Below are 110258 nucleotides of genomic sequence, written 5' to 3' on the forward strand. Positions count from 1 at the left end.
TGATTGAAACATGATCAGATCTGTCTATATATGACGAGATTGGGATATAATGATATAAAATGTCCGGGAAAAATATTCTTATCTGACGGCATGGTGGAAGTAATACTTCCACCTGTCTGACGGTATATGAACATATATAAATGAAATATGAACAGATATAAATTTTACATGCCCATGTATAGAGCATATAATCATATATGGTTATCTATCGCCATATATGATCACATCGTACATTATACATGACACAAGATCTGATCATATATGGCGATAGATAACCATATATGATTATATATGCTCTATACATGGGCATGTAAAACTTATATCTGTTCATATCTCATTTATATATGTTGATATACTGTCAGATATGAATATTTTTCCCGGACTTTTATATCCGCGAATAAAATGTCCGGAAAAAATATTCATATCTGACAGTATATCAACATATATAAATGAGATATGAACAGATATAAGTTTTACATACCCATATATAGAGCATATATAATCATATATGGAACTATATAGTCATATAAGATTATATATGATCAGATCAGATGTCGCATCTCAAAAGTATTCGATAGATGGCATTTGATGGGACCTGTTTTTCGTATTTAAAATTTGACAAACAGTGTTATAAGAACGGTATCAAAAGACACGACACTAGCTGTTTCGCACTATGGAGCGGCACAATTTTTGTATTAGTTGTATCGTTGAGTCTACCTTTATAATAAAGTGGCACACTTTTAAAAAATAACTTTTGAAAATATATAACAATTTTTTGAAACTTACTCAAAAATATATGTATACCTGATAAATCGTACCTGATCATACCTGATCAGATATTAACATATACAATAATACCAGATCATATATCCTCAGATCTAGCCAATTTCCATATCTGACCATATATGGCCATTCATATATGATCATATATGATCAGATATGAATATTTTTTCCCGGGTTTTGCGAAAGCATTTGATTGTTTCTTTAATAAGTCTAACGTATTTTAGACTTTTTGCAAAGTGCCTGGCCTAGCACCAGCCCAGGTGTGCCAAAAAGCCTAAAGTGCGTTCAGTCTTATTGTCTTTCGCAAAAAAGCTAGTCTTTTTCCAAAAGGGCTGATTTTGCAATAAGCCTGCGACATATATACATCATGTAATTGCTCACCATCAGAAAAAACACTTATTGTAATAGTAGAAAATTATAAAATGTAGTGTAACTTCAGGATGGATTCCGAACAAAGTATTATATGTAATATTATGGGCCAATTCCTTTTAGTGACACAAGTCGACACAAACATCGTTCTATCCTTCTTGGCATTCAATGAATAACAAAGACAGAACGACACTTTTGTCGACTTGTGTCATTAAAAGGAATTGGCCTTATGTCGATAAATTTTATAAATCGCGCGGCAAAGCCGAACCACGGAGTACGAGTATTATAGAAGAAGCATAAAGCTGCATTTTCACGAGCCGCTGAAACCGATCGTTCGAGCGACAAAACGAATCACGTGACGACGTTTGTACTATTTTGGTACGATATGCCTTTATAATTGGCCTAATTTACACCGATCACTTGATATAAGCGTATTACATAGTAAATAACTAGTAAATAAGTCTGATTATTGGCTGATCAGTTCAAATATACTATATGATACGCGTATCAAAAGATCGGTGTAAACTAGGCCAATACCTTAAAGGTCAATCCAGACAAACTTGCATAGCGCATAAACATAAGCATAAGAGAATTGATTGGTCCATATGCATGTGCATAAGGAAATAGACCAATCCGTTTCGTTATGCATATGGTTATGCACCTATGCAAGTTTGTGTGGATATAGCTTAAGGGCCCGGACACACACTTCTGCACAATGCATAATGCGTAAGCATAAGAAAATTGATTGGTCCATACACATGTGCATAAAAAAATAGACCAATCAATTTTCTTATGCTTACGCATTATGCGTTGTGCAGAAGTGTGTGCGCCCCGCTTAAGCCCTACTAGAGCATGCGCATGTGACCCCAGAGCCTAGTGCGTGTACATACATACATACGTATGCGCTCCTGAATGCCCACAATAGGTGCGTTTGGGAAGACGCTATTATGCTGCGTTCCCACTACACGCGTCGCGCGTTGCGTCACGACGCCGCGTCATGAGTTATCCAATCAAAACGTTTCATTTTATGACGTCATTTCCGACAAGATCTTGCGTCGGAAATGACGTCATAAAATGAAACGTTTTGATTGGCGTTTGGACAACTCATGACGCGGCGTCGTGACGCGACGCGCGACGCGTGTAGTGGGAACGCAGCATTATTGAATGTGTGCAATCGTCACTATACATAACTGGAATGTTAAAATAAAATTTTCAATAACTTACAGCTCTTAACATTACCAATCAACCACTAAACAATTGGTAAAAAAAATTTAAAATTTCCAACAGTTAAAGTGTAGGCGCTAAAAAAAGTTAAAAATTTGTTGACAATTAATTCTTTCTTTTTAAAACGCGAAACTACCAAAAGGTTTCAATGCGAACCAAACATTGCCAATCAATCGCCAATCGATTAAAAAAAAAAACTACCACAGTCAAAGTGGGGAGGCTAAGAGAAGATCAAATGTTTTTTCGATTTTCTAAAGAAACGCGCAACTACCAAAAGTTTTTAATGCGGTACCAAACATTGCCAATTAATCGCCAATCGATTAAAAAAAAAAAAAAACTACCACAGTCAAAGTGGGGGGGGGGGCTAAAAGAAGATCAAAAATTTGTTTTTGATTTTCTAGAAAAATGAGAAACTACCGAACGTTTTGAATACGGTACCAAATACTACCAATCAACCACCAAACGATTGGTAAAAAAAAAATATATCAATAATCCACTTGGGGAGGCTAAATTTGTTTAGGTGTGGTTTTGTGTGGAAAAGCATGCATCATTTGACCTCTATGAAGTTGGCCGGACAACTTCAATGTATCGAACTTTCATTAATTGGAATCGATTGGTTGTCGTTTCGTGGTCTTTGGTAGTCTAGTCCGATCGTTTGGTGGTTAGTCGTTTTCCTGTAAAAAAAAAAAAAAAATGAAATTTCCGGTGTGAAGTTAGCCGGACAATTTTTATTTTTTAACCAAATTAACTTTTTTATAGCTCATTCGACGCGGAATTGTTTGGTGGTCACAAATATCATCATAAAAACGTTTGGTGTTCAACCGTTTTCCCAGAAAATAAAAAAAATCGTATGCGCATAATGCTGGACATATCACCACTGTGCCATTAGCCGGAAAAATTGTATTTATCACCCAAATTGACTTTGATAGGGCTCAATCGACGCGGAATTGTTTGGTGGTCACGAATAATGTCATTAAAACGTTTGGTGGTCAATCGTTTTCCTAAAAAATAAAAAAAACCGTATTCTCACGCCATTGGTCGTACGACTTTGTGACGTTAGCTCGGTAATTTGATGGCTAAAGATTATTTTTCAATCAAATTCTTTCATACGGCTTAATCGACGCGGAATCGTTTGGTGGTCACGAATATAATCAGTAAAACGTTTGGTGGTCAACCGTTTTTCCAGAAAATAGAAAAAACCGTATGCGCATAATGCCGGACATATCACCTCTGTGCCAACAAACGTTTTAATGACAATATTCGTGACCACCAAACGATTCCGAGTCGATTGAGCCCTAGCTATCATAGTCAATTTGAGTGATATAGACAATTTTTCCGACTATGGCACAGAGGTGATATGTCCGGCATTATGCGCATACGGTTTTTTTCTATTTTCTGGGAAAACGGTTGACCACTAAACGTTTTACTGATTATATTCGTGACCACCAAACGATTCCGCGTCGATTGAGCCGTATGAAAGTTAATTTGGTTGATAAATAATGTTTATTCATCAAATTACCAAGCTAACGTCACGGAGTCATGCGACCAATGGCGTGAAAGTACGGTTTTTTCTATTTCTTAGGAAAACGATTGACCACCAAACGTTTTAATGACAATATTCGTGACCACCAAACGATTCCGCGTCGATTAAGTTTTATCAAAGTCAATTTGGGTGACAAATACAATTTTTCTGACTAATAGCACAGAGTCACACGACCAATGGCGTGAGCATACGGTTTTTTCTATTTTCTGGGAAAACGGTTGACCACCAAACATTTTAATGACGATATTCGTGACCACCAAACGATTCCGCGTCGAATGAGTTGTATGAAAGTCAATTTGATTGATAAATAATCTTTAGCCATCAAATTACCGAGCTAACGTCACGGAGTCGTACGATCAATGGCGTGAGAGTACGGTTTTTTCTATTTCTTAGGAAAACGATTGATCACCAAACGTTTTAATGACAATATTTGTGACCACCAAACAATTCCGCGTCGATTGAGCCCTATCAAAGTCAATTTGGGTGATAAATACAATTTTTCCGGCTAATGGCACAGTATGGTGATATGTCCAGCATTATATGCGCATACGATTTTTTTTATTTTCTGGGAAAACGGTTGACCACCAAACGTTTTTATGATAATATTCGTGACCACCAAACGATTCCGCGTCGAATGAGCTATAAAAAAATTAAATTGTTTGAAAAATAAATATTGTCCGGCTAATTTCACACCGGAAATTTCATTTTTATTTTACAGGAAAACGACTAACCACCAAACGATCGGACTAGGGGCCGGTATCACAGTTTCCGATTAACGTGATTCTCCCTAGATTCTCCGATTAAAAAATTTTTGTAATTTTTTGTAATTTGTCTCTTTCTAGGGGGATAGTTAGAAAGAGATGCAGAGTGAGTTTAATCGGAGAATCACGTTAATCGGAGACTGTTACTACGTTTACGCGACCGTTACTTCTGTAGTAACTTACGATAATTCCTTCGCGTAAACGGGATTTTCCTTCGCGTAAACGGAATTTTGTAGTAACTTACGATAATTTACTCCGCGTAAACGGGTGAATTATCGTAAGGGTTGATTTATAATAGCCGTAACCGTTGATTTAAGCCGAAATCTTTAAAAAATTGACTAATCACAGTCAAATGTGAGAAGAATAATCGGCTGTGATTGGTCTATTTCTTAAAGATTACGGCTTAAATCAACGGTTACGGCTATTATAAACCAACCCTAAGTTACTACAGAAGTAACGCTCGCGTAAGTACTAGATTACCAAAGACCACCAAACGACCACCAATCGATTCCAATTAATGGGTGCGTTCAGCCGATACTCCGCTAGCCTAGCAATCGTGAGCAGTCGCTCGTTTTTGCTCGTTTCCTCTCCTTTGACTCAATGGATTAAAAGAAGAGGAAACGAGCGAAAACGAGCGATTGCTTACGATTGCTAGGCTAGCAGAGTATCGGCTGAACGCACCCAACGAAAGTTCGATACGTTGAAGCACAGAAGTTGTCCGGCCAATTTCATAAGGGTGCGTTCCGAGTCACGCATGAAGCGCGTAGACTGGGTGTTTCCGACAAGTAGTCGGATTTCTAATCGGCTCGAGCATTGGTACTCAATCAGTTCATTTCGAAAAATCCCCTAGACTAATCTTTGCTGTCTCAGCACTCGGATTACGGATTACTGCGTTGCGTTGTGAGGAGCAAGTCGCAATTGTTCTCTCTGAAAGTTGAGTTCGTTGAGTTTTAATCAAAGCAGAGAAATAGGTACGTATTATTGTTCTAATGATTAACACTTTATTTTCTTTCAAATATACATTAAATAATAGAAGTATATGTACATACACGTTTCACTGACAGAAATCCCGAAAAACGAATTGTTAACCTCACTAACCTCTAACTTCACTTAACCTCACTACATTGATTGTTAATATGTAATTTAATTAAAGCAATATTTTTTTTAAGCAGCTTAAAGACTTACAAGTCTTTTGAAATGGATGCGAGTGAGGACAGATCATTGTGAGCAGGACTTTTTGGTAGGTATATTATAAAATTGAAAAATTTTTTTGTGTCTGGAAAGGTTTATTAAATATATATTTTTTGCTGTTATATATTATATTGTACACATGTTTAGAATTAAAGGAACATATATTATTATATTATTTCAATAAATATATTTTTTTTACAGAAAACTGTAAATGTTAGCTGGCTGTTGACAGACATCAACGTCTGTATCGAGACAAGTTAACGCATTCACTGTAAATATTGTTCATCATCACTTGGATGTATCAAAAACCTGCAAGTGAGGACAGATCCATTGAGCAGGACATTTTTGGTAGGTATATTATAAAATTGAAAAATTTTCGTGCTAGGAAGGTTAATTAAATATATATTTTTTTTGCTATTATGTGCTTATTGTATGTACACATGTTTAGAATGAGGAACATATATTATTATATTATTTCAATAAATATATTCCTTTACAGAAAACTAGATTTTAGCGGGCTGTTGACAGACATCGACAATTAAAGTCTGTATCGAGGCAAGTTAACGCATTCACTGTAAAATATCTTCTTCAAGGTAAATTCAAAATGTAATTCATATTGTTCCTTATCACTTGGATGTATCAAAAACCGCAATAAATTATTTACATTCTATTACATTTCTATTGAAATTGTTGCTGAACATAGGGATCATACAAGGATGGATATATTTCTTTTATGGAATGTTTTTTTTAATAACGATGAGGACAATGAAGCTAATTGGCAAATGCACTACGTTAGAGAACCGCATTTGAAAATTAGTAATTATTTTGAGAACATTGTTCTTTTCTATTCTGTCACAGGTGATGACAAGTTTGTATTATTTATCGTTTGAATTTCATACAGAATGCTATTTATGCCGAACCAGACGGAATAGTCATTACACACACACACACACACACACAATAGCGCAACTTTATCACAGCTACATATAGACACTGATCAAATAAAACATATGTTTATCTTAATTTTTTAAAGATTTTTAAATTGAATCTATTCTTAAAGTGTGTGTGTGTGTGTGTGTGTGTGTGTGTGTGTGTGTGTGGGTGTGTGTGTGGGTGTGTGTGTGTGTGGGTGGGTGGGTGGGTGGGTGGGTGGGTGGGTGGGTGTGTGTGTGTGTGTGTGTGTGTGTGTGTGTGTGTGTGTGTGTGTGTGTGTGTGTGTGTGTGTGTGTGTGTGTGTGTGTGTGTGTGTGTGTGTGTGTGTGTGTGTGTGTGTGTGTAATGACTATTCCGTCTGGTTCGGCATAAATAGCATTCTGTATGAAATTCAAACGATAAATAATACAAACTTGTCATCACCTGTGACAGAATAGAAAAGAACAATGTTCTCAAAATAATTACTAATTTTCAAATGCGGTTCTCTAACGTGGTGCATTTGCCAATTAGCTTCATTGTCCTCATCGTTATTAAAAAAAACATTCCATAAAAGAAATATATCCATCCTTGTATGATCCCTATGTTCAGCAACAATTTCAATAGACATGTAATAGAATGTAAATAATTTATTGCGGTTTTGATACATCCAAGTGATAAGGAACAATATGAATTACATTTTGAATTTACCTTGAAGAAGATATTTTACAGTGAATGCGTTAACTTGCCTTGATACAGACTTTAATTGTCGATGTCTGTCAACAGCCCGCTAAAATCTAGTTTTCTGTAAAGGAATATATTTATTGAAATAATATAATAATATATGTTCCTCATTCTAAACATGTGTACATACAATAAGCACATAATAGCAAAAAAAAATATATATTTAATTAACCTTCCTAGCACGAAAATTTTTCAATTTTATAATATACCTACCAAAAATGTCCTGCTCATTGGATCTGTCCTCACTTGCAGGTTTTTGATACATCCAAGTGATGATGAACAATATTTACAGTAAATGCGTTAACTTGTTTCGATACAGACGTTGATGTCTGTCAACAGCCAGCTAACATTTACAGTTTTCTGTAAAAAAAATATATTTATTGAAATAATATAATAATATATGTTCCTTTAATTCTAAACATGTGTACAATATAATATATAACAGCAAAAAATATATATTTAATAAACCTTTCCAGACACAAAAAATTTTTTCAATTTTATAATATACCTACCAAAAAGTCCTGCTCACAATGGATCTGTCCTCACTCGCATCCATTTCAAAAGACTTGTAAGTCTTCAAGCTGCTTAAAAAAAATATTGCTTTAATTAAATTACATAGTAACAATCAATGTAGTGAGGTTAAGTGAAGTTAGAGGTTAGTGAGGTTAACAATTCGTTTTTTGGGATTTCTGTCAGTGAAACGTGTATGTACATATATTTCAGATTCTTTCGTTTCGTGCAAAAACGCGTCGAATGAACCTAAGTTCATCGTTTTTTGTGCTGCTGTAGCTAAACTGAAGAATTACCTATTTCTATTATTTAATGTATATTTCAAAGAAAATAAAGTGTTAATCATTAGAACAATAATACGTACCTATTTCTCTGTTTTGATTAAAACTCAACGAACTCAACTTTCAGAGAGAACAATTGCGACTTGCTCCTCACAACGCAACGCAGTAATCCGTTATCCGAGTGCTGAGACAGCAAAGATTAGTCTAGGGGATTTTTCGAAATGAACTGATTGAGTATCACTGCTCGAGCCGATGGGTGCGTTCGGTAAGACGCTATTAGTGCTATTTGCTTATTTTATCCTTGTTTTACATCTGATGAGCGATAAAGATAGAATGATGCAATAGCGCTAATAGCGTGCTTCTCGAACGCAGCCTATCCGATTAGAAATCCGACTACTTGTCGGAAACACCCATAGATTAGTCTAGGGGATTTTTCGAAATGAACTGATTGAGTACCACTGCTCGAGCCGATTAGAAATCCGACTACTTGTCGGAAACACCCACTGCATGGAAAGTCGTTCCGATTTAACCAATTGCGCGCATTGGAAGCGCTTTGGTAGCGCAGAGGATTCCCTAGATTGTACTAACCGTACTGAATTCTTAGCACTCCTCCTAGCGCATTGACTGCTTCTATTTCGACTTGAGGCAGTTGATGCGTCTAAAGCGTTTATGTGGTCTATGCGCTTCATGTGTAATTCAGAACGAACAATCGTTGTTCGAATAAGTTCGTTAACCTGTTACCTGACCTTTCGCGATGGAACAGCAACTGCAAGAATTTCCGGTTGTAATAGAAGAAACTAACGAAGTAATAACGTTATTATTGAGTACGGAAGATGTGGAGAAAGCAAGGGATGGTAAAGTTAATGTATTATTTTAAATGGATTTATTTAATGTATAGGTTATACGTTAGTTTAACATTGTGTTGTTTTTCATAGACTCAGAATTTTTACGGAACCTTGTTGCGAAGGCACAAGGCGTAAATAACAATAATATCGAGCCGGTAACTGAACTGGAAGATTCAACAAGTGAAAATGCTGTTGACAAAAACAATAATGCCGGTAAGATGCACACTTTATTTTTGTGTAACCAATATCTATAATCAAGTCTTTAATTTTGTATAAAAGTATGTTTATGCAAGTTGAAGAATAATATATATAAATACTAATATTTCTTGATGATCTTTTGTGTTTACTTTTTAATTTAATTTTTAGATAAGTCAAAAACATTCATATGGCCGGACAAAGCGGTACTTTTATTAATTGAACTGTATAGAGAAAAGGAGGAAGAGTTCTCAAGTGGTTTCAAGCGTAGCAACAAAATTTGGGCTGAAATTGCCGCTGAGATGAACAAAGCCAACCCAGCCTACGAAATAACAGCACAGCAATGTTCATCAAAAATGGCTGGCTTGAAGCGGACATACAAAAATATTGTTGATCTGAATAAGAAGAGCGGCAATAATTGAAATTCATGGGCATTTTTTTCGGTATGTTTTATCATCAAACACATTTTATTTATTGTATGCGATATTCATAGGTATGCAACAAGATATATTTGTATATTATTTAACATATTATTCCCATCATGCACTAGGTTATGGATTCATTATTTGGTGACAAAGCGTCCATTGGGCCTCCTGCAATTGCTACAAGTGACGGTCCATCGGACCCAAATCAGGAAGGATCATCGTTATCAATGATTTCATCCTCTACATCGAAAAGTAAGACTTTTTATTTGTGTACACTTGTAGTGTAAAGTGCTCTTATCACGGCTTACAGCGTTCAAGCTTCAAGCCTTAATATTAATTTAATTCGGTTCTTATTATTTATTATAGTGTAATAGTCGTTTTTGTATTATCTATTACAGGTCCGCCGAAAAAGAGAAAACGAATGGAAAACGTTATGGAAGAGTTCTTGGCCAATATTGCGATAGAAAAAGAAGAAAAAAAAGAAGAAATGAAAAGGCAAGAAAAGATACGCGAAGACAGAAGAATACAACGTGACAAAAGGCATGAGGATCAAATAAGCGTACAGAAGTCATTAGTCTCCATATTAGAACAATTTATTTAAAAAATGTAGTTTGTACTCTTCTTAAAAGAAATGTTTAAAGTTAAGCGTTACTAGTTGGAAGCTTTAAAAGATATTTATTTAATATTAATTACTTTATTTTTTTTCTTTTAATTACGAGTTTTAAGTTGGTTTAAGTGGGTTAATCCTCACAAAGTATAATTTTATATTACGTTATGCTTACGAGCAATAGGTCTCGCCTATCAAGGGATATCTTTAAACGCTTTTTTAAATGATTTTAAGAAAAAATTATTTTTATTTTTTTAAATGTAAAAGTACAAACATTTAAAATGCTAGTTATTTTGTTCACATTTCAAAATACACGAAATGTACGACTGAAATTCATAAGACTGAATAATATAATTGGAATAAAACCAAAAATTAAATATAACTAATGTTGGTTTATCAATCAAAAATGTTTATTCATAAAAAAAGAATATAAAATCCTTTGTATTACATCCAAATATTCATTATCGATCAATTGACGAGCCTCATTTGCAATGCATTTATTATTCTGTTTCTTTTAGCATTTCCCATGTCAGTGTTATTATCGCGAACAGGTGCCTGTAATTGTTCATAATGTTGGACGCCAACAGTCATTACATCATTTTGTAATATGCAAATATTATGTAATACGCAACATGCTATGATAAACTCTGGAATTTTTTTAACATCTGTCAATGCGGTAGACAATCTAATAGTATTTTAAAACGTATTTTTAATTGTCCAATCGCACGTTCAACTGCCATTCTTGTTGACGATAAACAATAATTAGAATTTTTCTGTCGGTTTGACAAATGACCATTGTCTCGAAACGGGACCAACAGGTGCGGATGAATTGCATATGCGGCGTCTCCGATAATATGGGAGTCATTAGGGAAGTATATGTCAGGCATCTCTAGAAAACGTGCTACTGGGGAGTTTCTAAAAACTCGAGCATCGTGAATTGATCCTACTTGTCCTGCATAACAGGGCGTAAAGAGGCCACGTGAATCACATACTACTTGGAGATTTAAGGATGGAAAACCTTTTCGGTTTATATAAGAAGCTGAATCAACTAGCGGAGCTCGGATTTTAATGTGTGTTCCATCTATGGCACCGATGACATTTGGAAAGCCGCAAGTCCTTTTGAAATGTTCCATGGTATCTGCAACAACAACTTCTTTGGGCCACTGTATAAATCGTGGTGCGATGCAATAAAGTGCGTATAGGTAACACGTCTCACAGCCCTAAAAGCAGTTGCTTTACTAACTCCAAATTTGACACAAACAGATCTGTAACAATCCAGAAAAGTAAGCAATGAGAAGCTTGTCGCAAAACAATTTAATAGCATTTTTCACTGGCCGCATTGGTGCGCACTACATAACAGCAATGTGTTTTTATTTTGATACACAAATTCGGCACTAGCTACAAGACAAGGTGTCAGTTGAATATGGCATTCAGTCCCAGACAGCATACATTTTTAAAAGATATCGTAAAGATATATCATCCAAAATTGTCTTTTAGACATTATGACGGAGGTGCTGTTGAGTGAAAAATGCTCTTTTTTTTTTTTGAAGTTGTATCTCTCGGATGAGAGATTAACGTGCCTTCAGTTTTGCCCCGGAGCTATGAAAAATGCTCTAAATATGTGGTGGTTACACCAGTATAAAGCACAGATGGGTTTTACATACCTGTACGAATCGGGAGTAGCCATAAACCAAAGAGCAATAAATAGTTGTTTTTCTGCTGAAATTGGTTTTTTACCAAATATGGTACTTGTGGCATTTAGTGCTGGTCCAATCAGTGATAAAACCATTTCTAATGTAGCCGGATATAGCCTAGAATATTAGGTGATATAAGTGAAATAAATTTAATAAAACCAAATGGAAAATATTACAACTTTATAACTTTAAAACATTTATGTTTAAATGCTTACCTAAAATGTTCTTTAAATATAATATTCGTGTAATTAGGAATCACGCGATCGACGTAATCCGTAATTTTTTCAAGTAGAATTTTTTCTCCACGTGATTTACTTGCTATTAACATAAAAAACAACGTCTGCATATCACTTAGAGATATGTCTTCAATTTCATTTTTATTTTCACTGTCGCTTGATTCGGAACTATCACTTTCATCGTTTTTCTTTAAAAGTATCGAAGAAATTACAATTACTGGAATTTCTTTGTTGATGTTTTGCACGGCGTCCATATTCTCAATTCACATTAGCGCGCAGAGCGCGCAGGCAACCGTTCCGAATTACTAAAGCGCTTCATGCGCATTGACAAAACGGAACGATTTTGAAGCGCTACGCAACAGTAATGCAGTCTATGCGTTTCATGCGCAACTTGGAACGCACCCCTTAGAGGTCATCATTTGATGAAAAAAGAATTTCACGAAGCCCTTTAGTGGGATAATGACGATCCGAGTTGGCAACACTGAGCCAATAACCAAAAAGAAAGGAAGGTTACCGTATTTGCGTATTTTTCTCAGTGTTCCTCAGTCACATAAGGAATATGTCAAATATAATTTGATGTATTAATATGTAATTGTTACTCAATATGAGTATGAATAAGATTATTCTAATCGCAATATTATTCCTTACTGAATTATGTTTCGGTACTCTGTTACCACCAACAGAAAAGAATAAGAAAGAGAAAGGAAAACATAACAAAGTAAGTATCAAAGAAAATATATTTTATTCCCATTTATATGCATGTTACAATAAAAGCATAAAATTTAATAATATTATATATACCCAGTTAGCCGCGTGATAGAGCATATTGAGCAAACTAATGCATTGCATGTGTTTTCATATATTTGCTGTAAATTTGCTGACATCGAAATAGAATACATTACAAATACAGCTACATGACTGCTTATACATGCAATCAGTTGATGCAATTTCAAGAGCAAACGGTCCGGAATATTGTTACGTTATGTTGTCTGCAACATGTCAGCAACATGACAGCAATGAATGATTCATCGTTCCATCTTGTGCATCATGATGCAAATGTGACGCACACGTGACGGTAACAACACATAGATAATGATTTCCATCCGTTATTGTGTATATGTCATCAAGCTATGAAGTTTTTTAATTGTATCTCGTTGCTAACGAAGTATTGACAATATGAATAAATTGTCACAAATCCCTCAGAAATTGATACTGTCACGTTGCAATCAATTTGCTGTTAATAGAAATATAATTCATATGAGTTCAACTCGACAAGCATAAATGCTGTTTCACTCATGGTAGCAAACTCGCAGCATTTGGCTATCTGGGTATGTACAATATAAGATTTTAGGAAGAATAAAGGGTAAATATAAAACTAATACTTTTATACTAATTATAATTATATTACTAAAATACTCGAATAAAAACGTAATTGATATAAATTCTTTGCGAATTGTATGTTTTGTTAACAAACTGTTTATTGAACTGCATACAATTTAATATTAATTGTTTTATTTAATTGAAAGAAAAGAACAAAGTGATAGGTTATAATATAATTTTAATTATACGATAATTAAAATAAATATTTATCATAAATATTTAACACAAAATTATATAAGAAACTTTTCAAAAATACAAAAGATAAATGAATATCTCAATATAAGTAAACTGCTCACAGTAGTGTGACACCAGATTGGCAACAGACTTGCTCAGACATTGCAACAGAAGCAATATAAATATTATTAATACTTTTATACTAATTATAATTATATTGCTAAAATGCTTTAATAAAAACGTAATAATTGATATAATGTCATCAGTGTTTGCATTAAACTCATATTTTGCTAGCCCGCCTGTCAATATAATCTGAGGTTGTCGGCAGAAACCGAACAAAATCTGTTTTTTCGTAAACATTTAAATGGAATATGTACATCATTACAAAACACCAGATTCTGCTCAGTTTTCTGCAGTCAATCTACCATCATATTCTAGATTTATTTTGGTAATTATGCAGTATAGGGGAGGCACCTCCGATGACCTTGACCTTGACATATGTTGTCAAGGTCACCCTCCTGAGTGACCTTCAGAAGGTTTTAGCCGTCGCTCGTTTTTTATTAAAAAGTTATTAACAAAAAAAAATTTGGCGACCTTACCGATTTCAATGACCTTGATATATGTTGTCAAGGTCATGACCCCGAGTGACCTTCAGAAGGTTTTAGCCGTCGCTCGCTATTCGTTAAAAAGTTATTAACAAAAAAGTTTGGAAAATATAGCATATATAGGTAGTGCATATATAGGTTAGTTGACGCGCTTTAAACACTTAAATACTTTTAAAGCGCGTCACTAACCTATATACATAGGTACGATTTACTGCTTTAAAACTTTAAATGTTGTGTTTTGGTAAAGCAGCGACTTTTTCGCAAAATAAAGTATTCTCTGCTTTAACAAAAAAATTTCAATTTATCAACAATTTACTGCTTTAAATGTTGTGTTTTGGTAAAGCAGCGACTTTCTCGCGAAATAAAGTATTCTCTGCTTTAAAGAAAAACGTAATATTAGTCGTTTATGCCTCTCAGTACTTAAAATAACTGCTATATTTTCGAAACTTTTTTTGTTTATAACTTTTTAATAAAAAACGAGCGACGGCTAAAATCTTCTGAAAGTCACTCAGGAGGGTGACCTTGACAACATATGTCAAGGTCAAGGTCATCGGAGGTGCCTCCCCTATACTGCATAATTACCTTTATTTTTTATAGTTGTACTAGTGCACTAGTGCACATACTCATTGTACATACTTAAAATAAAATAGTATGTTTAAAGTTGGCGAAAGCAAGAAATAAAGTTTTAGTGCAATCTAGTGTGGCAATAAAGAACAGCCTCCCTATATATTAGCAAATTTTCTTATAATTCTCTTATATTTCTACTGACATTTTTATCAATAAAATTTGTAGCACTTTCAAAATTTGTTCTGAACAGATTTGACTATCCGGGTATTTATTAGTATAGTTTTATAATTAATTTAGGATTTATATGAATAAAATTTATTTATCTATTTATTGGTATCTCAAATATCTTGTCTTTTAATATTTTTACTAATAAATTTAGTTTATACTAATAATTAGTAATAATAATTTATATACACATATATATATATATATTTCACCCCTAGAAAAATACCGTCACACACACAACTAAAAAATTTTTTATTTTGAAAGCCTATAAAAAGTATGCCTAAAATATTACCTATGTGCTATAATAGTGTCATAAGATTATATGCGAAGTCCGCTGCAGAACGGAGCAGAAATGTCATTATTCTTTTAAATTGGTTACGTTAACCGTGTTGTACCCGTACCGTATCCGTACCGTGGACGGACAGAAAAATTAGACAAGGATGGAGACAATAGAAATCCTTGTCTAATGTTTCTGTCCATGCACGGTACGGATACAGTACGGGTACAGCACGGTTATGTCTGAATAGACCTATAGTCGTTGAATGAATAGTGTCATCAAGTGAATTACTAAATGAATCACGTCAGATTTCTTTAGGAAACAGTACAAGTTTTATTATAACAAAATATTGTAATTGTAATTATGTTAGTTATCTCACAATTAAAAAAAATTGAATTAAATGTTTTTTCTTTTCCCTGAAAATTGCAAATTTCTGAGTTGTGACAGTTCTTCCAGATGTGCGATATGTATGTATATAAAAATAAGCAGTTCCTTATTTTATAAATTTTATAAATTTTGTAAGTTGTACAAAGGCCCGGTGGACCAAGATGTTTTCCAAAGAAACTTGGTAATGGAAAATCCTAAACAACAGGACATTCTTCATGAAGCTGGTCGATATTTTCAAAGTACTGAGCATAGAAGATTTAAGAGAAATGTCCTAGGATATTGTACACCTGTGAGTAATTACATAGTTATTGTAACATTGCCTAGTTCTATAAAATCATAAACATGGAATCCAATAATATATTTACATTGAATGTAATTCAATTTTACAGTGGAATGGAAACGGTTTTGAGATTTCCAAAACATTTCATGGCAAGTTTACAATGGTATCTCCAGTATGGTTGGCTTTTCCTTTTGGTAATATATCAACCTATCAATTGTCCATTAATTCTGTCCAGACTAAGTGGATAAAGGAAATGAGAGCCAAGAACAATGTTAATCATATCATAAAGCGTAAGTTGAAAATAATTAAAGTATGATTATAATTCTATACTGATGTTATTACTATTTTTAGTTTTACCTAGGGTATTATTTGAACATTGGTCAATAGACGACATTATTAGGATATATGGTAATAAAGAGAGTCAAACTCAATTAATAGTATCTCTCTTAGATACTGCCAAGGTATATATACATTAATAATTTTTTTATATATATTATTGCATATTCTCTATCTGTTAAAATATAAAACATAAAAATTTTATATTTACAGACCTTCTATTTTGACGGATATGTTTTAGAAATATGGAATCAGTTTGTATTTGCAGGTGCAAATTTACAAATTGTTACTTCTATAGTTAAATCCATTGCACAAAAGTTGAAGAAACATAATTTAGATATTATATTAGCAGTGCCACCATCTAGAGGGTACTTTATATACTTTTTAAAATACATATAAGAAACATAAATTTAATTTTTTTACTTATTCAAGTTGTTTGTTTTTAGTGCACAAATTGAATTGTTTTCAAAGCAACAGTTTGATGAATTAGCATTATATGTAAATGCCTTTTCACTTATGACTTATGATTATTCGAGTATTCAAAAACCAGGTCCGAATAGTCCTCTCGATTGGGCCAGACAATGTATAGAATTGTTAGCTCCAGAGAAAGACGATTCTAGACGATCTCAAATTTTATTAGGTATTAACTTCTATGGTTATAATTATACACCAGAAGGTGGCAGGGCAATTCTCGCCTCTGAATATTTGGATATACTGAAATCATTCAAAGGAAAGATTCATTGGGATGACAGCAGCAAAGAGCATTTCTTTGAACCAAAGTAATATTTTATTACAATCTATCTGTTCTTTCTCTTCCTTTTTTTCAGTCTCGTTTGTCTCTTTACTCCTTTTCTATATTTTTTCTTTATCTATTTTCCTCCTTTTCCCTTTTCCCTCTCCCTTTCCTTCTTTCTACTTATCCTTGTTTTTTTTTTTTTTTTTTTCCCCCAATCATCAATTTCTTATTTTCTATATGACTTTTCTATCCTTCTCTTTTCTCTTATCCTTTTCTATTTTTTTTTCTGTGCCTTCTTTCCTTCTCTTTTTTTCTTCTTTTCTCTTTTTCTTTTTTTCTTTTTCTTATTTATAATTAATATAAAAAAATGTAAAAAAACTTTTTTTTAATATTATATTTATAAATTGATGTATTTATTTCAGATTAGCTACAGGTAATAGCTATGTCTTCTACCCTACGTTATATTCCATTCAAACTCGATTAGAACTTGCTAACGAATTGGGTACAGGAATCTCGATTTGGGAATTAGGTCAAGGATTGAATTATTTTTATGACTTATTATAAGTAGTTACATAACTTTCCATTTTATATAACAAAAATTTTGTGATATCTATATGTATATAAAGATGCATGTACATAAGAGAAAGCGACAAAATATTTCAATAATCATATATAAACTTCTGTATTATTAATAAAAAATATATTTATTGTGCCTCGTATAACTTTAACGCACGCATCTATCTTTATAGTTCGTTGTACTATTATTATCATTATTATCTTTATCGTTCGAGTCACGACCTTTGAATGTCATCATGATCTGTGGTCCTTTCAAAATGTGATACATTAAAGCCCAGCTCACTTTCATCGGTAATAAGCTAATAAATAACAATATCAATAACTTCAATATATATGTATATATGTTTATTTATTTATTTATTTAGTAAAACTACATATATTAAGAGCGATTTCACTGATTTTAATGATCTTGACATATATTATCAAAAATAGCTGTAATATTTAAGAAATTTTAGCCATTGTTCATTGTCTATTAAAGAGTTGTTAACAATTAAAAGTAGTTGTTCTCTTCGGTGCTTCGGACAATACATACCACGGGGACAGGAATGCCTTCTCACTTGAAATTGCACGCGTATCGGGGCATACTCAGAGCGCGTGCTCCGTCTCTAGATATTCGTTCATCATGACTGTAAGGGTATCCTCACAAGATTCTCGTATAGTAATGCAGCATAACGTAGCGTGGATCAGCGCACGAGAAACGTATCGGTTAAGGTGTTATACGTTTTTTGTGCGTTGATCTGCGTTACGTTACGCTACATTACTATACGAGAGTCTTGTGCGGAAGCCCTTAATTACTCGGCAAAGTTGTCCCAACATATATTTTAAGAATATTTTATAATAATATATTTCAAATAAATAAATAATTCATTAATAATATCTATAATCTTAGGGTGTATTAATTAATAATATAATATCAGGGAAAGTTACGTTTGAAAAGTAAATCGTTACCGTAATTTGTTGCTCATTGAAAAAATAACTTATATCGTTACCGTATACAACTCGTTATTCTTAAAAGAAGTAACTCGTTACCGTTACTCGTTACTCATTGAAAGAAGTAACTCATCGTTACCGTAACTCGCCGTTATTCGTTACTCATTCAAAAAAGTAACTTATCGTTACCGTAACTCGTTCTCATTGCAAGAACACCGAAAGAACGGTTTTGCTGAAGATTCTAAAAATTTAGCAATATAGATACAAATCTGAAAATAATTTGATTATATTTTGTTGCACCCTCAAAATATAATTATGTAGAACGTTCAAACTGATTTTTAAAGCGGGCCATAAACGGGGATATATGATTCCTACATTAGTCATGTCGTAGATGTCGTCGTTTTCAATAAATTTTAAAGGCAACTAATTTCTTAAATAAAACTTGATTTTTTCCTTAAAATAAAAATTGTAGAGCTCGTCGAGACTTTTTCAAAATACTATAATAAAGCTCTCGTTTGTTAAGGATTTCCTGAGATATTTTAAATTTTGTTATAATATTTTTAATATAAAATATAAAATACTTTGTAAAGTATTAATTCACTTTTCGATGACTTTACCTTGATACTTTTATACGTAGATAATGAAAGAAATCGATTGTTGTAAAAAAAGAACAAAAAAATTTGATTAGATTTTGTAAACGCATTCAATTTTGCAAAATTGCAAATGTAAAAATTAATTTTATTATTATACGCTTTCTTTCATTATTTTATATACAAAAGTGTCAAGGTAAAGTAGTTGAAAGGTGAATACTTTAGACTAACGAGGTATTTCATATTTTATATTATAAAAATATCACGAAAAAATTTAAAATATCTTAAAAAATCTTTAACGAAAGAGAGATATTAGTGTTTCGAAAACGTCTCGAGATCTGCAACTTTTCTCTCAAAGGCAAAATCAAGTTATTTAAGAAATTAGTCGCCTTTAAAATTTCTTAAAAACGACATCTACGACATAACTCACGTAAGAATTATGTGTCCTCTTTTCAAACCAAACAATTTTTGTCTAAAGCAATTTTTTTCTACTTGTTAGTTTCTACTTTCTACTACTAATTTGTCTTAGACAAAAGTTGTATGACTTGGAGGAGGACAAATAATGGTAAAATCAATTTTTTTAAATTAATTTTTTTAGGTCACATAAAATCATCGTCATATATATAAAATTCTATTTTTTTAAATAGAATTGTATGATTTTTTTTACACTGCAATAAAGTTCTTTTTTGTTAAGAAATTTTATGATATTTTAAATTATATCATGATATTTTTAATATAAAATATGAAATATCTCGTAAAGTATTCACTTTTCGATGATTTTACCTTCATATTTTTATACACAGAATAGTAAAAGAAATCGAATAATAATATTAGTTTTTATATTTGCAATTTGCAAATTAAATGCGTCTACAAAATGCGGTTTTTAAAATAATTTTTTCTGTTTTCTTTTTACAACAATCGATTTCTTTCATATTATTCTATGTATAAAATTATCGAGGTAAAGTCAATCGAAAAGTCAATACGTTACAAAATATTTCATATTTTATATTTAAAAAATATCATTAACAAAATTTGAAATATCTTAGAAAATTCTTTGATTCTTTTATAAGCCTTTTTTCATGTAATCCAATTATTCTGTTTCTATCTGTTTAATGTAACGGTAACGATAAGTTATTTCTTTCAATGAGTAATGAGTAACGGTAACAAGTTACTTCTTTCAATAAGAATAACGAGTTATATACTTACAGTAACGACGAGTTACTTTTTTCAGTGAATAACGAGCAACGGTAACGAGTTACTCCCGGAAAGAACGGTTTTGTTGAAGTATCTAAAAATTTAGCTAGATACAGAAAATAATTTTGTTGCAAGATCAAAATAATTATAGCATGTCGCTAGAGTATAATAATAATTTTGTAAAAAATTTTGACATTTTAGAAATCAGTTTGAACGTTCTACATAATTATTTTGATGGTGCAACAAAATATAATCAAATTATTTTCAGATCTGTATCTAGCTAAATTTTTTGAATTTTCAGCAAAACCGTTCTTTCGGTGTTCTTGCAATGAGAATAACGAGTTACGGTAACGATAAGTTACTTTTTTGAATGAATAACGGTAACGAATAACGGTAACGATACTTTCAAACAGCCAGAACTGAGATATTTTGAAAATCGTTCGAAGAAACAGCTCTTTCATTTGCCCGATGCTTCAAAAAAATCTATCTCGGAAACTAATGGTCGTACGAAGTTCTACAAAAAATAAAATTGCGAGGAATTTTATCAGCTACATTTTCGCTCTGAATGTTCTTTCCCGTGAAACTAATAATTTCCGAGTTATTCGCAAAAAACCCATTTTTGTACTCTTTTTTTTAAGATGGCGCAGCCGGCTCACGATCTATGTATATGGGGACTTTGAGTATGTTTAAAAAAACATGCACTAAAATGAACATGTATACCAATATCCAGCTTGCCGGCAATTTTTCATTCGAACGTCCAAAAATAATCTAATTTGACTGGGCTAGTAAGCATAAGAAAATTGATTGGTCTATTTTCTTATGCACATGTGCATGAACCTGCAATCAATTTTCTTATGCTTACGCATTATGCGTTAAGCAAAAGTGTGTGCTTCCCGCTTAAAGTTCGGTAAGTTATGGCATTCAACATACGTCTGTATAATTCAATTTATTTGTTAATAACTTTTTAGTCAATAGATCGATTAACGACTAAAATCTTTTGCAAGTTAATTAGAGTTACGTCTTTGACAACATATATCAAGGTCATTAAAGTTTTATTATTATAAACTCACCTTTTAAATGGCAGTAAATATCTTAGAATATTAGGTAGTACTATCAACGTCTCGTTCGCTAATACACCTGTGACCACTTCTTCGGCAACATATGTCGGTTCAAGCATCGGCATCAATCTTGAAATATTATTTTATTATAAAGTACATTATATATTATAAATAAATGTATAATTTTCTCTCCAGGAATATCGCATTATATATTTTCACGAACCTAGGTTTTACTCCATTAAACATTCCCGTATTAATAAGATAGGGACAAACTAAAGTCATATGAATTCCTTCGTATCCATGTACCTTAAAATATATTGATAATAATAAAATAATAATTGTAATAAGAAAGTGATAAAAATGACATAAAAACTATTTTTGCTTTACTCGATAATTGGATATTCTTACGCACTTTGAGTTCGGTGAAGAGACTCTCGTGGCATCCAATAGCGGCGAATTTTGTTGCAGAATAATCCGTACAATTGTAAATCCCTAAAAGCCCAGCGACGCTCGCTATCGTCACAATGTGACCATGATTATTTTTCATCATATCTTTCAAGAATGACTTTGTAATCTGTGGAGAAATAATAAATAAAATATATAAATCGGAAGTTTTTTATAATAACCTTTATAAAAAAAACCTGAAAAACTCAAATTTCTTTAAAATTAACACTCACCCAATAATGTGACAAAATATTCACTTTGAAAGTTTTTTCAATTTCGTAGTCGGGCAATTTCATAAAAGTCTTCCCGTATACATATCCAGCATTATTTATTAATAGACTCACCTATGAAAAAAATTGTTCACTTTTTATTTAAAAATAATATTATAAAGATAAATTTTAATATTTTATCTTATCGAGTTTATAAAAAACTTATCTTTCAAGAAAAATTTGAACCATTCATTAACATACATTAATTACCAACGTATTTTTAATAATCGTAATAAGACATTAAAAGAATTGAAAATTAACGCAAAAAAATTTTGGCACTGGTTCCAAGAAAATCGGTCAATTAATACTCATTATTTCTCGAAATTTGAATAATTTTCAAACCGGTTTCCAAAAAATCGGTAACAAAAAATTATCTATAAAAATTATCCATAAAACAAATTATCTATAAAAAAATTCAGCTTGATACCTCAAAGTTTGCGGAAATAATTAAAGCAATCACGTACATTTTTTTAAACAGAAATCGGAAACCCCTTTTACTATTAACAATTTTTTTAATTCTATTACATTTTTTAGTTTTTTCTATTTCTATCTATATATATATAAGTACCTGACGTCCGTATGTCTGTCTGTCTGACCGCGAACTACTTGTTATTTTCTGAGAAATTGGAAAAATTTCGTAACCGGTTTCCAAAAAGATCAGTAACGAATAATTATATATTTTATGGCAATCCCCGGGAAATTCTACCCCTACTTCATATACAATTCTTTAAGATTCGGTCAATTATTTCCTGAAAAATTGAAAAAAATTCGTGACCGGCTCCCAAAAAATCGGTAACGAAAAATGGTTCTAAATATTCTACGCTAGATTAAACTACACCATCCCCGAATCACTCAACGGGTGGACGCTTTTATATTCGCGGCAACAAAAAGTATTTGCTTCTTCTTTTTTCCTCTCCCTGCACTCCCCAGAAAATTTTACATCTACTTCATATACAATTCTTTAAAATTCGGTCAATTATTTCCGGAAAAATCCAAAAAAATTGGTAACAAAAAATTATATACTTTATATACATACAGACAGACGTCAGGTACTTATATATGTAATTATACACTTTATGGCACTCCCTGGGATATTCTATCACTACTTCATATACAATTCTTTAAAATTCGGATAATTAATTCCCGAAAAATTGGAAAAATTCCTGATACCGGCTTCCAAAAAGATCGATAACGAAAAATTATACATTTTATAGCACTCCCCGGAAAATTGTACCCTTATTTCATATATAATTCTTTGAGATTCGGTCAATTATTTCCGGAGAAATCCCAAAAAATCGGTAACGAAAAATTATATACTTTATATACATACAGACAGACGTCAGGTACTTATATATATGATTATACACTTTTTATGGCACTCCCCGGGATATTCTACTTCATATACAATTCTTTAAAATTTGGTTAATTAAATCCCGAAAAATTGGAAAAATTTCTGATACCGGCGTCCAAAAAGATCGGTAACAAAAAATTATCCATTTTACATAGCACTCCCCGGAAAACTCTACCTTTGTTTCATATATAATTCTTTGAGATTCGGTCGATTATTTCCCGAAAAATTAGAAAAATTAGAAAAATCGGTTTTCAAAAAATCGGTAGCAAAATACTATACACTTTATGGCACTCCCCGGGAAATTCTACCCCTATTTCATGTACCTTTTTTAAAAATTCGGTCCACTAACGAATGAGTAGTTCGCGGTCAGACATACATACATACATACATACAGACGTCCGGTACTTATATATACAGACTACCTTTATTTCATATATGTAATTCTTTAAGATTCAATTATTTCCCGAGAAATTGGAAAAATTTTGTAACCGGTTTCCAAAAAGATTGGTAACAAAAAATAATGCACTTTATAGCACTCCCCAGAAAATTCTACCCTTGTTTCATATACATTTGTTTGAGATTCGGTCAATTAATTTCCTTAAAAAATTGGAAAATTTTCTGATACCGATTTCCCAAAAAATTGGTAACAAAAAATTATACACTTTATGGCAATTCCCGGGAAATTCTACCCCTACTTTATATAATTTTTTAAGATTCGGTTAATTAATTTCCAAAAAATTGGAAAAATTTCGTAACCGGTTTCCAAAAAGATCGGTAACCAAAAATTATACGCTTTATAGCACTCCCCGGAAAATTCTACCCCTGTTTCATATATAATTTTTTGAGATTCGGTCGATTATTTCCCGAAAAATTAGAAAAATTAGAAAAATCGGTTTCCAGAAAATCGGTAGCAAAATACTATACACTTTATGGTACTCCCCGGGAAATTCTACCCCTATTTTATGTACCCTTGGTAAAAATTCGGTCCACTAACGAATGAGTAGTTCGCGGTCAGACATACATACATACATACATACATACATACATACATACATACATACAGACGTCCGGTACTCTTATATATATAGATATTATCTATATAAAATATTATATAAAATATGTCTATATATATATATATATATGTCCATACACTCCGTACTGTTTTTTTTCTCTTATATAATCTCTGTTTATAAGTACAAAAAAAATAATAAGAAAATAATTAAAAGGATAATTTTTGCATTGTTTTTTTTACAAAAAAATAAAGTCTGTGCAAATGTGAAAAATTTATCCTTTTAATTATTTTCCAATTCCTTTTCTTATTATTTTTCTTGTAACGTACGAACAGAGATTATACAAGAAAAGAAAAACATATATGAACATTTTATATAATATTTTATATAATATTATATGATTATATATATTTAGATATGTTTATATATAAAAATTTTTTTATCGGGCACGATCAGAAAATTTAAGAATATCTTTCAGTCAAGATACGTAAAGATATCTTGCGCATCAGCGCTCCAGGATTCTTTTTTTCTTTAAATTGACAGCTCGTCGTCACGGATGTTATAAGTCTTCAAAAAGATTAGACCAAAATTCCAGTATCTATTTTTCAAATCTCTAACTATTTTGATTCCACAAAATTTATTATTTTACGCGATAACACATTTATATTATATTTACTCTACAACGGTGCGTACCTATATGCATATAATAATGTGTGTCAGAAAGAGAGAAAAAGAGGGGGGAAAGAAGAGAAGGAGAAATATGAATAGGTAAAGCAAAATTATAGTTTATTTCGATTGTTCATGCAGTTCTAGTATATATAACAATTTGCTGTTAATTAAAAAAAAAAAGAGAATCTTGGAGCGCTGATACGCAAGATATATCTATATGTATCTTGACTAAAAGATATTCTTAAATTTTGTGGTACAGAATTCTCAAGTTTAACAACATTTTACTTACATTTCCGACTTCAATCTGTACCACTTTTGCTGTATGATACACTTTCTCTTTGTCAGCTATATCGCAATAATACGTCCAACATTTTCCACCAATTTTTCTAATCTCCTCTGCAACTTCCGCAAGACCTGTGCGTTTACCATTTACGAATATATTTATATTTATATACATACTTATCTTAAAATTTATTAGAAAGGAATTGAATCAAATGTGTTTAAATATACTGTAAAGATATACATATTATCTACATGTTTGTATATACATTTATACACATTTATACAAGAAAAATTATTAAACTTGCATTATGCGACTGTGTAACTGCGACAATAATACCTACTAGTTCAGAAGAGTCAGGTAACAAAAGAATAACAAGACAAAATTGACAGAATTAATAATGGATTACCATGCATAATTTGTTTCAGACGCAACATGATAGGCTATCATACTCGTATAGGTACATTTTACGCGTGAAAACTAAACATTAATTTTTTTTTGTTTTTTTTAGATGTAGTTAGCAATCGGATGATTCAGACATCTAGGTATATATACATATACATATGTGTATGTGTGTAAGATTTTATTTAAAGAAAAAAATAATTATTTAGTTGGAATTATCTCTCACCGTTCTTATTGATATCCCAAACGACTACGTGTGCACCGAGTTTGGCAAATCTGATTGCAATTAACTTGCCGATTCCGCTAGCACCGCCCGTAACGAGAGCAATTTCACCCTTGATCGATTTTGCTCGATATCGGCGTGGAATTAGCGTTAGAACTACAGTCTTGGTGAAATAAACTATTGCCATGCCGATAAATAGCAATAAATCGTAAATCACATGCATGCCTTCCTTCAGTTTCATCATTTTATGATCTAGTATTGCCGACAAACATTGTAAATTATCGATTATTATTATCATCAATGTGTATTGTATAATAAGTTTATTTTGTCGAAATTATATATGATTATAAAATTATATGATTAATTAATAATACAAAATTGAGTTTATTATAATTGTTAAATATATAAAGAAAGGCACAAATATATATATATATATATATATATATATATATATATATATGTATTGTGACGTTGCGGCCCGCCGCTTCGTGGCAGCGTCCCGCCGCCGTCACAAGGCGCGGAAGTTTGCGCCCAGGGACGAGCCAGAGAGGCTACGACGAAATCTCCAGAGGCCAAAAATCGATATCGTTTCCGCGTTTTGACTATTCTCTTATTTTCATGTGTAATTATAATGCGCGCGGCGCCTCACCCACACCACGGCGAGTCTTCGAGGGAGTACCGATAACGAGAGGGGTCCGGGAGGACCAAGGACCGAGGAGGGGTGGCGAGAGCGGAAGCTTCATAGATCACGGGCGGCGAGAGCAACGCGGCAGGCGTGCGGCGAATGAGGCAGCGATGGACAAGGCCGTCGATAGCGGGGCCCCAGGTACCGGGGAAAACCCGGCCTCAGCAAATTACCTTCACGCAATACCAGCCCGCGGGGTGGCTGGCCACCGCCCCGAGGTCAAATCGGAGGCACACCGGCCAGAACAAAGTCCAGTCCGCTACCCAGGGACAAATTGGAGGAATCGCTACGCCGCCGAGGGACCGTTGCGCGCCCCCGAAAGATCCCCTTGCGACGATCCTGCGTTACGATACCGCGCGAGCTTGCAAGCTCGCTCCCGATTGGTCGGCGCGCCCCTCAGGCCCCTCAGGAAGGGGGTACCGCATCGATTCCGCTATCAAGCGAATCTAGCGAGACACTCTCTGGTCGTCCGTCGGCGAGTGCGAACGTTCTCTTTAAGATACGCGATAGCCACTCCGAGTCGGGAAAATCGGTTACGCTGCGACGATCCTCCGTACGAGGTGACGGCGAGGAACCCTACGAGGAGACATCACATTGGTGAGGTTGCTCGCAGTATTTAATATCGGGATGTAAAGACGCCGTCCTCCGGTGTCCGCCCACGCTCTCATCCGGAAAAACGTTGTAACATCGCGATGCGTACGGTTCCTTGAGACCGCGCATCGAATGGCGATCGACAGCGAGAGCGAAGGGCCTCGGGATGGTATCGTGGCCGCGAAATGGAGATAAAGACGCGATTGCGAGCCTCTGGAGATCGCGATAGATTCGTGGCGAAATCCGTTACTGCGAGTTCGTTTCGTATAATGTCCGCGCTCGTGATTGTGTCTCGCGCCTTCCGTGTTCACGGCGTATCGGATTACCCAATATTACTCAGGTTGCATTGTAGCCCGCGTCGGCACATCATTCGCGTTAATCGGCCGTCTGTGAGTGGCTAATTGCCTCAGAGAATCGTGCGTGTTAGGATAGTTATGTTCGGATGCGTTGTTCGGTGATTGCGTGTTATTATTGCTCGCGGTAATCCCGTACATTTTTCCTCGCGTTCCTTCCAGTATTTCGCGCTACGCCGAGTGCCTCGGCGTCTCATTTTTCGCGTTCGGAAATCACTGAGGACAGTGTATTGTATTTGCCGAATAACTGGCGCTATCCTTGATCATTTCTCGCGTTAGATTAAGTCCGTATTTTCGCGTTTGTTATAGTATTCCGCGTCTCCTTGCGATCGCGCCGAAATTGATCTCGCGTTATTGTGTTGCGTTCGGTCCTCATTACGTTGGGACGTGGCTTACGCCACGATTCATACTTGCGTTAGGCTTAAGATAATTGGCGACAGAATTCTCGTGCGACTCCCGGCGTTGCGTTCACGCGCTCCGAGCGTGAGGTATCGTCCTCTCGCGATCTTTCCTGCGAGATCTTATTTTCTATTTCCGTGATTATTTCGTGTTTACTGTTGATGTTCCATATTAATTGTAAGTTTCGTCATACTGTATCTCTCTGATCTAATCGCAGCGCCTTCTACGCGTTTACTATACGATAACGCAGTACTTCGTTCATTCTGGCGTCCGCGCTATCATTATTTTTTTTTGTTTCATTTCTGACGCTCGCGCGATTGATTATATGATTTGTCTGACTGACCAAAGCTGACTCGGCCTTTATTGTTTCACGCGCGAATTTCTAACGAATAAATGTTATTTTGATTTGTTACTTGCTTGAGTTTGGGGCCTTATTTATGGCGTGTCACCCCGCCGAATATCGCGCCGCCCTTCATCACCCCCGCCCCTGCCCTTAGGTCGAGCTAACCGATTTCTCGCACATCCGCACGTCTCGCTTTGCGTCTTGTTTTGGGGTTTTCTTTCGCGATTTCACGGACGCGCGTTGACGCGTCTGGCGCCCAACGGTAAATTCGTTTCGCGAAGTGTCAAAGGTGCGAGGGAATCGTCGGAGAGGCCCGTCATTCCGCTCTCCTTACTCCTTTTGATCCGGCCCACTTCCCGGAGCGGTCCGGGAGTGAAAAAGTCGTGACGAAATTTGGCGCCCAACGTGGGGCAGCCGAAAGATCGCCGAAAGGCACGTAAAGGGCTTGCGATAGCGCTGCGATATTTTCGTGCGGGTGACGAGGTTCTCGCGGATTCCTTATTGATTTTTTTTGTGTTCCGTTGAAATAAATAAATGCTCCTATCTTTTTGTTGGTATGAATTATTATTGACGCTATATTATATGCTATGTTTGATGCGATATTATCTGTGTTGTGTCATATTATATTTTGTTTAACATCTTTCTTTCAGCTTAATGGGAAATATTGGTTCGATGATTATTTGAATAACCGTGTTCGGGTGGGTTAATCGGTGATTTCGCGATATTATTCGATACGGCGTAGCGCTTTGGAATTCGGTGTTTACGTTCAGCGAGCTGTCGCGTCTGAAAAACTATTTGCCTATCCCGCGTTACCTTCGCATTCCATTCGCGAGTGTTATGTTCATGTATTATTATTCTCTTTTGAGAATACGGTAGCCTTCCGTAGATTTTGCGCGGAATAGAGACTTTCACATTCCTTCGTGTGTATTGTTGATCATATATTAGTGTTCGCGTACTATTATTCTCTTTCCGGAATACAGTGGTGCTCCGTCAGTTCGCGCGGAAATTAGATCCACCAGTTGTAATAAAATTTCGGATAGACAAGATGGATCCAATCGAGCTCACCGACGAATGGATTATCCACGCTTCGCGCGAAGAACGAATCGCCGAGTTGAGTCGACGCGAGCTATCTATCAAAGGATCCGACCCCGAGCTGACTCTTCGTTTGTTGCGTTTGTTGACGGCCACACGTCGAGAATCGAGCCGCGTGGCCGACGTCGACTTAAACCGCGCGACGAACCTTGAGTTAAATCAGACGACGGGGACCGAAGCGAACCCCACGATCCATACCGAATATCTCAGTGTCCCGGTAGAAATCGTTCGTCCAGATAGTCCGTCCGCTACGATGGGTGCACGAGCGCATCTTGATCACTCCGACGTTTCACGAAGTTACACGCCTAGGGCCTCGCACGATCCAAACGGTAACTCCGCGACGGCCATTTATAATATTATGCGGAAATGGGATCTAAAGTTTACAGGCGCGCGCGGAGAGGATGCCGAGACGTTTCTGTTGCGTATCGAAGAGGGCCGAGAATTGATTCCCGTTGCGGACAAAGACATTTTGCGGTGCCTTCCGTTCTTTTTATCGGGCATTGCGTTTTATTGGTTTCGCGGAAAGAGGGAACGCCTAACGACATGGGCCGCGTTTAAAACCGCGTGGCGTACACGTTTCGGGGACCCGGATTTTCAGTTCGCTCTTCGCGACGAGATAATGCGACGAACGCAGGGGGAACAGGAGTCCGTGACGGACTACCTGACGTGTTTAAATACACTTTTCGATCGATCATCGCCGCCGTGGAGGGAGGAGGAAGAAGTCGGCTACGCATACCGACACATGCGTCCCCGTCTACAAACCCAGATACCTCGGGATTTGGTTCAAGATATGGACGCGCTCGAACGATGGGCCGCCCGGGCGGAAGCTAGCAACCGCGCTGCACAAAACTATCGCGCCTCTCCCACGCCGGAACGCTCCTTCTTCCCGGATCTAGAGTACCGAGCGCCCAAGGGCGCAAACCGCAATTCGGGAGAGAACCAACGCGACTCCGTGGCCGCGCTTGGCGTGTCCACCGCGAATTCGAGCGACACCGGGACAGACGCGAAGAAGGGTAAGGCCAACGGGCCGAAAGCGAATGCTCCGGTCGTGGCCTGCGACGGGCGGCTCGGGTGATTCGCCGGCTTCCGCGAGCGTGAACCCCACCGCCACGTGCTGGAATTGCGACCAGACAGGACACCTTTCGCGCGATTGTAAAGCTCCGCCGCGGAGACATTGCTACCGGTGCTGGAAGGCCGAGGTCGCCACCCGTACTTGTCCGAAATGTTCGGGAAACGAGTAGCGGAGTCGCGGAATTGGGGCAACCCGGCTCCTAACCCCTCCGGCCCCAGGGATTCGTTGTCGATGGGAGATCGCGATGCCGCGTATAGCGCTTTCGGTGGTAAAGGAGGCTCAGCCTCTCTCAATTTCCTCCGCGTGCAGATCGCGGGACACGAAGTCCGCGCCCTCGTAGATTTTGGTTTTAGCTGTACGTTGGCGGGTCCGGAGGTCACCGCGTTAATTAAGCAGCTCGGGTTCTCGTTTAAGAGGACTGGCGGAAGACGCGTGACCACCGCGACCGATCAGAATGCGAGGGTGAGGGAAGAAGTAAAGGTCCCAATACGCGTTCAGGGTAAGATCTTGAACATGATGATTTGTTCGTTACCGACTCTGGCGTTACCGTGCATATTGGGAGTGGATTTTCTGGAGGCTTTCGGCATAAGCATGACGTTCGCGGACGGTACGTGGAATTTTGACGAAGATCCTTCGCGCCGTTACCGTTTCGAGAAAGGCTCTTCGAGTTCTCCCGCGAGCGTGCGCGTGGCGTTAGCCGAGGGAGATACCATACATCTTGAACCGGACTTAGCCGAAAAGAGGGGGAGGACGCGAAAACCGGAAGCATCGCCCCTCGTCTGTTGCGGATTGAGTGAGTTAACGCCGGACCAAGAGAAGCGTCTACAAGAATTTTTAGCGTCTAAAGCTACGGTCAATTCGGAAGAGCTCGGAGCCACCACGTTAACCGAACACCATATCGAGGTCGGAGACCACCCTCCTATTCGACAACGATGTTACCCCGCCGAAAATCCGAGAGGCCATTTATGAAGAAGTAGACCGCCTATTGAAAGCCGGTATAATCGAGCCGTCGCAGAGCGAGTGGTCGACACCCGTCGTCATGATTAAAAAGCCTAACGGGACCTATCGTTTCTGCTTAAATTTCCGAAAAGTGAACGATGTTTCGAAGAAGGACGCGTACCCGTTACCGTACATGAACGAGATTCTTGATAAATTAAGGAAAACTCGGTACATTTCGACCATTGACTTAAGCCAAGCCTACTTTCAGATTCCGCTATCTCAAAAGAGCCAAGAAATCACGGCTTTCGCGGTGCCGGGAAAAGGCCTATTTTATTTTAAACGGATGCCGTTCGGTTTAACGGGGCCCCCTGCGACTTTCCAAAGGTTGTTGGATCGCTTAATCGGACCAGAGATGGATCCGTACGCGTTCGCGTATCTAGACGATATTGTGGTGGCTACCGAAACGTTCGAGGAACATCTCGAGTGGTTGGGACGCGTTTTCGAACGTATTCGCGAAGCGGGCTTGACGATCAATCCCGAGAAAAGTAAGTTCTGCCGCTCGCAGGTGAAGTACCTCGGATTTTTGGTGCAGCGCGAGGGTCTAAAGGTCGATCCCGATAAGACCGTCGCGATCAGGGAATATCCCGCGCCGCGTAACCTCCGGCAATTGCGTCGATTTATTGGTATGGCGTCGTGGTACCGCCGTTTTATCCCGCAGTGCGCTACTTACCTAGAGCCATTAACGCGATTGCTTAAAAAGAATCAGCCGTGGGGGTGGGGCGAGGAACAGCAAGCCGCGTTCGAGACTATTAAAGGGTGTCTCACTTCTCCACCCACCTTATCGTGTCCCGACTTCAGCATCCCGTTCGAGCTGCAAACGGACGCCAGTTCCGTCGGTTTGGGCGCAGTACTCACTCAGAAAATAGACGGGGTCGAACATGTAATAGCTTTCGAAAGTATAGGGTTTTGTCTGACGCGGAAAGAAAATACTCTACCACCGAGCAAGAATGCCTCGCGGTTATATGGGCGATTCGAAAGCTTAGGCCCTACCTCGAGGGCTACCGATTTACCGTCGTAATGGACCATAGCAACCTCCGGTGGCTGCATAATTTAAAGAATCCGACGGGACGGTTAGCGAGGTGGGCTCTCGAGTTGCTTGAATACGACTACCGAATCGAGCACAGGAAAGGTGCGATGCACTATGTGCCGGACGCACTCTCGCGAATTTACGAGCAGGATGACGACTTGTGCGCGGTCGCCGTGGTTGAGAACGACTGGTACGCGAAAAGATTTAACGAGGTTCTCGAGCACCCGCAAAATTTTTCAGGATGGAAAATAGAGGGGGATCGGTTATATTTTCGTAGACCTCATCCCGTAATTAACGAAACCGTAGATGACCTCGACCAATAGAAGTTTGTTGTACCAAGGGACTCTCGCGATGAAATTATTTGCGCCAACCATGATCCACCTCAAGCCGGACACTTAGGCGTTGAGAAAACTTATCGCCGTGTCGCGACGAGGTATTATTGGCCGCGGATGTTCAACGATATCGCCCGGTACGTGCGCCGGTGCGACACGTGCCAGCGAGCAAAAGTAGAACAGGATGTTCCCGCGGGATTAATGGGCCAACGAGTGATCGAAGCTCCGTGGACGGTTGTCGCCGCCGACATTATGGGGCCGCTTCCGCCCAGTAAGTCGGGGCACGCGTACCTTCTCGTGATGCAGGACCTGTTCACCAAATGGATTGAGTGTTGTCTGCTACGTAAAGCGACCGGTAAAAATATCCGAAAGGTTATCGAAAACTGTAAGGATAATGCATCTTTCCTAAGATGAATTAAGATTACTTTTGTTTTTCGCGTTCTCTACCTCTAATACTAAGTTTATGTTGCGCGCGCGGTAGATTGTAACTAGCGTTTCGACGCCGCACTTCCACGTGTGGCGCATACACATTCGGTCACTGGCCGACACCAGGCGGCGTGCCTCTTCCGGCCACCCAGCGCCGCGCTCTCGATACTCTCGATCGCGTCGATCCTCAGATACATACTGTACGCGACGCAGAGCACACACAACTATTGTCGAGCGTGATTTAATAAATATTATCGTTTGCAAAGAAGACCCGTTCATACTGCATTCCGACCTGCGGTTCCTCAACAGGTTATAGGCCCAGGATAACGCCACTGAACGGTCTAAAAAGCGAACTGAGGAAGTCATACCTGTCTTGTGAAGAGCTGAAGCGAAGTCGCCGTCTCCCTGAGCATCGTCCCTGAACAAGACGAGGAAGATCAGCGTTCGTTGCTCTCTGACGTGTTCTCGCGCTCTGAATCAAGTGCTCTGTCCGAGATGTCCGATAACATCGACCTACGAAACATCACGAAATTCGATGGATCGAATTTCCAGCTGTGGAAATTCCAGCTCCGGACTGTTCTCGTCGCAAGCGGCCTTCTCGAAATCACAGAAGGTACGATAGTAAAACCCGAGCCAACAGACAACACGTTTACGGCATGGTGCACGAAGAATGCGAAGGCCATGTGCATCCTATCGTCGTCTATGGAGTATTCACAACTCGAATACCTCATTACTTGTGAAACAGCTGCCGAAATGTGGTCAAAACTTAGCACCATACATGAACAGAAAAGTGCTTCTAACAAGCTCACGCTCATGACCAAATTTCACGAGTACAAAATGGCGGCCACCGACTCCGTTGCGCAGCACGTTGCCAAGATCGAAAATATGGCACGACAACTGAAGGACGTCGGAGAGGAGATGTCTGAGGTCACGATCATCGCCAAGATTCTGGGGAGCCTCCCGTCAAAATTCAACGCGCTGGTGACTGCCTGGGATAGCGTTCAGGAACGGTATCAGAGGAAAGATGTCCTTACCGAACGTCTAATAAAAGAAGAGAATCGACTCACCGCCATGGACGAAGCCACCAACGCGTTAGCGACAATCAAGGTACAGGATGGAAACACAGCCACCCGAGAGAATGCGTTGCGAAAACATCGAGGTAACGAAAGGGCGTCAGGTAAAAGTAAGATATTCAAAGATTTCACTTGCCATTATTGTAGTAAAAAAGGTCACATCGCTCGAAATTGTTTTAAGAAACGCGACGATTCGAAAAACAATAAAGATAACGAGAAAGCGAAACAAAAAACGAATGGCGATAATTCCGCGAATTTACAAGCGTTCTTGACCTTAGAATCTAATTGCTCAACTCGAATTCTAAATTCCGATGTAAAAGATGTGTGGCTTTTAGATAGCGGTGCTTCAAAGCACATGAGTTTTCGTCGCGAATGGTTTATTGATTTAAATGAATCCTATAGAGAAACCGTTAGCTTAGGAGACGATTCAACTTGCGAAGTAAGAGGTCGCGGAACCATTCTGATCAAAAGATTAGTCAAAAATGAATGGCTTGATGATAAATTAGAGGACGTTCTTTACATTCCGTCATTACGTAAGAACCTTTTTTCGACCGGAGTATGTACAGCGAAAGGTTGCGTTTTAAAATTAGAGGCCAACGACGTAAGAGTTTATCGAAATAATATACTGACGGCTTGCGGTATGAAACAGGAAAACAATCTATTTAGAATGATGTTTAAGGTAATCGAAGGTACAGAGGTAAATTCAACCTCACTTAATAACCTTGAGACATGGCATCGACGCTTGGGCCACATCAATTGCCGAACATTGTGTGAGATGGCAAATAAAGGATTGGTGAATGGAATCTCGCTATCACACATCAACAACTTTTTCTGCGAGAACTGCCAATTCGGGAAACAGCACCGACTGCCCTTCAAACCGAAGAAACGCACAAGGAAAACCGAGGTAGGTGAGTTTATACATGCCGACCTCTGCGGCCCAATGTCAGAAGCATCTATCGGCGGATGTAAATATTTTCTTCTTTTGAAAGATGACTGTTCAAGCTTCCGTCAAGTATATTTTCTGCGTCACAAGGATGATACGTTCGAGAAATTCAAAGAATTCGAACAATTGGTCTTTAACAGATTTGGTTGCAGAATAAAGACAGTGAGATCCGACAAAGGGACTGAGTTCCTAAACAAGAAGATGTCTGATTACATGGCTTCACGAGGTATTACATTGGAAACATCCGCTCTATACATACATGAACAAAACGGACGTGCGGAAAGAGAGATGCGCACGATCGTTGAAAGCGCTCAAACCATGTTGACTGCGAAGAACTTGCCGACACGACTCTGGGCTGAAGCGGTAAATACCGCTGTGTATATTTTGAATCGCTGTCTATCATTTCAAACAAACAACACTACTCCCTTCGAATTGTGGTACAAGAAGAAACCCGAGCTATCTCACATAAGGATATTTGGAAGCGATGCCTACGTTCATATTCCGAAAGAACATCGCAAGAAATGGGACCCGAAGTCAAAGAAACTAATCCTGGTCGGATATCAAGGCGAATCGGCTAATTATCGACTCTTTAATCCCACCACTAAACAAATAATTGCAGCCAGAGATGTCGTTATAAATGAAGCGCCTGTCCAAGATGTCGATTGCGGGGAGAATAAGATCTCTATACCTGTAAGCGATTGCCGAAACTCCGTTGAAGAGCAGGCTGACCTTCACGAGGAACGACACCAAGCCGGATTGGACACTCCGATTGATGAGAACAGAGATGTCGATGACAGAAATAAAAACGACAGATACGGCTTAAAAGAAAGGGACTTAATTAAACCACCATTGAGATACGAAGCGTGTTTTACTTTGTTCAACGAACCAAAGTCCTTTCAAGAAGCAACTTCCGGAAAAAATTCCGAGAATTGGAAATTAGCTATCCAAGAGGAACTTGATGCACATACGAAGAACGGAACATGGACCATAGTTCCAGCGCCACCCGACTGCAAACCAGTAGGATGCAAGTGGGTATTCAAAATAAAGAAATCTCCCACGAACGAGAACGTTCGATTCAAGGCTCGATTATGTGCAAAGGGCTTCTCACAAAAGGCCGGAACTGATTTTGGAGAGATCTTCTCACCCGTCGTTCGATACGACTCGATAAGAGTTCTGCTAGCAATAGCCGCACGCGACGACTTAGAAATCGGACAGTTCGACATAAAAACCGCATTTTTATACGGAGAGTTAGAAGAGGACATTTATATGCAAGTACCAGATGGAGTCGAAATTGAAGGTAGTGGAATGGTCTGCAAATTGAATCGATCCTTATACGGTCTGAAACAAGCAGCCAGATGTTGGCACAAAAGATTTAAGAAAGCTTCAAAGGAATTCAATTTCAAAGTGAGCGAAGCGGATCAATGCGTGTTTTATGGTCACTTCGACGGAGAAATAGTCTATATCGGATTATATGTAAACGATGGTCTCATCCTAGCATCATCACGAAGATTGTTAAACAAGGTGCTCGACGCCTTACGTGAAAGCTTCGAAATATCCGAAGGCAATGCCAAAGTTTTCGTTGGAATGGAAATCCAGCGTAATCGTGCGAACAAGACCATCTTCGTCCATCAACGTAACTACACAGACCGCATATTGACGTATTTCGGTATGGATCAAGCAAAGCCTGTTTCCATTTCAGCCGATCCTCACACAGTGTTGCATACAAGAGATAATAATAAAAATACTTTGAACGATTCAATTCCATATCGAGAGGCCGTCGGTTCATTGTTGTTCTTAGCCACAGTATCAAGACCCGATATCTCTTACGCCGTCGGTTTCGTAAGTCGTTTCTTAAGTAAATATGATTTATCTCATTGGCACGCGGTACAAAGGATCTTGAAATATTTAGCAAAAACCAAAGACTACGGGATCTTGTATCAGGGAAATAGCGGAGAGCATTACAATTTAGTAGGGTATTCAGACTCAGATTTTGCCTCCGATTTAGACACTAGACGCTCAACGAGCGGTTATATATTTAAATTGGCAAACGGACCCGTGACTTGGAGGTCCAAACGTCAAGACATTGTAAGTCTGAGCACAACGGAGGCGGAATATATCGCAGCTAGCCTAGCAAGCAGAGAAGTAATATGGTTAAGGAAACTTTTGTCAGATATTGGACATCAATGTTCTGATTCAACGAGGCTACATATCGACAATGAAAGTGCAATAAGGCTAATTAAGAATCAAGAATTTCATGCACGAACAAAGCACATCGATGTCCAATATCATTTTATTCGCGAAGTATTCAAAAATAAGTTGATAGACGTTATGTACATTCCTAGCGAAGATCAACTGGCCGATATATTCACAAAGGCTCTACCGCGCATACACTTCGAAAAATTAAGATATGCAATTGGAGTTATCGATCCAACACTCGCATAAGATACCAGAAAATACTCAAAAAGGGGGAGTGTTAGGATAATGCATCTTTCTCAAGATAAATCCAGATTATTTTTGTTTTTCGCGTTTTCTAAATCTTATACTGAGTTTATGTTGCGCGCGCGGTAGATTGTAACCAGCGTTTAGACGCCGCACTTCCACGTGTGGCGCATACACATTCGGTCACTAGCCGACACCAGGCGGCGTGCCTCTTCCGGCTACCCAGCGCCGCGCTCTCGATACTCTCGATCGCGTCGATCCTCAGAAACACATTGTACGCGACGCAGAGCACACACAATAATTGTCGAGCGTGATTTAATAAAGATTATCGTTTGCAAAGAAGACCCGTTCATACTGCATTCCGACCTGCGGTTCCTTAACAAAAACCTCGTTATTTTTTATTGGGGAGCACCACGCGTTTTATTAAGCGACAATAGCACGGAATTTCTAAACCGAGAATTACAGGCGTTAACGACACAGTACGGAATTCAGCATACGACGGTACCGCCTTATCATCCCCAGGCGAACCCCGTCGAACGAGTTAATCGCGTACTCAAAACGATGATTACGGCTTTCTTGGGTCGAGACCACCGCGAGTGGGACCGAAACATTAACAAATTTCGTTTTGCTTATAATTCCGCGCACTATACTTTGCTTCAAGCGACCCCGGCGTTTCTGAATTTTGGGAGGGAACCACAACCTGTTAATCTGTTTCGCGAACGAGCAGACGTTGCTGTCGAGGTAGAGAACTCCGACCCCGCCATTTGGAGGGAGAGGATGGAACGAATCCACCAGTTGCGGGCCTGGATTGTCGAAAACTTGGAGACCGCGCGAATGAAACAAACTCGGTATTATAATTTGCGTAGACGAGACCGTCAGTTCGCCGTGGGCGACCGAGTGTTGAAACGACAGCACGGCTTATCGTCCGCCGCTCAGCACGCGTCTGCAAAGTTAGCGACTAAATTTCATGGTCCTTTTACCGTACTAAGAATTCTGTCGCCGGTAGTATACGAACTTGCCGATTCATTAGGTAATTCGATCGGAAAAATCCACGTTAAGGATTTAAAACCATATTATGAATAGACTTTCGCGCCCACTTGATTCTTCCTTTCCTTTTTTTTCTTTTCTCGTCATTCTCGTACAGAGGAGAACCTTTTGTATAATCAATCTTTTATTTTTGTACGAACGCCTTTATCAAGGCGAATAAATGGGTAAAGGAATCAAAGTGGTGCGATAGAACCCTAACTTCTCCCCCCCGAACCCTCCGGTTATTCACTCATTTACGGGCCATCAGGAGTCCCGCCGTTAACCCCCGTCACCTTTACTCGGTAGTACCGCATTGGTACCGACCCCACGTAATAAAGCCACGATAAGGCATAAAACCGCGCTCCCGCTATGCAGTCGACACGTCATGTTACGTTGGTGTCGCGTTAGGACCGCTCGTCGAAAACGACGTAGCCAAACTTAGCTGAGTACTGCCGGCGTACTCGGCCCCCAAAAGGGAGTTAGCCTCCCGTTTAGAAGGACGTTAGGTAGAGTTAGATAAGCGGTCGACAGCAAGCGCGAGGCGTTCGCCGTCGTAGGCAATCGTAGGAAGGTCCGACTTGTATCGCGACGATAAATCCGAAAGGGAAAGACGGGGCGGTAGATGACTGCCCCCGAGTACGAATTCCGAGGTCTGACAAGGCGTGGGGATGGGACAGAATTTCGTAGGCTAAAAGTAGTTGTTAGTTCATCAAAATTTTTTTTGTGTTATGACGTCTCGTTTTGTGTTCGTTCCACTGTGCCGAGGCCTGAGCTGGAAATCTCGATCGCGAAGCGCTCTTATGCTCACCCCGGAGGGCGAGTGGCTGAGCGGGGCAACCGCACCCGGTACGCTTCCTCTTGGGGTGGGGTGTTGTGACGTTGCGGCCCGCCGCTTCGTGGCAGCGCCCGGCCGCCGTCACTAGGCGCGGAAGTTTTCGCCCAGGGACGAGCCAGAGAGGCTACGACGAGATCTCCAGAGACCAAAAATCGATATCGTTTCCGCGTTTTGACTATTCTCTTATTTTTATGTGTAATTATAATGCGCGCGGCGCCTCACCCACACCACGGCGAGTCTTCAAGGGAGTACCGATAACGAGAGGGATCCGGGAAGACCAAGGACCGAGGAGGGGTGGCAAGAGCGGAAGCTACATGGATCACGGGCGGCGAGAGCAACGCGGCAGGCGTGCGGCAAATGAGGCAGCAATGGACAAGGCCGTCGATAGCGGGGCCCCAGGTACCGGGGAAAACCCGGCCTCAGCAAATTACCTCCACGCAATACCGGCCCGCGGGGTGGCTGGCCACCGCCCCGAGGTCAAATCTGAGGCACACCGGCCAGGACAAAGTCCAGTCAGCTGCCCAGGGACAAATTGGAGGATTTGCTACGCCGCCGAGGGACCGTTGCGCGCCCCCGAAAGATCCCCTTGCGACAATCCTGCGTTACGATACCGCGCGAGCTTGCAAGCTCGTTCCCGATTGGTCGGCGCGCCCCTCAGGAAGGGGGTACCGCATCGATTCCGCTATTGAGCGAATCTAGCGAGACACTCTCTGGTCGTCCGTCGGCGAGTGCGAACGTTCTCTTTAAGATACGCGATAGTTACCCCGAGTCGGGAAAATCGGTTACGCTGCGACGATCCTTCGTACGAGGTGACGGCGAGGAGCCCTACGAGGAGACATCACATCACATCGGTGAGGTTGCCCGCAGTGTTTAATATCGGATGTAAAGCCACGACGTCGCCCTCCGGTGCACGCTCTCGTCCGAAAAAACGTTGTAACATCGCGACGCGTACGGTCCCTTGAGACCGCGCATCGAATGGCGATTGACAGCGAGAGCGAAGGGCCTCGGGATGGTATCGTGGCCGCGGAATGGAGATAAAGACGCGATTGCGAGCTTTTGGAGATTGCGATAGATTCGTGGCGAAATCCGTTACTGCGAGTCCGTTTCGTATAATGTCCGCGCTCGTGATTGTGTCTCGCGCCTTCCGTGTTCACGGCGTATCGGATTACCCAATATTACTTAGGTTACATTGTAGCCCGCGTCGGCACATCATTCGCGTTAATCGGCCGTCTGTAAGTGGCTAATTGCCTCAGAGAATCGTGCGTGTTAGGATAGTTATGTTCGGATGCGTTGTTCGGTGATTGCGTGTTATTATTGCTCGCGGTAATCCCGCACATTTTTCCTCGCGTTCCTTCCAGTATTTCGCGCTACGCCGAGTGCCTCGGCGTCTCATTTTTTGCGTTCGGAAATCACTGAAGACAGTGTATTGTATTCGCCCGAATAACTGGCGCTATCCTTGGTCATTTCTCGCGTTAGATTAAGTCCGTATTTTTGCGTTTGTTATAGTATTCCGCGTCTCCTTGCGATCGCGCCGAAATTGATCTCGCGTTATTGTGTTGCGTTTGGTCCTCATTACGTTGGGACGTGACTTACGCCACGATTCATACTTGCGTTAGGCTTAAGATAATTGGCGACAGAATTCTCGTGCGACTCCCGGCGTTGCGTTCACGCGCTCCGAGCGTGAGGTATAAGATCTCGCAGTATATATATATATATATATATATGTAGGTCCAGAGGTATGTTCCGGGACTGTTTACGTTTTTTGAAATGTACAGTCCTGGAATATAACGCATATATATGTAATCAGATTCAAAAAACTGTCCCGAAAAATGCCGTAGGACATCAATTTTTTCCAGGACAGTCCTGGAAACTGCCAAATGTCCCGGAATATACCGATATCAAAAATAAAAGTCCCGGAACATACTTCCAGACCTACATATATATATATATATATATATATAAATTTTTTCACGACTTTTTCACTCCTGGACCGCTCCGGGACGTGTGCCGGATCAAAAGGAGTAAGGAGAGCGGGATGACGGGCCTCTCAGACGATTCCCTCGCACCTCCGACACTTCGCGAAACGAATTTACCGTTGGGCGCCAGACGCGTCAACGCGCGTCCGCGAAATCGCGAAAGAAAGCCAACACGAGACGCAAAACGAGACGTGCGGATGTGCGAGGAATCGGCTAGCTCGACCTAAGGGCTGGGGCGTGGTTGATGAAGGGCGGCGCGATATTCGGCGGGGTGACACGCCATAAATAAGGTTCCGAACTCAGGCAATTAATAAATCAAAATAACATTTATTCGGTAGGAATTTGCGCGTGAAACGATAAGATCTCGCAGTATATATATATATATATATATATATATATATATATATATATATATGTAGGTCTGGAAGTATGTTCCGGGACTTTTATTTTTGATATCGGTATATTCCGGGACATTTGGCAGTTTCCAGGACTGTCCTGGAAAAAATTGATGTCCTACGGCATTTTTCGGGACAATTTTTTGAATCTGATTACATATATATGCGTTATATTCCAGGACTGTACATTTCAAAAAACGTAAACAGTCCCGGAACATACCCCTGGACCTACATATATATATACTGCGAGATCTTACTGCGAGATATACAATATATATATGCATAACGAAATTAAAGCAGAAAACGCGCAGGTTTAAATATTTTTATACATCTACGTTCCATTAAAAAATAATTATATATTGTATAATTAAATGTATAAAAATATTTAAACCCGTTTTCTGCTCTAATTCTGTTAGATATTGCAACTCAGTATAGGCTTGAGCATTAGTATAGCTAGGAGAATATTATTGATCGGCAACCTGTTATGACAACGATCGACATTAAAATTTTCAGATTCATAATTTAAAGTAAGACTTTGTAACAGAATTTTATTCATAATTTTATATACAATGTGAGACTGAAAATATTTGAAAATTTATATACAGGGTGTTCGAAATAAAAGTATCCAGTCGAAAAGATGGAGTAGATTGGGTCAAACTGAAGAGAAAAGTCATGTATCATTTTGCAAAATTCGCAATACTTACTGAGAAATAATTTGAAAAAGATCGGCCAATCTACTCTAGTAGAAGCGCCTGGCGAGAAGAGACGTCCCATTTCCAAATATTTGCGAATTTTGCAAAATGGTACATGACTTTTCTCTTCAGTTTGACCCAATCTACTACATCGGCTGGATATTTTTGTTTTGAACACCCTGTATATAATAATACATAAAACACATATCAAAATACGTATACATAAAAAAAACCACGTTGCATAAAATTTTATAGATAGAATTCCATCCCGAAATTTGACATGAACTATAAGATCTAAAGTAAATTTTATATCTTTAATAATATTCGTTTATTATATATATATATATATATTGTTAACAGTATTTTTCTCCTGTAGTGATCCTTAATATTTGAATAACGGGTTAAAGACTTTAAACTATAATAAAATTTAAATGTTTACATCTGTATTATTTCGAAAATGCAAATTTATGATCTGTTTTATTTAAATTTTCACGTATCTCTCTATGCCAATTTACATGTCGTAATTTATGAAATTGTATTCAAGGATCATCAAGTCATAGCATTTTAGATAAATTCAACGATGGCTGCTGACTGGTGAAAGCCAGCTAGCTCGATGGAAAGTTGTACCTTTCATCAAAATCTTCTATGAGAACACAAAACACTAAATTCTTATTTGTAAATTAATTAAAAAATTAAATTATTATAAAATACACTGTAGTTCATGTTATATATTGTAATATACCATGTGTGTGTGTTCCTTGATTTAGTTTCTATTTTATTCTGCTTCAAACTCTCTTCTTTTTTATGACAGAATGCTACTAATATATTTAATGTATATTTCTAAACTTTTTGCAATTAACCCTCCATAATGCATGAATAAAAAATGTGCCTAAATAGTACTAGTACTAGTAATTAAATAGCAAATAATGTTCTTTTATATATTATTCTTTAAGTATATACTTTGAGTATATTTCAAATCTAAATTTTTTAACTTTTTATTTTCTTTCTTGTTTATATGTACACATATAATTAAAAATTTTTTTTAATGTACTTTCTAAACAAACTTAAAAAAAATATATATTATATTTGAAATTCCTTTTAAAATATATTTAATCTAACAATCTCGCAATTGATTACCTTTTGTTTGATGGAATGTGTAAGCATTCGATATTCGGTCCCTCAGTAATTCGCACAGCTTTGCGGAAATCACAGTTATAATAGTTTTATATAAAAAGTACAGAGAATACAAAAAATAGAAGTTCTATGTCAAAGTTTCACCATATTCGTTTCAACTATAACTTTCTCGCACTGTCTTCAAAATAAATCAAGTGTGTCCTATGCTTCACAATGTGCACTAGGTGACCGGCAAATGTTGACTGTGGCTTCTAGTGCGGCCGAATTACCGAGTGCACTGTGGAAACGTCAGATTATGAAGTCTTGACTATAGTACAAGCGCGAAGCGATCCGTCAAGACTATGGGGACAAGAAAATAACTAGAGAGAGTGCAAGATTGCGGGAACGTAAGATTTTTAATAAGAGGAGGTGTTGGCGAGTGAAACTAATAGTTTAACGAGAACGTTGTAGTTACCCTTTTAAATAAAATATACTTTTTACAAAATACATATCGTCTACATGTCATCTGTATAAAAACATCAACAATATTTAAAAAAATAGCGTAGCAAAGAATTTTGCATATTGATGATCGTATATACAGGGTGTCCCATTTTAAATGTCTAAGGCAAATATCTCAAAAAATATGGAAGATACAAAAAAATGTTTCAGGCAAAAGTTACATGATTTGAAGGGGGCCTCATGATGAAAATATGGGCTTGACCTTGAGTGACTTTTTCAAATTAATGTGATCGATGTTTTTTTAAATAGAACTTCCCTTTATTGCATATTCTTGTAGAATTTGTCAAGACGTTTTCAAAACACTATAATAAAGCTCTTTTGTTAAGAATTTTCTGAGATATTTCAAATTTTATCATTTTAATTTTAATTTTTAATATAAAATATGAAATATCTCGTAAAGTGTTCATTTTTTGATAATTTTACCTTGATACTTTTATACATGGAATAATGAAAAGAATCGATTATTGTAAGAAAAAAAACAGAAAAAATTATTTGAAAATTGAATGCATCTTGTAGACGCATTCAATTTTGCAAAATTGCAGATGTAAAAATATTATTATTCACTTTCTTTCATTATTCTACGTATAAAAGTATAAAGGTAAAGTTGTAGAAAAGTGAATACTTCACCAGATATTTCATATTTTATATTAAAAATATTATAACAAAATTTTAAATATCTCAAGAAATTCTTAACGAAAGAAAGCTTTATTATAGTGTTTTGCAAACGTCTCGACGAGATCTACAACTTTCATCTCAAGGAAAAAACAAGTTCTATTTAAGAAAACATCGATCACATTGACCTGGCCTTGAAAAGGTCACTCAAAGTCAAGTCCATATATTCATCATGTAACCCCTTTCAAACATGCAACTTTTGTCTAGAACATTTTTCCGTATCTTCCATATTTTTATGGAATAAAGATATTTGCATGGGACGTTTAAAATGGGACACCCTGTATATATAACGCACTTCAACGTCTCTTCTTTAAGTTTGTCCAGGATACCTTACATAGATTACACTCCCTCTATGTATTTTTAATGACCAGTATAAGGATTATTAACGAGAGATCTATTTCTTTTGACAGAGAGAGAGAGGGAGAGAGAAGGGGGGGAGAGAGAGAGAGAGAGAGAGAGAGAGAGAGAGAGAGAGAGAGAGAGAGAGAGAGAGAGAGAGGGGGACTTTTTACAATTACACTCTCTGTACTTTCATCTTTCTCTGCTTAAAGCAGATCTACATATAAACTCGCTTTATTTTAAATACAGATAGTACAGTCAAGAAAGTAGCTAAAACGAATACGGTGAAACTTCGTTCCGGTACGTAACCTGTGATTACATTGTACATGATAACGGCAAATGTAGGCATACATTGCACAATCTACGTTGCGACAAGTTCTCTAAATTGCACCTCCTTGTTTTTAGCATTGGACGTAAAAAATTAGTAGTCGATGACTGCATATTATATACTTTTTTAATTTTGATAAACTAAAACACAACAATATATTGCATGTGTTATTTTTCATTTATTTTTTGTCAATATTTAAAAAAAATTATTAATTCATATACATTTATGTTGATAACGTAATCTTTTTCATAACTTTGTCCACAAAATGAATTACTAGGAACTGTTAACTAAAATAAATTTTTATTTGTTGAATCTACAAAAAAATATCTAAAAGAACAGTTACATTGCCACGCGTTTTTAAATGAGAAATCAACATCGTCGATAATTTTTCAAATAAAACTAATTTTTCTTACATATAATTTGTTTTGTCCAAATTTATTAACTTAACTTAATTAATCTAAATTTATTTTTATTGCGTTAATTAAAATTTTTATGTTCTAATACATTTATTATCTCTCCACAGACATTGCATGAAATTTTTATCAACTAAACAATTTTGTCATTAAGTGACATTGCGTACATCAGACGCTATAAACCTCCAGCAAATATTGCGTGGTACTCCCCTTTCCCATAGAAAGTCGTTTGATTGCCTAAATCCTTGAACTGCGCGAAAAATTCATATTGGCAAATATCTTTGCTTTTCATTGCCAAATAATGATAGACATCTCGCCTCCAGATTATACTTCAACATTGATTATACTCTAATATTGATCTTTGAACATGTAAACATATTTTATATTTGTTAAAAGAAACTTTGTTATTGTACAATTTTTTTTATAAAAAAAAGATATATTATATTGTAAATAGAGTAAATAATTATTAAAGTGGATCTTAACAGAACGCATATGCGAAGTTTTGCGATCTTCTCATTGAAAGAAATGTAAGTATAAATTGAAGGTGGAATGGATCGAAACACTTCCCCACTTAAAACTGGTGAAAGGATGACGCTGCCAAACTGGGTCGCAACAATTGACTTGATGCTTGATGCACGAACAAGAGAGAGAAATATAAGGGCGATATGCCATGTATTAATGCCATAAAACGTTTTATGCGATATTATGTAAATAGTATCCCCAACAAAACATATACAAGATGTAGAAGAAGGAAACCTTCATCCATGCAATAATCAATTTTTCTCACGTGCTTATTTCAATACAAATTATTTTTATAAAAAAGGTAAAAAAGGCGTCAAATACACAAGCAATATGTATGTTGTTAAACAACCCAAGTAGTAGTAGTAGCTTTAATTTTTCTTAATAAGATTATTAAGGCGCAATTCCACTGAGGCAACACTATATAAAGCGACATGTATAGTATGCCACATGTGATCTAGTGTCGCCTATTTTATTTTTGATGCGCGATTTCAAACCGTGCCACAAACTCGATGTCGCACGAGAAATTTGTCGCCCAATGTCGTATGCGCCTTGTCATTTGTGTTTGTAGTATTTTGTAAATTCAAAAATCTAACCTAAGTGGTAGCTTTATTTTTTCTTCACAAAATTATATTACCTATAATTTAACTCAAGTGACATGTATCTAACCTATAAGTGGTAGCTTTATATCTTTTTCACAAAATTATATTACGTAATTTAACTCAAATGACATGTATTTAAAAAAAAAGATGTGAAATCTTTATTTTTTTCTTCACAAAATTATATTACCTAACTTAACTCAAGTGACATGTATTTCAAAAAAAGATGTGAAATCTTTAAATTAAATTGCGCCAATTGTAAAGAGAATATGTATATTGCTTTGAAAGATAATTGTTATGCAACTACTTTAAAGAAATAAAACCCAAGTGGTATTTTCGTATTCCTATTCAAGGGTCTTCCTATTCTAAACCCAAGTGATAATAGCTTCTTAATTCTCTTTAACAAATTTTTAATATTACAAAGAATCATTTTAATTACAAAGAATTAAAGAAGTAACAGTACAAAATAAAAATATTTAATTAAAACAAAATAAATAAATTTTTCTTGTAAAAAAACTTGGCGCTGTTTTTTTACTCCTGTCGCATTCTTTCCTAAATTATGTTTATTGTTTTTTATTCAATCAAAAATCTTAATACTAATGTTTAAATTTTAATGTTTCAAAGTCTAGCAGCGCCAAGTTTTTTTACAAGAAAAATTTATTTCGATATAACGGAATAACGACCAGAAGTCAAAATTCTTTACAGAGCAATGTATTACGACAACCCAATGTTGGTAGAGAAACTCGCGCCAAGCAAAAAGCGGAAGTTTCGCCGTTTAAAGAAAAATCACATAAAAGATGCGTTTTTGCAAACATCACCAATGTTACTCTACACAATTATTATATCAAAATTTAAATGTATATTTTGATTTAGTGGTAAGATTTAAATGCAATTTTTAGCTCGATTGTTATGTCGACGTCCACTCTTTCTTCATGAAAATCAAACCACTATTTTTTTAATTTATCCCAAACACAGCATTGTAATATTTACATTAATGTTTATTATTTCACATTTGGTAGGCCATTACCACATCGCTGACAGGGCAGAACCATACATTGAAAAAGATGGTTACTCAAACCAAATCAGTTGAAAGTAACGTTGCTTTGCCAGAGAAACCTGCAGACGTTGCTGTATCAAAAATTGTATCGGCAAAAGCAAAACTAGTACCTCGTGTTAAGCCTATATTATAAAAAAAGATGATAAAACGGAGACTGCCAACAAAGTTGTAAATAATAAAATGAGTTCAGATTTGGAGAGATCAGAGGATAATTTGTTGTACGTCAGTGCTTTAGAAGATATTACAGATAGCGTGATAAGGACTCGTAGGAGCAGCAATAAGGTAAACAATATATTTTCTGCAATATATTATTACGTACAATATTTTAGAATTTACATTTTCTTTCAATTTTTTATTTATTTGAGAAAACTTATCAAAAACTTAGAGATTTCTAAAGATAATTTCTTTAAAAATTTATGAAATTAAATTTATACCTTAAACTAAGATAGGTTCATACCGTATAATATACTTTATCATGCAATTTACTATATTTTGTTTTACTTTATTCCGTGTATGCAGTACTAATAGACTAAATATATACAGGTTGATGAAAAAACAAATGAGAAAAGGGAGAAATCAGTGGAAAAACAAACGGAGAAAGATGAACAAAGTGGAACCATCGCCTTCTGCGAGTGAGGATAAGGTTTTGGCCGCCAGTTTGTTGATCGCCATACCTGTAATAAGACAATTACCCGAAGGTGTCCAATGGGATTTTGATGTTGAGTATTGGCTAGATCCGTACCAGGTGTCACACTATGCGATGGACATCTTCGAGTATCTGAAAGAACGAGAACGCCTATTCCCCATCGGCAATTACATGGATCGGCAAGTATGCCTCTCGCAATGGATGAGAGCGTTACTAGTCGATTGGATGGTCGAGGTGCAGGAGTCGTTTGAGTTGAATCACGAGACCTTATATCTGGCTGTAAAACTGGTCGATCTATACCTAACAAAGATGACAGTCGGGAAAGAGACTCTACAACTGCTCGGCGCTGCGAGTCTTTTCATAGCGAGCAAGTTTGACGTAAGTTTTATAATATCTATGCTACACAAATTTTTGCCTGATAAAATTGTGCTCATGTCGAGCAGTAAACCCAATAACAAAAACTTATTCTTAACTTTAACTTTAGGAAAAAATACCACCAATAGTGGAAGATTTTTATATATGTGACGGCGCTTACACGCAAAGGGAGCTGATCAATTTAAAAATAGTCAATTTTGACCTGGGAATACCTCTCTCTTACAGATTTCTTTGGCGTTATGCCAGGGTAAGATATTCACAAAGTTAATAATTTATATCGGGTATCCCAGAAATTATTCTGTCCCAGGATTTAAATGAATATATTAGGCATTTTACATTATAGTAGCAATTAGCAAGTGGAAGATTCGTGTTGAATTCTCGTGTTGGAGTTTGAGCAAAAGCGCTTGACATTTTTCTTTTTCAATATGTAAATTTTATGTACTCAACTAAACATAATATTTACTGTAGAAAGAAGTACATATATTAATTTTTAAAACATCAGGTTGTAGAAGATTCTCTAATAAAATATCCGTCTTATTCAAATGGAATCTATATAAACGTATACTAATTCAATCACTACTATCTGAAAATAGTGTGCCAAGGTGTCTATGCCCACGTTAACTCTGGCTCGGTACATACTGGAACATTCTCTGATGTGCTCGCAAAGATCTGCACATTTCGGGCCGATTTCAGAAGCGACGCCTACTGTTCCCCCACTACCGCTCGATCTTCGACGGCCGAGCCGCCGCGGCGCCGCTCGCGTTTGTCACGCTGTCCGCTCAGGAGCGTACCGGTGGAAAAAATATACTAGGATCGTACTTTCCGCTAATTAAATTTTAACTTAAAGTTTTCTATTAAGTATACTGTTATATACATGTTTTATAATAATATTATTATGAATTGACGTAATTTTATAATAATATAGTTATAATAACGTATAATAATTTTAACAATAGATTTCCACATCACCCATGAGGTACTATTGCTGATGCGTTTTTTTTTTAAGTGATTTCCCCAGTAGGCCTATTCCACTAAAAAAAGAAGAAAATAATAATTAAGATAAAAATATATGGCTCGGCAGGAAAGAAAGTAAAATTCTCTATCGCAAAGTGTTTTATAAAAAGGAATAAGAAATTGTGCGAAGGAAATAAAAACTAATTTACATGAAAATATTTTCTACTTAATTAAAAAATAAATATTTAATTTCTGGGTTGTTTGCACGATTTAACTAATGATGGTATTTCTACAGAAATGTTGGAAGAATTAGTTAGCATCAGTGAGGATAATGATGCATCACTCAAAGCAGATCGTTTATTATTTTTTATTAATTTCAATTTTGAAAAAGAACGTTCACACAAATATGTGGAGCCAAACATGGAAAAAATTCGAAGACCAAAATTTCTGAGAGATGGATAATGCGATGCATTTAAAATTTAAAAAAAATCAACTCCTTTTTCTGTTCGCGTTTTTAGAGACACATCACATTGCAAATCACAAAGTTCTGCTTGAAGATTTAGACTTTGTTCTTCGATTTGCACAGTGAGAGGATTTTCGAAAAAGATTAAATCTTTTCTAAGGCTCTCGAAATCTTTGAAACGCGTATCAAATTGTTCTATGAGGGATTCTATTAAAAATATATATTTCTTGAAATTGCAACTTATGCCATGTTCTTCGACGAGATTTTTGCAAGATGGATAAAAATGACAGGTGTTGTTTTCTATATGGCTTTTAAATAATACTAATTTTCTTCTAAACGAATCAATGTGAGAAACTAATTGCGAAATATTTTGCTCGGTCTTTTGCAGCTTTAGATTTAAATAATTCAAATGATTCGTTATATCTGTTAAAAGTGCGAGTTCGCAAAGTGAGTCTACATTTTGCAAAAAAGATATAAATTCGTCATATTTTGTATCAGATAGATCTTGCAAGAAAAGGAGGATTTCTTTTCTTATAGCAAAGAACTTTTCTAGGCATTTACCTGCACTGAGCCACCGAACTTCGCAATACAGAGGCACATCTGTATAAACTGCGTTATGCTCTTCGAGAAAGAGTTGAAACTTCCTATGCAAAAGAAATTTGTGACCGCCTTTAACAGCATTAATAATTTTAGTGACGACTTGCATTGCATTACACAGTTTAACAACTTTCCCACATAACGCTTCTTGATGAATAATGCAATGTATAAAGGGGATTTTCAAATCTCGCTGCTTTATTTGACCGAGAAGTCCTTTTTTTGATCCTGTCATTGCTTTTGCGCCGTCAGTAACAATCGCTGAACATCTTGAAAAATCAGTACCAAATTTTTCAAGAGTTTGATTAACAGCATTGAAGATATCGATACCTGTTGTTGTTTCATGCAATGGAACGAAATCTAAAAGCTCCTCGACATATGAAAAATCGTTTTGCACGATTCGAGCAAAAATGCTCAATTGACTCACATGTCCAATATCGGTGCTTTCATCGAGACATAACAAATAAAAAGAACAAGACTCTAATAAAGATTTTAATTTTTCTTGTAAAGAAGAAGCAATGCAATTTACACGAGATTTTACAGTGTTTGGGCTTAATGGAATGCTAGCAGCTTCTTGAAGAGTCAATGATTCTCCGAATGACTGTACTGCTGTAATGAGGCAGTTTAGAAAAGATAAAACAAATGACTATCAACCACAGCAGGAAGATGCGCTGTTTCTTAATGGTTTTCACTAACGTTTCACGACGTGCGCAAGTCCTGTGTAAGTTTATAAAGTTCGAAGACATATATTGATAAGAAAGTGAACGTGCTTTTTTGTGCAATAGTGATAGTGTTACATGTGATGGTGCTGTGTGTGATATAATGCTATCTGTGACAGCGATACATGTTAAATATTATGTATTTTAATATTTATTGATATATGTTGTACATATTTTATATTTTACAGTGTATCTGTGTATATTATGTCTTTCTTCTTTGACATATTCATATACACTTGAAGAATGGATGGTAAAAAAAAGTATGAGCAACCTTTTGACAAGGTATGGGAAGAAAATTTTTTCGCATTTATTTGTAATAAAACCACTTGTCTTCTGTGTGGTTATCAACCCTCTACTGTTAAAAAGTATGTTGTTGATAGACATTATGAGAATAAACATGTCAGTGAATATTCGAAATATGTGGGCCAGGAAAAATTTAATTTAATTGAGGGATTAAAATTAGTTAATCGGGAAAGTCGTAGTTCGGTCTCTCATTCCAATAATACTATAACTTCAACAAAAGCTCTTGTTGCATTTTATGCCATATCTCATGTTATTGCCAAACATGGTAAATCGTTTACGGAAGGTGAATTTGTGAAAAAATGCCTTATTACAGCAGTACAGTCATTCGGAGAATCATTGACTCTTCAAGAAGCTGCTAGCATTCCATTAAGCCCAAACACTGTAAAATCTCGTGTAAATTGCATTGCTTCTTCTTTACAAGAAAAATTAAAATCTTTATTAGAGTCTTGTTCTTTTTATTCGTTATGTCTCGATGAAAGCACCGATATTGGACATGTGAGTCAATTGAGCATTTTTGCTCGAATCGTGCAAAACGATTTTTCATATGTCGAGGAGCTTTTAGATTTCGTTCCATTGCATGAAACAACAACAGGTATCGATATCTTCAATGCTGTTAATCAAACTCTTGAAAAATTTGGTACTGATTTTTCAAGATGTTCAGCGATTGTTACTGACGGCGCAAAAGCAATGACAGGATCAAAAAAAGGACTTCTCGGTCAAATAAAGCAGCGAGATTTGAAAATCCCCTTTATACATTGCATTATTCATCAAGAAGCATTATGTGGGAAAGTTGTTAAACTGTGTAATGCAATGCAAGTCGTCACTAAAATTATTAATGCTGTTAAAGGCGGTCACAAATTTCTTTTGCATAGGAAGTTTCAACTCTTTCTCGAAGAGCATAACGCAGTTTATACAGATGTGCCTCTGTATTGCGAAGTTCGGTGGCTCAGTGCAGGTAAATGCCTAGAAAAGTTCTTTGCTATAAGAAAAGAAATCCTCCTTTTCTTGCAAGATCTATCTGATACAAAATATGACGAATTTATATCTTTTTTGCAAAATGTAGACTCACTTTGCGAACTCGCACTTTTAACAGATATAACGAATCATTTGAATTATTTAAATCTAAAGCTGCAAAAGACCGAGCAAAATATTTCGCAATTAGTTTCTCACATTGATTCGTTTAGAAGAAAATTAGTATTATTTAAGAGCCATATAGAAAACAACACCTTTCATTTTTATCCATCTTGCAAAAATCTCGTCGAAGAACATGGCATAAGTTGCAATTTCAAGAAATATATATTTTTAATAGAATCCCTCATAGAACAATTTGATACGCGTTTCAAAGATTTTGAGAGCCTTAGAAAAGATTTAATCCTTTTCGAAAATCCTCTCACTGTGCAAATCGAGGAACAAAGTCTAAATCTTTAAGCAGAACTTTGTGATTTGCAATGTGATGTGTCTCTAAAAACGCGAACAGAAAAAGGAGTCGATTTTTTTAAAATTTTAAATGCATCGCATTATCCATCTCTCAGAAATTTTGGTCTTCGAATTTTTTCCATGTTTGGCTCCACATATTTGTGTGAACGTTCTTTTTCAAAATTGAAACTAATAAAAAATAATAAACGATCTGCTTTGAGTGATGCATCATTATCCTCACTGATGCTAACTAATTCTTCCAACATTTCTGTAGATATACCATCATTAGTTAAATCGTGCAAACAACCCAGAAATTAAATATTTATTTTTTAATTAAGTAGAAAATATTTTCATGTAAATTAGTTTTTATTTCCTTCGCACGATTTTTTATTCCTTTTTATAAAACACTTTGCGATAGAGAATTTTACTTTCTTTCCTGCCGAGCCATATATTTTTATCTTAATTATTATTTTCTTCTTTTTTAGTGGAATAGGCCTACTGGGGAAACCACTTAAAAAAAAAACGCATCAGCAATAGTACCTCATGGGTGATGTGGAAATCTATTGTTGAAATTATTATACGTTATTATAACTATATTATTATAAAATTACGTCAATTCATAATAATATTATTATAAAACATGTATATAACAGTATACTTAATAGAAAACTTTAAGTTAAAATTTAATTAGCGGAAAGTACGATCCTAGTATATTTTTTCCACCGGTACGCTCCTGAGCGGACAGCGTGACAAACGCGAGCGGCGCCGGCGCCGCGGCGGCTCGGCCGTCGAAGATCGAGCGGTAGTGGGGGAACAGTAGGCGTCGCTTCTGAAATCGGCCCGAAATGTGCAGATCTTTGCGAGCACTAAATTGATCAGGTTTAGCGATAGTAAAATGGCAGCGGCGGCGTTGTTACTCGCGTTGCTAATGAAGGACTTAAGAGGATGGAATCCAATATTAGAATACTATAGCGGTTATAAACTTGACGACATAAGAGATATTTGCGATCTTTTAAACCAGAGCTTGCATAGGAAACACGAAGAAGCATTAAGGACGTTCTCTCGTCCTTATACTAGAGAAAATCGATTTTCTTGGGATTTTCTTGAGACTGTGAATATACATTAATTTAGGTGTGCTTTATGCGTGGTATAAATTTCAGTACCTCTTTCGGTATAAAAAATCAAGATACTGAGCTTCAAAGTTTCAACTTTTACTAATGAAAAGGTTTTTCAGGCCAAACAGTAAGAGATACGAGGTTGGTTAAGAGGACCAAAGTTGCTCCTCTCGTCGAGTTCTATAAGGAAAAAATGCCAAAACTAAAAAAATTAAATTAAAAAATTTTTTTTTGAAACTTTGAGGCTCAGTATTTTTATTTTCTATACCGGAAAAGGTACTGAAATTTATACCACGCATAAAGCACACTTAAATTAACGTATATTCACAGTTTCAAGAAAATCCTAAGAAAATCGATTTTCTCTAGTATAAGGACGAGAGAAGAACGTCTTTAAAGACTGTCCACAGCAAGTACAGTCACAAGTAAGTATTTACTTTTTGCTATGTATTTTTTTTATATATTGAACATGTTACACTTTATATATATATTATACACGTTATATTATACATAATTTATATATACATATATTGAAACATATTTTCGTGAATAACCAATGTTTATTCGATTTTATTTGTATTCTAGGATTTTCTTTAAAATAGCAAAGCTGCCCCTAAAAGAGACTTTAGACATATAAATAGGAAGAGTACTGAAGTAACTTGTAAGTCAAAAAAAGTACTCCAAATTCAATATATAAATACAGGCAGATGAATCATCTTGATAACAAGGCATTAGAAATTAAGACTAGTCGCGTATTGAATTGTTGGACAACCTAGACATTAGTTAAGTGATCGTTAGCATGCGAATAGCGGCGCTGGTCTCTAAATTGTATAATGCGTGAAACAAAGGCGTAAAAAACGTAAAAAATCTCAAATGCATGTCAAAAAATTTTGTCGCGAAACTTCATTGAGTTTTTTACGGGTACACTAGATAGTATATTGACTCATTATCTTTATTATTATTATTATTATTATTATTATTATTTATATACATATATGACGCAGTAATCTTTATATCATTTTACAGTCTTTGCTATTTGTATAAGTCATTTTACTAATTCTTTTCCTTTTTTTTATTAAAAATTTATTTTAGCGCCACGCTTTTGTACCTTGCGAGATGAATTCTCAACCCGAAATTTCATATCGGGTTTTTTCAATAAGCGAGAATAGACTGAAAAGTAATGCACATGTGCTCGATCAAATTGCTCGTAAATGAAAAGATGTTTTCAAAATTTAAAGGAAAAAAAATTAAATTTATCTGTTTTTTTTTTACATGATTGCCTTATAAACCAAATAAATTTTTCCCAGTGAAAAATTTTTTGTGCGTAACTCCGTTCGCTTAGCTTCACCATCTACGGAAGAGTAAGACACCTTTTGAGAGGAGAGATGCAAATCCTACGCGATGACAGATTCATCAACCTAAATTGAATGTTTTACATTTGTCGCAGCAGGCTTTATTGTCACATGATTTTGAAGCAATTAGCTTCATATTTACAAAATTTTGTTCCGAGGGACCACCGTGCCTTGAGTAATAATATCAATTCAACACTCTAAACAATGACTAAATTTTATTAAATTGCGTATATTAAATTTAATTCATATAATATGCTTAACTCTATTTAGACATGTACTGAGAATCATTGAATATGGCAAATTTTTTGCACATTTATTAAGAGTAATTGGAACGAACGCAACATACTGTCCCTATCTTGTGCCTCAAGGTAGTTGACCGTGTGCGTTGCTTTTCAGCCTATCTCCCCGTAATTAATCTTAATCTTTTTTCGATGTCTTTCACGACGAAAGATATTTTAAGATTGTACTTCCGATCGCCGATTGATAATACGAACATGATTACACGAAATGATTGTGCGACAGGTTTCACCGGAGATACTGCCATGTAAATAGATGTGGCGCGTTAAAATATACATCGTCCGTTAGGCATCGGTATTTATGAGCAGTCACTTTACTGGTTTATGGGTTCGAACGGTTAACTGCAAAGTTGTAAGCTGTATGGTAAAAAACAGTGCGAAACGATAGATCTATGCACAAATATAATAATATTCACAAGTGAAGTAAAATTAAACCTTTTTCAAAAAAAGGTAAAAAATGCGCCAAGTACACGCATAGTAGTATATATGTATTATGTTGTTACCTTGAAAAAAACAAAGTGGTAGTATTATACCTCGAAATAAGACCCTGTACATATTTATACAATGCGTAATACTACAAAAAGGCGTGATATCTGTACAAAATTACCTTTAAAAAAAAAAGGTAAAAAAAGGCGCCAAGTACACGCATAGTAGTGTATATGTCGTTACTTCGAAAAAAAACAGTGGTAGTATTATACCTCACAGAAATCTAAGTAACAAGTGGTAGACGTAATCTTTGTATTTCGAAAAATCTCGAAAAAACCTAAGCAGTAGTATCTTTACCTCGAAAAAACCGTAGTAACAAGTGGTAGACGTAATCTTTGTATGTATCTCAAAAAATCTCGAAAAAACCTAAGTAGTACTATCTTTATCTCGAAAAAACCGGAGTAACAAGTGGTAGACGTAATCTTTGTATCTCCAAAAATCTCGAAAAAACCTAAGCAGTAGTATTTTTATTTCCAAAAAATTATTACTCAAGTGATACACATCGCAAAATTACGTTACCTTATCAAGTGATCTATTATTACAATTACAAAAAAGAAATGATATCTCTTTTTAAATTACAGCGCCAATTACAGAGAACATACACTGAGAAAAAAAATTTGTCAATTCTAAGAAATATTTAGTCCGATACGTTCAACTAAACATTTTAGATAGTTAACTAAACATTAGTTGAATTAATTAATTCTTGATTTAAGAAACAAAATAAATTGTTGAAACAACTAATATTTAGTTAACTAATTAACATGTTTAGTTGAACGTATCGAACTAAATATTTCTCGGTGTTAAGGATTAAGGTAAAATCAGGTGGCAGGGCGCTGTCGCGAAAGTAATCGCCCCTGGCGCAAGCACAAACAACCCTCGGGCTTGACTCGACCTTATCCGAGATCACCCGAGTATCGCGCTACCGTTTCGACAGCGCGATTGCAAAACGCGCACGCGTATTCCGAAATATGTATACCGCGCAACGCGTTACATCGCGGATCGATGTGATTCGCCCTTCGTGAGGCCCATACCCCCGCCGAGGGTCTCCTATCGGGACGAAGGATAATCGATATCGATGCGCGCTCTCTTCTGTTCTCTGCCGCGACAAGAGACACATCGAGCCGGGCGTTCGCGACATTGTGCCTATCGGGAGTGGTCTCGACCGCCAGTGCGTGAAGTCCGTAATCAAGTTTCATCGCGAGCCGCATCCGTGAGATCGCCGCGTGAAACATCTCGAATCGCTCTTTCGCTCGTGCCGCGAAGAGTGAGCCGTTTTCCGACTGCGAGGAGTTCGGTACTGGGGAACGCGAGACGCCCTGTGCGAGGGAGTTTCGAGCGTACAAGTGTTGTCGCGAGCGGCCTTAGTCGTCGCGCAATATCTCTCGTCAGACGAGATTGACGAGTTGTCGCCCGCAATCGAGTGGGCCACGAGCATAAACAGATCACGTGATCACCGCGTGCGGTACCGTGATCCTCATCTAAAAGACCGTACAGACGGCGAACGAGACCGTCACTTGAAGTCAGCCCGGGTATCGTGATTGCAACAAGTGTTGTGATAACCGAGCGTAAGTGCAAGCGAGCACTTCTCAATAACTCAGCGTAGGGAGCTCGATCCCGATATCGACCCCTCTCTCGCGGCCATCTTGACGTGCCGCGCCGTTCGTGAACACGGACCATCATCGTGAATGTAAAGCGTATAGTGATTGTGTAAAAAGCGAACTCACTATCGCGTACCCGAGACCAAGGGAAAGCCTGAGCATCTCGCACCTCGTGACCGCGGTCGCTCGTCTGCTTCGCGCCAAGATATCCGTTGACCGCGAGCAAGATCTCCGGACGCGAGGGCGGTCATCTACCGTTCTACAAGATTTCCGTTTCGCGAGCCACGCAGACAGAAGGAGCGACTCAAGATTTCCGTCCCGCCATCCCGCGAATGCTCTGGGTGCTCGGGTGCGTGAATGCGAGAAGTACTCTATGTGCAATAAAGTGTGTTTGTCAGAAAACCCGGCGAGCGTTTTATGAACCCTCTTTTTGCTACCTCCTTGGTTCTTGCCCCGCGCCCTGGACAGGGTGGTCCCGGCATACTTCGTGTCCCGAGGGTACCTCGGTCGCGCACGAAACATCTGGTCCTTCGAGCCGGATCGAGGCAAATCTTGTAGCGAAAAAGGTTAATCAAGCACATTGACCGGCACCATGAGTGAGCAGCTGCTCGACAAGCAGTCACAGCGATTGCGAACCGTCAATCGCGCGCTCGAAAACTTCAAGAAGATTGGCAAGAAAAACTTGACGATAGCCAAGATTCGTAGTCGCATCACTGATTTGAAGGACGTCTGGGCAACAATCCAGGATGGACATTTCGCCCTTCGAGCCGCTATTCCTGCTGCGGAACGAGTAAATCACGAGTACTTCAAGGATCAACATTTTGAGGTCTACGAGGAGAAGTACAGGACCGCCTTGGACTACATGCACGAGTGTCTGGAGGAATTGGATCCGTATGTAAGTCCGAACCAGTCTGTCAGTTTCGGGCCGCATTTCCCCACAAGTCCGTCGTCCGCGTTTTCTTTGTCTCATCTTCCGCCGATAAACCTTCCTCCGTTTGACGGGAAGTACGAGGAATGGGAGAGCTTTCGTGATCGGTTTGCGTCTCTTATAATTAATAATAAAGACGTCTCAAATTTCTCGCGTATGCATTATCTCATTTCATGCCTTCTGGGTCGCGCTCTTGAGTGTGTGAACGATATCAGTGTTACCGCGGAGAATTTCGACATTGCGTGGAGTACGTTAAACGCGCGATTTGAAGACAAACGTCGTTTGATCAATATTCACATGTCGACGCTGCTGAATTTGCCAGCGGTCGCGAAAGAATCCGCTCTTGAGTTGCAATCATTACGCGATAAAATAAATTCCGCCGTTGCAGCTCTCGACAAATTGAATCGCACGCCTGAAGAGTTATGGAGCGATATTCTCATCAGTCTCGGGTCACAAAAACTCGATGCAGTTACGCGAAAGGCATGGAATTTAAAGTTTGGTGAAGCTCGACATCCTCCGTCATACGATGACTTTAAAAAATTCTTGGATAACCGAATCCGAGCTCTCGAAAATTGGAAGCTCCCCCTTTCTTCCTCCGATAAAGTGAAAAATTCGAATGCGCAAAAGATTAGTGCTAACGTGTGCGCGAAATCGTTTCCGCCGTGTTCGTTGTGTAAAGCGAAGCATGCTTTCTACGTTTGTCCGAAATTTACCGAGAAGAGTCCGAATCAGAGGCGAGAACTTGTGCAGAAAGAGAAACGGTGTTTCAACTGTTTAAGTTCAAATCATGGGGCAAAAACGTGCTCCAGTAAATATTTATGCCGTCTTTGTCAGAGAAAACATCACACGTTGCTCCATGTAGATTCCGACTTTTCCTCGAAACCCGCAGAGGTCACGGCGTCAACCGACACGCCGAAACAAAGTGAAACGCCCAGTAGCGAAGTGAGCTCATTGTTTGCGTCTTCGCACACCACTCGTTCGCATGTTTTGCTCGCGACAGCTTGGCTTACCGTTAGCGCGTCTTCGGGCCGTTCTGTGATTGTAAGAGCCTTGCTTGATCAAGGCTCCGAAATGACCTTTATAACCGAGAAACTCGCGCAGTGTTTACGGCTGAAGAGAATTCGAATGCCAACTTCGGTTTCGGCCGTCGGGTGTGTAAATGCCGGGACGTATCGATATGCCGCGCGAATAACGATCTCGCCGAAAGGTAAACAGACTCCGGCATTCTCGACGACCGCATTAATTTTGAAATCGCTAACGGCATACGCGCCAAAACGTTTGCCGCTCAAGGCGACGTTGGCTCATCTCGAGGATCTCCCATGGGCTGACCACGACCCCATGAGCGCAGATCCCATTAGCATTATAGTAGGCGCGGAATTGTATAGCGCTCTCATTAAAGACGGAATTCGAAAAGGGGCGGTGGGACAGCCTATCGCTCAAAATTCGATATTGGGATGGGTAATATCGGGACCTATCACTTCTAGTCAGGTGGCCTCACATGCCATCTCGGTTGACTCGTCACACGATCGACCTTCGTATACTGTGAATGCTCATCACAGTCTCAATTCCTTGTCGCTCGATCAGGAACTCCGACGGTTTTGGGAGGTCGAAGAGATTCCGCGAAAGATGACTCTCACTCCCGAGGACGAAAAATGCGAAGAGCATTTTTGCCTCACTCATTCGCGCTGTCCTGACGGACGCTATATTGTACGTCTTCCATTTAAGGAAGGCCCTCCGATCGAAATCGGACATTCTCGCGCTATCGCCGAGAGATATCTCAACGGGTTAATTCGGAGATTCGATGCTCATCCTGCGCAACGGGACGAGTACTCCGAATTTCTTCGCGAATATGAAGCTCTCGGGCACATGAGGGAAGTGCCCGCTTCCGACTCCAATGATACGCAATGCGTTTTCATTCCGCATCATCTCGTTATCCGGGAAGACAGTAAAACTACGCATCTGCGTGTCGTCTTCAACGCGTCATGTCCCTCTTCTAACGGATCATCATTGAATGATCATCTTCTCTCGGGTCCTAAACTTCAACCCGATTTGCCAGTTGTCATTCTCCAGTGGCGGCAACATCGATTTGTGTATACGAACAACAAACCATTAAATGCGAAAAGTCCGCTCTTATCGTTAAATCCATTTGTGGACCACGAGGGATTGCTTAGAGTCGGAGGACGCTTGAAAAACGCTCCGATCTCGTTTAATTCTAAGCATCCAATTTTACTCGCGTCACATCCGTTAGTGACTCTACTCATTCGGCAAGCTCATTCGCGAGTGCTTCATGCAGGCACGCAGCTCACGCTCGCAACACTGCGACAGGACTTCTGGATCTTACGAGCTCGAAGCGCGGTCCGATCGATAATTCATAAGTGCGTGGTTTGCACGCGTGAAAAAGCGGTCGTGCCCCAGCAGCTCATGGGAGATCTTCCTACCCTGCGAGTGTCTCCGCCATCGCGCAGTTTCTCACATTGCGGTCTCGATTACGCGGGACCCGTACAAGTTCGCGCTTCCGGTGGCCGCGGAATTAGTTCACGAAAGGCGTATATCGCGTTGTTTGTCTGTCTTGCAACCCGCGCGATCCATTTAGAATTAGTAGGAAATTATTCCACACCCGCGTTTCTAGACGCCTTTTCTCGATTCTGCGCTCGTCGAGGATTGCCGAAGTCAATGTACTCCGATAACGGGACAACGTTTGTCGGAGCCAATAAAGAGTTATCCCAAGCATATCGCGCAGCCGTTAATGATCCGAATTTTCTCAACGCCACCGCTTCCGATAATGTCCAATGGCATTTTATTCCCCCGTCTGCGCCACATTTCGGTGGTTTATGGGAAGCCGGAGTCCGGAGCGTGAAACATCATCTCCGTCGGGTACTCCAGAATCACACGCTCACGTTCAAAGAGCTTACGACTTTGTTGTGCCGAATCGAAGCGTGTCTTAATTCGCGTCCTCTCGCTCCGTTGAAAGATACGCTCAATGATTACGAGGTCTTAACGCCCGGACATTTTTTAATCGGATCGGCGATCACGGTCAATCCGGAGCCATCGCTATTAGATTTGCATGAAAATCGGTTGTCGAGGTGGCAACGAGTTCGACATTTGACCGAGCGCTTTTGGAAATTGTGGCAAACAGATTACGTTAACACGTTGCAGCAGCGTGTTAAATGGCGAAAATTGCAAACGCCCGTGAAAGTTGGGCAGCTCGTTTTATTGCGGAATGCCACACTGCCTCCTTGTAAATGGGAGCTTGGTCGAATTACCCAGTGCCGCGCCGGTTCCGATGGATTGATTCGTGTTGTGAATGTCAAAACCGCGACGTCCGAGTATACACGGCCGATAGTAAAACTGTGTTTGCTGCCGATTGACTGTGAGACGCGTTCTGACGAGACTTCTAGTAACGATTCGACTTCTCTTCAGCCTTCGCGTCGCTGAACTGTCTGCCACGGCGGGCGGTTCGTGATATTCTTGTTACCCTTATTGCTTAAGTCTTGTAAATAAAGTTCTGCGATAGTATGTAAGTTGCGTTCGATTAGCTCATAAGATTTCGTGCGTTCACATATCGACCTCCTCGAACTTCGTCACATTCGAAGTCAGAAAATTTCGAAACTAAAGCTTCGAGGCGGGCGGTATGTTAAGGATTAAGGTAAAATCAGGTGGCAGGGCGCTGTCGCGAAAGTAATCGCCCCTGGCGCAAGCACAAACAACCCTCGGGCTTGACTCGACCTTATCCGAGATCACCCGAGTATCGCGCTACCGTTTCGACAGCGCGATTGCAAAACGCGCACGCGTATTCCGAAATATGTATACCGCGCAACGCGTTACATCGCGGATCGATGTGATTCGCCCTTCGTGAGGCCCATACCCCCGCCGAGGGTCTCCTATCGGGACGAAGGATAATCGATATCGATGCGCGCTCTCTTCTGTTCTCTGCCGCGACAAGAGACACATCGAGCCGGGCGTTCGCGACATTGTGCCTATCGGGAGTGGTCTCGACCGCCAGTGCGTGAAGTCCGTAATCAAGTTTCATCGCGAGCCGCATCCGTGAGATCGCCGCGTGAAACATCTCGAATCGCTCTTTCGCTCGTGCCGCGAAGAGTGAGCCGTTTTCCGACTGCGAGGAGTTCGGTACTGGGGAACGCGAGACGCCCTGTGCGAGGGAGTTTCGAGCGTACAAGTGTTGTCGCGAGCGGCCTTAGTCGTCGCGCAATATCTCTCGTCAGACGAGATTGACGAGTTGTCGCCCGCAATCGAGTGGGCCACGAGCATAAACAGATCACGTGATCACCGCGTGCGGTACCGTGATCCTCATCTAAAAGACCGTACAGACGGCGAACGAGACCGTCACTTGAAGTCAGCCCGGGTATCGTGATTGCAACAAGTGTTGTGATAACCGAGCGTAAGTGCAAGCGAGCACTTCTCAATAACTCAGCGTAGGGAGCTCGATCCCGATATCGACCCCTCTCTCGCGGCCATCTTGACGTGCCGCGCCGTTCGTGAACACGGACCATCATCGTGAATGTAAAGCGTATAGTGATTGTGTAAAAAGCGAACTCACTATCGCGTACCCGAGACCAAGGGAAAGCCTGAGCATCTCGCACCTCGTGACCGCGGTCGCTCGTCTGCTTCGCGCCAAGATATCCGTTGACCGCGAGCAAGATCTCCGGACGCGAGGGCGGTCATCTACCGTTCTACAAGATTTCCGTTTCGCGAGCCACGCAGACAGAAGGAGCGACTCAAGATTTCCGTCCCGCCATCCCGCGAATGCTCTGGGTGCTCGGGTGCGTGAATGCGAGAAGTACTCTATGTGCAATAAAGTGTGTTTGTCAGAAAACCCGGCGAGCGTTTTATGAACCCTCTTTTCGCTACCTCCTTGGTTCTTGCCCCGCGCCCTGGACAGGGTGGTCCCGGCATACTTCGTGTCCCGAGGGTACCTCGGTCGCGCACGAAACACTTGGGATTAACAATTTTTTCTCTCAGTGTATTTTTCGAGATACAAAGATTACGTCTATCACTTGTTACTTAGGTTTTTTCGAGGTATAATATTACCACTGCTTTTCTTCAATTAGAATAAAAGATTGAATCATGAAGAATTACACAGAGGTAACAGTACAAAATACAAATATTTTATTAAAATATTTAAACCCAACAAGAGAATACAAGGTATTTAAATACAAAGTTTATATATGTATTTTAAAAAATTTAATCGCATCGCAAAGAATTACAGAGGTAACAGTACAAAAAATAAAAATATTTTATTAAATGACATAAATTTTTCTTGTCAAAAAACTTGGCGCTGCTAGAGAGAGAAATAGAGAGAAACCTTTTATCCTATACCTAATCATAAGCCGCATTATTCGAGAGAGAGACTTTTTACAAATGTACATATTACTTATTCTATACTTATTCTATACTTAATTCTAATCGCTTTAAATATATAAACTTATCCTAATTTATCCTATACTTAATCATAAGCCGCATTATTCACCGTCACACACACACACACGCACGCACGCACGCACGCACGCACGCACGCACGCACGCACGCACGCACGCACGCACGCACGCACGCACGCACGCACGCACGCACGCACGCCCGCCCGCCCGCCCGCACGCACGCACGCCCGCCCGCACGCCCGCACGCACGCACGCCCGCACGCACGCACGCACGCACGCCCGCACGCACGCACGCGCACACACACGCCCACCCGCCCGACCGCCAGCACCCCCCCCCGCCCGCCCGCCCGCACGCACGCACGCACGCACGCACGCACGCACGCACGCACGCACGCACGCACGCACGCACGCACGCACGCACGCACGCACGCACGCACGCACGCACGCACGCACGCACGCACGCACGCACGCACGCACGCACGCACGCACGCACGCACGCACGCACGCACGCACGCACGCACGCACGCACGCACGCACGCACGCACGCACGCACGCACGCACGCACGCACGCACGCACGCACGCACGCACGCACGCACGCACGCACGCACACACGCACGCACGCACGCACGCACGCACGCACGCACGCACGCACGCACGCACGCACGCACGCACGCACGCACGCACGCACGCACGCACGCACGCACGCACGCACGCACGCACGCACGCACGCACGCACGCACGCACGCACGCACGCACGCACGCACGCACGCACGCACGCACGCACGCACGCACGCACGCACGCACGCACGCACGCACGCACGCACGCACGCACGCACGCACGCACGCACGCACGCACGCACGCACGCACGCACGCACGCACGCACGCACGCACGCACGCACGCACGCACGCACGCACGCACGCACGCACGCACGCACGCACGCACGCACGCACCCACGCGCGCACGCACGCACGCACGCACGCACGCACGCACGCACGCACGCACGCACGCACGCACGCACGCACGCACGCACGCACGCACGCACGCACGCACGCACGCACGCACGCACGCACGCACGCACGCACGCACGCACGCACGCACGCACGCACGCACGCACGCACGCACGCACGCACGCACGCACGCACGCACGCACGCACGCACGCACGCACGCACGCACGCACGCACGCACGCACGCACGCACGCACGCACGCACGCACGCACGCACGCACGCCCGCACGCACGCACGCCCGCACGCACGCACGCCCGCACGCACGCACGCCCGCACGCACGCACGCCCGCCCGCACGCACGCCCGCACCCACGCACTCCCGTACGCACGCACGCACCCACCCCCGCACGCACGCCCGCACGCACGCACGCCCGCACGCACGCACGCCCGCACGCACGCACGCACGCACGCCCGCACGCACACACACACACACACACGTTCTCGCTCGCTCCCGGCCCCCGTTCGCGCGCGTCTTCTCATTCGCGCGGTCTCTCTCTCCCCCGTTCGCGTTCTCGTTCAGAAATTATACAAAAACTACAAATAGAAAAATTGCATACCACCGCTTGATTGCAACCTAAAACCCCCGGCTCTTGAGTCACTTTCCGCACTGTGTGTGACACAACATTGATTGTCTTTTTATTGTTACACTTATTGTTACACTTATTGTTACACTTATTGTTAATCTCTTAGCAGTATAGGTTTCTTAATTTTAGAAAATATACACTTAAAATATTTCTCCAGACACTTCCATTTCTTCATCGTTTGCTTCAACTTCCATATCATGTCCTTCAAACTGCAATTCTTCGAAATCCATTTTTTACTTTAATGATGAAACCGCGGTGTTGCACTAACGCGTCTAAATCAATTAGACGTTATATTCTCTACCGTCTTCTCGACCGTCTTCTATTCTTTTCCAATATATTTGATAATAGAGAAACATCCAGTTTGATTGGCGATCTGCGATTCCGATTTCGCGACGGATGCTTCCCAGGAAAAAATCTACAAACGCATATATATGCGGCCTCTCTCTTCGCTTCATACAATGTCTCTTTTAAACATTTCATGATCATCAAAATCCCGCCACATTAGTATTTCACGACATTCATAAAATTCGAGAAACTTCCGATGCGATCGGAGATCGGCGATTCCGATTTCCCGACGGATATGATATCTCGTTACATCGACGGTCCGCGGATCCCCATTCCTCACGAACGGATCGTTGATTTTCACGATCGGTTTCCCTTCAGGATAGAACACTGGTTTGCAAAGTTTTGCGTACTCGCTCATATCGGTGGGCTTTGATATACAGCTCTTAAGATGGCGAACCAATTGTTGTATAAACCGCACTATCAAGTATGCCAACCGACTCTTACTTTTAGTCCTCGACTACTGAGCGTACATTCATATTCATCCTTCTACATCTCACAATTGTCACATCGTTTTTTATCATATCTAATTTCATCTCAGCATCCATAAAATTGCGCCTTCCGAAAAATCTGCGATGTGCAGTTTTGCACGTGTGCAATGATGTCACCGCGAGACATATTCTCGAAAACGATATCGCGCCATTGATTTTCAGTGATTTGATCTGTAAAACAGCTATCAAACAGCTAAAAACAGCTATCAAACAGCTCTTGAACAGCTATCAAACAACTAAAACAGATATCTGTATAACAGCGATCTGTATTACTGCGATCTGTATAACTGCTATTGAACCGCTATCAAACTTCTTTTAAACAACTAAAAACAACTTTCAAACAGCTATCAAACAAAACAGTTATCAGTATAACAGCAATCAGTATAACAGCGATCTGTATAATTGCTATTGAACCGTTATCAAACGTCTTTTAAACAACTAAAAACAGCTCTTGAACAGCTAAAACATCTATATTATACTACAAAGTATGTGGGAAAAGAAAATAAAACGTTTATATATACATATATAGTTTATTTCAAAAAATCACAATTTTTCTGGTGTCGCGACCACCAGTTAAATATTTTTAATACATTTTGCAACTCGCAATTCTTAACATGTGTTTCGCATCTTACAGTATTAGTAACATCTAGATTATGTAAAGATTCGATATCTTCATAATCTGCATCCAAAGTCTCAACTTTTAGATTTTTTCTCGCTTTATTCTCAAGCAGATCCACCAGCCATTCTCGTTTCTGGCATCCCTTGACGTACACAAGAGTCGACGTCTCGTTGCTCTCTCCAAGTATGGCCGATGTAATTAGATGTTTCGTCATACTGTACGGCATGTTTCCATCCTCCCATCGTAGTCCATGGTCCCACATGGTGTAACACGCAATATAACACGATTGTATCAGGTTATGTACACGTTAGTGGTAATTTCCCACTCATGTGTATTGCAGTAATATAACGTTAATGTAAAGCATAGATAACATGTAATATAATGTTTAAGGATGTTACCAAATGGTTATGTAACATGTATGTAAATTTAATAAAAAGTTATATAACTGTAATATAAATTATATAATTGTGTTATGTAACTGTTAATTTCTTGTTACTGAATAATTATATATTAAATAAAAAATAAAAAATGTCATTGTTACATATTTGTTATAAATGTAAATATCATAAATATCAAATTGCGTGTTTTAAATTAATTTTAAGCAAAACTAAATAAAATTTATTGATTAGTTATACATGTAATTAATTACAGAATTTGATATTTATACATACATAAATATTAAGATAAGTAATTAATTACATGCAAAACTAATCAAAATTTGATTTAGTTTTGCTTAAAATTAGTTTAAAAAAAGCAATTTGATACTTATGATATTCACATTTGTAACAAATATGCAACAATTAAAATTAATAAAATTATATATATATCTATATTGCTCTAAATTAAGTAATAAACAACAATAATTGCATATAAGGTTTTTTATGTTTATTATTATATATATTTATATATCATATATTATTATATATATTATGTAAATCTCGTGGAACAGACATATATTATTAATTATAAAATTGAGTTACATATTTTGTTATAAAAACTGTTTGTTTCAATCAAAATACATTTTTTAACTTTACTTATACATGTATATATGTATTTCAAAAAAGGTAAAAAAAGGGCGCCAAGTACACGCGTGGTTGTTACCTCGAAAAAAAACCCAAGTGGTAGTATCATTAATTTTATTCAAAAATAAATAAAATCTATTCTAACCTAGGTGGTAGTAGCTTTATTAATTTTTAAATAAAATTATTAAATTATAAAATAAAAAAATATTTAATTAAAATAAAATAAATAAATTTTTCTTGTAAAAAACTTGGCGCTGCTTTTTTAGAACCTTAGTACTTGGCGCGAGACACTACCGTGTCTCTTGATAAAAAAATAAAATCTGACAATATTATCGAATAAAAACTAAAAATGACAATTAAGATAGAAAAATTAAAAATTAAATAATAACCTTTGCTTCTTAGAAGAAGTTATTTATTAGACTTAACTTAAGAAGTCACTATAGTTTGTCTCTGTTCGATGTGTTTTTCTTTCTCTCCTCTCTGCTTTCTTTGTTTCGCGAAACGTAGCCATTCCGCCACTATGTTATCAAAGTCAGCCTCTGTCAAAGTTGCGTGTTGTAAAGTCATTTCTCCTGAAAAAAGATAATATGGAGTTAGCAAAACAATTTTAAATTTGATTAACAGATGCGTGTTTAATAACATAATGAGTACAACATACTTCTCATAATTTTAATGGAATACAAGTCGGAAACTTTAAAATTTTGGCGAATGCCTTTCCAGGAGCAGTTCATCGCACACTCGTTTGTGAAGATTTTGGGGAGAATGCGATGAACATTGTCTCCAGGATTATTCCCTCCTATCCTTAACAGAAAATCTCTCTAAAAAAATAAACAATTAGAAAACATTCCTCTAGTACAATAACAATACACTAAAGAAATAGATCCGAACTATTTATAGTACCGGTATTAGAGTAATAGAGAAAAATAGAAAAATATAGAAAAATTCACAATTAATACATATTAAGACCGTTAAGATAACAATCAATAGACAAAAGAAAGAGCGAAGCTTGGATCTTAGACAATTTAATAATATTTCTATATATATTATACGCGTAGAAAAATTTATATAGAAGTCAATACTTACAAATTGTGTAACTGCTGCTTCAGTATCGCGCAAAAGTGAATCAAAGTCTCGTATGGCTTCAACCGTTTTTAATGGTAAAATTTCTGCGATAAGACTATCGTTACGCTTTATTGAAACAGGGGCGCGGATTCTCAAACCTTCTTCTAAATCGGTTATCCGTTGTTTTACGTCTTCAAACATTACATTAAACTTTGATTGCATTTCTTTTATATCTTTCAGGTAATCTACAATGCAACGAAAAATATATTGTATATACTATACCTAAGTAATAATGTATCGTATAGATAACATGTAAATAATGCATGCTGTTACTACTTTATTAATAAAAACCATTGCACGTAACAAAATTTTAGTCATAACCGTAAGGCCATAAGATCTTAAATTAACTCACTCTTCGTCTCTTTCTAAGGAGAATGTTAGAAGGAGACAAAGAGTGCGAGTTAATCTAAGATTAAAAGTTAACCGACAATTGTGAAATTGGGCCTAAATTTGACACCCCTAACGTGTCCTTTTGTCGATGGAAATAAAGGATTACCTTTGCAGATAAATAAAAACGTTGGCTCTAAGAGGCTGCAGCACAACTCGGGATCCAAAAGAGAATAATATTTGCAGTGAAGTAATATAATTTACTTCAGTCTTTATGTACGATAACTGCAATAAGTAGAAAAATATACACAATAAGTATTATTTTTTTATAACGTTTATACATATATATAATTTTGTTAGAAATAAAGGATCATTATCTTGTAGTAATGGAACGTTAAGTCGAAGACATGCATAGACCTCGGGCACATAAACAGCTTGGACCGCGCGGTTTCGCCGCGCGGTAGACCCGAGACCGTGCACATTTAGACCGCGCGGTAGACCACACATGAGCGGTTTCGACCGCGCGGTTCCGCCGCGACAGACCGTGCACATCATGAGCGGTTTGTCCCGCGCGGTCGAAACCGCTCGTGTGCACGGTCTGTCGCGACGGAACCGCTCTGTGTGCACGACCTACCGTGCTACGAAATGCCCGAGCCCTAACACGGGATCCGAGGGAGAATTAATTATGTTTGCAGTATTTGCCGTAAACCATAACCTATACTTCAGTCTTCATATACAATTCTTGCAATAAGTAGAAAAATGTGATTAAAACTATATACACGAGTATTACTTTTTCTTTATAACGTTACGTATTTTCAATGTTTTCAAGAAATGTTGTTGTTAGAAATGAAGGATTACCTTTGATGAATATGGCTCGAAGACGCTGCATGACGCGGAATCCGAGAGGAAATGGCCGCCGCCGGCAAACCGCGGGAAATCGTACGTTTATGGCGCATATACATATTGTTTGGGCCCGTATCTCATGACAATCATAAAAACTCACATATTGATGGTCGCATCATCATTACAAAAATTAAAATTTCTTTCCTTTTCTTATCGATTGTTCTCGATTGTGTAATATTGTTATTATTTACAACCTAATTAATAAATATATATATAATAATGATCAATTTGTAAATAGATAAAATTTAAACAATGTACAATTACCTTTATATCACATTAGTTGCACAAATTCTTCTTTTAATTTCAATTTTCCACGATTTTTTCACAAACACAGCACTGGCAGTTATAAAAACATGTAAATAATTATTAATACCATTATATTATATAATATTAAAGTAACGTTACATGACATTGCAATAAAACATATAAACGTCACAGTTATATTGCTGTTATTATGTTGTCACCAGTTAATAACGCAGAAATATAATGGATATATAATTTGTCATTTTATAAATATGAAACAATGTTAGGTAATCTCTATATTGCTCGGGCATAACAATCCGTTATATTACTTGTTACTTCTACGTTATATTGTAGATACAATCTGTGTTTGCTGGGGTGATTCGCAATCAACCAGGAAGCGCATGATTTGTCGGATTTCATGGCATGGGACACGTAAAAATGTAATGTGCCAAAACGGTACCGTTTCTCAGAACCGCCACCTCTTTCACGACAAGTTTCATCCCGACGGTAAATCCTTGCAGATCGATAAACGTCGGTACAATCATGTCGAAACGATGGAGCAATCTGTATCTTATCGCGGTACATCAGTGTTTCTTATATTGCAATATCTGCTGATATTGCAATTTACATGATTTTGAGCACTACGTTCGACAACGGACAGTATTCGATTACGCGATCATGCAAGATCAGACAATAATATCGGTGTACTTGACTTTACACTTGTCGCGATACAACGGTAACATGTACTCGTGATGAAATTCGTACAAACATGTCTTGGATATATCGAGGATGCACATACCCACATAGATTGGTTTGTCGAACTTCACCTCAAGTTTTCGCATTTCTATTGCTACTGAATTCTCCGAAAAGACGCTTCGGCTATGAAAATTTGGTTTCGCAATCATTGCCTCCGCGCCGTATCTACCCTCCCAATGAGTCACGAGGCGCACGTCAACGTGATTGCGCACATTCTCCATGGTTTTGCCAAACACTGCATTGTTCATCAATTTGTATAAATTTTTTTCGAAATCATTCTTGGCCAATGTCCTAAATTTTGTATTAAGTTCTATATAATCGCGAAGCCATGGAAATTGCGCGAATTTCAGTATACGGTGAATTTTTGATATACGGAGACCGTGACGAGTACACTGCTGCAGGTTGCGATAATGTATTACATAACGTTTCTTATCGTATAATGTTGCGAGGAGCTTGTCCTGCCGCTTGCCGGGTGGTTTATCGCGCGTCGGACAGAACGGTAGGTCAGTGTGCGCGTCGTGAAGATGTTGCGTTGCACGTGTTCGATGAAATCATCGCGAGACACGTCGCGACATGTTCTTAAAAACAATAACGCTCCATTGACTTATCCGAAATTGCAATATTTGCAGTTTTGCACGTGTTCGATGAAATCATCGCGAGACACGTATGCTCTTGAAAATAAATCATATTTGATGCCCGATGAGGTGATCTCATCACGAATGTTCTTGACAAAGATATCACATTTAACGTATATGTGGATTGTGGTGGTGGTCACCATGCAGCAGCCGTACATTGGCGCTATTTTTGCAAGATTTGCACTTTTGGGTATGTATAAATGATCTACGAGTATTCTAGAGCGCAGTCAAGAGTTCGATACGGTTCGAGTACGTCGCAAACAGCCTCCAGATACGATGAACGCTCACGGTGCGAACTTCTACGTTCTGATTCAGGACGGAACGTGCGAAAAACAGCACAATGAGTAAGTACCGCTAATTTTCATATATACTTGTGCAAAAAAAACTTTTATAAACATATAATTGTATTTTTTCAGTTTTGGTAAACCCCGTTACACCCCACATGTTTTGGGAAGGAGATTTGCCTTGATGTCAACAGCATATACATTTTCGGATGTTGGAATCAACGCGGGACCTATGTCCTTTGTGGATATACTTATTGGCGATAACCGAGGCAATCGGATAATTCTGCCACATGCAATGTGGGTGACATTCATCAAAAAACGTGCAGATATACAGCGGCTCGTGCAGTCATCGGCACCATCATCGCTAACGTTTCGAGATCTGGAGCTTGTTAAAATACGTGACGCAGATATTGTAAAATTGACGTTGTGCGGCACCAGCTTGTACATGAAACCGTCAACTGTACTCTTTCTGTTCAAACTAGAACATTGCGTCGAGAACGTGTATTTTCAACTATGTCAAAATGTTCACGGCGTAAGTGAAAAATTCAAACAGTTTGTTACAACTTTACGTCAAAATTGTATCACCGATAAATGTAACGCAGTTACAATCTTGCGTGAATTTTACGATAAAAATTCGATTATTGATTGCGAATTATTAGCCTACGCTTTGGATACTATTGTGTATAATGCTACATGATAAATAAATGCATATAATATGGTTAAAAATAATTTCTTTTTCATTTACCGTTCTCTTTTGTTAAGCTGCCTTCGTTTATTGTTTACTTAAATGTATAATTAAAAATTAAATATTAAGATCTGAACATTTAAATATTGTTGGCGAAGAAAAGATACTCAATCGTGAGCAAGAACGCGCGAACGGGAGAGAGAGACCGCGCGAACGAAAAAACGCGCGCAACCGGGGGCCGGGGGAGAAACATCTACGATAGAGAGATAACGCGAGCGGGAGCGTGCCGTGTGACGTCACGCGGACTCCGCGGCGCGGCGAAACGCAAACCCCCTTGCCTCGCTCCGCGGCGAAAACGCGGTCGCCCCGCGGCGCCGGAAAACGCGGACCCCGCGCCCCGCGGCGCCGGAAAACGTGGACCTCCTCGCCACGCGGCGCCGGAAAACGCGGTCGCCCCGCGGCGTCCGAAAACGCGGACCCCCTCGCCCCGCGGCGCCGGAAAACACGGACCCCCTCGCCCCGCGGCGCCGGAAAATACGGCGCCCAAAAAACGCGGTTCCCCCTTCTCCCTCCCTGCGGCGCCCGAAAAACGCGGTTCCCCCCTTCCCCTCCCCTGCGGCGCATGAAAAAACGCGGTTCCCCTCCCCTACCCCGCGGCGCCCAAGAACGCGGTTCCCCCCCCCGCCCGCGGTTCCCCCCAGCTCCTCACCGCCCCTCGCCATCGGTATGTGGTCTAGAATCGGCCTAGCTTATCTACTTATACATCTCTCTTAATTAAAAAAAAAGTTGTTAATTCTTTTTTTGTTATATACGATATATCGAAGTGCTATTTGCGCCGGCGTCTTCTTGTATTTTTTTGCAAGTTGCAATATTAAGAGACTATCTAATTAGTTTTCCATGCCCGATGAATTTTCAGGTTGTCCCAAGGGAGAGTAAGCAGTTACCGTGATATTGTGTTTCTCGCAAAAATCCACTAATTTTTCCTGGTTTAAGTTTATATTAATTTCAATCTATAACAGAATTTTTCTTGACATTATTAAGTCATTAATTTTTTGATGCATTAATATAATATGGGTCATATCTATTAGCATAGAGTTTTTAAACTTTATAAAAATATACAAGAATACCATCGAAAAAATATAAATTAATTTTCTCAAAAATGCAAAGTCGAAAATACGACAATTGTGGATTTAGATGGTACTACATACTTGATTATTAACTGGTGCGATTTTGGCCGATTTAAGTGAACGGGTAATTTGCTCGGAATTGAAGTTGCTGATTCCAATGCTGCGAGTTAAGCCTTGGCGAACGCACTCTTCCATTCCTCTCCACGTTTCCAAGTAATCGACATCCGATTCGACAAGATTTCCAGTAGCGTCTCGAGGCAGCAAATCATTACCCTCCTAGAAGACATTATCCGGATAAATATTGTGAATTGAAAAATCATATGACGATATTCATAGTCGTTCCTTCGCGAATAAGAATTTACTGTACATATCGTCGATAACAGCATACTCCATTTTATATAGATTAACAGCTTTTTTCCTTAATTTCTTTTATAAAAAATTTTTATCTTTATTATTAGATAACGCTGTGCAGTTACATATGTATCTCGAAACCGCCAAACCGTTGCTGCGCAATTTCTTGAATTGCTTGTATAGCCATAAAAAACAAAATCTCAGTTTCATATTGATGTTAATGCTTACCTTGAAAGCGAATGGCCAGTGAATTAAATAGAGATCCACATACTCTAAACCGAGATTTGCCAACGATTGTTTGCAGGCCGGGACAACAAGTTCCTCTTTGTGAACATTATTCCATAGCTACGAAGGAACAAATAATACAATTAAAACGAGGTAAAATGTTCAATTTAAATTTGTACACTATTATTGTGTCTCTTATAAAGGATTAATTATTTAGAATTTAATACGTGACTAAAATGTTAAAAATTTTAACATTAAAAATTTTAGATACATTTTTATACGTAACCATTTATTGATCTCACCTTTGTGGTAATAAACAGATCTTCTCTTGTTACGCTACCTTCCTTGATTTTTTCACGGACTGCTTCCCCAATCTCTTTCTCATTGTTATAAAAGAAAGCTGTGTCAATATGACGATATCCGAGATCTATTGCCTCTTTAACAGCTTTTTTCACATTTCCCATCTGAGACTGTTTTGTTCCCAAATATAAAAAAGAAGAAAATATAATTCAGTAAAGCAAGTTTGGCGAACAAAAATAAAGCCCCTGGTAAAAATATTAAATAAAAATTGTCGTTATAATTGTCGTTACTTATGTTATAAGTAGGATTGATGCAGATTCAAACGAAACGCGCGAATAGCACAATCCATGATGATGGATGATGATGTAACTCATATATATATATGTGTGTGTGTGTGTGTGTGTGTGTGTGTGTGTGTGTGTGTGTGTGTGTGTGTGTGTGTGTGTGTGTGTGTGTGTGTGTGTGTGTGTGTGTGTGTGTGTGTGTGTGTGTGTGTGTGTGTGTGTGTGTGTGTGTGTGTGTGTGTGTGTGTGGGCGGTGTGTGTGTGTGGGGGGGGTGTGTGTGTGTGTGTTTTTGTGTGTGTGCGTCTGTGTGTATGTGTGTGTGTGTAGTTATGCGTGTGTGTGTGTGTGTGTGTGTGTTGTGTGTGTGTGTGTGTGTGTGGTGTGTGTGTGTGTGGGGGATGTGTGTGTGTGTGTGGGCGATGTGTGTGTGTGTGTGGGCGATGTGTGTGTGTGTGTGGGCGATGTGTGTGTGTGTGTGTGTGTGTGTGTGTGTGTGTGTGTGTGTGTGTGTGTGTGTGTGTGTGTGTGTGTGTGTGTGTGTGGGTGTGTGTGTGTGTGTGTGTGTGTGTGTGTGTGTGTGTGTGTGTGTGTGTGTGTGTGTGGGTGTGTGTGTGTGTGTGTGTGTGTGTTGTTTTGTTTGTGTGTGTGTGTGTGTGTGTGTGTGTGTGTGTGTGTGTGTGTGTGTGTGTGTGTGTGTGTGTGTGTGTGTGTGTGTGTGTGGGGGTGTGTGTGTGTGGGTGGGTGTGTTGGTGTGTGTGTGTGTGTGTGTGTGTGTGTGTGTGTGTGTGTGTGTGTGTGTGTGTGTGTGTGTGTGTGTGTGTGTGTGTGTGTGTGTGTGTGTGTGTGTGTGTGTGTGTGTGTGTGTGTGTGTGTGTGTGTGTGTGTGTGTGTGTGTGTGTCTGAGTTTGTTTGTGTGTGTGTGTGGTGTGTGTGTGTGTGTGTGTGTGTGTGTGTGTGTGTGTGTGTGTGTGGTGTGTGTGTGTGTGGTGTGTGTGTGTGTGTGTGTGTGTGTGGTGTGTGTGTGTGTGTGTGTGTGTGTGTGGTGTGTGTGTGTGTGTGTGTGTGTGCTGTGTGTGTGTGTGTGTGGTGTGTGTGTGTGTGTGTGTGTGTGTGTGTGTGTGTGTGTGTGTGTGTGTGTGTGTGTGTGTGTGTGTGTGTGTGGTGTGTGTGCGCGCGTGCGTGTGTATACACACTTCTACCGCATGTTATGAAACATAACACCTATACTTACATTGTAAGTTCCGAGGCCCAACATCGGCATTTTGTATCCATCCGAGAATGTAATTGTCGGGATGGTCGGGGTCGGGATACTAGCCATTGTTATCGCAGATAGATAGGTGCAAACAGGAAGAGTATATGGCAAAGCCGTCAGAAGAAGCGACCAGCTCTCTGCAACAGAGTTCTTGATTATCACAGAATCCGGGTAACGTCGTCACGACGGTATCGATAAACACGCAATGACGCAATACGTGTACGATCTGTGTGTGTTACGAGATTAAGCGGAGAGCACACACTTCTGCATAACGCATAATGCGTAAGCATAAGAAAATTGATTGATCCATACACATGTGCATAAGAAAATAGACCAATCAATTTTCTTTATGCTTACGCATTATGCGTTATGCAAAAGTATGTGTTCCCCGCTGAAAATAAAAGCACTGAGTAATTAAACTGATTCTTTTCTATCTCGGAACGCAATCGTCACCAGTAGGGTCGTCGAATAAATAGCAACTGAATGCACATGTGACACATATAGAAACACCGAAGAACTACGGTAGCGTCTCGCGTATATGCATATATAGTATTTATAGTAACATCTTTGTGTGTGAGAGAGAGATGGAGGGAGATATGTACAACTACATTGATAAGAAAATCAATAAAATATGTACGTGTACGTTTTCAGCTAGCGTCATAAAACTGCTGGCCGGAAATTGCTCAAATTCGAAGCTGAGAAACATCATACCACATTTTTTAAATTAATATAAATATAAAAAAATTTAAATTAATATAAATTAATATAAATCAATGTATAGTTTTACCAGCTTTAAATGGCAATCCTTGACCTATATCTCCCAAAATTAAGTCACCATCTAATCCTCTCATCACAGCTACGTCTAAAAATAATGTAATATGTTAATATAATTATATATCATCTTTCACGCAAATTTTTAGACAACGTTACTAGCAACGTGCACAACTTTATTTGAGGTTATAATTGGGTACAACATTCATCGCACGATATTTATTTTAATTGCAAATCGGAAACGTACCTCGAGTCCGAGTCCAGCTCTTCTGCGATCAACGAAGTCGGGATCGAACGTGTCAGTCGGATCGCCACTTTCTGCCAAGCGTAGAAAACCTTCTGTTCCGGCAGCGGTGCAATGGTAACACGATGTAGGGATACGAAATCTCCAGATAAGAGCATGAAGCAATTCAAATTCAGTATATCGCCGGCACGATTATACGGTGTTACTGCCGTTTCGCGTACGCGCGTGCGGCTCGTGCAAACGTTATTCACGCGCGGCCGCAATCGCGCGGCAGAAACGCTTCGTGTAAACAGGCTTCTTGATCTCAGTATCCTCAGCTCTCTGCCGTCAATATAAAAAAAAAAAATAATATAATAGGTTAACTTGTATGTATAAACACTCACGTAAACGTAGTAAACAGTAAATAGGTTATTAACCTGTATGTATAAACACTCACGCGTAAACGTAATAATAAACAGTAAATAGAATAAGTCTAATAGTAATCGTCGCGTCGCGTAAAGAGTCACGGTCGGACTCGCTCCGCGCGTACTTCGTACTTACCGTGTCTCTCGAGTGCTCTCGAGATAGGTCAAGATAAATTAACTGATGAATAGGAACTAACTGACAGCGCGCTAAACGAACGCACTGTCTACACTGCACTGCACTGCGATACTAACGCCGTTAGCCGCCAGTGTCGAAAAAGTGAAAGTGACGTTTCTCTGATAATCATAATAATATTGAGATGAGAGACAGTCGACGTAGAAGTATTCGTATTCGTATCTTAAAAATAAATTTTCACATTTGGACTTTGCGTCGCAATATCTCCGCTCGTAGGGCACGTAGCGGAATATTATGAGAGAACCCCCCCCCCCCTAATTGTACCCCAAGCTATCGATCAAGCCTACTTAGAACTTGATCCGTTCACTCGTTATCGAGATCTCAACATCTCGAGTACTCGCAACCCGTCGCGTCGCGTAAAAGAGTCACGGTTGGTCTCGCTCCGCGTGTACTTGGCGCGAGACACTACCGTGTCTCTTGATACCCCTTCCTTGCTAGGGATTCATTAACATTGTAGTGGTTACTCCTCAGCCTGTTAATTAGTGTAACGAAGTATCTTAACTCGTTCATTTTGTGGAACCATGGTTTTTTTTCTTTCTGTTGTAAAAATTCTTGAAATAGTAGATTCCTTTATAATTTGCTTCTCGAACCAGGGTGTCTTGTGTCTTGTTCCATATTTCTTTTTTGAATTCTTGCCGAAAGTCCATAAATGGAACTTCTATTTGCGTGTTTTTTTCCTCCTCTGTCGCCTCCTTTACCAGTTTGTCCGCCTGCTCATTGCCAGCTATCCTGACATGTGCCAATATCCACATATAAAAAACTCTTTTCAGTTTTTATTAGTCTATAATGTCTTTCTCTAATTTCGTTTATGTATTTATTTTTATATACACTCAGATGATTATTCCGTATCGCCTGTAACACTGCCCTTGAATCCGTTTTAATATCACTATATCTCTTAGTCTTTTTTCTGATTCACTTTCCATCAGCTCCAATGCTGCTTTTATTGTGATTGCCTCTGCTGTGAATGTCGAGCAATTCTTCGAGATGCTGATATTATAAGCTAATTCTTGTTCTTCAATCACTACACGCCTAATCTCGCGCCTAATGCTTTTCCAGTCTTTTTTTCTTTGAATCATCTGTATAAATTATCGTGTAATCCTCATCCAAGTCGTATCTTTCCTTAATCTTCTTTAAGAGTTGTTTGTCTGTTGCTCCTTTTTTCTTCCGGCTGTATCCTATATCTAAATCTATATCTATTTTTTGAGTAACTGTATTATATTCCATGTCAAATATTTCAAATTTTCTTCTTGGACCTGTTTTTCTTTTGCACCATTTAACTCTTCTCCATGCCTCTCCTATTATACTTTTTTGGTGTAAAGATTGTCTATATCTTGTTATAATCTTCATTTTGTGTTAGCTCTTCTATCTTCCTGCAGAGATCTTTTTCACCATAAACACTTATCTTACTAAGGAAATTTCTTGCTAATAATTCTGCTCTATCTCTTAAGTGAGTAACTTTTGCTTCTGCTATAATTACGTTATTTGGTGTACTGTTCCTATATCCTAACGCTGTTCTGATTCCTGAAAACTGTGTTTTTTTTCATTTTTAACTTTTGATTCTGTTCTTTCGAAAAATACACAAAGCTCCCATAGTCTGTTATTAAACTCTTACATAACATTAGTGCAGTATTCACTTCCATACTTTTTGATTTTTTATTTAAGTATTTCATTAATGAGTTGGCTTTACTCTCACTTTGCCTTTAGTTTCCTGTACTTGTTTATGAAAATCTAATTTATTATCTAACCATATTTCTAAAAACTTATCCTCTTTCTGTGCATATATCCGCGTATTTTGTATTTCTATAAACGTATCATCACAGTCTCCACATATTTTGAAAATTGGACTAGCACTGTTTTCTTTGGCTCTAATTGTAACCCTAATTCTTTTAATTTCCTATTTATATTTTTTACAACCTTTTCTAGTCTAGTCTTATTCTCTCTTCTATTATTACTTATCACGTATGCCGCAATATCATCTGCGAATTGAACAGATTTATACTCCACCTCTTTATTTGTAATATCACTGGTGTTAAGCGCATATAATATAGGGCTCAATACTGTTCCTTGAGATAGTTTTTTATAAACTCTCCTATGTGTTGTTTCTTGACCGTTAATAATAAATGCTGTATCTCTATAGTAAAGCCATTTACCTATAAATCTTAAAATATTCTTTGGGCACTTTAATTTCTTTAATTATTTCATTAAAACGCTGTATACTACATTATCATAGGCTGATGTCACATCCAGAAAAACTGCTAAAACGTATTAATTTTTGTACATTCCATTTCTAATATCGGTAGTTAACCTTACTAGATTTTCCGCACATGATCGACCTTTTCTGAAACCATTTTGATCCTTCGCTAATTTATTTTCTCGTTCCGCCCACCAAACTAATCGTTCGTTTACCATTCTTTTCATGACTTTACACACACATGATGACAAAGCTATCGGTCTCACTTTTTCTTTACCCTGTTTATCTATAAACATAGTTTGGTATTTTCTCCAGTCTTCCGGATACCAATCTGAAGTCCAGACCTCATTGCAGATATTTAGTAATGTTTCCTCCATTTCTTCCGTCAGATCCTTTAGCATATTCTATACTCTATACCGTCTCTTCCTGGACCCGAATTTTTTCTAATTATTTCCAGCGCTCTCTTCAATTCTTCTTTTATAAACTTGTTTTCTATACCTTCTTCTTTGTTGATATCTTCATCTTTTTCCATCATTTCCGTAGGTACACTTGGTGGTGCTAATTTCTCTATTTTTTATTTAATTTCTTCTTCCCTACTCTTACGAGTCCAATTTATATTTATTTCTTAACATTCTTAAATATTCTTATCGTGTTCCATACATATGTAGGACTTGTGAATCTATTAATTGATGCACAAAATTTGTCGAAACTATTCCTCTTTTTATTGTTGATAATTTTCCTTGCTTCTGCTTTTTTTTATTGTATTCCATTAATAAATGTAAATTTTTAATTTTTTTTTAATTTTTTAGTGCATTTTGTTATTTTGTTATGGTTTCCTCACATTCCGCGTTCCACCATTTTACTTTTTTTCCTCTTGGTTTATCTTCCTGTTTTTTCTCCATCTTTACTTCTTCCTTATTCTGATCTTTGTTTCTTCTGTAACTTGGAGTAATGTCTTCTATTGTTGATTTAATGACTTCCACAAAAGCTGTATATTTTTCTTCTCTGTCTAAATTTTTGCTGTACCATATTTCTTTAATTTTCTCCTCAGTAGGTAAGCTAGGCCGGTTCCGGACCACATACCGATGGCGAGGGGGGGTGCGAGGCGGTGGGGAACCGCGGAGAAGGGGAGAGGGAAACCGCGTTTTTCGTGCGCCGCGGGAGGGGGAGGGGGGAACCGCGTTTTTCGGCGCCGCGGGGTGAGGGGGTCCGCGTTTTCCAGCGCCGCAGGGCGACTGCGTTTTCCGGCGCCGCGGAGCGAGGGGATCCGCGTTTTCCGGCGCCGCGGGGCAAGGGGGTCCGCGTTTCGCCGCGCCGCGGAGTCCGCGTGACGTCACACGGCACGCTCCCGCTCGCGTTATCTCTCCCTCGTAGATGTTCCTCCCCCGTCCCCCGTTCGCGCGCGTCTTTTCGTTTGCGCGGTCTCTTTCCCCCGTTTGCGTTCTCGTTCAGAAATTATGCAAAAACTACAAATAGAAAAATTGCTTACCACCGCTTGATTTCAACCTGAAACCCCTGGCTCTTGAGTCACCTTCCGCACTGTGTGTGTGACACAACATTGATTGTCTTTTTATTGTTACACTTATTGTTACACTTATTGTTACACTTATTGTTAATCTTTTAGCAGTATAAGTTTCTTAATTTTAGATAATATACACCTAAAATATTTCTCCAGACACTTCCATTTCTTCAGGCACATATAATTCCATTTTGATAAAAAAAGAACGTTTCTCTTACGAGGACGAACCAATTTATTTGGAGATCGAGAAAATCTTGATGCGATCGGAGATCGGCGATTCCGATCTCGCGACGGAATAGATATCGCACTACATCGACTCTCCTCTTATACAATCTGCTACAGTTTTTCATCTGCGGCTCGCTAATTTTCACAAGTTTAAATTTAGAATTACGTATCGGTTTATTTGCAAAGTTTTGCGTACTCGCTCATATCGGTGGGCTTTGATATACAGCTCTTAAGATGGCGAACCAATTGTTGTATAAACCGCACAATTAAGCACACCAACCGACTCTCACTTCTAGTCCTCGACTACTGAGCGTACCTTCAAATTCATCCTTCTACATCACACTATTGTCACATCGTTTGTTTATCATATCTAATTTCATTTCAGCATCCATACAATTGCACCTTCCGAAAAATCAGCGATGTGCAGTTTTGCACATGTGCGATGAAGTCACCGCGAGACATATTCTCGAAAACGATATCGCGCTAATCGTTAGCTAAATATTGCGCTTTTTAGCTAACAACTAAAAAAACAGCTAAAAGCAGCTCTTGAACAACTAAAAACAGCTATCAAACAGCTAAAAACAGCTATCAAACAGCTCTTGAACAGCAATCAAACAACTAAAACAGCTGTCTGTATAACAGCGATCTGTATAACTGCGATCTGTATAACTGCTATTGAACTGCTATCAAATTTCTTTTAAACAACTAAAAACAGCTTTTAAACAGCTATCAAACAACTAAAACAGTTATCTGTATAACAGCGATCTGTATAACAGCGATCTGTATAACTGCGATCTGTATAACTGCTATTGAACCTCTATCAAACTTCTTTTAAACAACTAAAAACAGCTTTTAAACAGCTATCAAACAACTAAAACAATTACCTGTTGTCACGACTTTTTCACTCCCGGACCGCTCCGGGACGTGTGTCGGATCAAAAGGAGTGAGGAGAGCGGGATGACGGGCCTCTCCGACGATTCCCTCGCACCTCCGACACTTCGCGAAACGAATGTACCGTTGGGCGCTAGGCGCGTCAACGCGCGTCCGCGAAATCGCGAAAGAAAACCCCAAAACGAGACGCAAAGCGAGACGTGCGGATGTGCGAGGAATCGGCTGGCTCGACCTCAGGGCTGGGGCGGGGGTGATGAAGGGCGGCGCGATGTTCGGCGGGGTGACATGCCATAAATAAAGTCCCGAACTCAAACAATTAATAAATCAAAATAACATTTATTCGTTAGAAATTCGCGCGTGAAGCAATAAAGGCCGATTCGGTTTCGGTCAATCAGACAAATCATATAATCAAACGCGCAAGCGTCAGAAATGAAACAAAAGGAAATAATGGTAGCGCGGACACCAGAATGAACGAAGTACTGCGTTATCGTATAGTAACGCGCAGAAAGCGCGGCGATTAGATCAGAGAGATACAGTATGACGAAACTTACAATTAATATGGAACATCAACAGTAAACCCGAAATTATCACGGAAATAGAAAATAAGATCCCGCAGGAAAGATCGCGAGAGGACGATACCTCACGCTCGGAGCGCGTGAACGCAACGCCGGGAGTCGCACGAGAATTCTGTCGCCAATTATCTTAAGCCTAACGCAAGTATGAATCGTGGCATAAGCCACGTCCCAACGTAATGAGGACCGAACGCAACACAATAACGCGAGATTAATTTCGGCGTGGTCGCAAGGAGACGCGGAATACTATAACAAACGCAAAAATACGGACTTAATCTAACGCGAGATATGACCAAGGATAGCGCCAGTCATTCGGGCGAATACAATACACTGTCTTCAGTAATTTCCGAACGCTAAAAATGAGACGCCGAGGCACTCGGCGTAGCGCGAAATACTGGAAAGAACGCGAGGAAAAATGTGCGGGATTACCGCGAGCAATAATAACACGCAATCACCGAACAACGCATCCGAACATAACTATCCTAACACGCACGATTCTCTGAGGCAATTAGCCACTTACAGACGGCCGATTAACGCGAATGATGTGCCGACGCGGGCTACAATGCAACCTAAGTAATATTGGGTAATCCAATACTCCGTGAACACGGAAGGCGCGAGACACAATCACGAGCGCGGACATTATACGAAACGGACTCGCAGTAACGGATTTTGCCACGAATCTATCGCGATCTCCAGAGGCTCGCAATCGCGTCTTTATCTCAATTCCGCGGCCACGATACCATCCCGAGGCCCTTCGCTCTCGCTGTCGATCGCCATTCGATACGCGGTCTCAAGGGACTGTGCGCGTCGCGATGTTACAATGTTTTCCCGGACGAGAACGTGCACCGGAGGGCGGCGTCGTGGCTTTACATCCCGATATTAATTACTGCGGGCAACCTCACCGATGTGATGTCTCCTCGTAGGGCTCCTCGCCGTCACCTTGTACGGAGGATCGTCGCAGCGTAACCGATTTTCCCGACTCGGGGTGGCTATATCGCGTATCTTAAAAAGAACGTTCGCACTCGCCGACGGACGACCAGAGAGTGTCTCCCTAGATTCGCTCGATAACGGAATCGATGCGGCACCCCCTTCCGTAGGGGCGTGCCAACCAATCGAGAGCGAGCTCGCGCGATATTCTAACGCAGGATCATTGTAAGGTGGATCTTTCGGGGGCGCGCAACGGTCCCTCGGCGGCGTAGCGACTTCTTCAATTTGTCCCTGGGCAGCGGACTGGACTTCGTTCTGGCCGGTGTGCCTCCGGTTGACCCGCGGGCCGGTATTTCGTGGAGGCAGCTTGCTGAGGCCGGGTTTTTTCCGGTACCTGGGGCCCCGCTATCTGCGGCCTTGTCCATCGCTGCCTCATTCGCCGCACGCTTGCCGCGTTGCTCTCGCCGCCCGTGATCCATGTAGCTTCCGCTCTCGCCACCCCTCCTCGGTCCTTGGTCCTCCCGGACCGCTCTCGTTATCGGTACTCCCTCGAAGACTCGCCGTGGTGTTGGTGAGGCGCCGCGCGCATTATAATTACACATGAAAATAAAAGAATAGTCAAAACACGGAAACGATATCGATTTTTGGCCTCTGGAGATCTCGTTGTCGCCTCTCCGGCTCGTCCTTGGGCGCAAATTTCCACGCTTTGTGACGGCGGCGGGGCGCTGCCACAAAGCGGCGGGCCGCAACGTCACACTGTATAACAGCGATCTGTATAACTGCGATCTGTATAACTGGCGATCTGTATAACTGCTATTGAACCGCTATTAAACTTCTTTTAAACAACTGAAAACAGCTCTTGAACAGCTAAAACATCTATATTATACTACAAAGTATGTGGGAAAAGGAAATAAAACGTTTATATATACATATATAGTTTATTTCAAAAAATCATAATTTTTCTGGTGTCGCGACCACCAGTTAAATATTTTTAATACATTTTGCAACGCGCAATTTTTAACATGTTTTTCGCATCTTACAGTATTAGTAACATCTAGATTATTTAAAGATTCGATATCTTCATAATCTGCACCCAAAGTCTCAATTTTTAGATTTTTTCTCGCTTTATTCTCAAGCAGATCCACCAGCCATTCTCGTTTCTGGCATCCCTTGACGTACACAAGAGTCGACGTCTCGTCGCCCTCTCCAAGTACAGCCGATGTAATTAGATGTTTCGCCATGCTGTACGGCATGTTTCCATCCTCCCATCGTAGTCCATGGCTCCATGGTGATTTGCAATCAACCAGGAAGCGCATGACTTGTCGGATTTCATGAGGAGACTCCATGGCATGGGACACGTAAAAATGTAATGTGCCATAACGGCCCCGTTTTTCAGAACCGCCACCTCTTTCACGACAAATTTCATCCCGACGGTAAATCCTTGCAGATCGATAAACGTCGGTACAATCATGTCGAAACGATGGAGCAATCTGTATCTTATCGCGGTACATCAGTGTCTCTTATATTGCAATATCTGCTGATATTGCAATTTACATGATTTTGAGCACTACGTTCGACAACGGACAGTATTCGATTACGCGATCATGCAAGATGAGACAATAGGCGATAGTATTTGCCTATACCAATTGTAGCGACTTGCCGCTACTGCAATTAATGTTCTGTCGGTTTTATGAAATTAAATGCACTTTTAATGAGGCTACTAGATAAGTTTATTAAGTATCACCAATGTACAGACGACTCGAGTATAACGAGTATGACGCAACTAAAATTACGCGAGACGATAACCGTAGACGTATGTACAAACGTGTGTGTCAGTGTCTGACTATCGAATCGAATTGACTGTCGCAGTGGCGCAGCAACGGAAGAGCTCGGCTTCCCTGGATCACGAACTCACTAGATGAGTAGTGGGGAAACTCGGCGGTGGCTACATACTCCCCCCCGAGTGTTAACAAAAGGAAAGTAATATTGCACAGTAGTTATGTTGCTTACATGCTAATTAAAATATGATAATATAATTGAAACGCTGAGCTTACCACTAATAATGTTACGCTAATGCTAGACTTACAAACTAAAGGGTTGACAATACAGTATAAGAGGGTAAACGCTAAAATTACGAATACGCAATGAAAAGAATTATGGCTCTTAATTTAGATTGAATCGTACTCGCTTTTTTTGTGCCGGATACGTTCTAATTTGTTTAGACGGTTGTTCTACCGAAGGGGAACAATTACTAGGCTGATTGGAAGTAGAGGGAACGTCTGTTGTAGGTGTTTCAATCACGTTATCCAATAAAAAATGTGCAGGTTTAAGACGTTCTATAGAAACACTGAGCGGTCGATTATTGACTTCAATTGTATAGACTTTATCGGAATTTCTTTGCAGAATTTTGAAAGGACCAGAATACGGTCGTTCCAGAGGTTTTTTAACTGCATCGTGTCGTAGAAAAACATGAGAACACGAGTTCAATTCCTTAAAAAAAAATGCGCGTTTTTTGTAGTGGTGAGCCACCGGAACAGGTTTAACTTGGCGCATGAAATTTCGAAAAGTCGTTAATGAAGATCTGAGGATCTGGAGAAAAGTCTTCCTGAAGAAAAAATTCTCCGGGCACTCGAAGAATGGTGCCATAAACATACTCAGCTGGAGAAGCCTGCGTATCCAGACGTATATGCGTTTGTAATCCGAGGAGTACGGTTGGAAGAGTGTTGACCCAATTCTCTGTACCATGGCACATTAAAGCTGCTTTTAGTGAGCGGTGCCAGCGCTCAACCATACCATTTGACTGAGGGTGGTAAGCGGTTGTACGAATGCGCTTACAGCCTATTAAAAATAACAAAGCTGCGAAAATCTGAGACTCAAATTGAGCTCCTTGATCAGTTGTTAAAATTTTGGAAGCGCCAAAACGAGTGATCCAATGATCGTAAAAGGTTTTAGCTACTGTCTGGGCTGTGATGTCAACAATCGGAATTGCTTCGGGCCAGCGAGAGAATCTGTCGATTAAAGTGAGGCAGTATCTATAGCCGTTCATAAGTGGTAAGGGACCAATAATGTCTAAGTGAATATGCTCAAAACGCCCATCAGGAGCGATAAAAGAAGCAGGAACTTGTTTGACATGACGGGAGACTTTAGATTGTTGACAGTCCAAACAGCTATATGCCCATTTGGTAACGTCACGATGTAGGTTAGGCCAAATGTATCGTTGACGTATGATGCGGTCAGTGGGCGTTGGGGTGGGCGGGATTATGAAATAAATCAAAGACCTCTTTCCTAAGAGATGCTGGAATGTAAGGATGGATAACTTCTCCTGACAATTCACAGTAGAGCTCTGTATTAGGAGAACCCCAAACAAATTTTTTGAATTTGAGGGAAGATGTGTTAGAAGCGAGTAAATGTTTAAGCTCGTCATCTTCTTTTTGCCGAGAGGCAAGATCAACTAACTCGAATTCGGTAGGTAAGCAGAATGCTTCGATTCGCGATAAACTATCAGCTACCACATTATCGGGACCGGGAAGGTAATCGATGTTGGTGGAGAATTGAGCTATAAAGGATAGTTGTCGCACTTGCCTCGGGGAGGCATTATCTGAGCGCTGTTTAAACGCGTAAATTAACGGCTTATGGTCAGTTAGGATCTTAAAATCACGACCTTCGAGGAAGTGTCGAAAAATTTTTATAAATTCGTAGATCGCGCTGAGTTCGCGGTCATATGCACTATATTTCTTCTGCGATTCGGTAAATTTTCGAGAGAAAAAAGATAACGATTTCCAAGTATTCTCGATATACTGCTCGAGGACTGCTCCTATAGCAAAGTTTGAGGCGTCGGTAACTAAACGCGTTTTTGCGTTGACGGACGGATGCGCTAGGAAAGCTGCGTTGGCCAGGTCTGATTTAGCTGAAACAAACGCTTTTTCGGCATCAGGAATCCAAATGATTTCGCGCTTATCGTTCTTTCGCGAGTCTTTGAGATAGACGTGAAGCGGAGCTTGAACGCGCGCTGCTTGAGGGAGGCTACGCCTGTAGAAATTTAAGGCGCCTAAAAATCGACGAAGTTCGACTACTGTACGCGGTTTCGGTAAGTTTTGAATGGCGGCAACTCTTTCAGGAGTAGGCTTAATGCCGTCGCGGCTAACCGTGTAACCTAAAAAGTTTACTTGTGGGACGCCTAGAATGCATTTGGATGGATTTAAAAATAATCCGAATTCTTTAAGTCTCTGAAACACTATACGAAGATGTTTCTTATGCTCTTCAACTGAGGAGGAGGCAATAAGAATATCATCAATATATGCGAAGACAAAATCTAAATCTTTAAGTGCTTGATGAATGTAACGCTGAAACGTTTGCGCTGCGTTGCGTAGACCGAAAGTCATGTAAACATATTCAAACAACCCAAATGGGGTGATAACGGCTGTTTTAGGTATATCTTCTTTAGCCACCGGGATCTGGTGGTACGCTTTAAAAAAATCTAAAACCAAAAAAATAGTTTTTCCTGCAAGATTGGCAAAGAAATCGTGGAGGTGAGGAACGGGATATAGATCTGATTCGGTAATTGCATTTGCCCGGCGGTAATCACCACATACTCGCCACTCATCGTTCTTTTTGCGAACGAGGTGAATAGGGCTAGCCCACGGGCTACTAAAAGGCCTGCAAATGCCTAACTCTATGAGACGTTTAAATTCCCCCTTAGCCGCCGCCAATTTATCTGGCGGCAAACGTCGAGGACGTTCTGCGACTGGCGGGCCGGAAGTTAGAATGTGATGTTCCACATCACGAGTTCCAGAAGGAATTAGTTGATTAACCCCCGTTATTTCCGGAAATTCTAAAAGGATATCTGCGAAATTAGCTTTGCGATTTACCGTTGATATTTTATTTTCACAAACGACTCGGATTTCACCTGTAGTGAAGAGCTTAGTGCTAGTATCGATAAGTCGACCATTGTGTAAGTCAACCAGGAGTTGATAATGTTTTAAACAATCCGCACCTAAGATAGCATGAGGGACTGCCGCCACGCGAAAATTCCAGACTACAGGTCGCCGAAGACCGAAGTCTAGCGCAAGGCGACGTTCGCCATAGGTGTTGATACTAGAATTATTAGCCGCAAATAATTTAAGTTCAGACGGCGCTTTTTTATCGCGAAACGTTGCGGGGAGAATTGAAATTTCCGCGCCCGTGTCGATAAGGAATTGCTGACCTGTAATGCGGTCAAAAACGTGAAGACGGCTTTGCTTTGCCCCGTTACTCCCGACCGTCTCGGTGCGAGGAGGGGGTTTTAGTTTTCCAGCTGCTTAGGCTCTTGCCAAAAACATGACTTGCGACAAGATGTCGCCTTGGTTCCGTATTTACGGTGGATATAACAAAGGTCGGATTTTTTTTCACTTTGCGATTGCGCGGGAGAACGACCTCTAGACTTAGATTGGTTATGTCGCGATTTAAACACCTCTTTATTAAGGGCCGCGAGTTGCTTAGTAATCTGATTTAATTTTTTATCGATGCTAGATGAAGGTGCTGCATCTTTCGCTTGGTTTACCGCAGCGACAAACGGTACTACCGAAGTACTCGGGTTATTGGTCTCGGAAATCCTATCCGCAATTTCGGCCAGCTTTTGCAAATCTTGTTCATTAATCGCGGCTAGAATGGCTTTGTGAGAGTCAGGAAGTTGCTCGATAAACAAAGATCTGAGCACCGTTGGGCTGCACTGACCGTTATTAAGATTTTTCATATGATTAAGAAGGTGTGAAGGTTTTTGATCGCCTAACACCTGACCTTTTAACAGGCTTCGCAAGCGAGATTCGGAAGAAGTCGCGTAAACGGATAAGATACGCTCTTTGAGACTCTCGAATAGATCATCAGGCGGCGGATCCGCTTTAAGTAAATCAGAGATGTGTGCAACTACTTCAGTGTTGACGCCCGTTAACAAATAGTCGGCTTTGGTTCGATCGGCGGTAATTCCCGCCACACGCAACAACGCCTCGACTTGCAAAATCCACGCTTCCGGCTCACTTTTCCAAAATGGCAGAATTTTAGGAACGCGGTATGTTTCCACACGCGGCGGTTCTGACATGATTACGGAGGAATAGAGCACGATCGAAAGCGTTATAATGGTACGCGCAAGGTTACGTCGAAAACGCGCGCTATATATGCACAGATCACGCGTCGATGCTAAACGTTTACTCGTGGGAACGGTCCGCACGAGACGCGAGATCGCATGTACTGATAACAATAGTAAACGGGAGAGTAACGTTACGGAACGAAGGTCTCGACGACTACGATGAGCTGCGATGGGCTGCTGCACTGGTGCGGACGGTCAGCCGCCAGGAACAGTCTCGCCAAGGAAGAAAATCGGTTGAACGGGCTTTGGCCAATAGCGTGTCGTGCGTAATGGCGCGCTGCCGTTGCTATGGGCTTGAATGCCAGCGAGAAAAAAAAAATTTTCGTCTGCACCTAATATGTGTCGATCTCCTTTACAGGGTACCAGCTGTATACCGGCTAATCTGCAACAGAGAAAAATGCCGTCGGGTGTCTTCCCGACAAGGTCGGTGGACACGAGACGGGCCTCGACGAGAAACTTCTCGAGCGTGCACTGAACCGAACAAATCACGTCGGGGTCACCAATTGTGCGATATTGTTTTCAAGAACATGTCGCGACATTTCTCGCGATGATTTAATCGAACATGTGCAAAACTGCAAATTTTGCAAATAGCGCCGATGTATGGCTGCTGCAATTATACAGATCAAATCACCAAAAGTCAATGGTATGATATCGTTTTCAAGAACATACGTGTCTCGCAATGATTTCATCGAACACGTGCAAAACTGCAAATCGTACAAGTAGATATATCAATAAGAGATCTACCCCGGGAGCTCCGAGGGGGGAGCGGGGCGAGGGGAAGGACTCGCGGCCGAGGGGTCTGCCGGGGGGGGAGGACGACTTGTTCGCGGCCGAGGGGACTGCCGGGAGGGGGAGGACGACTTGTTGGCGAGGGGTCTGCCGGGGGGGGAAGGACGACTCGTTGGTGAGGGGGAGCGTGGGGGGGAGGAGACGGCGAGCGTGTCGGGACATGTTTATTAAATATTAATAAACATATCTCGTATTGACAAGAGGTACCGCCGAGAGGGGGGGGTGTCGTCACTTTATCGACGCGGGGGTATTACAAAGGCGCCGTTCGGCTGCTGGAATTTTATCGGCGAATATAAACAAAACAGCGAATTAGACACTTGACTCCGCAATGATCTCACCCTTCTAGAACATGCGAGCCACCATTTGGTTACGGCGTCTCACTACAAAAGCGAGCGTCGATGGCCCGACGACGGTTTGAGGATAAAATAGCCGAGGTAAACAATTGATAAAATTTGTCACCGATGACGATTTAACCGTTGCGGAGTCCTCTTCATGTTTTTTTCTAGGAAGAGCCGCTGCCGATTACGATTTAACCGTCGCGGCGGTATTCGGTTATGGCGCGACATATTACAAAATGCGAGCGCCGATATCCGGCTGCTGGAATGTATAAACAAAATATGTCTAACGATAATTATACGAACGCATAGCATCCGTTGTCGCCAAAATGATTATGGATCCACATCTTGTGGATCAGTCTTCGACTAGTTTTCGCGACGCGAACGTTCATATTCGAGGGTGAAGTTTTTTGTGTCAAGTATTCAATACAGAAGAATATTTTTCACGATAAAGGAGATGGGCAAGTGCTCCATCAAAGAATGTGACGTGATTTAAAAAAAAAGACAGTATTAAAAAACAAAAACATGGAACATCTCGATAAAACGGAACGCGACCTGGTGGAAGGATCCAACCAAATCGCTACCTTGGACGAATATCTCGCATGGGAACAGCGATGCGAGAAGTTTATTGAGCAGCTCGAAGAAGACTGTCGTTCCAAACGTCCGCGGGTCTCAGACGGCTCTCAGATTGTCGGAAACAGGTCATCTTTAGTGGCAAGAATCGTGCGACTCGATGGTGCGAAGACTCTATTACAGAGACGGTTCGTACATATCGGTGGTGAACACGCGGCGGGCAGTAGTAGCGGTAACGAAAACGCGGAAAAACTCGTTTGGCGAGAGATCGATGCCGCGTTCGAATGGCGTGTATTGACCGGTGCGGTAATAAATATCAATTACATCGAACCGCAAAAATTTCTCGAAGACGCCGAAGTCATCGTGCTCGATCGTGTGCGGAACGTCGTGCAAAGACACGCAAGTGTAAAAATAAATACCGTGTTCAACGGCGAGTTTGTGACGGGTGACAAACGTGCGAACAAAAGGGTCAACACGGGAAACCGTGAACTTTTTCATGCGTCCGATCTGCGCGAGTGGTACGAGCGACACGTTATCGAGCCTACTTTATCGCGTCTCGAAGAGTTTCAGGAACGCGATAGCGGATGGGCGTTGTCGCGTATACTCAATTTGACAGTGAACGTGAACAAGTACAATCCTTTGCGCGCGGGATGTTACATCAATTTACCGCAAAAAATTAAATCGAAAAAAGCGGTGATCAACGTGCAATCGATGGACAATGCGTGTTTCGCGTGGTCAGTGGTGGCTGCTTTACATCCAGCCGAAAGACATTCAGAACGGGAATCCTCGTACCCTGATTACACAACAGTATTAAATTTACAAGGCATTGAGTTTCCAATGACTTTGAAACAGATTAAAAATTTTGAAAATCACAACAATATATCCATCAATGTGTATGCCATCAAAGGAGAGAAGTCGCCAACCGTTCTCTCGATACGGTTCACCGACCGGAAGAAAGAAAAGCACGTAAATCTGCTGTACGTGCAGGACCCGCGAGACGACGTGGGACATTTCGCGTGGATAAAAAATCTATCCCGCCTCGTGAGCTCGCAATTGAGCAGGTACAATGGTCGAAAATACATTTGCGATCGGTGAGTACTTATACTCCTTTTAATAAAATTATAAAATATTTTATTTTTTATTTAATAATTTTCAAAATTGTGTTTTTTCTTTTTTGCAGATGTTTACATTATTTTCATTCGAGCGAGAAATTGGAAGCCCACGGAGTAGACTGCCGAAAGATAAACAACTGTGCCATGCGACTACCAAACGAGGATGACAAGTGGCTGAGATTCAAGAATCACAGCAGGAAGGAACGAGTTCCATATGTCGTATACGCTGACCTGGAATGTACCCTCGAGAAAACGGATGCGGATCCGACAACGTCCACATACACGTCTCAACATCATCGGGTATTTAGCATAGGATATTACGTGCGGTGCTCGTTATCCGCGTATCGATTTCGTCGCGATAAGGATTGCGTCGCGTGGTTCGCCGAGGAACTAAGACGTTTAGCACACGACGTAAAGAACATTTTGTCCGATAATATACCCATGGCGGATTTTATGCGAGACGAGTGGAAAAAATTTAACAGCGCAACGCACTGTCACGTGTGCGAAAAACCGATCGAGCCAGACGACGTGCGCGTACGCGATCACTGTCACTTGACCGGTCGTTATAGAAGTCCCGCGCATTCTAATTGTAACTTAAATTATAAAAATTCTCACTTCATTCCAATAATTTTTCATAATTTATCGGGTTACGACGCGCATTTTATTATCAAGGAAATAGCTACAGCCTACGAAGGACGGTAGACTTATTTCCAATCACGAAGGAAAAATACATTTCATTTACGAAAAACGTCAAAAGCACTGAGGATAAAAACTACCAAAATTGCGTCAAATTAAGATTCATCGACTCGTACAAATTTCTTAGCGCGAGTCTCGAAAAATTAGCATCCTTCCTCGATAAGGATAAGTTAAAAATTATATGTTCAAAATTTTCCGCGTTATCCGACCAAGATTTCGAATTATTGACGCGAAAAGGTGTCTTTCCGTACGAGTACATTGACTGCGTCGAAAAGTTGGAGGATGCGTGTTTACCATCGCGCGACTCGTTTTACAGTTCATTGACAGGCGACACCGTATCCGAGAGCGATTACGCGCACGCCGTCAACGTCTGGCAGCAGTTCTCCATTCGAACGCTCGGTGACTACAGCGATCTGTATCTAAAGATCGATGTCTTGCTGTTGGCCGATATCTTTGAAAATTTTCGCGATAGCTGCGTCGCGAGTTATGGACTCAATCCGGCGTATTATTACACTCTACCGGGGTTTACGTGGGACGCTATGTTGAAGCATACGGGTATCAATTTCGAACTGCTCACGGACATTGACATGGTCATGTTCATCGAACGCGGTATACGCGGTGGTCTGAGTCAATGTTCCGGCAGATACGCGCTGGCCAATAACAGGTACATGCAATCTTACGATACATCGAAACCATCGTCATACTTGATGTATTTCGACGTAAACAACTTGTACGGCTGGGCAATGTGTCAACCATTGCCTTATGCAGACTTTCGATTGGTCGAAGACGTCTCGAATTTCGAGTTTAGCGCGATCGCTTTGGATTCGCCCACGGGTTACATTCTCGAAGTCGATCTAGAGTATCCGCAGAATAAACACGACGCGCACGCTGACCTACCGTTCTGTCCGACGCGCGATAAACCACCCGGCAAACGCCAGGACAAACTTCTCGCCACGCTGTACGATAAGAAGCGTTATGTCATACACTACCGCAACCTACAGCAATGCACGCGCCACGGTCTTCGCGTCACAAAAATTCATCGCGTATTGCAATTCGCTCAATCTCCATGGCTTTGCAATTACATCGAACTCAATACAAAATTTAGAACATTGGCCAAAAACGATTTCGAGAAAAATCTGTATAAATTGATGAACAACGCGGTTTTCGGGAAAACGATGGAGAACGTTCGAAATCACGTCGATGTAAAATTAGTGACAAATTGGAACGGTAGATACGGCGCGGAGGCACTGATCTCGAAACCAAATTTTCACAGCAGGAGCGTTTTTTCAGAAAATCTGATAGCCGTCGAACTGCGAAAACTCGAGGTTAAATTTGACAAATCTATTTACGTCGGCATGTGCATTCTCGACATATCGAAAGTCTGTTTGTACGAATTTCATCACGAGTACATGTCTCCCCTGTATCGCGACAAGTGTAGAATTATGTATACCGATACGGACAGTCTGATATACTACATCGAGTGCGAGGATGTGTACGAGAACGTAAAACGCGATATCGCTAGATTCGACACGAGCGATTACGCGATCGACAACGCGTACGGTATAACGCTCGAGAACAAAAATGTGCCGGGCTTGATGAAGGACGAGAATAACGGATCATGACCAAATTCGTCGGACTCAGGGCGAAAATGTATGCCTTGCGAGTGGATGGTAAGAAAGACTGTAAAAAAGCGAAAGGTGTCAAGAGCAACGTCGTAGCCAGGTCGATAACGTTCGACGATTACACGAGATGTCTGCGAGACAAAATTGAAATGAAGCGACAGCAGGCTTGCATAAGGTCCGAAAAACACGAGGTGTACACCGTATCCGAAACAAAAATCGCTCTGAGTCCGTACGACGACAAGCGATACATTATACCTAATTCGACCGATACGTTACCGTGGGGACATTATCGAATACCTGTGTAATGTATGTATTGTATAACGTACGTATTGTATAACATATGTATTGTATAACATATGTATTGTATAACGTATGTATAGTATAACGTATGTATAGTATATGTATGTAACGTAATATATAATGTAGTAGTAGTAGTATAACGTATGTATGTCGTATAACGTATGAATGTACGAATGTGTGTGAATGTAGTATAACGTAACGTATTGTGAGTATTATATTACAGTATTGGAAAGAATATTATAATAAAGATATTACACATGTGTATTTCATATTTTTTATGTACTTTATATGTATTTCATATTTCAAACATTTTACATGTATTACATATTAGATATTGCATTTTTTTTATATTAAAAATAAAAAATACAGTTTACACGAATTAAATAACATTGTTCTTGTGTATTCATGAGTTGTGCGATCCATCGAATCCCAGCCATTTAACGTAAACCTCGTCGCCCCTCCTGCGCAGTACTTTCTCCACGAGATACACGTCTGGATAAGTCGCGCGATGCAACTCGTGCTCGTAAAACCCTCCAGAGACGGATTTTCCACGATAGTCCTCGAGTAGATAGGTTACGGGATTGGTACGCTGTACTTTAACGATCTTAAACACCTCGGTGGTCCAATTCGGTGTGTAGCCCTTCTCGAAAATTGTTTTGTATTTGCTAACGCGCACCGAGTCACCCACTTTGAATTTTGCCGGACCCGCGATCTTTATCGCGCTGTACACTGTAGCCAAGAGTCTTTCGGCTTTCGCGGGGGTAACGTCGACGGGTCGCATGCCGATAGTTCGATGCTTGCGCGCGTTGTAATCCGACACGAGTCGCGGCAACGCGTCGACCCACTTGTAATTTCCGTTGAGCGTAAACATCTTCCACATGTTGTTTTTTAACGTACGATTGAATCGCTCGACGACCGACGCCTTCAACACCGAATACGTGGAATAATGATTGATGTCGTGTTTTCTCACAAGACGTTGCACGTCGGTGTTGTAAAATTCCTTCCCCATGTCGGTTTGTAGATTACTAGGGCACCTCCCGCTGCGTCGAATTATCTCAGCGATAGCGTCGGCTGTCTCGCTGCCGCCTTTACCCTTGAGCGGCACGGCCCACGCGTACTTGCTCAACACATCGATGACGGTGAGTATGTAGTGGTAGCCTCCGTTGAAACGCGAGTACGGACGCATCTCGACGATGTCAGCCTGCCACAGGTCGTCGTACCCTCGCACTATGACGTGTCTGCGGGGAAAATTTCTTCTCGCCGGAGCGTGCAGTTCCTCGACGAGTCGTCGCTTTTCGATATTTTTATCCGCATCGGTCGATTTTAACGGTCTCATGTTTCGTTGTCGCCGTTTCTGCTTCTAGTGCATCGTTCGTAGCAGTTTCCAAACAGTTTGTACCCGCTTCTGAACAGTTCGTAACCGCTTCTGAACCATTCGTAACCGCTTCTGAACCATTCGTGAATCGTTCGTTGTCGCTCGTCGTCGTCGTCGTCAGTTAACTGCTTTTTACCACTCATCGTCGTCGTCGTCGACGTTCTCTAGCCGTTTGTAGCCTTTCCTGTCTCCGCGTAGTTTGCAGCTGTTTCTAAACCGCTCGTAATCGTTTTTAAGCTGTTTTTAAACCGTTCGACAACCGTCCGACAAGCGTTCTCGAACCGCTAGACAGCGGTCTGACAACCGTTCTCGAGTCGTTCGTTGCCGTTCCTCGCCGTCGTTGATGAACCGTTGCTTCTCTTCACTCGACGCCTTTCAATAGTCGTTTCTGCTGAACCGTTTGTCCATTCTTGTTCGTTGTCGCGTCCGATTCAACGGTAGTCGAATGGCGAAGCTTGTTTATCGCAGTCCGTAACGTTTGCAGATCTTTCTCGAACGCAGTCAGCTTCTCGTCTGATTCTTTTCGTTGATTGTTCAATATTTTAAAGAATTGATCAACGTACAGTTTGTTAACCGCGTCACCGTCAGTCTCAAGTTGCGCTACGCGACGAATCTTGCGCGACTTTGCGTCAAAGTCCGTGGCGGCGCGACACAGAGCGTTATTGCGCACGAAATTTCTCATTAATCCGCTCCATCGATGGTACGAAATGGCGTTTGTCGCGTCTCCGCTGTGCTCAAACAATCCAAATTTGATGATCGGCATTTCGACGCTGATTGAACGGATCGCCGTCGCACCGTTTAATTTATGATAAGCCCGGCTTCGCGAAGTTCGTCGATGATCGACATGATCTCGTTGTCGTGGGCATTGTTGCCAGCTTGACGCGAAGCGTCGAGCAATCGCAGACGATCCACCAGCTCGTTGGGGTCGTCCCAGTGTACGTAGTCGATCTTATTGTCGGTTAGCGTCATCGCGCGAGGCATGGATAATCCCTTTCCGGATTTTTTCTTCTTGGATTCGGTAGACATCAACGGTGAGATTACAAATTTATACTTGAATCCCACGTTGCCCTTTAGTCGCCCGAGAGGATCGTGCTTGTATTTATGAGCACTCGTTGCCAACAATATGCTCCTGTACTTGATCTTATCGTCCTCCGTGTAGATCGCGTCATCGGGTATTTTTTTGAAGATCAACTCGTAAATACCGGGGGTGCCGGCGTATCGTACGCCGTCGATATAAATGTTATCCGCTTTGTCCACGTCAAAACTTTTATTACCGAGCATCAATTTATTATTGCCGAAATAAACGCCGTACGCTATGTTCATCGTTGGACAGGCGCACAAAACATCTGCGATGTAAATTCGGCTCAGTGGACCCAAGTGATCTTCCAACGATTCTATAAACCATTTTCGACCCTCCGACGTTTGCAACCGATTATGAACGGTCGTCCTGATCGAGTCGTCCGTGGTTTCGAAAACATTCGCGGTTTCAAGAAATTCGGGACTTGTACGTTGCACGGTTCGCGTCGGTGTAGAGGTTATCGGTGTAGAGGTTATCGGTCGTTTCGATTGATCAGATTTACACGGTGTCGATGACAGATCCGGCCAGGAGTCTGATCGTTTCTTCATTCTCTTCGGTGTAGCATCCTCCTCCTCCTCCTCCCCTCGCTGTTGAACGGATAGCGGTTCGATTACTCGTCTTTGCAATCTCTTTCAAGACCTTCTCGCGTTCGCGAATATTCTCGCTTTCGTCGATCGCAGCCATCGCGGAACAAAAAAGCGGAGTGTCGATCTCTCTCTCTGTAATAACGCTAATGTTTCACCTCCGACGAGGTATCGGCAACGACTGATCGCTTTTACGGTATCGCGAACACGTTAAATCCTTTTCTGTATCGGCTATTCGAAAGCGCGCTGTCCTTGTTTATCACTACGAATCCGTACTTTTGTTGCCAACAATCGTGGCACAACGAGCAAAATTTATCGTACGACATGTCGGTATTCACGTGATCGTTGTACACGTGTTTCAAATTGGTACCATCCTGTTTGAACAGGATCAGTAGATTCGCGTTGTCCCGTATCAGATGTTTAGGTATTCTCGCGTACGTCTGACAGAGATAGAAGGAGTCGACGCTCGAGTGCCTGCCCATTGAGAAATACTCTCTCACAGCGTCTTGCTTATCGCACGCCACGTCATTGAAGACGAAGAACGAGTTTGGACGTGCGTCGCTTGGTGGAATGACGTCACTGTTATTGGAGAACGTAAAATAGCCGATTTCGTTGATCGATGTCAACAAATTCTCCAAATATCGATATTTCGGCTGTTGCAGCGATTTTGAGTACACGTACACGTTTTCGAAACGTACACCGTGCGGACTTTCCAGCAAGCTGATCAGAACGTTGGTTTTACCGCAATTCGAAGGGCCGCAAATGGTCGCGCGTATAGTAGTCGGTAACATCGTACCGTGTTTGCGTTTCTCCACGTTGCCCCCCATCGACCGTGATCTGTCGTCGCAATTCGTCACGCGAATCGCCAACGGTTGTCGCACGAATCTCATTTCTTTCCACACTGCCGACTTTCTGGCTGACTCGAACGCCTATTTATAGGCGAGCGGAACCGCGAATCGCTCAGTAGCAAAAATGTTCGTCCTACTGTCGAGATCTTCCGATATTCGCGACTTGAGCGCCGAACAGCTGCAATTTGTGCCGAAGCCGATCTGCTGCAAACGTGCGGCGATCACGTCCACTACGTGTGGGACAAGCTTTCGGATCCGTTTAAAGGCGGATTTGGAGGTTCAGACATATCGTCGCTGTTACGAACATTACAATCGACCGTGGTAGCGAACGCACATCGAAGGTCCCGCGCAAATGATAAAGGATTGCGGCGAATGTCAACGAAAAAAAATGGTGGAGACCTGTTAAATCGCGCAATAAACGCACTTACGTTCGAATTACACATTCCCAGCTATCAATTTTGCGGTCCGGAAACTCGTTTACAAGAACGATTGGCGAGAGGCGATCAAGGTATTAATCCATTGGACGCGGCGTGTCGCGAGCACGACATAGCCTATTCGCGTAACCGCGATCTCACCGAGAGACACGCGGCGGACGAGATACTCGCTGCGGAAACGCGAAAACGCATTATCGCGAGAGAATCGACTCTCGGAGAGAGAGCTGCCGCTACAGCCGTCTGGGCGACCATGAAGGCTAAGACAAAGCTCGGAATGGGTTTGAAAACGAAAAAATCGAAAACTGCGAAGAAAAAAAATCCAACGAAAAAACGGATACTTTCGACAGCGAAACGAGGCGGCGTATTGCCGATTCTACCGTTGTTGGGAGTTCTCGGCTCTCTGGCCGGCGGAGCGGCGGGAGTCGTAAAGGCCGTGAACGATAACAAAGCCGCGCGGCGTCAGCTGGAAGAGATGCAACGTCACAATCGCGCCGCGGAAGGTCGCGGACTTTATCTCGCTCCGTACAAATACAGACGAGGGTTGTATCTCGGCCCGCACAAACGCGGGCGAGGAGTAGCGTCAAAAATAAAAAATAAAACGTCAAAAAAACGTTAAATATGCCCGCGGGTATTACGACTAACGTACAATTGAATCGATTGGCAAGGCGTATGCGCGTACCGTTCTTCAGAGGTGTCTTCATGCGTGATTCGTTACCGATCGGCGGTGTACGTCGAAACGAGAGCGGTATCGTGAATTTGGACGACGCAGCGGGTCCCGGTACTCATTGGGTAGCGTACGCGAAGAGGGAAGATCGAGTCGTATATTTCGACGGTTTCGGCAATCTTCGACCACCGAAAGAATTGGTGCGATATTTCGGGCCGAGCGTGACGAAGATCGAGTACAATTGCACGTCTTATCAGCGATACGATCAGAACATCTATGGACAATTGTGCCTGCGATTTCTCCGGACGATCGACGCTAATTTAAAGCCCGACAGTGCGCCGTGGTGACTCAGTTATTCGTTAACGGTTTCCGTCGACATGTCTATAACGTTCACGCTGACCGGGAAGAGCAGCATCCTCGCGGAGCACTTTTTTCCCGCCGTGGATCTGAGCGACGGTGACTACGAACTCGGTCTAACGTGCTTTGAGACTTATCACACGATTCCGAACGTAAATTCTTTGAACAATAAATTTTATTTCGACGAGGATGACACGGAAATTACGATTCCCGAGGGATCGTACGAGATACGAGCCATAAATGAGTTTTTGAAACGCGAAATTTCACGAAAACGCCCGCGACGCGTAAATCGTTCCAACAATGATCGTACGTCGGTCGCGAATATCGCGCGAGAAGCGACCGCTCGCGCGAACGGCTACGAAGACGAGGCCGCGGAATACCCGATAGTGCTCCGCGCAAATTACAATACGATGAAGAGCGAGATCAAGTGCGCTTTCAGAGTGAACTTTAACAAACCGAACAACGTTGGATCGCTGCTGGAATTCTCGTCAAAGCGTATATTGCAGCCGAGACAGTGGCACGAGTCGGACGCGTCGATTAATATTATCAACGTAAACATTATCCGCGTGGAGTGTAACGTAACCGCGGGTGCGTACAGCAACGGCAAACGTGTTCACACGATACACGAATTTTCACCAAGCGTACCACCGGGATATAAGATATCGGAAACGCCGGCGCAGATCATTTATCTGCCGATCATCGCGCGAAGCGTTACGGATCTAACGATACGCGTCACGGATCAAGACGGACGATTGCTCGATTTTCGAGGAGAAAAGATCACCGTCAGATTGCACGTACGACGGCTACAGCGATAACGCGCGACGTGTGACATGCTCGTGTTGAACGACTCGGAGCACGCGACAAATAAGAATATCTTTACGACTGCGACGATCGACGATATCATCAAATCGACATTCGGTAGCGTTAAAACTGAGACGAAAACAGAGACGAGAAAAAAGCTCAACGCATCGAACGTTAAATTTTTACAATCTTTGGGATTCGCGGTACGAAACATTTGAACGATGACTGAAATTCTTAACATCGGAGGCGAGCCGGTCTTTGACGATCGCATCGTCAAGATCGAGACTCACACGTACAACCCGTACGCCAACACAACGTTCGAGTATAGCGACGAGATACGAATACCCATACAACAGCAGGATCTGTATACGTTGCCGTGCGAAAGTTTTCTCTACGTCGAAGGAACATTGACGGTGACCAGAGCAGCCGGCCAAGCCGATGACGTGGTATTGGGGAATAATTGCGTCGCGTTCATGTTCGATAAAATTCGATACGAGCTCGACGGTGTGGAGATTGATCATTGCAGAAACGTAGGAATAACCAGCACACTCAAGAACTACGTAACGGTATCGTCCGACAGAAGCGTGATTTTGCGAAACGCGGGCTGGGAACTGCATAATAACGCGAACGGATACTTCAATTTCTGCGTACCGCTCAACCTGTTACTGGAATTTTGCGAGGATTACAAACGCGTGGTGATCAACGCTCGTCACGAATTAATCTTGATACGATCGCGCATAGAGTTTGATTGCATGGAGAACGTACCGCCGAATACCTCCGCGTACTGTCTCATCATACACGATCGCGTAATCGAGTACAATCCGTTGACCAACGTAGTGCGCAAAATAGTCTGAGTGTTCGCGGCAACGTCGACGAAAATTTTCTCTTTCTTTAACCCCCGATACAAATTTATGCGAGGAAAAAAAAGGGGAGCAGGATATAAAAATCAGAGTGTCGCGAAACGCGCGTCATTCCTCTCGATTCACGCATCGAAGAAAGAGAGATATTTCTTCATGTCCGCACCAACGTTCGTCGACCTGCAAGGTTTCGTCGTCGGGATGAAATTTGTTGTAAAGGAGGCGGCGGTGCTGAAAAACGGGGCCGTTCTGGCGCATTACATCTTTACATGCCCCATGCCGTGGAATCTCCTCACAAAATCCGACTAATCGTGCGCTTCCTGGTTGATTCGCAATCACCATGAATTACGATGGGAAGACGGAAACGTGCCGTACAGCAAGGTGAAGCGTTTAATTACATCGGCCGTGCTCGGTGAGGAAAAGGACGATAACGATGACGACGACGACGACGATGACGACAAGATGCCGACTCTCGTGTACGTCAAGGGATGCCAGAAACGAGAATGGCTGGTGGATCTGCTTGAGAATAAAGCAAGAAACCTAAACATCGAGACTCTGGATGCGGATTACGAAGATATCGAATCTTTAAATATTCTAGATGCTACCAATACTATGCGATGTGGAAAACACGTTAAGAATTGCGCGTTGCAAAATGTATTAAAAATATTTAACTGGTGGTAGAAACGCCAGAAAAAATTGTCATCTTTTAAAAAAATAAATTTTATATGTATGTGTAAATTTTACAATGCTTTATTTCCTTTCCCCCATTAGTCGATAGTGTACAAAAAATTAAAGAATAAGTAGGTATCGTGACGAATTCTAACTCGATAGCTTCGAAGGGGGTATCAGTTTTAGACGAACATGTTTGAACATGTTTCGCGGTTGATGTCATGTGGAGGGGGGAGGGGGAATATACGTCTTAATAAAGAAAAAACATCTTACCTTAATCCCCTCTCCTAAAATTCAGAGCGCTAATTAGGCGTTCCAGAAACATTAATTTCTCCCTCCCCCTCTTTCATCATAGTTTTGTAAGTTGCCGCGTATATTCAATTAATTTTATACGACTAGTCTCGTATCGACTGCTTGTGCGAACGGTGTTCACTTCTCATAACCGAGAGAAAGAATGTATTCCGCTGAAGGAAGCAACGGCGGTAACAGCAGTGGCAGTAGACGTATGAATTATTACGTGCCGATTCCCGATGTTGAAACTCCAACGTGTGAAAACAAGTAAGTTTTGTATAATTTATAGAGCTTTATATTATTTTATATCTTTTTTGCGAAATGTATTATTTTGAAAGTAATCTCATTATTTTTTTCTATAGCATTTCGTTAGAGCGTCGCGCGGTTCGTATACTAGGCAGACGATACGCATTCACAGCAACAGCTTATAAATATTTGGATATTGGGATCAACGTGGGACCTATGTCCTCTGTGGATATACATATTGGCGATAACCGAGGCAATCGGATAATTCTGCCTCATGCAACGTGGGTGACGTTCATCGAAAAACGTGCGGATATTCAGCCACTCGTGCAGTCACCATCACATGCAGGACCATCATCGCTAGCGTTTCGAGATCTGGAACTCGTTAAAATACGCGACGCAGATATTGTAAAATTGGCCTCGTGCAACACTAGCTTGTACATGAAACCGTCAACCGTACTCTTCCTGTTCGAACTAGAACATTGCGTCGAGAATGTGTATTTTCAACTATGCCAAAATGTTTATGGCGTAAGTGAAAAATTTAAACAATTTGTAATCATTTTACGTCAAAATTGTATCACCGATAAATGTAATGCAGTTAGAATCTTGCGTGAATTTTATGATAAGAATTCAATTATTGATTGTTAACTGTTGGCGTATGCTGCAGATAATATTGTACATGATGCATTACATGAGAAATAAATGTATATATATTAAAATGCATATCACTTTATCTAAAATTATCTTTCCTTCTCCCAATTATTTATTATAATGAAAAGAAACGCAAGCGAAGGGGCGCGAGCGAGAGAGAACGCGAACGAGAAGACGGTCCTTTTCGAGAGAGACTGCGCGCGAGAGACTGCGCGCGAGAGAGAACGCGAACGTGGGACAGCAGCAAGAGAGAACGCGCGCGAGAGAGAACGCGAACGAGAAGACGGTCCTTTTTCGAGAGAAAGACGAAGAAAAGAAGGAAAAAAAAAGAAATAACGCGCAACGTCATAATCGAATGGCGCCGCAAAAAACGTGATCCAGTGAACCTGTGACCCACATGTTCACCAAAAAAAACCTCAATAAATTGCCCTAAAAGACATGTCTGAAGAGGACATTGCGGCGGTATACATGCACAGCGTGGGTCTCCGAGAGACTCCCAGGCCAACTTTTTTTTCCGGCGTTTTTCATTGTTTCTCTTTTTTTACCCCGTATATCTCGGACAGAAAAAATAAAGAGGAGAGACCGCGACGGTTAAGTCATAAAATTTTTGGTCGAGTACCTACGTCTTTGGGCCATCGACGCTCGCTTTTGTAGTGAGACGCCGTAACCGAATGGTGGCTCGCATGTTCTAGAAGGGTGAGATCATTGCGGAGTCAAGTGTCTAATTCGCTGTTTTGTTTATATTCGCCGATAAAATTTCAGCAGCCGAACGGCGCCTTTGTAATACCCCCGCGTCGATAAAGTGACGACACTCCCACCCTCTCGGCGGTACCTCTTGTCAATACGATATGTTTATTAATATTTAATAAACATGTCCCGACACGCTCGCCGTCCCCTCCCCCCCACGCTCCCCCTCACCAACGAGTCGTCCTTCCCCCCCCGACAGACCCCTCGCCAACAAGTCGTCCTCCCCCCCCGGCAGTCCCCTCGGCCGCGAACAAGTCGTCCTCCCCCCCCGGCAGACCCCTCGGCCGCGAGTCCTTCCCCTCGCCCCGCTCCCCCCTCGGAGCTCCCGGGGTAGATCTCTTATTGATATATCTACTCGTACATTTTTCGATAAAAAATCAAACGATGCATTGGTAGGATATAAAATGACGAATCTGGGGGATACGCTCAGTAGTCGAGAATTGGAAGTCGTGAGTACAACATATTGTGTTAGAAAAAAGATCGTGTAATAACATGTGTTTTGTAGAAATACCGCGAGAAATTAAATTGAAGAGAGCGGTGATCAACGTGCAATCAATAGACAATGCATGTTTCACATGGTCAGTGGTGGCTGCTCTGCATCCAGCCCAAAGAAATGCAGAACGGGAATCGTCGTATCCACATTACACGTCGGTGCTAAATCTTACGGACATTGAGCTTCCAATGACGTTGAATCAAATTAAAAATTTTGAAAATCACAACGACATCTCCATCAACGTGTTTAGCATCGAGAAAATAAACATGGAACTTGCAATCCTGCCAATACGGGTTACTGATCGAAACATGGACAGACATGTAAATCTGCTGTACGTGCATGACGATAACGTGAAACATTTTGCATGGATTAAGCTCCCGCCTCGTGAGCTCGCAAATCAACAGGCACCGTGGTCGGAAATACTTTGCGATCGGTGAGTATACATCCTAATAAATAATAAAAATAATTTTTACGTAAAAGATATATAAAAAATTTTATTATTTACAGATGTTTGCACTATTTCTACACGAGCGAGAAATTGGAAGCCTACACCGTCGACTGTCGGGAGATGAACGACTGCGCGATCAAGTTACCGAGCGATGACGACAAATGGTTGGCCTTTAAGAATCACAGCAGGCGTGCATAAGATCCAAACAACACAAATTGTACACCTTGTCCGAAACAAAAATAGCTCTAAGTCCGTACGACAATAAGCAATACATTATACCCGGTTCTACCGAGACGCCGCCATGGGGGCATTATAAAATGCCATCGTAAATATATATTGTAATTACATTTAGATATGTATGAAAATAAATGACTCATTTTTGTATGTATAATATGTTTGGTAATTATATATTTTAGGGGAGGCACCTCCGATGACCTTGACCTTGACATATGTTGTCAAGGTCACCCTCCTGAGTGACCTTCAGAAGGTTTTAGCCGTCTCTCGTTTTTTATTAAAAAGTTATTAACAAGAAGTTTGGCGATTTCACCGATTTCAATGAGCTTGATATATGTTGTCAAGGTCATGACCCCGAGTGACCTTCAGAAATTTTTAGCCGTCGCTCGCTATTCGTTAAAAAATTATTAACAAAAACGTTTGGAAAATATAGCATATATAGGTGCATATATAGGTTAGTGATCAACGATTTACTGCTTCAAATGTTGTGTTTTGGTAAAGCAGCGACTTTTTCGCAAATAAAGTATTCTCTGCTTTAACAAAAAGACTTCAATTTATCACCAATTTACTGCTTTAAATGTTGTGTTTTGGTAAAGCAGCGACTTTCTCGCAAAATAAAGTATTCTCTGCTTTAAAAAAAAAACGTAATATTAATCGTTTATGCCTCTCAGTACTTAAAATAATTGCTATATTTTTAAAACTTTTTTCTTTATAACTTTTTAATAAAAACGAGCGACGGTTAAAACCTTCTGAAGGTCACTCAGGAGGGTGACCTTGACAAAATATGTCAAGATCAAGGTCATCGGAGGTGTCTCCCCTAAAGTATATAATTACCATATGTTTTTATATTGTAATAAACTTTACAATACATTATTCTTGTGTATCCATGAATTATGTGAATTATCAAATCCTAACCATTTTACATAAACCTCATCCCCCCCCTTTTACACAAAACTTTTTCAACGAGATGCACGTCGGGATTAGCAACGCGATGTAACTCGTATTCGTAGAACCCGCCGGCGACGGGAGCGTCCCAGTTGCGCACAGAATAAATCGGACACAGCAGGTTGAATGAATCGAACACAGTGTCGATCAGACACAGTAGGAAACGGACACACGGTGGTTGCAATCGGACACAGTGCGGATCGGACACAGTGCGGATCGGACACAGTGTCGATCGGACACAGTAGAAAACGGACACAGTGCGGATCGGACACAGTATCGATCGGACACAGTAGAAAACGGACACACGGTGGTTGCAATCGGACACAGTGCAGATCGGACACAGTGCGGATCGGACACAGTGTCGATCGGACACAGTAGAAACGGACACAGTGCGGATCGGACACAGTGCGAATCGGACACAATATCGATTGGACACAGTAGGAAACGGACACACGGTGGTTGCAATCAGACACAGTGCAGATCGGACACAGTGCGGATCGGACCACAGTGTCGATTGGACACAGTGTCGATCGGACACACGGTGGTTGCAATCGGACACAGTGCAGATCGGACACAGTGTGGATCGGACACAGTGTGGATCGGACACAGTGTCGATCGAACACAGTAGGAAACGGACACAGTGCGGATCGGACACAGTGGCGATAAGAAGTAATCTAATATATGTAAATCCTTTATTCATGTAATCTATGTACCCCTTTATTCAACTATTCAATTAACTAAATTTTTACAATATGTGTTAAATTTAGGTAAGTGTATTTATGTCACTTTGATACATTGATAATATAAACTTATTCCGTGACAGTTTTTCTAACCTCAATATAATATATATGTGATCAAATATGGTGCGTGTGCGTGTGTGTGTGTGGTAGGGTGGTGTGTGTGCGTGTGTGCGTGTGTGTGCGCGTGTGTGCGCGTGTGTGTGCGTGTGTGTGTGTGTGTGTGATTCGATTACAATGACTTTATATAATTAGGGTAAACGATACAGTAATTGACAGCATAAGGTGATTGACACTGTTATATTTGTACCCATAATAGATGAACTGTTCATCGCGCGATTAATTGTAAGATACTGAAGACGACATTTCTTTTTGATTACTTTACATAAGTACTTTATGATTCATTGTGCGAGTAGTTTGTCTTCTACGGTACAAATATGTCATGTAAATGTCAATTACTGTACCGTTTACCCTACATAATGCCTATCGAATTATTTAAACATAAATTTTGTCCCAAAATATACTAGAATGTTTTGGGTTTTTTTTACATTGTTTTGGGGGGCCAAGGAAAAGGGGGGCA

At 40.4% G+C, this 110258-nt stretch overlaps 7 protein-coding genes, 2 long non-coding RNA genes and 2 pseudogenes across 14 annotated transcripts; 6 read left to right on the plus strand and 5 right to left on the minus strand.

Moving 5' to 3' along the window:
* The first annotated feature begins 5263 nt into the window (after window positions 1–5263).
* On the plus strand, window positions 5264–7586 carry LOC143897594 (uncharacterized). Of its 2 annotated transcripts, XR_013256960.1 has the most exons (5): window positions 5264–5416; window positions 5531–5651; window positions 5853–5920; window positions 6073–6219; window positions 6371–7586. It is a non-coding gene; the product is annotated as an uncharacterized LOC143897594 (long non-coding RNA). The 2 variants fall into 2 exon arrangements; XR_013256959.1 differs by lacking the exon at window positions 5264–5416 and having other exon boundaries at window positions 5432–5651.
* LOC143897595 (uncharacterized) lies at window positions 7451–8520 on the minus strand. Its single transcript, XR_013256961.1, has 4 exons — window positions 8399–8520; window positions 8037–8105; window positions 7738–7884; window positions 7451–7585 (listed from the first exon to the last, which is right to left on the minus strand). It is a non-coding gene; the product is annotated as an uncharacterized LOC143897595 (long non-coding RNA).
* An 85-nt stretch (window positions 8521–8605) lies between these two features.
* Window positions 8606–10833, plus strand: LOC143897592 (uncharacterized; annotated as a pseudogene). The gene is made up of 5 exons (XR_013256958.1): window positions 8606–9169; window positions 9251–9373; window positions 9527–9798; window positions 9906–10032; window positions 10179–10833. The product of XR_013256958.1 is annotated as an uncharacterized LOC143897592 (transcript).
* Window positions 10834–11468: 635 nt separating this feature from the next.
* Window positions 11469–12717, minus strand: LOC143897598 (uncharacterized). The gene is made up of 3 exons (XM_077406407.1): window positions 12297–12717; window positions 12052–12198; window positions 11469–11652 (listed from the first exon to the last, which is right to left on the minus strand). The coding sequence occupies exons 1-3, from the start codon at window positions 12569–12571 to the stop codon at window positions 11469–11471; spliced, it is 606 nt and encodes a 201-aa protein (XP_077262533.1). The 5' UTR covers window positions 12572–12717.
* Window positions 12718–12767: 50 nt separating this feature from the next.
* On the plus strand, window positions 12768–17995 carry LOC143897590 (chitinase domain-containing protein 1). 2 transcript variants are annotated; one of them, XM_077406400.1, is made up of 7 exons: window positions 12768–13035; window positions 16069–16221; window positions 16322–16502; window positions 16564–16673; window positions 16762–16916; window positions 16995–17327; window positions 17707–17995. In XM_077406400.1, the coding sequence occupies exons 1-7, from the start codon at window positions 12922–12924 to the stop codon at window positions 17846–17848; spliced, it is 1188 nt and encodes a 395-aa protein (XP_077262526.1). In that variant the 5' UTR covers window positions 12768–12921; the 3' UTR covers window positions 17849–17995. The 2 variants fall into 2 exon arrangements, with proteins under 2 accessions (XP_077262526.1, XP_077262527.1); XM_077406401.1 differs by lacking the exon at window positions 12768–13035 and adding an exon at window positions 13117–13645.
* A 13-nt stretch (window positions 17996–18008) lies between these two features.
* LOC143897591 (estradiol 17-beta-dehydrogenase 11) lies at window positions 18009–44916 on the minus strand. The gene is made up of 8 exons (XM_077406402.1): window positions 44116–44916; window positions 26284–26532; window positions 25665–25789; window positions 22310–22420; window positions 22045–22206; window positions 21856–21938; window positions 21645–21761; window positions 18009–18159 (listed from the first exon to the last, which is right to left on the minus strand). The coding sequence occupies exons 2-8, from the start codon at window positions 26522–26524 to the stop codon at window positions 18009–18011; spliced, it is 990 nt and encodes a 329-aa protein (XP_077262528.1). The 5' UTR covers window positions 26525–26532; window positions 44116–44916.
* LOC143897600 (G2/mitotic-specific cyclin-B3-like) lies at window positions 27371–58979 on the plus strand (annotated as a pseudogene). The gene is made up of 10 exons (XR_013256962.1): window positions 27371–27562; window positions 48186–48355; window positions 48500–48819; window positions 49081–49561; window positions 49668–49805; window positions 50152–50213; window positions 51424–51426; window positions 54872–55118; window positions 55489–55544; window positions 55705–58979. The product of XR_013256962.1 is annotated as a G2/mitotic-specific cyclin-B3-like (transcript).
* A 464-nt stretch (window positions 58980–59443) lies between these two features.
* On the plus strand, window positions 59444–63214 carry LOC143897601 (uncharacterized). The gene has a single exon (XM_077406410.1). The coding sequence runs from the start codon at window positions 59444–59446 to the stop codon at window positions 63212–63214; it is 3771 nt and encodes a 1256-aa protein (XP_077262536.1).
* A 5778-nt stretch (window positions 63215–68992) lies between these two features.
* Window positions 68993–73504, minus strand: LOC143897596 (uncharacterized). Of its 2 annotated transcripts, XM_077406406.1 has the most exons (5): window positions 71550–73503; window positions 70861–70976; window positions 70326–70549; window positions 69901–70060; window positions 68993–69814 (listed from the first exon to the last, which is right to left on the minus strand). In XM_077406406.1, exons 3-5 carry the CDS (start codon window positions 70524–70526, stop codon window positions 69669–69671), a joined length of 507 nt encoding a protein of 168 aa, XP_077262532.1. In that variant the 5' UTR covers window positions 70527–70549; window positions 70861–70976; window positions 71550–73503; the 3' UTR covers window positions 68993–69668. The 2 variants fall into 2 exon arrangements, with proteins under 2 accessions (XP_077262532.1, XP_077262531.1); XM_077406405.1 differs by having other exon boundaries at window positions 70861–73504.
* Window positions 73505–75069: 1565 nt separating this feature from the next.
* Window positions 75070–78441, minus strand: LOC143897593 (aldo-keto reductase 1B-like). The gene is made up of 6 exons (XM_077406403.1): window positions 78095–78441; window positions 77717–77874; window positions 76203–76370; window positions 75904–76020; window positions 75406–75600; window positions 75070–75207 (listed from the first exon to the last, which is right to left on the minus strand). Exons 1-6 carry the CDS (start codon window positions 78096–78098, stop codon window positions 75085–75087), a joined length of 765 nt encoding a protein of 254 aa, XP_077262529.1. The 5' UTR covers window positions 78099–78441; the 3' UTR covers window positions 75070–75084.
* A 14376-nt stretch (window positions 78442–92817) lies between these two features.
* On the plus strand, window positions 92818–94595 carry LOC143897599 (uncharacterized). The gene has a single exon (XM_077406408.1). The coding sequence runs from the start codon at window positions 93445–93447 to the stop codon at window positions 94585–94587; it is 1143 nt and encodes a 380-aa protein (XP_077262534.1). The 5' UTR covers window positions 92818–93444; the 3' UTR covers window positions 94588–94595.
* The last annotated feature ends 15663 nt before the right edge of the window (window positions 94596–110258 follow it).

This window comes from Temnothorax americanus, unplaced genomic scaffold, assembly GCF_048541705.1.
Source record: "Temnothorax americanus isolate GAGA-0224 unplaced genomic scaffold, ASM4854170v1 Scaffold203, whole genome shotgun sequence".
Taxonomy (NCBI): Eukaryota; Metazoa; Arthropoda; class Insecta; order Hymenoptera; family Formicidae; genus Temnothorax; species Temnothorax americanus.

Coding starts and splice junctions, on each gene's coding strand:
- LOC143897598 (XM_077406407.1), bottom strand. CDS start 12,571: ATGGACGCCGTGCAAAACATCAACAAAGAAATTCCAGTAATTGTAATT. Junction 12,199..12,296: donor ATATTTAAAGAACATTTTAG/GTAAGCATTTAA, acceptor CTAATATTCTAG/GCTATATCCGGCTACATTAG. Junction 11,653..12,051: donor GCTACTCCCGATTCGTACAG/GTATGTAAAACC, acceptor GGATTGTTACAG/ATCTGTTTGTGTCAAATTTG.
- LOC143897590 (XM_077406400.1), top strand. CDS start 12,922: ATGAGTATGAATAAGATTATTCTAATCGCAATATTATTCCTTACTGAA. Junction 16,503..16,563: donor TGTTAATCATATCATAAAGC/GTAAGTTGAAAA, acceptor TACTATTTTTAG/TTTTACCTAGGGTATTATTT. Junction 17,328..17,706: donor GAGCATTTCTTTGAACCAAA/GTAATATTTTAT, acceptor TATTTATTTCAG/ATTAGCTACAGGTAATAGCT.
- LOC143897591 (XM_077406402.1), bottom strand. CDS start 26,524: ATGATGAAACTGAAGGAAGGCATGCATGTGATTTACGATTTATTGCTA. Junction 22,207..22,309: donor ATATTTTGTCACATTATTGG/GTGAGTGTTAAT, acceptor ATTTCTCCACAG/ATTACAAAGTCATTCTTGAA. Junction 21,939..22,044: donor GTCTCTTCACCGAACTCAAA/GTGCGTAAGAAT, acceptor ATATATTTTAAG/GTACATGGATACGAAGGAAT.
- LOC143897601 (XM_077406410.1), top strand. CDS start 59,444: ATGAGTGAGCAGCTGCTCGACAAGCAGTCACAGCGATTGCGAACCGTC.
- LOC143897596 (XM_077406405.1), bottom strand. CDS start 70,526: ATGCAATCAAAGTTTAATGTAATGTTTGAAGACGTAAAACAACGGATA. Junction 70,061..70,325: donor AAGCAGCAGTTACACAATTT/GTAAGTATTGAC, acceptor TTATTTTTTTAG/AGAGATTTTCTGTTAAGGAT. Junction 69,815..69,900: donor TTCCATTAAAATTATGAGAA/GTATGTTGTACT, acceptor ATCTTTTTTCAG/GAGAAATGACTTTACAACAC.
- LOC143897593 (XM_077406403.1), bottom strand. Junction 76,371..77,716: donor TGGGCCTCGGAACTTACAAT/GTAAGTATAGGT, acceptor GGAACAAAACAG/TCTCAGATGGGAAATGTGAA. Junction 76,021..76,202: donor ATCTGTTTATTACCACAAAG/GTGAGATCAATA, acceptor GTTCCTTCGTAG/CTATGGAATAATGTTCACAA.
- LOC143897599 (XM_077406408.1), top strand. CDS start 93,445: ATGGAACATCTCGATAAAACGGAACGCGACCTGGTGGAAGGATCCAAC.